General features: G+C 46.7%; 2 protein-coding genes across 2 annotated transcripts; one reads left to right on the top strand and one right to left on the bottom strand.

Annotated features, from left to right (window-relative positions):
- The first annotated feature begins 16,103 nt into the window (after nucleotides 1-16,103).
- cnot11 (CCR4-NOT transcription complex, subunit 11) lies at nucleotides 16,104-29,995 on the top strand. Its single transcript, XM_038818252.1, has 7 exons — nucleotides 16,104-16,608; nucleotides 18,336-18,500; nucleotides 20,612-20,764; nucleotides 21,722-21,924; nucleotides 25,908-26,110; nucleotides 26,817-26,913; nucleotides 29,313-29,995. The coding sequence occupies exons 1-7, from the start codon at nucleotides 16,290-16,292 to the stop codon at nucleotides 29,505-29,507; spliced, it is 1,335 nt and encodes a 444-aa protein (XP_038674180.1). The 5' UTR covers nucleotides 16,104-16,289; the 3' UTR covers nucleotides 29,508-29,995.
- Nucleotides 29,996-67,569: 37,574 nt separating this feature from the next.
- LOC119977129 (E3 ubiquitin-protein ligase RNF149-like) lies at nucleotides 67,570-137,060 on the bottom strand. The gene is made up of 9 exons (XM_038817758.1): nucleotides 136,945-137,060; nucleotides 136,426-136,806; nucleotides 129,403-129,659; nucleotides 97,313-97,563; nucleotides 89,357-89,440; nucleotides 87,242-87,324; nucleotides 83,698-83,794; nucleotides 70,289-70,481; nucleotides 67,570-69,535 (listed from the first exon to the last, which is right to left on the bottom strand). Exons 2-9 carry the CDS (start codon nucleotides 136,578-136,580, stop codon nucleotides 69,465-69,467), a joined length of 1,191 nt encoding a protein of 396 aa, XP_038673686.1. The 5' UTR covers nucleotides 136,581-136,806; nucleotides 136,945-137,060; the 3' UTR covers nucleotides 67,570-69,464.
- Nucleotides 137,061-144,179: the final 7,119 nt, after the last annotated feature.

Here is a 144,179-nt window from a genome sequence, read left to right as displayed (position 1 = left end):
AGAATCATCGAATCCCTACAGTGCAGAAGGAGGCTATTAAGCCTATCAAGTCAGCACTGATGCTCCAGCATCCTACCTAGGCCCACTCCCCTACCCTATCCCAGTAACCCCACATATTGATCTTGTCCAATCCACCTAACTTGCGCTTCTTTGGACTGTGGGAAGAAACTGGAGCAACCGAAGGAAACCCATGCAGACACGGAGAGAACATGCAAACTCCACACAGTGGCCCAAGGCCGGAATCGAACCTGGGTCCCTGACACTGATAGGCAGCAGTGCTAAACCACCGTACGGCGGTGAGGATCTTTTAACTTTGATACATATCCAGAATTTAAAAGCCTTGATTCGAGATAGAAATCAACTGCCACCCTATTCCCCACCTCCCTTTCCTCTCCATAGTCACCTCTCAAATCTGTGCTAATCTTTCCCAGTATTCCATGTCTGAATCCCTCCAATCTCAGCCATGGTAACAATCAAGAGATGTTTTAAACCAAAAGCCTTACCTAACTGTGGTTTTTAATTTGATTGTCATCCTCATTTAATGTCAGTGTATTTCTAAACTCTCAGTAAGTGTCTTTGATGGTAGTCACCTGTGGAATCAATAACACTTTTTGGCATACTTAGCATTTGTATGCCTTGAGCAGCACTATTTTGCATTATGAGATGCTGAAGTTTGAAGCTAAATCAATGGCACATGGAACTGGCATTCAATAATCTGATTGGCAATGACCTGTGATTTTAGAGCTTTTAGACCAGTCACATGCTAGACTCATCGCTGGCAAGAAAATGTGGGCTAGATGCCACAGCGCAGATGGAGCACCTGAATATCATTCCAGATGGTCATGCCTGCATAGAATGGACCTTCCAAAGTGGCTCTTGGCTCTATTTGGACAAGTCACATGTATCTAATGCATATTTTTCATGTTTGTCTTTAGTTAGGGCCATTCGTGGAAGGGTGGAAACCTAATTGAAGAGATCAAAGGTTACAACGCAGGCAGGCATACCCACTTGATTAGTATATCATCACTAAACAAAACCCATTTGTTTATAACATAGGAGGTGCCATTATGTTTGTACAAGCTCTTTACTAGAGCAATCGTTCTCCCTCAAACTTCTCCCTATGGCCTTGCATAATTTAATGGCCTACTCAGCTAGCCCATGCTCATCCTTTTATAATTCTCCCTGTTTGCTAAACCCCGATTTTTATACCATCGGTAAATTTTAACACTGGGCTGAATTATATGAGGCGTCAGATTCTCCACCCACCCTAGGATAAAAAGTTGGGAGGTGCCTGCCAAGGGGAACATTGGCTTCTTTGCCGCCATTTAATGGCTAGTTGGCAGTTAATAGACTGGAAGCAGGATTTTTGCCATTCTAGATCAGAAAGTCCCATCTCTGAGACCTACCAGCCAGATGCCAGATGCTCTCCAGCACAGAGGTGATGAATCAAGATTTAGGTCAGTGTTATGGGGTCTCACTGGGTGCCAACCTGGTTGGCCCTGATATGGGGGTGGGATTTGTGAGATCATGGGGCCGGAAGTAAAACCTAGTGAGGGGAATTCTGATGGGCCCAAGGGGTCCGTTAGGAGGGAGCCACCCAGCCACCGCCAGCCCACAAAGGGAAACCTGGTGAACTGACCCCTTGACCTGGGCCTCTCTTGCCGCCAGTTAAATTCCTGTGGAAGCGAGATGAGGCCCTTAAGTGGGCGTTAATTCAATGGCCCACTGGTGGGCATGCCATCTAACATCGCCCCTCTGATGTAATTGCAGTGGAGGCCGGGCTGAATGGATAGGAGGCAGGCAGGCTATGCTACTCTATTTCCTCTTGTCCATTATGTCAGAATGTTCTAACAAGCCTCCAAGATTCTTTAACGAGTGATTACTGAAAATCTATATGCACTAAAGCTACTGAATTCCCAGCTTTGATAAAAAGAAACCATCCTGAATTCAGTCTCTGCAGGTGCTGCCCAGCCAATGTGTTTTTAGCATTTTCTGTTTATACTTCAGATTTTCAGCACCTGCAGTATTTTGATTTTGTTATACTGAATTCCTTTATTCGCTCGTCAAACAATTCTATTAACTTTGTCAAACACCATCCCCAAACTCTTTTCTCACTAAATTCCCTACGCAACATTTGAACATCTACAATCAGAAGTCCAGCCCTTCCTCATCGTCAAAATTGTCCTTATCAAAGTTTAAAAAGTAATCCTCTATAAATGAGACCATGGTGCATTATTTCAACACATCCTACTGAATCTTTGTGACACCTTTGACATGATAGTACGCTATCCACAGCCAAAAGCTTTCTCCTATTTTCTAGCTCACTGGTTCATTCAGGTTTTTGATTCGCGCATATTCAGTATGTTTTTTTATTCTTTGATAGGATGTAGGCGTCGCTGGCAAGGCCAGCATTTTTTGCCCATTGCTAATTGCCCTTGAACTGAGTGGGCTGGAGTCACATGCAGTCCAGACTAGGTAAGGATGACAGATTTCCTTCCCTAAAGGACATTAGTGAACCAGATAGGTTTTTATGACAATTGATGATAGTTTCATACTCACCATTACTGAGGGTAGCTTTCAGTTCCAGATTTATTAATTCATTGAATTCAAATTTTAAAATTAATTCATGGGTTGTGGGTGTTGCTGGCTGAGCCAGCATTTATTGTCCATCCCTAACTGCCCCCTGACTCGAGGGCTTTTCTGAGGGCAGTTAGAATCGACCACATTGCTGTGGATCTGGAATCACATGTAGGCCAGACCAGGTAAGGATGGCAGATTTCCTCCTTGGAAGGGTTTTTACGATAGTCGACAATGGTTTCATGGACATCATTAGACTTTTAATTCCAGCTTTTTATTGAATTCAAATTTCACCATCTGCCATGGAGGGATTCGAAACCGGGTCTCCAGAGCATTACCCTAGGTATCTAGATTTCTAATCCAGTGAAGTCATGTGAAAAGACCACGCCGCCACCTCCGACTGCCATGGTGGGATTTGAACCCATGTCCCCAGTGCCTCTCGATCTTGATCTTGTCTCTAGATTACTAGCTCAGTGACATTATTACTATGGCACCGTCTCCCCCTTCTCTCCCAGCCTTGAACTACTGGAATTCTCCCAAGAATCCGACACTTGTCCTCCGATCCTCCTCATTTACATGCTGGCCCCTAATGGCATCATTCACACACTGAATTTTCCATTGCTGGTGGGAAGGGAAACACTAACAGTCCGATACATAATGGTCAGTTTCACAACAGGGAGAAGTGAATTTGTAAAAATAAGGTAGATCATATTGATACTGGGAGGGGAGGGGTCCGATGCCAGATTTTTCATTTGTCTGGTTGGCTGCTTTCGTAAGTGTTTAAGTGTTTATGCTGCTGGCCCTCTGAGGTGCTGACCCACTGTGGCTGCTGTCTGCCTTTGCCATTCGCACTCTGCCAGCAGCTCCCAGCTCCTGATGATGCTCAGCACCACTAATTGGGCACAGAGTTTGCCTCCGACCTAATTAGGACATTTACACTTCAAAATAGCATTGCACGAGCGATGTAAAGTGTGGGGTTGGTGACAAGCTGTGGGAAGGTTGAAGGCATTTGTAGAATGTCAAAAACTAGAAAAAACCCAGGGAAAAAGGGAGTGAGCGAAAGTGCGTCGTCAAGCACGACGAGGAGTTCAGCGGGAGTAAAGAGAGGGGGAGAGAGTTCATCGGGTGGGGCCACGCCCATCACAGTGTAAAAGATGGCTGAAGTGATGGCCAGGGAGTTTGAACGGCTGTTCTCAAAGCATTTTGAAAGGCATTTGTGGTGAACGTATTGCAGTAACCATTCACCATGTATGTAACTGTACCACGCTATTGCCCATGAGGGCTCCACCTATGGACCATTGTAATGTATTACCTGTGATGTATCATATTGGTGCCTTTGTCGGCTCCGCCCCTGGCTCCTCCCCTTGAGGGGAGGTATAAAGAGCAGCTGCTCTGTAGGCGGCTCTCAGTAGCAGAGCAGTCACAGGCAGGCACTGTTCTAGTCAATTAAAGCCACAGTTTACATCTACTCTGTTTCGCGTGAATTGATGGTCGCATCAGCATTGGACTGAGATGATGACCTTGCTTAAGGAGTGGGTGGGTGAGCCCCGATAAGAGAGGAGTTTGCAAAGATTTTGACAGCAGTGTGGGAGTAAGGAGAGAAAATGAAGGGAGTGGAGGAGGCATTGTCGCGACACAGTGACCAGTTCACCTCGATGGCTAAGGAGTTGCGGAAGGTGGCAGAGATCAACAGAGGGCTGAGTGCCGAAGTAGAAGACTTGGAGACCAGGTCACAAAGGCAGATTCTGAGGATTGTGGATGCGCCTGACGGGATGGAGGGCCAGAGGCCTACAGAATACTTCGCCGACATGCTGGCGAAGCTGATGGGGGAGGGGGAGGACCCCACCCAGTACAAATTGGTCAGGGTCTACCAGTCGCTTCAGCTGAAACAGAGAACCAATGAACTCCCCTTGAGAGCTGTGATTGTATGCTTTCACAATTTTCAAATGAAGGAGAAGGTGCTGAGATGGACAAAGCAGAAGTGAGAGGTGGGGTGGGTTCTTTCTTTAAGTTGTTCTTTCCCTTTATGGATGTTATGGTGAGCTGTTTTATGTAATTGATATTTGGGCTGGGAGGTTTGGGTAGGACGGTTGGGATTGATGGTTGGTTGGGTTGTGGGGTTTGTTTGGATGTAGTGTTGGGAGTTTGGAAGAGGTGGGTGTGGGGGACTTTGGAGCTGGTGTGTTTTTTTGATTTGGGGGAGGGGCTCTGGCAGGGGCCGCTGTGCGAGCAAACACAGTGTTGCTTGGTGAATGGGAGCGAGGTGGGGGAGGTGCCACGGTCATTGGAACCTGTATAGGCAGGCTTTGATGGGCCTGGGAGGTGGGAATGGTGGGGTATGTTTATTATGTGTAAATAATGTAATGTAAGTAATGTGTAAATGTGTAAATGTGATTATACTGGGTGAAGTGTTTTCAAGAGGAAGTGGTGGAAGGGTTTCTGGGAAGGAGGGGAGAATTGGAGGGTGATGGTGACTAGGGCCGAGACTGGGTCTCGCCTGCTACGCAGGGCCTGGAGGGATGGTCATGGCGGGTAGGAAGGGTTGGAGGGGAGGTTAGAGGCCCTCAGTCAGAGTGGTGATGTGGAACATACGAGGGTTGGGGGGTCATTGAACAGAGCCAGAGTTTCCTCACACTTAAATAGCCTGAAAGCGGGTGTGGTGCTGGTCGTGCAGACCCATCTGAGGGTAAAGGACCAGATGAGGTTGAGGAAAGGCTGGGTGAGCCAGGTGTTCCATTCAGGCTTTGACAGGAGTGCCCATGGGGTGGTGGTACTGGTGGGTAAACAGGTCAGGTTCCAAATGGAGACGATGGTGGCAGACCAGGGGGGAAGTTATGTGCTGGTTAGCGTATATGCTCCAAATTGGGATGATGCTGGGTTTGTGAGGAAAATGCTAGCGGCCATATCAGATTTGGATACTCGCCAGTTGATATTGGGGGGGGGACTGGAAGATGGTGTTGGACCCGAAGATGGACAGATTCTGGCCACGCCAGCTGGTCCCTTGGGGGGGGTTGATAGTGTTGGCCAGGCTCATGAGAGAGATGGGAGAGGTGGATACGTGAAGGTTTTTGCATCCGTGGGACAGGAGGTATTCATTCTTTTCGCTGGTCCGTAAGGTGTACTCAAGGATCAACTTTTTTGTGGTGGGGAAGGCGCTACTAGCTGGGGTAAAGAAGGTAGAGTACTCGGCAATCGTGATATTGGACCATGCACCACACTGGGCAGATGTGGTCTTTGGAGTAAGGTCCAGCCCAAAGGCCAGCATGGAGGCTAGATATGGGTTTGATAGCAGACCTGAATTTTTGCACTCGGATGGGGAAGGTGATTGAGGAGTATGTGGACTTTAATCAAAATAGGGAAGTCTTGCCCTTAGGGGTTTGGGAGCCGTCGAAGGCAGTAGTGAGGGGTGAGGTCATTTCATTCAAGGTAAAGGTGGAGTGCGAGGAATGGCAGCAGTTGGTAGAGGAGATATTGGAGGTAGACCGAAGATATGCAGAGGACCCAGAGCCAGGACATTTGATGAGGAGGAAAGAGTTGCAGGCAAAGTTTGATCTTCTATCCATGGGGAGGGCGGTTTGGCAGCTGAGGCAAGCGGGAGGGTTTGTCTATGAGTATAGTGAGAAGGCCAGTTGATAGCTGGTGGGCCAGTTCCGGCGGCAGGCCCACCAGGGAGATGATCCGGATTAGGGATGGAACAGGCGGGTTGGCGTTGGTGCTGGAGCAGGTGAATAAGGTGTTTGAAGACTTTCATGGGGCTTGTATAAATCGGAGCCGCTGGAGGATAAGTCATGGATGAGGGATTTTCTGGAGTGATTGGAGTGTCCGGAGGTGAGAGATGAGGAGAGGGCCAGATTGGAGAAACCAATGGGGATGGTGGAAGTGCAGGCAGTGATAGGGAAGATACAGTTAGGCAAGGCGCCGGGGTCGGATGGCAGAAATATTCAAGATCATGATGGTAAAGGTAGTATTGCGGGAGACGATGAGGCAGGTATCCATCTCATTATTACTCAAAAAGGAGAAGGATCCGGTGGAGTGTTGGTCGGACAGGCCATTTCTCTACTGAAGGTGGATGCTAAGATATTGGCGAAGGTGTTGGCGGTAAGATTGGAGTAGTGCCTTCCGAAGGTGGTGGGGGAGGATCAGATGGGCTTTGTCAAGAGCGGGTAGCTGTCGTCAAATGTGCGGCAGCTGCTGAATGTAGTGCTTTCTCCGGCAGAGAGAAGGGAGCTGGAGGTCGTGGTGGCATTAGATGCGGAGAAGGCGTTTGACAGAGTGGAGTGGAGTTATTTGTTTGTGGTGCTGGAGAAGTTTGGGATTGGGCCTAAGTTTGTGGCATGGGTGAAATTGTTATGCAAGGACCTGACAGCAAGGGTGCGGACCGAACGATACGAACTCGGGCTACTTTCCACTATTTTGCGGAATGAGGCAGGGATGCCCCATCTCCCCTCTTCTGTTTGTGCTGAATTGAGCACTTGGCCATTGCACTGTGGAGCTCGGGCTTATGGAAGGGGATAGTGAGGGCAGAAACATAGGGTGTCTCTGTATGCAGACAATCTACTGCTGTATATCTCAGACCCGGGCTTGTCGGTGAGGGTCATAATGGGGCTGCTAAGGAAACGTGGGGCATTTTCGGGTGTCAGTTAAATTAGGGAAGAGCAAATATTTTGTGGTGTCTTCTCCAGGTGCAGGGGTGGGAGTGGGAGGGTTGCCATTCTGGGTAGTGGCAACTCAATTTAGGTATTCGGGGGTGTATGTGGCACGGGACTGGGCGCGACTTTGTAAGCTTAATTTAACGAGTCTGGTGGGGAGGGTGAAGGAGGACTTGGTGCGATGTGATAGTCGCTCCTTGTCACTGGCAGGCCTGGTGCAGGCAAGAAAAAATGAACATTCTGCCAAGGTTCTTCTTTCTGTTCCAGTGTCTGCCGGCTTTTTTGCCAAAGTCATTCTTTTGAGAGGTGGACAGGCTGGTGTCATAGTTTGTGTGGGCAGGGAAGGTAGCTAGGATAAGGAAGGCGGTACTCCAAAGGGTGCGGCAGTCGAGGGGTTTGGTCCTTCCGGACTTGTTACACTATTACTGGAGAAGGTATGGGACTGGAGTAACGAAACGGAGGATTTGTGAGTTCGGATGGAGGCGGATTCCTGTAAAGGGTCGTGGTTGCGGACGGCTACCATTCACCTGGAGAAGTACTTGGGTAGTCCTGTAGTGGTAGCCACACTGAAGATTTGGTGGAAATTCCAACAGCATCTCAAGTTGAAGGCAGGTTCGAGGGTGATGCCAATAAGAGGGAAACCATGGGTTTTGAGCCAGGGAGGATGGATGCGAGGTTCCGGGGCTGGTGGAGATAAAGGAGTGAAAGAGATGAAGGATCTGTTTTTGGATGAAGGGTTAACAAGCTTTGGGGAGTTGGGGGTAAAGTATGGGCTCCATCGTGAGGAGGGCTTCAGAAATATGCAGGTACGCAATTTTGCAAACAAGGTCTTCATGATCTTGTCGGTGGCACCACCTTCGTTGTTGCCGGAGGAGGTGCTGTCAGTGGAGGGGCTGGAGAGTGGGGTCGTTTCAGGGATCTGTGCTAGGATCATGGAGGAGGAGAAAGAGTCAATGGAAGGGATTAAGGCCAAGTGGGAGGAAAAGTTGGGGATGGTGTTGGAGGAAGGATTATGGTGCGAAGTGCTGCGAAGGGTCAATGCCTCAACCTCATGCACGGGGCTGGGGTTGATTCAATTAAAAGTGGTGTACAGGGCACACTTAATGAAGACAAGGATGGGCTGGCTGTTTGAGGTGTGGAGGAGAGCTGCGAGCAGTGTGGGAGTGCCCCAGTCAACCACGTCTGTATGTTCTGGTCCTGCCCAAACTTGGAGAAATTTTGGGGGTTGTTTTTTAGCACTACGTCTGAGGTTTTGCACCTGCACCTGCATTTGGAGCCTGGTCCCCTGGAGGCCATATTCGGGTGTCAGACCTGCTGGAATCGCAGAGGGGTGCAGGGGCAGATGTTTTAGCCTTCGCCTCATTGATCGCTCGCAGGCAGGTCCTGTTGAGGTAAATGTCAGCTTCTCCCTCCTGTGCCTCGGCATGGCTGGGGGATCTAATAGAGTTCCCGTATTTGGAGACGGTTAAATTTGCTCTGAGAGAGGCAGGTGAGGGATTCCACTCGCGATGGGGATTGTTTGTCTTACATTTTGGGGATCTGGTTGCCGTCAAGGGGTCGGGTGGGGGGGGGGGGGGGGGGGGGGGGGGGGGGGAGGGCATTTTGTGGAGCGGTTAAAAATTTGAATAAAATGTTCTGCTGCACCCATATCCAATTCTGCATCATGTCCTACTCACTCACCCAAACACTATTACTCTTGCTGCCTCACATTGGTTACTGGTCCCTCACACCTCAAATTTAAACCTCTTGGCCTTATGTCCCTCTATGACCTCGTCCCACCATTATACATGTAATGTTCTCCAGCCTTACAGCTCCCCCCCCCCCCCCCCCGCAACACACTTTTCTTCCTCTAACTGTGGCCTTTGCACTTTCCCTTTATTTCAGCTGACAATTGGTGTCTCTATCTGGGGCCACCCCGACCTCTGTAAATCGCTCCTTTAAGGGGCTCCAGGTGACATTATGTGGGAGCAAGTCACACAAAAGGCAGCTCCTGCCAGAGTCCTGTTTTTTAAATCCTTTTTGCCCGGGTATTTGGGGGATTTTTGTGGTCAAGCCCGGCTTGCCGAATTGCTGGCGGGGCGAAATGATATCAAAAAGTTTGTCAAAGGCGCCTGCTGGAAAGTTTTGAGCCGATAGTCCAGAGAATCAAAAGGAGGGAAGATGAGTGGGTTGCGCCCATCATGATAGACATGCTGACTGTGATGATAGTGCAGGAGTTTGAGCAGTTTGGGAGACTAATGGACAAGCAGTTTTGTAGGCAAGGCAAGGAGCTGAGGGAGTCCTTCAAAGGTACCATTGAGGAAGCATTGGGCCCGATCAAAAAACCGTTGAGGAAGATGTCAAAAGCTGTGAGGGAGCAAGGCAGAACGCTGAAAGCGTGGAGGAGGCTCTGTCACAGCATGAAGGGAAGCTCGCCTCATTGGAGGCAGAGATATTGCTCGTGAAAGAGAGGAACAAAGGCCTGAGAGCAAAAGTGAGGCAGCACAGTGGTCAGCCCTGCTGCCTCACGGCGCCGAGGTCCCAGGTTCGATCCCGGCTCTGGGTCACTGTCCGTGTGTAGTTTGCACATTCTCCCCGTGTTTGCATGGGTTTCGCCCCCACAACCCAAGGATTGGCCACGCTAAATTGCTCTTTAATTGGAAAAAAATGAATTGGGTACTCGAAATTTAAAAAAAATTGAAGGCCTGGAAAATAGGTCAATAACCCTCAGGTTATTGGAGTTGCCGGAGTGAGTGTCGGGCCCAAGGCCAATGGAGTAATTTTCAGAGATGTTCTCCGGGTTCATGTGGAGGATGACGTTTTCGCTCCTGTAGAGTCAGATAGGACCCATCAGGCACTCTGGCAGAAGCCACGGCGAATGAATCGCCACAGGTAGTAAAAATCCATTTCCACAGTTTTCAGATGAAGGAGTGAGTCCTGGAGTGGTCCAGGAAGAATCATAACCCCGACTGGGAGGGAAACACAGTGTGACTTTACCAGGACATCGGAGCCGAACTAACGAAGAGGCAGGCAGCCTTTAACAAGGCGAAGGCTGCTCTATATAAGAAAGGAGTCTGGTTCGGGGTGGTGTACCCGGCGAGGCTGCGAGTCACTATGGTGTCGAAAGATTACTACTTCGACGCACCGGAGCAGGCAGAGGCCTTCACTAAGGAGGAAGGACTTGGATTTGACTAAAGACAGTCGAATGGGACTTTTAAATGGGCCAGGGTATGTTGGGGACGTTATGGTACTGTGTGTTAATTTTTAATTCTGGAGAGCGTGGCGGGGACGGTATTTTCTTGGGGTAAGGATTGGGGGAGCCAAGGCAGTTGGGGTAGTAACTAAAATGGTCAGATATGAATCGAGAGGCAGAGAGCTAACAGTGACCAGGGAGTTTTCTTTGTCTCGTCCTTTGAAGGGGGCTGGTGGTCATCTTACATGGGCCTGGGACCTAAGGTGACTCATCACAGTGGATATGGCTAATTTAAGGATGGGGGGGGGGGGGGGGGGGGGGGGGGGGGGGAGTGACCCCGACAAGACTAGTTACCTGGAATGTGTGGGGTCTAGGAAGACCTGTGAAAAGGGCAAGAGTTTTCTCTCACCTAAAAAGCTAGGGGCCGATGTGGTGTTTTTACAGAAGAGTATTTGCGGGTGCAGGTCCAGACCAGGCTCCAGAAAGAGTGAGCCAGGTATTCTACTTGGGCTTTGATAGTAGGGCCCGGCGATCTTAATCAATACGAGGGTCTGCTTCCTACCGAGAATGGTGATGGTTGAGCAGGGGTGGTTGGTTTGTAATGGTCACAGGTACACTGGAGGGTATGTCAGAGGTCTTGGTAAACGCGTATGCCCCGAATTGGTACGACGCGACGTTCTAAGGGGGCTGTTGGCTACAATAGCGGATCTAGAAACTCATCAATTGGTTCTGGTGGGAGGTTTAAATTGTGTCTTAGATCTGTAACACGACCGATGGAAGCCAAAGTTGTTGGCCTCCTCCGCGGTGGTGAAAGCGCTGTTTATCGCGGTGCGCCAGCTGCAATGCCTGATGGGAGTTACCTATGATTATAGGGAGAAAGCCAGTCATTTCTTGGCTCACCAGCTAAGGTGGCAGGCAGCCTCTTGGGAGATTATCCAGATCAGTGATGTGGGAAGCATGCTGGTTTCCGCCTCAGATAAGGTGAACGGGGCATTTTGGGCCTTTTATGAGAGGCTTTACAGTCAGAGTTGCCAGAGCAAGAGTTGGGGATGACAGAGACTTCATGAAAAAGCTGTTAGAAAGCATCCTGGATCTGGATTCCCACAAGCCATTTGCCATTGCCCTGAGGGCTTTGGACAAGTGGAGAGGGATAGTTAGGGGTGGAGTGGAACAGGGTGCCCCTGTATGCAGATGATCTTTTGTTGTATGTGAAGGATCCGGTGTCCACGATGGGGGGTATAATGAGAATACTGAAGAGCTTTGGGTCCTTTTCCAGATACAAATTAAATCTGGAGAAGAGCGAGTATTTTCCAGTCAGCACCCCGAGGAATGGAGCTAGTCTGGGGGTACGTCCTTTTCACTTGGTGAGGTCCAGCTTCCAGTATCTGGGAGTCCAACTGGCTCGGGATTCTGCAAGCTGAATTATACCAGCCTGGTGAACCAGGTCAAATCTGGTTTACAAAGGTGGGACAATTTCCGTTGTCCCTGGGGGGTAAGGTTTCGTCAATAAAGATGAACATTTTGCAAAATTTCTGTTTCTATTTCAGTGTTTTCAAATCATTGTTTGGGGGGTGGAATGGTTAATATCAGCCTTCATATGGGCAGGCAAATCTCCAGGGATTTGGAGGGCTCTACAAATGGATAGACACTCGGGAGGACATGCACTGCCTGCCGAACCTGATAATTTATTACTGGGCTGCCAATGCAGAGAAGGTGTTGGGATGGTGTGGGACCTGGGGTCTACCTGGCTGTAGATGGAGTTTAGGTGCACTGCTGACAGCTTCTCTTCCGCTCACAATGGCAAAGTACACATTGAACACGGTGGTGATCTCCACTTAAAAAATATGGAGGCATCTCCATCAACATTTTAAAACTCGGGTCAGTATCAAGGCTGGCCCCCATTTGTGCTAATCACCTGTTCAAGCCAGTTAGGTTGGATGCCACATATGGAGTGTGGAAGAGGAAGGGTGGTTTGCCAGCCTGGAGGAATTGAAAGAGAAGTTTGGGCTCTCGAGCTCAGATTCGTTTAGGTACCTTCAGGTACAAAATTGTGTAAGACGCACGTCCCCGACATTCCCAGAGGCGCCACCATCCTCCTTGAGAGGATTCATTCGTGCATGGGTAGGACATCGGCATATATATGGGCGGCTTCGGTTTCGGAGGAGGGGGTGAAAGCCAAGAGGGAGGAGGAGCTGAGACCCAAGTTGGAGGCTGAGGGGTGGAATGAAGCCCTTCGTAGGGTGAACGCCATGTCCTCATGTGCAAGGCTGAGTTTGATCCAGTTTAAGGTTGTGTTCAGGCCACACCTGACCAAAGCTAGAATGAGTTACTGTTTTGCAGGGGTTGAGGACAGGGACAAGTGCTGTTCGAGGGGGCCGGCTAAACAAATACACATGTTTTAGTCCTGTCCCAAACTACTGAGCCCCTGGGTCTCCCTTTTCAACAACATATCGGCGATTCTGAACATCAAGATTGAATCTTGTCCCTTGGTAGCCATATTCGGGGTATCGGACTTGCCAGAGCTGCGGACGGGTGCAGGGCAGATGTTATAGTCTCTGTCTCGCTGATCACTTGGAGCGACTCCTGCTGGGGTGGAGGTTGGCAACTCCGCCCAGTGCCTTGGCATGGCTAGGTGACTTAATGGAGTTTCTACACCTGGAGAAGGTTAAATACACTGAGGGGGTCAATTGAATGGTTCCACCAGAGATGGTGACCCTTTATCGTCTACTTCAGGGAGTTGGTCACTGTTAGCTGCTGGGGAGGGGCTTGCTCCTACTGTGGGGTGGGGGGCTGGGTTAGGGTCAAAGGGGGGTTCTGTTTTTTTCTTTTTTTGTTGATGGGGGAGTTATTTGTTTTGGCTTGTTGTTTCCTTGCATTGTTTTACTTTTGTTTTTTCTATTTTTGTATTTTATAAACTGTAAAGGGTTAATAAATATATATATTTTTAAAATCCCTCCTTAAATACATATGCTTCTATCTGGGGTCAAGATGGCTCAGGATTGGCCACGGTTTCGTAAATTGAATTATACACGCCTTGCGAGTAGGATCTCGCCTGCAAAGGTCAGACAACCTCCTGAGTTCAATCAATCAAGATGAACATTTCGCCAAGATTCTTATTCCTGTTTCAGTGCCTTCTGGTATTTCTACCCAAGTCGTTTTCCAAGGGTTGAGCGGCTTATATCAGGCTTCATATGGGCAGGGAAAACTCTTTTGGAGGGGTGTCCTACAGAGGGATAGACAGTCAGGGGGGGGGGGGTCTTGTGCTGCCAAATCTGATTTTTATTACAGGGCTGCCAACGCGGAAGAGTTGGGGTTGTATGGAGACCTAGGTTCTACCTGGGTGCAGATGGAATCTGGGTGGTGTAGAGGGTCCAGTTTAGGGGGCACTGGTGACGGCATCTCTGCCATTTGGGCAGCACAGTGGTTCGCACTGTCTTGGGTCACTGTCTGTGCGGAGTCTGCACGTTCTCCCCGTGTCTGTGTGGGTTTCCTCCGGGTGCTCCGGTTTCCTCCCATAAGTGCTTGTTAGGTGAATTGGACATTCTGAATTCTCCCTCTGTGTACCCAAACAGGCGCCGGAGTGTGGCGATTAGGGGATTTTCAAAGTAACTTCATTGCTGTGTTAAAGTAAGCCTACTTGTGACACTAATAAAGTTTCTTATTATTAAGTACTCGTCAAACCCAATTGTTATCTCCACTTTAAAAATATGGAGGCAACTCTGTCAGGGTTTCAAGCGGGGTCAGTGTCAAGGCTGGCCCTCATTTGTGTTAACCCACTCGTTCGAGCCGGCAAAGTTAGATTCTACATTTGCGGGGTGGAAGGTGAAGGGTCTGGACAGAGTGAGTGATATATTCTGGGAGCGTTGATTTGCCAACCTGGAATAATTGAAAGAGAAATTTAGTTACCTTCAGGTACAAAATTTAGTTCGATGGATGTTTCCGACATTCCCAGTGGTGCCGCCATCATCGTTGCTGGAGAGGACCCTGACGATTTTGGGGGAGGATCTGGTGTCGGTGGAAGGGGTGAAGGCCAAATTAAGAGCAGCATGGTGACACAGTGGTCAGCACTGCTGCTTCACAGCACCAGAGACCCGCGTTCAATTTCGGTCTTGGGAGACCGTGTGGAGTTTGCACGTTCTCTGTGTCTCTAAGGGATTTCCTCCGAGTGCTCCGGTTTCTTCCCAGTCCAAAATTGTGCAGGTTAGGTGGATTAGCCATGCTAGTTTGCTCCTTACTATTCAAAGATGTGTAGGTTAAGTTTAGAGGTTATTCAGATGGGGTGGGGGAATGGGCTTGGGTGGAGTTCGTTCAGAAGTTCGGTCTAGACTGGAAGGGCCGAATGGCTTATTCTGCACTGTAGGGATTCTATCTTTCTATGAAATGGGAGGAGGAGTGGGGCCTACATTGGAGGCGATGTGGAGTGAGGCCCTTCGCAGGGTGAACGCCACATCGTTGAGTGCGTGGTTCTGCCTGACCCAGCTCAAGGTAGTGTCTAGGGTTCACGCTACTAAAGCCAGAATAAGTTGTTTCTTTGCAAGGGTTGAAGTTGGGTGCGAGCGCTGTTCAAAGGGGGCTGGCTAATCATGTTCTGATCCTGTCCCAAGCTTGTGGGTTTTTGGGTCTCCTTTTATCAGCACTACGCTGGCAATCCTGAACATTGAGCTATAACCCTGTCTTTTAGTGGCTATATTAAGGGTTTCGGCGGAGCTGCAGGTGCTGGGGTAGATGTCCTTCCCTTTGCCTTGTTGGTTGCTCGGAGGTGAGTCTTGTTGAGTTGGAGACTGGTTGCGCCACCTAGTGCTTCAGTGTGGCTTGGTGACTTAAAGGAGTTTTTGCACCTCAAGAAGGTAAAATACACCATGAGGGGGTAAATTGAAGGGTTCTATTGCAGATGGCAGTTGTTTATATTGTATTGCAAAGCAATAGTCACTGTTAATTGCTAGAAGGGGGTGGGGGGGTCTGTTTCAAGACCGGGGGGGGGGGGGGGTGTTGCACAGATTAGCTTATTGTTTTAAGTTTATTGTTGTTTGCATTCTTGTATAACATGACAAAAGCTTAATAAAAATATATTTTTTAAAAATACATCTGCTTTTCCAGTTTCTTGCTCTCCTTTAAAACGCGCTTTTTTAAAGTCCACTTTGGTCAAGCCTTTATTCACCTTCAGCGCATCATTCATCTGTGAAGTGTCTTGAGATTCTTTTCTGTATTAAAGCTGCTGTGTAAGTATAGATGTTGGTTTCCCTTTACAGATGCTGACTGACCTACTGCTTATTTAACTGGAACATTGTCAAAGGTCATTGAGTGCCTTGAGCCTGTTCTGTCATTCAGTAAGATCATGGCTGATTTGAAACCATGTATCCACCGTTGCTCCATATCAATTAATGGTATTTTCTAAAGCATTTGAAATGAGGAAAGAAATGTATACTAAGTCACAGGAGTTTTTTAAAATAACAAAAGATGCTCAAGACTTCTCTCCACATTCCTGACAGTCAAACCCTCTCCCAGTTTCCCTTCCCATTCCTGACAGTCAAAGCCTCTCCTCCCAGTTTTCCTTCACATTCCTGAGTCAGACCCTCTCCTCCCAGTTTTCCTCCACATTGCTGCTGACAGTCAAACCCTCTCCTCCCAGTTTCTTTCCCACCACACTGCTACTGCGGAATCAATCTCAGCCCTGAGGCCAGGCTTTGCGACACTGTTGTGAAACGGGTCGCCAAATGGTTGGTTTGCGGCAGTGTTTGGCGGCCTGAGGCCTGATCGCGCGCGGTCGAGGCCGCTTTAAATTTTATTTTCAGACATACATATTTGTTTGTGCCCACGGCAAGATTGTGCTTGTGTGCGTGCAAAGAGGTGGCGGGTGAAGCGGGCCTTTGGACCCCAGGGCCCCGGTAACCATGACTCTGGCTCCCAAGGAGCTGAGCAGCCTGATCGGCATCATCTGTGAGGAGGCGACCAGCAACACCTTCGAGGGCCTGTCCACCGCCTTCCACCATTACTTCGCCAAACACGACCATTTCCGAGTCGGATCCACGCTCGTCATGTTGCTGCAACAGGCCGACCTGCTGCCCAGTCCCCAGCAGCGCCTCACCGCCCTCTACCTGCTCTGGGAGATGTACCGAACCGAGCCGCTGGCCGCCAACCCCTTCGCCGCCGTCTTCGCCCATCTGCTAAACGCCGCGCCGGTGGCCGAGGAGCAGGAGAAACAGCTCCTGGGTAAGACCGGCACACCGTCCCCCTGGGGTGGGTGGGGGGGTCCTGATGCCAGTTCGGCCATCCCAGTGACCAGTTAATCCCAGCAGATACTGAAAGAATGTGTTTGCCAGGGTTTCGTTTTCTAAAAATAGATGTTACTACTTTTCACTTTGTATTCTCATCTTGCACCTAGAGCACAGAACGCAGGCTGGATCCTCCAGCCTCGGCATTGTCGGTGGCGCTGCCCTTCTGAGGAGACATTAATGTGAAATCTTTCAGTTGCTTCACTTGGGTGTGAAGACTTTCACACAGGTCCGGGGAATTCTACTTGATTTCCTGTCCACATTGCAACTGTCCTTTCAGAAGGAATTTGCATGTGGATCGCTTCAAGGCCTTTCTGAAATGTAGTGAGGTGCTATATAAATGTAGGTCGTCTTTAATGTAATTCGATTCTGCAGAGCATGATACAACTTCAGTAACATGGAAATGTAAACTGGAAAACTAGGAAACAGCATGTTCAGACCATTGTTCTTCCAAGTTCAGTTCACATCCAGCTTTGCCTGTTGGCTGAGTTCAGTTCTAGTAGGTGAAAGGACAGGAATATCAACTCCTTTAACAACCTGAACATTTTTCATTTTAGAGGGAAATAAATTATTGTTCATGAACTACCTAATTTACAGTGACCTAAGCTAATTAAATTATCTTAATTGAGTGTAAGTTCATGTGAAATCTAGTGAGTTATTGATGAATGGAAATAATTAGATGTGATTCCACAATTGGACAGTATTTGCTAAATAATCCTCAGTGTGCCAAGAATTACACTGACAACCCAATTTAAGATTGTCAGCCGGACCCAGTGTGGCACATTTGCGTGTACTGGACACCACATATATTAATACTGTACATGGGCCCTGTTCTTTGCAGACAAAAAGAACATGCACATGTATTGTGCCCATAAACAAAATAAGTGACAATCATGTGCTGATTCATCTCCCAGGGCAATGTCTTGACCAATCAGGATCAAGCCAACTGGCTTAAATTTCACATAATGTCTGGTAGTTAACTGCCAGTCAATATCAGCTGGTGCATTCTCCATGTAACACCTCTACCAATCAGAGTCCATTTGGGCAGCACGGTAGCATTGTGGTTAGCACAATTGCTTCACAGCTCCAGCGTCCCAGGTTCGATTCTGGCTTGGGTCACTAACTGCGGAGTCTGCACATCCTCCCCGTGTGTGCGTGGGTTTCCTCCGGGTGCTCCGGTTTCCTCCCACAGTCCAAAGATGTGCAGGTTAGGTGGATTGGCCATGATAAATTGCCCTTAGTGTCCAAAATTGCCCTTAGTGTTGGGTGGGGTACCTGGGTTATGGGGATAGGGTGGGGGTGTTGACCTTGGATAGGGTGCTCTTTCCAAGAGCCGGTGCAGACTCGATGGGCTGAATGGCCTCCTTCTGCACTGTAAATTCTATCAAATTTAGCAACCAATCAATGCTCTTCTCATTCAGTATAAATTGTTGTTTTCCCCCTTGTATTGGTATTCTTGCGAAGTGTCCAGATGAGTGCAAAACGAAAAGCTTTGCATGTCTTTTTTTTTTCCAGTAATACTCCAGTTCCGTACTAACAAATGACTATTAATACTGTTTAGACTTTTCATGCTTTTGTTCTGCTGATGTTTAACTTATTTATTATGTGATTAAAGATTATTTGAACTCCAGACTCGATCTTGACTTTTTTAATGCTATTTGACAGGATTCTTGCCACCTATTACTCCCCCTGAGAAGTTTTTCCTTTCTCAGTTGATGTTGGCTCCTCCAAGAGAGCTATTTAAGAAAACTCCCCGTCAGATTGCGTGTATGGATGTGGGGAACATGCCTCAGTCTGTAGACATTAGTGGTCTGCAGTTGGCCCTGGCAGGTGAGCAAAATTGTTGTACATGCATCAAAAAAGCTGCAGTTACAGTAATTCAGCTGAGGATCCTGTAGACCTAAGTTTATTAAATTGCAATTTTTGTCCTGTCCGCGGGCACTGTCTGAAGCTGGCTAAATGCACATTTCGATTATCAGAACGTGTAATTGTTGTAGCTAAATTGATAATTCTATTTAGAAAATGAAGCCGGAATCACTACCTCAGTTTGAATGAATTTTGAGACATCATTTTGAGGCATACCTCTGTGCTTCAAACTGGTGTTTATAAATCATGATTTGGCGTGAGCTTTAGTTTTTAAAGTGTGCCACTGCTCAGTTTCCCAGTAAAATCTGGCAGGTTGAGGCTGAAAAACAGTATAGCCTAGTCTTGGTCTCATGCTTAGATATTAAGGGCAATGGAAGAAATAATTTGAACAAAGCAACTGGGAAAGTTTCAGGGTTAGGTGAAGAAATTCCCTGCACACAATGAAGAATAGGTCAGACATTTAAAGTTCAGATGACTTGTAAATAGTTTGTATGTCACTGAACATTTTGGCATACTTTGAATCCAACAGTTCTGTAACTGAATTCATTCTACGCTTGCTTGAAGATTTCTTGGTGGTTTAAAAAATGTGTTATATGAACAAGTTGTAATTTAATTGTATTGGACAAAACTGCAATAGAAACTTAATATCATTTTAGTTTCCAAATACAGTACCTCTAGTATAATGAAGTTGACTTGTGCAAGTAAATTTTCTTGTCTTGGTACATAATGCCACACTGACTGATTGCACAGATGTTCTCCAAATAAATGACCAAAGTACCCACATCGGCTTTCACCCTGGTTTGACTTTTGCGTGTGGAGCTGCAGTTGTGGAAGCATTGTGCTGTTTGGATTTGATAATTTTTGTCTACAAAATGTTTTTAGTACGAAACAATAAGTGAATGCTGGAATTACCTAGAACATTAGTTGGTAATCTGTGGAAAGGTTAGATGAAAAAACATTTGTTTGGTAGGAATACTATAGGACTAAAGCATTGTGCTGCAATACTCTAGGAGCCGATGAGAACTACAAATATTTTTCCCATTCTGAATTTGTTGAACCATCAAAACTGAGGCTAAAACAGGATTGTGCAGCAATCACCTCAGTAATTCATAATCATTTTTTGATGGGTGTCTATAGTTTCCAGGAGATTTTGCCTTCCCCACTAAATGGTGTATGGTGATGGGAGAATATCTACCTATCTGATTTTTGTTTGTTGATTTTTTAAAGTGTCATTGTGTTGGTAAGTTTCTAATATTTTTTTTGAACACTTAAAATGACAAGGCCAATTAGATCTTTAAAGTGGCAGAAATTTAGCCAATTTTTTGTTCCCATAATAGTTCCTCCTATCCCTTGTACTTCTTACCCCCAACCAACCCACTCTTTAGTTTGCTTTTGCCAGCATATCCTAGAATCATATCATTGAATTTACAGTGCAGAATGATATGCTTCCCTGCATTTCATCAGTGTCAACATGAGTGTAACATATCATAGTCTGTCTTTTCTTTTTCTTGATGCTGACTGGCCTGTGAGTATCAAGTATTTTCTGGGTTTTGTTTTTAGATTTCCAGCATTTTCAGTAAATGACATGAGAAATCCACTACATTCGGGGAAGGCAATGTGCAGGGAGTTCCCCAATTCCTCAAAATTAACGTGACATAATTATGAACTTTGTAGAATTTGAGTGTCCTTTCAAACTGTTGGGTACAGAATTTATTTTTCGGGGGTTTGTGTATGAGAGTTAGGTATGTGAAACAGTAAAAGGAAAAAAGTCATGTCATTGGCTTACCTAATGTCTGGAAGATGTACTAAGTTATATGTATCATAGAGATTCTGTGTTGAGTAAGATAAGTCGCAGTAAGGGTTTCAAAGGAGAAAAGTTAGTTTTGTTACCTGGAATTATACCCCAGCAAGTAGTGAACACCTTCAAGGAAACATAGGAGAAAGTTACCTGTATTTATCATAGGACGTAGTGGAGCACAGAGGGAATCAACCTCCGTTTATCTGCAACTGTCTTTTACATCTAAATTGACATTATACAATGTACACTTATTCATGATCTTTTATTCATTCTGCAGAGCGCCAGTCTGAATTACCAACACAGAGCAAAGCTAGTTTTCCAAGCATACTCCCTGATCCAGATCCTGACTCTTCCAACTCTGGATTTGACAGTTCTGTTGCGACTCAGATTATAGAGGCTTTAGTGAGTGGACCAAGACCACCAATAGAAAGTAAGTAGTTTTAAATTAGTGTTCAAGATGTTGGCAGAAGTGCTGAATGTTCAACTCTCAATCACAGAACCCAAATTCAAATCTGCCCATTACTTCCAATGGAAGATCTTTTGCTAGCTTGAACACACCTATGCTGCAGGACTGATCTCCAAAATGGACGCCATTAATATCAATCAAGGATACCCAGACCTCCGAACAGATAATGCACGTGTAATATTGGTAGATATATGGCATGGGCTGGCTATATTCCTTTGTTACTGGCCATTTCCCCATATAATACGTCTAAAGTTGGTGCAAAGCTGCAGCATCTTGCTATATATGCTATTTTTAACTTGGCTGCATAGATTTTTAAATTAGTTTAATTTTTTGGTGAGAATTTCCACCCCTTTAACCTGAGGGAAGGTTAAAGGAAAGAGAAAATATAATTCTATCATCTGCATGTTGACGTTACTCAGCCTTCCCATGTACATTCCCATATATTAAACTACGTGTGGTGGTCTCCATGTCCCTTCAATTACAGCTTGAGAACGGTAAAACTGCTGAATCGATTTGCCTTTTTGAAGCAATTAATCTATAAAACAAATTAAATAGATTTGTATTTTTTTTTAAAACAAAGCCTATTTTGGTTTCCTTGGAATAAGAAGACATAGTTTTAAAGCAAAATAAGAAAAGGGCACTTGGTGAACTGAAAAAGCCTGGTGTAATTGTGTTGTTGCATCTGTTATTTGAGGGATTGCAGAAAAGCTAACAAATTTTGCTCCTCAGTTGCTCTATAGGTACAGCTACTGTCAATTTATTTACCTCAAAACAGTTGATTGACGAAACAAAGATACCAATGAGATCCAATTAGAATTTTTGTATACTGCCAAATAACCACTTCCAGTATCATGAAGACAAAGTTTGACTTCCAGGTACATTATTAATGGTTAATCTTGATTTTTGTCTTATCATGTGAAGGTCATTTCCGGCCAGAGTTTATTCGACCTGCTCCTCCACTTCATGTGTGTGAGGATGAGCTAGCTTGGCTGAACCCAACAGAACCTGATCATACAATTCAATGGGATAAAACCATGTGTGTTAAAAACAGCACTGGGGTGGAAATTAAGCGCATCATGGCAAAGGCTTTCAAGAGTCCCTTATCTGCACAACAACAAACGCAGGTAAGTTCAAATAAGTATTACTTTAAACAGCTGAATCATTAGGGGTATCAGTGAGATGCACTACCAACACTTAGTGTTTTGGAATTGCAACATAATCAGCTCCAACCTGTTTGTCCCAATGTCCGCTGTGTATGAGCTATCAGAATGCTTTCTGATAATGAAGAGGGAAAGACAATGTGGTTTAAATTTGGATTTTAACTTTCACATAGATTGGAATAAGAAGATTGGCTTGTGTCAGAAAGATGGGAAACGTCACCATTCAGAACAGTTTCCTGCAACAATCTGTCCTACAACCAACAAGGGAGCAAGTCATATTGAATTTAGTAATGAGTAATGGACCAGATTTACTTAACAGCATAATAGTGCAAGACCATTTATCTAATTGTGATTATAATATGATCAAATTTAACTTTATTTGAAATTGAGAAACGTGAACCAGTTAAGATTTTAGATTTGAGTAAGTCTGGCTTAAACAGGGTGAGATAGAGGCTGTCTACAGCAAACTGGGAAAATTTGTTAATGGGTAAATTGACAGAAAATCAGTGGGAAATCAAGAATTAATGTGATACAAAACAATTTCATATCCCTAAGGGATTAGAGTTTTACCTGTCAAAAAAAAACCTTGGATGACAAAAGAGGTAAGGGACAAATTAAAACTTTAAAATGCAGACAAGAATGTAAAACAAAGTACAGATCCTGCCAACTGGGAGGGTGCAATAAAAACAATAAAAAGTAACAAAACATAATAAGAGCAAAAATAAGGGATTATAAAAATAAACTAGCAAGGGATATCAAAAGTAACAAACTATTTTTACAATGAGGAAAGAGAGGGTTGTCGAGAACAATGGGCCTTTTGAATGTTGGTCATGGTGATATTGTAAATGAAAATAAGGAAATGGCAAACATGTTGAAGAATTACTTTCTGTCAGTATATAAAGTAGAAGAGGATAACATGCGGACATCCCAAGGAAACGAATATAAAATCAGGGTTTGAAACTTTGCAAAATTAACATAAGCAAAATAACAGTAGTGACAAAGTAATGGCACTAACAAGTAATGAGTTCCCAAGACCAGGTGGTTTCTATCACAGGGCTTTGCAGGAACCAGGTAGGAAAGTTACAGATGTCCAATAAAAGTTAATGCAATTTGCAAACCATTCCTTCAGATTGGAAAATTGCAGATCACTCCACCATTTAAGAAAGATGAGTGAGAGAAACCAAGGATCTATAGACAGTTAGCCGAACATTGTTGCAGAACATGACTAAAATCTGTAGCTACGGCAATATTGATTAAAATTGTTACCTGTGAGAATTTTCAGCTGATCAGAAAGAGCCAGCACGGATTTGTAACGGGTAGGTCATGCCTGACTAAACCTATTAAATGTTTTGAATAGGTGATTAAAGTAGTGGACAGGTCAATGTCTATGCATGTTGGACTTCCAGAAGGCATTTGATAAAGTACCTCAAAAGAGACTTAACTGAAGTTTAAGGCTGTAGAATTGAAGGCAAATTGTTGAACTGGTAAGGAAAGTGGCTGAGCAGCAGGTGACTTAAAGTACCTGCCAATTGACATTGCTCTAATTGGCGGATGTGACTATTGTTTTTTGGACCATAGGGATTTGTGTTGCAACCCGAACAGTTCACCATGTTTTATTAATAACTTAGATGGTCAGATAGATAGCTACCTATCCAATTTTGCTGATGACGGAAAAATTGCAATGCATTGTAGATGGAAGCATAAAATTGCAAATATATTAATTTAAGGTAAGTGATTGACAGAATTGTACAAATGGATTTCAATATTGGCAAATGTGAGGTCATCCATTTTTAAACCCAAAAAGGAGAGAACAGGGTACTTTACAAATGGCAAAAAGCTAGAAACTGTGAATGTCCAAAGAATCCTGGCTTATGGGCCAATGTATACAGATTACTAAACGCTGAAAATAATTTAAAAGCTTAATGGAATGCTGGCCTTTATATCTAGAAGATGATGGTACAAGAGGGGTAGTTGTTATACTACAACTACACAGACTACTCTGGTGTACTGTGGTCAGTACTGACCACACATTTTAGGAAGGATACATTGACCTTGGAGTGAGTGCTGTATAGGTTTTCCAGGATGATGCGTGGACTCCGGGGATTAAATTGTAAAGTGCGATTACAGAAACTGGTTGTATTCCTTGGAATTTAGAACATTAAGGAGCAATTTGATCAAAGTTTTCAAGCAATAAAGCGAATTGATAGGCAGATAGAGTTAAAATATTTCTGCTGGTTGGGGAATCCAGGACAAGGGAACGTACCCTAAAATTTAGATCCAGGCCTTTTGGGAGCAAAATTAGGAACTCTGTTGCTTTGGATAGTTATGAGTGTTTTGTCTTAGGGAATTAAGGAATCAAATGTAGAATTTGATATCAAATTTAGTTACTGAAAGTTGTTAACTTGAATGGTAAAATTTCAAATAGAATAAAGGAGCAATAAGACCTTGGTGTGAAGAAGGTATGTAGGTGAATAAAACTGCAGGTAGAAAAAAAACATAAAAGCAAATGGAATCCTTGTTATTTGTATCTAAAATTATAGAATACAAGAGCAAAGGGACAATGTTTGAGTCATTTTTGAACAGAGCTAAGAAAATTGAGAGGTGAGCTAATAGTTATTCAAGGGAAAATGGTGCTATGTTGTCAGAAGGTAATAAATGGGGATAAAGGAGTAAAGCTGAATCCATAAATTATTTTAAGGGAAATTAATTGCTTGAAAAGGTGAAATATTAAAGGGAGTGGGAAGTCACCAGCAGAGTGAGAAGACTAGCTTAAATAAAAACACTGGAACACATTTGATGGGCTGAATGGTATGTAAAATTTTGTGATTTCATAGTCAAGATACAGAATTGTGGGGAAGAGAGAAAGCGGAGGAGGAGAATATTATTTTGAGATAACCTGATCAATTTCTATACTTATTGCAACGAGCTGAATTAAAACAACTTGTGCTTGTATAGAATCTTTTATGTAAGAAATCATTCCAGTATGCTTCACGGGAATGTTAGCACACAAACACCGACCCACATAAAGAGATATTAGGAGGTGTTTGAAGGCATGCGCCAAAGGTAGGGATGGTGAGCATCTAGGATGCATAAGGGACCAAAATTAGAGAAGCACAGCGATCTTGGAGGGTTGAAGGGTGAGAGAAGGCTGTAGAGATGGTGGGATGGGAGGAGTAGGCTATGAAGGAAGTACAATTGTGAAAATGCCATGGTATTAATGTACATATACTCTATAAGATTTACAGCCATGATGTGGAGATGCCGGCGTTGGACTGGGGTGAGCACAGTAAGAAGTCTTATAACACCAGGTTAAAGTCCAACAGGTTTGTTTCAAACACTAGCTTTCGGAGCACTGCCCCTTCCTCGGGTGAATGACCATACCTCTTCATTCACCTGAGGAAGGAGCAGTGCTCCGAAAGCTAGTGTTTGAAACAAACCAGTTGGACTTTAACCTGGTGTTGTAAGACTTCTTACTAAGAATTACAATTTGCTATATACTATAAGATTTTGTATTCTGTGTTGGATCATTATTCTTTTAAGGCAGTAGATCTTCTAACAGGTACAATCTACTATTTCAAGATTATGCATAAACGTCTATACTAAAGCTGAACTGCTTTTAAAGTATTTGTTGCAGGTCTCTTGCAAAACAATCCCTTTGATGACATTGCATGGGGAGAAAATGAGGGAAGGAGGCAATAACATATGCTTAGATTCATGAATGTTAAAAAGTTAGAGTTACCTAATTTCTTCCAGTGGTTAAAATGGTCTTCACAATATTTCTATTTGTTTTATGTTAATTTTCTAAATACATATGTAATGCTTAAAATAAAAATGTAACCCTTCAGCAATAATTACTGGGTAATCATCTGATGGTGTGTCTGAAAATTGACACACGTCTGTTGTACCTGAGTAACATTGAGTTTTTACTTTTATTCCCTTCATGGTAGCTCCTTGGTGAATTAGAAAAAGATCCAAAGCTTGTTTACCACATTGGTCTGACTCCTGTCAAGCTGCCTGATCTGGTGGAAAATAATCCTTTGGTTGCCATAGAGATGTTACTGAAGCTAATGCAGTCGAGCCAGATTACAGAGTATTTTTCTGTACTTGTGAATATGGATATGTCCCTTCATTCCATGGAAGTTGTAAATAGGTGAGTTGTGTGCTTTTTCCCCCTCCAATTTTCTTTGATTTTTCATCTATTACCACTGCTTTCCTGGGCATATTCCACATAAAATGGTAGTAGTGCCTTACTCCAACCCTCCTCCTTCATTTGTGAACCTGGACAGTGTACTGACAGGCGCCATTCACCACAGCACTTTTGGTTGACTCTAATCATCGTGCCAATTCTGTCTTCAGTTGATAGCCACATTTCAAGTAGGGAGTCACTCGATAGTCAAAAGATTGAAATATTAAAATACTCGTGTGTCAACATTTAACGTTGTCTTTACATTTGACCAGTCAACATAAAAAATGCTGCAATTCTATGAAGGGTAATTTATTTCCAGACTAGATACTTTGTTCTCAACATCTTTTACATTTGAATATTTTAGACATTTGTTTCCTTTCTCCTACAATCCTACAATAGAGATGTTGACTTCTTACAGAATGTAAATCAATGGGCACAAGTCGCCCTCCTGTATCTCACAGGAGTGGCAGCTGTTTACTTGCGTTCCTTGGCAAGCTGTTCAACTGCAGGGAGCATAGTAACTAAACTCTATTCTTTCCACACAAATTCACATCCTGTAGGGATCACTAGGTAGTGATTCATCAATGTTCTTTGAATTAAAATTGGCTAGCTCTTTTTGGTTTAAGTTCCGGGTTTTGTCATTAATTACTCCTCGTTATCTTATTTGCAGGCTAACCACTGCTGTTGATCTTCCCCCGGAATTTATTCACCTCTATATTTCAAATTGTATTTCCACTTGTGAACAGATAAAAGATAAATACATGCAGGTAAGTAACTTGCTATGTGTAGTTGAATTGATAAATCTTTTTTTTAGTAGCTGATTTGGTATACTTCCTTGCCTGTTGTACAGATATTCTGGGAATAATTGGAGAACGTTTGTTGAGGTTTGACATGTATGAACCAACTGAGAATTGAAGTTGCATTTTTCCATCTCGTTTCTGGCCTTCAAAAGCTTATTATATGCATTTTCATTTTCTATGTTTTTTTCTCTCCTTTTCCTCGCCTTCTCTTCCACAGCAATCCACCTTGTCCCATCGCACAGTCTTCCATTCTTGCTTGATTGCCTTCATCTTGTTCAGTTAGGAGAGACATTTTTGACATGAGTGCTTGACACATTGTTTCTCCAACTTTTATATAGTGTTCACTCTATTTGATACTTTGACGTACCAATTTTGTAAAAGCTTGAACGAACTATATACTTAGAATTTGTAGCTCTATCTCAGGAAGAGAAATCCTTACCTTACAATTATATGCTCAGGTAATGTTTGACTGAGCACCTCAACAAATAACATGCATATCATGCATATTGTTCAGTTATTTTATCTCCCATAATTGATTTATGGAGGGAAGCATAAAGGATGTGGCTGAAAATATGAAATCACTATCAATAGGAACACAAAAAGGATAGGTAGGCCATGAGCAAGTTATTTTGTAAACGTTGGCAGGACATGGCTCATGTCAGATCATCTGTCCATTCCAAAAAGTACTCTTTCTGATTTTGAATAGTCAAGCTTCAAATTAACCTTTGCCTCCAGTTTTCAAAACTCAGAGACTTTTATGAACAAACGTCTTCAGTATTTGGATAAAATGAGGTTTAACTAAGATTCCCCTTTTCCTTTTTTGTTTTACCCCAGCCATCCAGCACGATTCAGTGATGGCCTGTGGGGGAATGGGTAAATAGAAGAAGGCAACTTCTTGGCTGTGCCCAACACTTATCTTTGCTTAATGAGTCCCTCGGGATCAAGGATAACTTGGCTTCCACACTGGTTCAGTGGATTCTGAGAAAGCTGATAAGTCAATGCGCACTCTGCAATACTCAAGGCAGGTGGTGCTTGAAGGGTTGGGTGAATGGGTTGCTTTGAGGTTTGTGCAGTTTCCCTGACATCTTGACTTCGCCATGTTCTTGACAAATTCTCTTGTTATGTTCAGTGCCTTCCTGAAAGAGCCTTTATCATTTTGGTCAAGGCCCCTCGTGATGGGCAATGATGTGAAGATGCCGGCGTTGGACTGGAGTGAGCACAGTAAGAAGTCTTACAACACCAGGTTAAAGTCCAACAGGTTTGTTTCAAATCACTAGCTTTCGGAGCACTGCTCCTTTACCTGAGGAAGGAGCAGTGCAGTGCTCCAAAAGCTAATGATTTGAAACAAACCTGTTGGACTTTAACCTAGTGTTCTAAGACTTCTTACTATGATGGGGAATGTTTGTGCTTTTCAGGGATGCTTTAAGGACTAAAGCATTTTTTCTACCCTGAGTCTTTCTGGTGAGGTTAAATATCAAAGCTCAACATTTAATGTCAACACAAGAACTAGATGGTGCCCGTTATGTAGTAAAATATCCCAAGAGCGGCATCAAATAAAATTTGGCACCAAGCCACATAAGTCGATAGATATTAGGATGGATAACTAAAGGTTGATCGAGGGACTATATTTTAAGGAGCACTAGGCAGAGAAGTAGACAACTTTAGCAAGGGAATTCCTTAGGTTTAGGGCTTTGGCAGCTGATGGCATGGCCATCAGTGATGGGATAATGAGAATTGGGAACATACAAGAGGCCAGAATTAGAGGAGTGCAGTTCTCTCAGAAGAGAAGAGGTTATATAAAGGGAGAGATGAGGCCAGAATTAGAGGAGTGCAGTTCTCTCAGAAGAGAAGAGGTTATATAAAGGGAGAGATGAGGCCATGGGAGGGTAATAGCAAGGGTGAGAATTTTAACTTTCCAGACCGGGAACCATTGTAGGTACGCTGCACAGAGGCGATCGGTGAATGGAATTTGGTGAGAGAAGATGGTGAAGAGTTTTGGATGAGCTCCAATTTATGCAGGGTGCAAGATGGAAGTTTGGCCAGGAGTGAGGAATAGTCAAGTCAAGGCTTATATATGAAGAATAGTTGATTGGGTCTGCTGGCGCTGTCAGAATTCTACCCTAACTGGAGTCAACACCATTTGGAAAGGAGATGAGAAAAATGGAAGGAAAAAAATTAAAAGAAATCCAGTCATTTAAAGAATTTAGATTTAGAATTTGTGCAATTTTTTTCCCAGCAAACAATTGCATCTATGCTGTATGAATTTTTTATTGCTCAGAAGATGTGGAAGTTAGCTACCTGATAAACCTTTACTTATGGTGCCGGTGACAGTGTACAGCAAACTAACTCGGTCTGTTATCTTCTAGAATCGTTTGGTACGTCTTGTCTGTGTCTTCCTCCAATCTTTAATCAGAAACAAAATAATCAATGTCCAGGACTTGTTCATTGAAGTACAAGCCTTCTGCATCGAGTTCAGCAGAATACGAGAAGCAGCTGGCCTATTCCGATTGCTGAAAACACTGGATACTGGAGAAAATCCATCAGAAGCAAAATTAAAATAGTGCCAGACAGGATTCAAAATTCCAGAAGACTTAAAAGGCCTTTATCGTATGTTGGAATCATTTCAGTGGTTTCAGTGCATAATTGAAAGATAATTAGTTTGTTTAAAAACAATAAGCCTTTCCTAAGCAGCAAGTTTGCTCAAATGGGACCTGATTTATTTTCTTGTTATACAAGTGTACAAACTGATACTGATGAGCATCTTGGTCACTTTTCGGAGTAAAGTTGTTGCATTGCAATGCACATCACTTTACTGACTCCTATTTAATTTGTGGTAGGATATGCTTTCTATAAGAGAAAACTGTGTTAACCAGTTTATTTCTGTTCTCTATATCATATGTATATACATGTTTCAGATTATTAAATGCATAATAGACAAAGTTAGGTAAAGTACAAAAGTAACAATATGTGCACCATGTTTGAATTGAGAAGTTCATGGATGTTGATTATAAAGTCTTTGTTTTAATTAAAATGTTGAAATATGAAGCTATCAACATTTTATTGGTTACTGATACTTGAATGAAGAATCGAGGTGTGAAGATTGTATAGTGCTGGCCTACTGGCTGAAACTGGGTGCAGCGGATGACCCTGCATCCGAATAGTGAGGTCTAGGATTGCAAGAAATTGGTGCTGACCTCGTCTAAATTGTTGTACTTCCTCAATCAGTTCACCCAATTGAAATATGCAAGTTTAGGCCATCTATTTCACCAGCTGTGGCTCTTTCAGGATGTGGGAAGAGGCGAAGAATGTCCATAGAATCTCGACAGTGCCGAGGGAGGCCATTCTGCCCATTGACCAACCGTCTGAAAGAGCACTCTACCTAGGCACTATCCCTGAAACCCTGTAGGTTGATCATGGCCAATCCACCTAAACTGTTTTTTTTTAAATGTATTTTATTCGAAACATATTCAAAAGTTCAAAGAACTTTCTCCACACCTCAGTTTATGCCAATTTTTCACCCCACCCCTGCAACGAACAATTCCTCAAGCATGGTCATGAACAGTCTCCACAGTGTCTCCCCTCCATCAGCTCCGGTATTTCCGATACCCCAAAACTCTTCACCAGAGGGTCTGGCCTCTAACCCCACAATCTTCGATGACGCCCCACATCCCTCCCAGTATCTCTCCAACTTCTCACAGCTCCAGAACATATGCGCATGATTTTCTGATCCTCGCCCACACTTGTCCGCCACCCCTGGGAAGAACCCACTCATCCTCGCCTGAGTCATTTGCATCCTATGCACCACCTTAAACTGAATAAAACTCATCCTCGCACACGAGGAGGTCTAGTTCGGTCTACCTAACCTGTACATCTTTAGACTGAGGGAGGAAGCCGGAGCACCTGGAGGAAACCCACGCAGGCACAAACTGCAGATAGTCAACCAAGGCAGGAATGGAACACTGTCCCTGGAGCTGTGAGGCAGTGCCAACCACTGTGCCACCGTGCCAGAGAAGGGAGGCTGGTGATCATGTTTTGCTGAAACTATTGAACCTACTGTGGATGTCTGAGGATCAATAGCTTACCAGGACAGAGGCTGCCGATTGGTAAAATGTATCTGTAACCTGAAGCAACGTGATCTGGTAACAGAAGGTTGACGAGGGCAATGTTGTTTATGTGATGTATGTGGATTTTCAAAAGGTATTTGATACAGTGCTATGCAAAAGATTTATGAACACAATTCTAGTTCATGGAATAAAGGGGAAAAGTCGGCACTTGGATAAGAAATGGGCGAGTGACGCGCAACAGAGTAGTGGTAAATAGTTTTATTTCAGATTGGAGGAAGATTTGTAATGGAGTTCCCTAGGTGTCAGTGTTATCACCTTTGTTCTTGATACATATATATATGGTGTTCCGAACATGATTTCAAATTTTCAGATAATATGAAGATTGGAAACGTTAACTGTGACGAAGACAGTTTTGAACTTAAAAAAGGACATTGATATGTTGGTAGATTGAGCAGACAAGTGGCAGATGAGGTTTAATACAGAGAGTGTGAAGTGATTCATTTTGGAAGGAAGAATATGAAGAGACAATGGGCTGCATCCTCCGCCGTGTGACACCGGGAAAATGCATTTCATTCGGACATCATGTGCAAATAGAGGAGCAATGCTCCAATCCCTCCTTGGCGGCAAAACGAGGTCAGTGGGGTCATGCAAAATCGGCATTTGCATGCATTGCAACGTGATTAATGGGTTGGACACGGTGCACTCCACCCTTTGGTAGTACTCTGCTCCTCTCAGGTGGAATTCACGCAGGTGTGAATTACTATGAGTATTTAAAAACAGGAACGTAGACGCCATGGCTGCGGAGGGGGAATGAGAGGCTAAAAGAACACCGGAAACCCATTGAAAACTGTTGGGCCTGCTGGGAGAATTGGCTAGACCGGCCAGGAGCAGTGGTGGTGGTAACTCCTTGGATCCGGGGTGTTCCTCTCAGGATCAGGGTGGGCTGATTCAGACTGCCATTGTTGCAGTCTGTCTTTTAAATACACCCGAAAAGGCAGCATGGTGATGCAATGGTTAGCACTGCTGCCTCACGCGCCGACGACCCAGGTTCGATCCCGGCGCCGGGTCACTGGAGTTTGCACATTTTCCCCGTGTCTGCGTGGGTCTCAGCCACAACCCAAAAGATGTGCAGGGCAGGTGAATTGGCCATGCTAAATTGTCCTTTAATTGGGGAAAAAACATTGGGTACTCTAAATTTATTTTACAAAGTAGAATTAAATGCACCTGTCAGGTGCTACTTACAGGTTCTTGACTGCTCACACTGCTGAGTGCTGCCTGTGTCCTTTAAATGCTTGGAAGGCCTCTAGCCACCTGGGAGCTCACCCAGGCCGCCCTCTGGATAGCCCACAACACAACCATATCATCAAATGGATGGGCCCACACAACCAGAGAGCACCTGTACCATTGTCTTTGGTACCCTGCCTGGTTCTCTGCCTGGCCTCACCAGTGACCCTCACCCCTCCTGATTACAAGCTGTCTCCTCCTTGTGAAGCTGGCAGCATTGATTGCCTCTGTCTCTGCTTGAGTGCAGCCCATCCGGGGACGAGGGTCCTCCCCACTCCTCTTGCATAGAGTTGTGGGACCACCTCTGAATCTGACTTGGGGGGGAGAGGAGAGGGGGGGTGGTGTTGGCATTGGATAGGCGGGTGCAAGCTTTCTGTGAGCCTCTACATGGCTGTAGTGAGTATGTGATGAGTGCAGCACTTAAAAACAGCTCCAGTTAAGGCAGCACGGTGGCGCAGTGGGTTAGCATTGCTGCCTCACTGCGTCGAAGTCCCAGGTTCGGTCCCGGGTCACTGTCCGTGTGGAATTTGCACATTCTCCCCGTATTTGTGTGGGTTTCACCCCCACAACCGAAAGATGTGCAGGGTAGGTGGATTGGCCGCAATAAATTGCCCCTTAATTGGAAAAAATGAATTGGGTACTCTAAATTTATAAAAATACATAGCTCCAGTTGCCAGGCTGTTTAGCGCTAACTCAGATACCAGCAGTTAGAATGTCCGGTGGGCCGGGAATTGCTCTGAATTCACGCTGGCAGAGTGCTGCCTCGTTTACATGTCCTGGATTTGCTTGTCGAATAGCACCTCCAGTGTGTGTTTAACCTGTATACGAAGGACAAATAATCAGACAAGTTGTTTAGTACAATAATGTCATATGCAAGATTATTTACTTAATTAATCACATTCATGCACATTGGACTATAACTAATACACTTAACGACCTTGACTTAACTTTCAGGTATCTGGCAGGTACAGAGTAGATCAGGCCTTATCTGGTTCTCGTAGTCTGGCGGGGGCTGCAGTTCTTGTAGGTAGTCTGTGTTTTATTGGCGTCCTTCAGTGGATGGCATGGGCCCTTGACCTTGGCTGGTGTTGGTACAGTAGCTGTCGTGTTGCAGTCGAAAGGGAGAAAGTGATGGCCTGCGCAGTTCCTTTTATCCTATCTTACACGCCCTTTTGGGCGGTGCCAGGTGAAGGTCCAATGGATCAATAGGGTCTCGATCACCCTGATCAATCCTGAGCAATTGGGGGCGGACACCTTGATGGCTGGGCGGCTCCTGGTCGGCCATGGCCGTTAGTGTCCAAGGCACGTAGATCCTCCCAAATAAGGAAAGCAGGCACTGCTGAGAGGCCACTTATTGTTAGTTTCTACCTGGAGCCCATTGTCCCGGGAAGACCTCCAAATGGCCTTTTTGCCGGCGTAGGTTTCTGCATAAAGTTTAGGCTGCAATTTGTATATTTGCAGGCTGCAGCCTGTCTGTGTTCCAGCTTGGCCAAATTTCCTATCAATCTTTGCGGCAGCTATTTTAGGTGGCCACATATCCATCCTCTTGATCCTGAATGCTGAGCGTGGTGGATCACAGACTCGGACCAATACCGGCCCTGCATCCCCAGTCACCTGTTGGTCAATCAAGGCCCTACTCTAGTCAAAAATAAAAAAGAACAAAGAAAAATTACAGCACAGGAACAGGCCCTTCCATTACATAAGATTACCTAAATTTATTATCAAATTCAATTCAATATCAAATACAATTACTCTTAAATTAAATTAATCTTATACTGCTTGCTTACACATTCAAACCTATTTACAATATAGAGATTTAAAGAAGCAGCAGCACATTACACAACATGTAATCTTAATACAAGGGGCCCAAATGGCCCATTTAGCAGCAGTTGCATGTAATCCTTGGTGCTTAGTACAATGAGATATAGATCCCAGGGTGTCTCCTAGTTTGCCTCAAGTGAGTTCAGATTGTGAATATACCGGTAGGTCCCAACCTACGTCTAGTGACTTGGGCCTTCCACTTACGGAATTGGACTGTGAGGACGCCAATGTATAGGAGGGATATCCGAGGTAGGTTCTTTACTGAGAGAGTGGTTAGGGTGTGGAATGGACTGCCGGCTGTGATAGTGGAGTCAGACACTTTAGGAACTTTCAAGTGGTTATTGGATAGGCACATGGAGCACACCAGAATGACAAGGAGTGGGATAGCCTGATCTTGGTTTCGGACAATGCTAGGCACAACATCGAGGGCCGAAGGGCCTGTTCTGTGCTGTACTGTTCTATGTATATTAATGCAAGCAGGATGAGGACGTCGACCAGAGATGAGGCACATTAGGGGGTAGTTTCAAAGGCTGGGGCAATTCAGTCCCGATGGCAACACTTAGGGCGGGATTCTCCATTGGCCGACACCAAAATCGCAAAACATGATGGGGCGGAGAATAGCCTCTGACGCCAAAAGCACGGTAGGTGCCGGTTTGACCCCAAATCAGGATGCTCTGGCACCCTGAAAATGATGTGCTCGCCACAAGGGGCTAAAATACAGTAGGCATATAATTAGTGGGCCTGACACCCTATTCTCTGGGGCCTCTGCGATTCACCGCCTTTCATGAGATGAGCCGGGTTCCTGACGGCGTGGTTCACTGCTGAGCGAGGGAGAGGAGGTAGGAAATGGTGTGGAGTGACTGCAGGCTGCGGGTCCGGACACCGGCTGTGCTGGCTGCGGTGGGGGGGTCTCCTGCCAGGGATAGGGAGGGGAGAACAGGCCGAGCAGGCTGGATAACACCGCCCGCCCCCAAGCGACTGGAACGGTGCCCAGGAACCGACCCTATCATGGCGGCTATCTTGCTGCACACCCAGTGACCACCCACCTCAGCCACTGACTACACAGTCAACTGGCAGTATGGGTGCGCCTAACCCCGCATCCCACCGCCCCCCGCCACGGCATCCCCCCCACTCCCAAAACCCCTGCCCAACCACCCGCAGACCACCCAGGTCCACACCAACAACAGCCCCCAGTGAGGGTAGTGCCAGCCAATGGTACCCCTGGCAGCAGGGACAGGCGCCAGACTGGAGTCGGCGACGGTGCCGGATACCGACAGGGAGGGACATGCATGGACGAGGCCCGCAGTGCCAACCTGGGCCACTGTGTAGCCCATGGAACCTGGTTGGGCATGGGAGTATGCGCCATACTAAAATGTTGGCCTTCCACCCCCTGCAGACAATGCAATGAAATGAAAATCGCTTATTGTCACAAGTAGGCTTCAAATGAAGTTACTGTGAAAAGCCCCTAGTCACCACATTCCAGCGCCTGTTCGGGGAGGCTGGTACGGGAATTGAACCGTGCTGCTGGCCTGCCTTGGTTTGCTTTAAAAGCCAGCTATTTAGCCCTGTGCTAAACCAGCCCCAATGCCCTTTGACGTTCAACCAGTAATGCTGGCCGCTGTGGCGATGGTCACAGCTCTTGAGATGCTCTGCGGCCGGGTGAACGCGTACTGCCTGTCATTTGATGATCTGCTGGATGGGGCATGCCGTCGGAGACTCTGGATGAGCAAAGAGACAGTGTACCACTGGCCTCACTGGGGGCTGCCGTGGGTGTGGACCTGGATGGTCTGTGGGTGGTTGGTGGCTGGTTGGGAGGGGGTTTTGGGTGCGGGGGTAGGCGCACCCATACTGCCGGTTCACTGTGTAGAGTCGGGCTGAGGTGGGTGGTCAGCAAGACGGCCACCGTGATAGCAGTCGGTTCCTGGGCACCGTCCCAGTGCCTTGGGTGGGGGGGCTGCTCGGCCTGTTCTCCCCTTCCCCCTTCTACGCGATGAACTTCTACGCGATGGGGTCTTTCCAGTTGCCAAATGGGGGGCTGTCTGGGATCTCACAGACCTCAGCACAGAGGTGCATCCGCACCATCACGGAGGCCCTATATGCCCAAGCTCCTGAATACATCCAGTTCCATGTGGACCGAGCCCACCAGACTGACCGCACCGGGGTTCGCAGCCATCGCTGGGATGCCCCAGGTCAAGAGGGCAATAGACGGGATGCATGTCGCCCTACGGACACCTGTGGATAACAGGCCGCTCTACACTAACTGAAGGGGGTATCACTCATTGAACATCTAGTTGGCCTGTGACCATCAGCTGCGCTTCGTGCACCTCTGCGCCTGATACCCGGGCAGTGTGCACAATTCCTTCAACCTGGCAAACTTGGTGACTACTGACATGTTTGAGGGGTTGGCTCCTGGCTGACTGGGGTTACCCACTGCGCCTGTGGCTGATGACACCTATCGGGAGGCCACAGACTGGCGCGGAGAACCACCACAACGACGCCCATACAGCGACCAGGAGTGTAATTGAGTTGTGCTTGTGCATCTGAAGATGCCCTTCAGGTGCCTGGACCACTCTGGAGGGGTCCTCCAGTATGATGCTGAGAGGGTTGCCCGCATCGTGGTAGCCTGCTGCATCCTCCACAACATCACGCAGCAGAGGAGCGATGTGCTGGAGGAGGATGCGGGGAAGAGGATGATGAGCAGGACATGGGGCCCGGGCAGGCAGGGGAGCTGCATGACATCGCCAGGGCCAGCGCGCACGGGATGCTCTGATCGCCTCCAGGGTCACCAATTAGAAGGGAGGGGGTGGAGAGGGGTTGCTAGCCAGGGACACGGCCACCACATCCCAGACCCCCCTCATTTCCCACCGCCAAAACACCCGCTTGCACACTCCTCCGTTATACATACCTGTGGCGCTACGAGCTGGGAACCCTGGGTTGGCAGTCTGTGCCCCAGCCCCTATATCTAAACTGTGTCCTGCACCCATGCCAACTTAACTGGTGTGTAACTTTCTGGCTTTATGGGCCCTAACACTACGCCTAGGTGGTTTCCCCAAATGGTACAGAGGAGTGGAGGCGGCCTGCTGTGACTCCTGCCCTCCGACGAGGGTCCCCGTTGGCGCACGTCTCCTGGGCCAACCCGGCCTTGATTGATCCCGGCTGCTCCTCGGGCGTCCCGGGTGATGTGGTGCTTCCTGTTCTGCCCGCTGCCCACCAGATGCACCAGAACAAGGTGACGGCAGGGGGGATACCTGCCCTGCGGGAGTCATCGGCACAGGCCCCATCACCTACTCCTACCTTGGGGTGCCCGATGGCTCCCGGGCAACCTCATTGGGTGGGGTGTGAGCGGAGCTATCCCCTGAGGACCCCCTGCCACCTGGCGCTGCCAGTCCTGGAGACCCACTCTGGTCTCGACCAGGGTCTGCACGCTCGCGGCTATGGAGCACAAGGAGTGGACTATCTCCGTCTGGGACTACACCACATCGCGCTGCGACTGTGCCACCACCCTGTGGGCCTGTGCCACATCAGCTAGTGAGTGGGCCACTTCCCTCTGGGTCTGAGCCACCTCCCTCTGGGCCAAACCCCCCCCCCCCCCCCCCCCCCCCCCAGTGTTTGCGCAATGCTGGCCAACGCCTGGATAATGCCGCCGACATTCCCAGCCATGGCCTGCATTGACTGGGTCATGCTGAGGAGTGCCGCTGGAATGTCCAGGTGGCTCTGGCACATGGCTGCCTGTCAGAGGGCAGCCCTGTCCTGGGCCTCGGCCAGTGTCTGCACAGAATGCTCCAGGCCTTGGACACGCTGATCCATAGCCCCCAATGCCTCCACCGTGGATGCCACCTGTGTGACGGTGGCCTGGGGAGCACGCATGACCGGCACCAGCCCCTGCTCCTACACGCGGATGGACTCCTCGACCTGCAGGTGCTGGATGCCCACCGTCATCCCCTCTTGTGGTCCCTGGGTCTCTGATTGCAACTGCACTGTGGCTGGGACCGGGACCCGTCAGGATGGCAGCTAGATCTTGGGACTGGCCTGCCCTCCGACTGTCCAGCCCCTCAGCTGCTCCTACCTCCAACTGCTGTATCGGATGCGATGTGTGGTGCACACCAGATAGTGTCCCAGGAGCCTCTTCACTGAGGTGATAGTCTCTGCGATGTTGGAGGGTGTTGGAGACAACTGTAACGGAAAGTCTGTGTCCTCCTCCGACCCGAGCTCCTGGGTGTCCTCAGTCTCGGGCGGGGAGCTGCTCTCCTCGTCAGTGCTTGGCTGTTTGGGGGTCACCGGCTCTGCCAGTGGCTGGTGACGGTTGGCTTCGGATGGACTGGCCCCTTCTCCAGTTGTGCGCAGCCTTCTCCTGGGGGGAGGAGGGGGGTGGGGGGCACAAACAGCACAACTGTCAGACATTCTGACACATGCAACCCAGGGTTGGGTAGATGGTGGCCTCGGAGGTCAGGGCACCTGGCCATGGAGGATGGCAAGGGTGCTGGCATGTGGGCAGTGTGATGGTTCGGCCGTCCCTGGGGGGGGGAGGGGCTGGGTTGTGGGGGCGGGATGCAAATCCAACACCATTTTGCATGGAATTGATTGTGTTCCACGTGGCGATGGTGCTAGCCCATTTTAAGTAGCTGAATCGGTGCAGCTGTTGCGCTGTTTTTTCTGTTGTAAAACGCCACAGTTCCCACGCCGTACGTATGTAAGTCATTGCAGATGGCAAGGTATGTTGAATGAGCAGTTAATAAAGCATATAGTATCTTGGGCTTTACTAATCAGGCATTGAGTCCAAGATGTGAGGAGGTTGAACTTTGTGAAGGACACTAGTTAGGCTTCATCTGGAGTACTGCGTTCAATTCTGGGCACCATACTGGAGTGAAGGCATTGGAGCGATTAAAGGCGATTCACAAATGGCGGTGTGGTGGCAGAGTGGTTAGCACTGCTGACTCAGCGCTGAGGTTCCAGGTTCGATCCTGGCCCTGGGTAACTGTCCATGTGGAGTTTGCACATTCTCCCCATGTCTGCACGGGTCTCATCCCAACAACCCAAAAGATGTGCAGGGTAAGTGGATTGGCCATGCTGAATTGCCCTTAATTGGGGGAAAAAAATTGGGTACTTTAAATTAATAAAAAAGGCGATTCCAAGAATTATTCCAGCGATAAAGAACTGTAGCTGTGAGGGTAGATTGGAAAAGTTGGAACTGCTTTCTTTTGAGGAAGGAAGTGGAGGCTTGATCGAGGTATTTAAGTTCCTGAAGGCTATGGAGAGGGTAAATAGTGGGAAACAGTTCGACTCGAGAGCATCAAGAACCAGATGGTCAAGATTCAAAATAATTGGTAAAAGGAGTAAACGTGATGAGAAAAATATTTTCAGCTAGAGTGGTTGGAGTCTGGAACAAACCTCTTGAGAGGGTGATGGAGGCAAATTTGAGCCAAAGAAAATGTCAGCAATCTTAGAAGCACCATGTCCTCAAAATGTGACGCAGTTAAGGTTGTTTTTAGCATTGATCAATTATTATGGTAAATTTGTGCTAAATTTCGTAACACAATTGAATCCTTTACATGCCTTGCTATGTGCCAAAAAGGCATTGGTCAGAAGAATGAGTATGCATACAATGATGCGAAAGAAGCTTTACTGAAGTTAGAGCTGTTGAGAGCTGTTGGTTCATTATAATCAAAAAATGCCATTGCAATGTGCTTGCAATGTCTCACCCTATGGGGTTGGCGCAGATGTCTCACACATTATGCCTTCAGGAGAGGAACGACCGATAGCATTTGCCTCACTAGCACAGAAAGGAATTACGGTCAGAAACTTTGAGTATAATTTTTGTTGCAAGAAGGGTCCACCATTACCTTCATGGGTGTCATTTCTACTCTTTTGATGGATCACCGAACCTTGCGTAGAATATTTGGGCCCTATAAATCTTTACATCTTTAGCAGATTGCCAAGGTGGTCATTGATATTGTTGGCATACACTTACGTTATCCAATATTACAAGTCAGAGCTGCATCCAAATGCTGATGCTTTGTCATGATTGCCATTACAAGTCAAACATGAATCCGATTAATATTTTGTCAACACCTTTTATTTCTCACTCGAGGATGGTGTACCTGTGACTTCATCTCAAGTTCAAAGGTATACAAGAACCGATCCAGTGGTGGACTTGGTCCAAACAGGAACACTGTCAGATGTTCACAAGAAAGACCCTACATCACACAAAGACTTGCATTGACAGTGCAGAATGGAGTTCTATTATAGGGAATCCAGGTGATTATTCTGTGCTTGTGTAGTTGAGTCCTTGACCAACTGCATGAGGGACATCCTGGTGTGGTAAGGATGAAGGAATTGGTATGCAGTTAGCGTTGATAGCCAGGATTAGATGTTAATTTGTCGAGAAAGTAAGGCAATGTCAATCATGTGTAAAACTAAGGAATACTCCACCATTACCACCATTACATTGTGGGAATGGCCAACACAGCCATGGCAGAGAATAAGCATTGATTTTGCTGGTCCACTGGAGGATCAAATCTTCTTAGTGATTGTGGAGACACACTCAAAATTGCCAAAAGTCAAATCAATTAAGTCAATGATGACTGAGCAGAACAGAAACTTTACAAAGTATTTGCACAATTTGGAACACCGGAGCAGATGGCAGTGATAATGGTACAGGGTTTGAGGACTACATGAAAGGAAACGGTATACATCATATCAAGTCAGCTCCATATCATCCAGCAATTAATGGATTGGCTGAACGTTTTGTGCAATCATTAAAACATTCTATCAAAGTGTTGAAAGATTGGGAGCGGGTAGAGGCGGCATTGTGTAAAGCAAGAGTCTGGAGGCTCTGTTAATGGCACCTCTGCCGTTCTTGTTGGCTCGGTACTCCAGAAGCCCAGTGGTAGTGGCAGCCCTGAGTGTGTGGGGGCAATGGAGGCAGCATATGAGACTGAAGGGGGCGTTGGTGTGGTCACCGATCTGTGACAATCACCAGTTCGCTCCGGGGGGGCTGGATGGGTGCTCTAGGAGGTGGCAGCAGGCAAGGATTGAGAGATTTGGGGACCTTTTCATTAAGGAGGGTTTCCCAAGCCTGGAGGAGCTAGAGGAGGAGTTTGAGTTAACAGGTGGGAACGGATTTCGCTACCTGCACGGGACTTTGTCCGGAGACAGGTTCCAAGCTTCCCTTGCCTCCCTCTAAGGGGACTACAGGATACTGTGATGTCAAAAACAGGGGTTGGGAGGGGAGGGTCTCGGAAATATATAAGGAATTGATGGCGTGGGAAGGGGTCCCAATCGGGGGTGGGGGTGAAGATGAAGTGGGAAGATGAGTTTTGGGGGGGTGGAGTTGGAAGTCGAGCTATGGGAGAAGGCCTGAAAAGAATTAATGCATCCTCATCAGGTGCCAGCCTTCGCCTGATCCAGTTTAAAGTCGTCCACAGGGGTCGTATGGTTATGGCCCAGATGAGTCGGTTTTTTGAGGAGGTGGAGGACAGGTGTGGGAGGTGCGGGGGCAGTCCTGCAAATCATGTACATATGTTTTGGGCGTTTCCGAAGCTGAGGGGATTTTGGCAGGGATTCGTAGATGTCATGTCAGAGGTCTTGAAAGGGAGGGTGACTCTGAGTCCAGAGGTGGCAATATTTGCAGTGTCGGATGATCCGGGGGCCCGGGGGGGGGGAGAAAGACATTTTGGCCTTTGCCTCCCTGGTGGCTCGGTGATGGATTTTACTGGGATGGAGGGGCTCGGAGCCTCCAAAGTCAGGGGTGTGGGTCAGTGATATGGCAGAGTTTGAAACAAAAGGGAAAATGCTGGAAAATCTCAGCAAGTCTGGCAGCATCTGTAGGGAGAGGAAAGAGCTAACGTTTCGAGTCCGATGACTCTTTGTCAAAGCTAACAGACAGAGAAAGTGGGAAATATTTATACTGTGGAGTGAGAATGAAAGATGAGTCATAGCCACAGAAACCCAGGGAAACCGGGTGCTAATGACCACAGATACCAAGGGGAAAGAGTGTTAATGGCAGTCCCCAGAGAGGACAAAAGATGTGAAAGGTCAAACAGCAGAGAAACTAACATCAGAGGATGAACTGTAGGTGTGGGGGGAGGGGAAGGGGGAAGCAAACAGGAGAAAGGTGCAGGAAAGGTGGATAAGATTGGGGGAGGGGAAAATTAAATGTATATTAAGAAAGAAAGAAATGGTAAAAGACAGTTAAAATGAAATGAAAACAAATGGGTCGAGGTGGGGCTGATCATCTGATGTTGTTGAATTCGATGTTGAGACCGGAAGGCTGTCGCATGCCTAACCGGAAGATGAGATGTTGTTCCTCCAGTTTGCGTTGCGCTTCACTGGATCATTGCAGCAGGCCAAGAACAGACATGTGGGCATGGGAGCAGGGTCTTTTGTTAAAATGGCAAGCAACAGGAAGGTCAGGATCCTGAATGCGCACAGACCGAAGATGCTCAGCAAAGCGATCACCCAGTCTGCGTTTGATCTCTCCGATATAGAGGAGGCCACACTGGGAGCAGCAAATGCAGTAGACCAAATTGGAAGAGATGCAAGTGAAACGCTGCTTAACCTGAAATGAGTGTTTTGGGCCTGGAATGTTAAGCATGGAAGTGGTAAAGGGGCAGGTGTTACACCTTCTGCAATTGCATGGGAAGGTACCATGGGTGATGCGAGAGGTACTGGGTATGGTGGAAGAGTGGACTAGATTGTCTCGGAGGGATACTCGGAGGGATCAGTTACTTGCTGCAAAAAGTGAATTTGCAGAAACTTCTCAAGAGATTCTATCCTTGGAAGATCTAGAGTTTCTCAGGCTAGACAAGATTAAGTTCGCCTTAAGGGGTTCAATACAGGGGTTTGCTCGGAGTTGGCAGCCATTCATCGAATTCTTTAAGGAAAACTGACCATCAGTGGGGGGGGGGAAGGGGTGCATGGATATGGTGAATAAGGGCAGGGAATTTAATATATGCGTAGCTAGGAGTTAGGGTGCTGGGAAGTTGCGCATGTTACTGTGGTGTTTTTGGATGTGTCGGACTGTTCTGTTATTTAGAATGTTAATATGTTAAAATTATAAATGCCTCAAAAAAAATGTTTCCAAAAGCAGTGTTGAAGGACCTGGGGACATTATCAAGAAGAATAAACAAATTCCTAATGTCTTACTGGAACACTGTACATGCTACAACGCAAAGTTCACGGTAATGCTGTTGTTCAAGAGGAAACTACGAACACAGTTTGATTGTTAGCTCCACCTGATACTTCAGAGATTGTCAAACAATAACAAGCACAAATTGCTAGAAGGGAGCAAAACTCTAAAAAGCAACTTTTCAACTAGGGAGAGAGTGTTAGCTAGGAGATACACCACCATCGAGAAATGGGTACCAGCTGTGATCCTAGCAAAGGCAGATCCAATATCAGATGCTGTAAAGACTGATAATGAAAGGGTTTGGCAACGTCATGCTGATCAGTTACTTGCTGAGAAAAGTGAGTTTGCAGAAACTTCTCAAGAGATTCTATCCTTGGAAGATCTAGAGAGCTATACCTTGGAACAGACCAGATACAGTGACGAGGTCAGATTCTGCTTCTGAGAACTTTTCATTGCCTATAGTAACAGATACTGAAATAATTACTCAAGAAGTACCATCTACAGAAAAGAATGAGGATACTTCTGAGGTCTCAAGTAGCCAAGTTCCAGAACACCGAATTGTACCAAAATGGAATAGACAACCACCACAGAGACTGTCTTATTGAATTGTATATATGTATAGAATAATGCATAAGTTGACCTGTTGTATAAATGCTATTTGTTGTTCTTGCACTAATGAAATAAAGGGGGAAGGGTGTTATTTATCATGGAATACATTCCTGCTGCTTCTGCATCACGTGATGTGTAGTGATGTCAGCAGAGTGTTTGCGTTGGGCAGATCATCGTCTTGATTGTATGAACAACACCCTTAATAAACCGCTCATCATGTTTTACAAAATTCCAGTGAGGACAGCTCTATACCTTTTCTCTTTGCGGCAACAAAGAAATATAACAAGTGCATATAATGTGAAATCCAAATGTAGGTCTACACTATGCAGCAAACTACATCCCAGTTTTAAGAGCATTTACACTGAAAATCTGTTTAAGCACTTCTTAGTACAAATAATTAAACAAAAAGTGGAGAATACAATACTATCGAAACATTAAAATCTAGTGTATGTACATGTTATTTCAAATATTACATTCATAAAAAGCAACAAATCAAACCTGAATGGGCAGGGGAACTAATCACTGAACATCAGGCATGAAAAATAGTGGTGGTATGTTACAGTTCACTCAGCGAGCCATTTAATGTGCAACATGTAATTTAACATGCATCTTGTAGTCTGGGGCTATGGTTGGTTTCCAACACATGGCTGATCAGGAGTCTCCTGCTTTTTAATTGCCTATCATTTGCATGTAATGGAAAGATTTGCAGTTGGCTCTCAACCTGTTGGGCTGTGAGGACACCTTTATCGGCCATCGAGTCCTGATTTGGGACTTGATTCTGGAACTTCTTGCTAAGGGGCAGGGCACTGCCCACTGTGCCACAAGACCGCCTCGTGTGATAAATACCAATCAATAAATAACGAGGATATAAAAGCAGCAAGAAGAATCAGAATCATTATCATTAATTTTGAAAGATTACCAATAAAACAACTGCAAGACTTAAAAAAGGAACCAATGTAAGAAGTTTCTGAATATTATTTTAGCCATTTCTCAGTATTCTGAGGGAATAGTGAGAAGAAAATAGCAACACACAAAAAAAGTTCTGTAATTCATAATAACCTTACTGAGATAGTTCTTTTTTAAAATATAAATTTAGAGTACCCAATTCATTTTTTCTAATTAAGGGACAATTTAGCGTGGCCAATCCACCTACCCTGCACATCTTTGGGTTGTGGGGGTGAAACCCATGCAAACACGGGGAGAATGTGCAAACGCCACATGGACAGTGACCCAGAGCCAGGATCGAACCTGGGACCTCGGCGCCATGAGACAGCAGTGCTAACCCACTGCGCCACCCTGCTGCCCGAGATAGTTCTTTTTTTATTGAAATCTTGCCATTTATGTTTTTTTTATCACCGGCCTCGATTCTTTTTAGTGATTGGCAGAAAATCAGAACATTAACTACATAGTAGGACTTGTTGTTTGTAAGCCTTACGTGCAACCCAAACCCTCTCCTGGGTTTAGGAATGCCAAATGACTGAAAACCACAGTGACCTATGCAGGTAGTCGTGACATATTTTCAAAATTGCAGTAAAGTAGAAGTTTGAATTCTATCACAGGAACAATAATATAACTATTTACAAGGGATTGTAATTTGCAGTTGTGATCTTCCAAATGGAAGCTCTTCTGCTAATTTCTTCATGTCTTGTGGTCTTTTCGATTTCCTTCTTGCTGCTTGTTCGATTCTCCCATTTTTCACTTTCAAAGAACAATATGACAAGGGCAAAAATATGTATTTTTATTCATTCATGGAATGTGGGCATGTCTGGCTAGGCCAGCATTTATTGCCCATACCTGATTGCCCTTGAGAAGGTTTAGCTGCTGCAATCAATGTGATGTAGGTACACCGACAGTTCTGTTAGGGAGGGAGTTCCATTGCCTTCCTTGTGTGCATAACAGAAACACAAGTCTTCTTCCCAAAAGATTTTCCACCTAAAAGCAGCCAGTATTCCACAGCATTCAGTCTCTTACACGATTACCAGTGAAACCTTGCTGATTCTTCCTTTGACCATGACTTATAGCCCTGAGCATGGGTTCTGGTTCTGGAGTGACTCACAAATGTTAGGGACAACCACCCCTTGATGTCGGGGGCAGTACGGTGGCGCAATGGTTAGCTCTGCTGACTCACGATGCTGAGGACCCAGGTTCGATCCCGGCCCTGGGTCACTGACCATGTGGAGTTTGCACATTCTCCTCATGTCCGTGTGGGTTTCACCCCACAACGCAAGGATGTGCAGGTTAAGTGGATTGGCCACACTAAATTGCCCCTTAATTGGGAAAAAAAATAATTGGGTACTTTAAATTTATATTTAAAAAAAGATGTGAGAGCGCTTTGACTCATGGCATTCCTCATAGATAGTCAGGTATGTGCATGGAATAGCAGTCATGTATGGAATGGTTTGGGAAGTGGGGTAGTTGTGTTGGGAAATGCAACAGATAGCTAGGGTGCATATTCAAATGAAATCATGAGGTGGAAAAGGTTACCGCCTTCAGAACTAGGAGCTGGAGTTAGACATTTGGGCTCTTGCACTCTGTTCCACCATTCAATAAGATCATGGTTGATCATCTACCTCAGCTCCACCTTCCCACATTATCCATATTTCTCTTAATTCCCTTCATTCAGAAAAACCTATTGACACCTTGAATATGTTCAACTGCAGCTATCCGGGGTAGGTAATTGTTAAGATTCATGAAGAAATTCATCACCTCAGTCCTAAATGGCCAACCCTGTGTTTTGGATTCTGCAGACATTTTCTCAGTATCTGCAATGTCAAGCTCCTTAAGGATTTTGTATGTTTCAATTAAATTACCTCACCTAAACTCCAGGGAAAAGTTTACTCGATCTTTTCATACAGGGCAATCCCCTCATCCATGCAACCAGTCTACTAATTGCTGAATTTCTTCTAAGTGTTCGGAAAAGAAAGGTCATTTTAAGGGATTTATGTGTGTATTAGTAAACATTAGAAATAAGGTCTAGTTTTCTAAGTGAGGTTAGTGTAATGTTTATGTACCTGGAAGGGTAAAATATATAGTTAGATTCATGCTGGACAAAGGTGTTTGTATGTGTGGGGGTTGGTTCAGTTCCAACTGCGTTATATTGAGCGTACAGAGGGCTACTATGTGAGAATAAATAAACTAGCAGCGGTTTTGCAACTGGTGCCTTGTATGATAGAAAAGCTTTTAAGTTTTCTTTTAGCTAATTGCATTGCAGTTGAAGATAGGCAGTAAGAGAGAAAGTAGCACTCACAGCTGTGCTAGAAGAAGTTGGTTTAGAAAATTTAAGAGGGAACATCTCTCTTAGCTTTGCCAGGAGAAAAGCCATGGAATATGTTTTTAAAAAATATATAAATTTAGAGTACCCAATTCATTTTTTCCAATTAAGGGGCAATCTAGTGTGGCCAATCCACCTAGCCTGCACATCTTTTGGGTTGTGGGAGCGAAACCCAAGCAAACATGGGAGAATGTGCAAACGCCACACGGACAGTGACCCGGAGCCGGGATCGAACCTGGGACCTCGACACCGTGAGGCAGCTGTGCTAACCACTGCGTGACCGTGCTGCCCTTTGGAATAATGGTTAAGGAAACAAGTGCAGAGATCAGAAGAGTAGCTAGTTAAGGAAACTAGAGAAATGAAGAGATGTTTCCAAGAAGTCTGAGGTTAAAGGTACAAGAACAGATCACTATTCAGTGAAAACAAACAGAGCTGAGAAGAAGGCGGAAATGCCAGAAAGATATCTGAAGTAATTTTCAGGTTTGTAAGATTTTACTATAACCTGTGGGACGCGAGTTAAAATAAGCTTTATTTCAAAATGTCATTTGGAAAACCTGGCCTGGATTTCGGAATGCAAACCACAAAGGGAAAGCATAATTGTGAGAAGATTTTAAAGTGTGCTTTTGGGAGTGGAGTTTAGAAACTCTCACATGACAATCGCCTTTGGGGGCTCTGAAACATCCACATTCACTTCGGGTTCAGAGTGGAGAGTGTACTTGACCACAATGATCTTGTATGCTTAAAAGAGAATTTTTGTGTTAAAGAGACCATTGTACTTAAAATGTAATTTGTAATCCATGTTATTTTTAAATGTGTGTTAAGATAAGTAAAAGCGGCGGACCTGGTGGGTCCCCTGCTGGTGCGAACTTTCAATGAGGGCGGACCTGGTGGGTCCCCTGCTGGTGCGAACTTTCAATGAGGCGTGGGAGGGGGGGGCTTTGCCCCCGACGATGTCGCGGGCACTGATCTCTTTGATCCTAAAACGGGATAAGGACCCCTTGCAGTGCGGATCATATAGGCCTATTTCACTCCTTAACGTAGACGCTAAGTTGCTGGCGAAGATCCTGGCTACCAGGATAGAGGATTGTGTGCCAGAGGTAATTCATGAAGATCAGACAGGGTTTGTCAAGGGGCGGCAGCTCAACACGAATGTGCGGAGACTGCTCAATGTTATCATGATGCCGGCAGTGGAGGGGGAGGCGGAGATAGTGGTGGCGCTGGATGCAGAGAAGGCGTTTGATAGAGTTGAGTGGGGGTACCTATGGGAGGTGCTGGAGAGGTTTGGATTTGGGGAGGGATTCATCAAATGGGTGAGGCTGCTTTACGCGGCGCCGATGGCGAGTGTAGTCACAAATGGAAGGAGATCGGAGTATTTTAGGCTTTATCGTGGGACCAGGCAGGGGTGTCCCCTGTCCCCCCTGCTCTTTGCACTGGCGATTGAACCGCTGGCCATGGCGTTGAGGGAGTCAGGGAAGTGGAGGGGTCTGGTGCGGGGGGGGGGGAGGAGCACCGGGTATCGCTGTATGCAGACGACCTGCTGTTATATGTGGCGGACCCAGAGGGGGGAATGCCGGGGGTGATGGAACTGTTAGCGGAATTTGGGGGCTTCTCGGGCTATAAGCTGAACTTAGGAAAGAGCGAGGTATTTGTAGTGCACCCGGGAGATCAGGAGGAGGGAATTGGGAGGCTCCCCTTCAGGAGGGCAGTGAAGAGTTTCAGGTACCTGGGGGTGCAGGTGGCCAGGAGTTGGGGGGCTCTTCATAAGCTTAACTTCACCAGACTAGTGGAACAGATGGAGGAGGAATTTAAAAGGTGGGACATGGTGCCGCTATCGCTGGCGGGCAGAGTGCAATCCGTCAAAATGACGGTTCTCCCGAGGTTCTTGTTCCTCTTCCAGTGCTTGCCCATCTTTATCCCTAGGGCCTTTTTTAAAAGGGTGACCAGCAGCATCATGGGATTTGTTTGGGCGCATGGCACCCCGAGGGTGAAGAGGGTCTTCTTGGAGCGGAGTAGGGATGGGGGGGGGGCTGGCGTTGCCCAACCTCTCGGGGTATTACTGGGCGGCCAACGTGTCGATGGTGCGTAAGTGGGTGATGGAGGGGGAGGGGGCAGCATGGAAACGGATGGAGAGAGCGTCCTGTGGGGATACAAGCCTGGGGGCCCTGGTAACGGCGCCGTGGCCGCTCCCTCCCACGAGGTATACCACGAGTCCGGTGGTGGCGGCTACCCTCAAGATTTGGGGGCAGTGGAGGCGACATAGGGGAGAAGTGGGGGGATCGATGGAGGCTCCGTTAAGGGGGAACCATAGGTTCGTCCCGGGGAACATGGATGGGGGATTTCGGGGATGGTATAGAGCGGGCATTAGACAGCTGAAGGACCTGTTTATCGACGGAAGGTTTGCGAGCCTGGGGGAGTTGGAAGAGAAATTTGGGCTCCCGCCAGGAAACATGTTTAGATATCTGCAGGTAAAGGCATTTGCTAGACGGCAGGTGGAGGGATTCCCTGCGCTCCCCGCGAAGGGGGTGAGTGACAGGGTGCTCTCGGGGGTCTGGGTCGGGGAGGGGAAGATATCCGATATCTACAAGCTTATGCAGGAGAAGGAAGAGGCGTCAGTAGAGGAGCTGAAAACGAAGTGGGAGGGGGAACTGGGGGAACAGATCGAAGACGGGACATGGGCTGATGCCCTGGAGAGGGTAAATTCTTCCTCCTCGTGTGCGCGGCTTAGCCTCATCCAATTCAAGGTGCTGCATAGGGCCCACATGACTGGGACGAGGATGAATAGGTTCTTTGGGGGTGAAGATAGGTGTGCCAGGTGCTCGGGGAGTCCAGCGAACCATGCCCATATGTTCTGGGCATGCCCGGCATTGGAGGAGTTCTGGAAGGGGGTGGCGAGGACGGTGTCAAGGGTGGTGGGATCCAGGGTCAAGCCAGGATGGGGACTCGCGATCTTTGGGGTTGGGGTAGAGCCGGGAGTGCAGGAGGCGAAAGAGGCCGGTGTGCTGGCCTTTGCGTCCCTAGTAGCCCGGCGAAGGATTTTGCTACAGTGGAAGGACGCGAGGCCCCCAAGCGTGGAGACCTGGATCAATGACATGGCGGGCTTTATTAAGCTTGAGAAGGTTAAATTCGCCCTGAGAGGATCGGTGCAAGGGTTCTTTAAACGGTGGCAACCTTTCCTCGACTTTCTGGCTCAACGATAGGGTGCTGGGACAGTAGCAGCAGCAACCCGGGGGGGGGGGGGGGGGGGGGGGTGGCGTTGATTATGTTAGCTTATTTTATTTAAATTTGATTTATCTAATTTTAATTTATGGTTAAGTTCTCTTGTTTGGGGGGGGGGAATGTGATACATGTGATGTTACGGTATGGGGGGAATTGTGGGTGTTATGGGGCTGTTAGTTGCATATTACTGCTTTTTGCTATACTTTTTGTTATATTTTCTGCAAAAAATTCCAATAAAAATTTTTTTAAAAAAAGATAAGTAAAAGCGTACTCGATCATAATTCAATTATTTCACTTTTAATAATTGTTTCTTTCCTTGTTGTTAAAACTAATTAGTGGTCCTGTGACTCTGTTCCACCATGTTTTATAAAAAATAAAATACAAGTTAGCATCTTTTGAGTCTGGGTTCCATTCTGGTATCTCCCTGTCTGGTTCGGCGGCATGGTAACACAGTGGTTAGCACTGTTGCTTCACAGCACCAGGGATCCAGGTTCGAATTCCCGGCTTGGGTCACTGTGCGGACTCTGCACGTTCTCCCCATTGTCACGTTCTCCCCATTGTCTGTGTGGGATTCCTCCAGGTGGTCCAGTTTCCTCCCACCATTCCCCAAAGACATGCTGTTAGGTGAATGGACATTCTGAATTCTCCCTCAGTGTACCCAAACAGGCACCCAAGTGTGGCGACTAGGGAATTTTCACAGTAACTCCATTGCAGTTTTAACATAAGTCTGCTTGTGACACAAATAAAGATTATTATTATTATATCATCAACTGGAATCATAACATCAGACAAGAATCCTTCCTTAGATAGGAAGCTCAAAACCAAACCAACTGAAGTAGGACCTGAACAGGTTTATATTTCCTGCTATATGCAATTAGGAATGGGAAAAGTCTTGTTCAATGTGTTACTGGGACTCGAGCAAGGGACAGATACATTATTGGAGCTCAGGGAGGAGCACATGCATTTCTAGATCTGAGGCAAGGAATTAAGGATTTCCAGAGGGCTGAGATATTCTTGGGATTCAGGTAGAAAGGAAGCAGCTGAAAGCAGTCGTGTACTGTGTTCATTCTCTATCATATTTATTTTTTAAGTAGCAGAATTACTTGAGACATAAAGGGCGAAATTCTCCCAAAACGGGAAAAATCGTCAAACCGCCGTAAAACCCGGGCGGGTTTTACGGCATCGCGCCCCTTCCCGACGGGGGACCGATTCTGGTCCCCCGTCGGGGCTAGCAGCCCGACGTCGGAGGCCCCGACAAGTCGGGCTTAACGAAAATCGTTAAACCCGCTTGTCGGACTTAGCGCCGGCTGACGCGTCATATGACGTCAGCCGCGCATGCGCAGGTGGGAAGACGCCACCCGCGCATGCGCGGGTGACGTCATCGCGTTTTTGCGCGAAACCCGCGCATGCGCGGTCCGGGTTGCCCCTCAGCCGCCCCGCGTATTGATACTGCGGGGCGGCGGAAGGACAAATAGTGCGCGGGCATCGGGCCCGCTGCCCGCAATCGGTGGGCACCGATCGCGGGCCCATGGCACCCTTGGCACGGCCGTGGTACTGCCGTGCCAATCGGTGCCATGGTTATTTTTTTCCAGGTGGTCACGACGTTTTTACGAACGGCAGGACCAGGTGTGTTTGCCGTTCGTAAAAAGGTCGTAAAGGGCTGGGACTTCGGCCCTTCTAACAGCTGTGAATCGCTGCCGGCCGTAAAAAAACGGCGGCAGCGATTCGTGTCGGGATTTCGGCGGGGGGGTGGGAGAATAGCGGGAGGGCGTCAAAAAAGTCGGGAAGGCCCTCCCGCTATTCTCCCACCCGTCGTGGGGGGCGGAGAATTTCGCCCAAAGGGTTTTTAAAAAAAATAAATTAAATCATTTATAAATTAAAAAATATTATTGGGCGGAAAATGCAGGAAACGCCTTTGTCCTGACCCTCGCTCTCACATCTATTTTTTTTATTCAACAATTTTTCAAAATACAGCACCCAAACAAACAAGACACCCCCCCCCCCCCCACCCCACACCTCAACAATCAATGGTAACCAATTCCCGAAAGTGCATGATAAACAAACCCCAACAATTGTAGAAGCCCTCCTTCATCCCCCTCAGCTTGAACTATACCTTCTCTGGTGTCAAAAACTCCAGTAAATCTCCCCACCACGCCAAGGTACAGGGTGGAGAGGCTGACCCCCACCCCAACAAGACACGCCTTTGATGGATCAATAAGGCGAAGGTTAAGACATCTTCCCCCATGCCCACCAACAGCTCGAGCTGGTTCGACACCCCAAATATGGCTTCTAGGGCCAGGCTTCATATCCACATGTAAGACCCCCGAAATTGTCCTGAATATCAACTCCCCAAAATGTTCTGGTTTCGGACAGGACCAAAACATGTGGACATTATTCGCGGGGCCCCTCCACACCGTTCACAGGCATCTTTCATCCCCTCGAACAACTAGCCCATCCTTGATTTAGTGAAGTGCGCCCTGTACACTACCTTCGGCTGTATCAGCAACAATCTCGCACAAGAAGTCAAGGCAACACCTCACACCACAGTCCCTCTTCCAGCGTCTTCCCCAGCTCCTCTTCCCATTTTGCCTAATCCCCTCCATGGACACTCCATCCTCCTCCAGGATCCTCCCATAAATCGGCAAGACGACGCTTTTCCCCAATCTCCCCGCTGACAGCCACCTCCTCCAACAAGGAGGCCTGCACTACCGGGAAGGTCAGGAATACTTTTCTTGCAAAATCCCGCACCTGCATGTACTTAAACCTCGGTGTCAACCCATATTTTTCCCCCAACTCTTCTAAACTCACGAATTGTTCCCAAGGAAGAAATGCATCACTTCACTGATACCCTTCTCCTCCCAACCCCCAAACCTCGCATCCATCCTTCCTGGCTCGAACCCATGATTCCCCCTAATTGGCATCCCCTCTGACCCAGCCCTTAATTTAAAGTGCAGTCTAAACTGCCTCCAAATCATCAGTGTAGCCACCACCACCTGACTCCCCAAATACCTTCCTGGGACATTGGGAGTGGTGCCATTGCCAGCGCCTGCAACCCCAACTCCCTTCCAGAACCCGCCTCTGTCCTTACCCACAGATGCCCACTCCTTGCACCATCCTCTCACCTTCTCAGCATTTTCTGCCCAATGATAATAAAGCAAGTTCATATCATCTTTCTAATCCTGCCCCCCCCCCCCCCCCCCCCCCCCACCCCACAAATGAATGAGGAGATCAACTTTTTCACCCACTTGAAGAACGATTTAGGTAGAAAGACCAGCAGACACTGGAACAGAAACAGGAACACATTCATTTTGACAGCCTGTATTCAACCTGCCGATGACAAAGGGAGATTGTCCCACCTTGCCAAATCAGCCTTCACTCTCCCCACCAAACTGGTAAATTTAAACGTCCGGAGCCCTTCAGAGGACGAATGGCTAGAGGGCGAGACAAGCAGCAGGCTATCTCCACTCCTGATGTGAGGCTGGGGAACCAATTAAAAGAAGTGGTAGGCCACATAAGATAAGAAAGATAGATGACGCTTAGTGGGCATAGTAGAAAGTAGATAGTATGGGGGAAGGGCACACATGTTGTAAATAGTCAACATTAAACACTTTGTCTACCAGTCCGATGTCCCTCTAACCTCTCTCATGGGCACGAAGGATGGGCTGGGGTTGGGTGTTTTGCGTTGGCAAGGTGGGCCAGGTGGGGTTATGACACATGCATGTCCTACATGCTTACACCCTCACCGAGAAGTTACTGGACATGGGAGCAGTAGTGTGAGCTCACCTAGTACGACAGCATTCCCAATGAGTGAGCCCTAACCGTTTATGGGAGATGGTGAACCCCCTTAGCATATGTGGTTCCCTGAGAAAGAATTGCACGCACATGTAGGGATCGCCGGGGTGGACAGTGATATGTTATTTAACAGGAGTCAGTCTTTGTCATTCTCTGAGGACCAGGTTTTCATCATCCCGTCGCACAGACAAGACCCACTTACCCTGTGGTGATGCTGATTTGACCCTCAGTGGGGGGAGGAGTGGAAGGCGAAGGTGAGGGAGGGGTGGAAGGGCGTAGGGAGAGGGGAGGATTGTGACACTCAGGGGTTTTTGGCTGGGGGTCCTGGTGGTTTTGAAGTGGGATGGTGCATGGTCTCGCTGGTGAGCCGGAGTCATCGGCAGTCCGGCAACTCTTTGAAGGACAGGCCCAACGGTATACATGTTGCCTGATGAGGCACCACATTTCCTCCTATCGTGGCCTGCTGGACAGCTGCCGCTTGAGCCTCACTGGCTGGCTCCTGCTGTTCTGGGACAGACTCCTCTCATGCAGGATCATTCCTGGGCTGGCCCTGTCGCTCTTTCTACCGTGCATCCACGCAAGAAGTGGCCACATAATAGCTAGCATTGCCGGCTGTCGTCTGAAATCCATGTCTCTGCGGTTGGAGAGGGACAGAGAATGTCAGTAAGATGAGGATTCTCTTGTCTATCCAGAACCACCAGGCTACATGTTCACCCTGAGTTGTACTGATGTCTTTCCTTCAACATGTACTCTCCCGTCCTCTTTGAGATGATGTAGTCTACACTGCATCCCTGTCCCCATCAGTGACTGGCACCCGGCCTGTGATGTGGGGAGCCTCTACCTTCAGGATCCGTCCTTGCCAACTGGAATACTGGTATCTGCCATAACCAGTGTTAGTGAGAGGTTTTGTGGCCTGTCAGTGGTTCTCCTCACTGAGTGAGCCATATGTTCCCCTGTCAGAGGGCAACTGGTTGGTGTCGAGCTTCTTGAGTGTTGTTGGAACTGCACTCATCCAGGCAAGTGAAGAGTATTCATTACACTCCTGACTTGTGCCTTGTAGATGATGGACAGGCTTTGGGGGGTCAGGAGGGGTCACCACTGGGTGGCACAGTAGCACAGTTGCTTCACAGCACCAGGGTCTCAGGTTCGATTCCTGCTTGAGTTACTGTCTGTGCGGAGTCTGCACGTTCTCCCCCTGTCTGCATGGATTTCCTCCGAGTGCTCTGGTTTCCTCCTACAAAGTCCTGGAAGACGTGCTTGTTAGGTGAATTGAACATTCTGAATTCTCCTTCTGTATATCCGAACAGGCGTCGGAATGTTGCGACGAGGGGATTTTCATAGTAGCTTTATTGTAGTGTTAATGTAAGCCTACTTGTGACAATAATAAAGATTATTATTATTACTACTCACTGTAGGATTCCTAGCCTTTGACCTGCCCTGGCAGCCACAGTATTAATATGGCTAGTCCAGTTCAATTTCTGATCAATTGTAACCCCAAGGATGTTGTTTGTGGGGGATTCAACGATGGTATGTCAAGGGGTGGTGGGGAGATCCTCTCTTGTAGGAGATGGTCATTGCCTGGCACTTGTGAGGCGCGAATGTAACTTGCCACTTGTCAACCCAAGCTTGGATATTGTCCATGTCTTGCTGCATTTGGACATGGACTGCTTCATTACCTGACGAGTCGCGAATGATGCTGAACAGTGTGCAGTCATCTAAAAGCATCCCCACTGACTTTATGAATGAAGCAGCTAAAGATGGTTGGGCTTAGGACACTATCCTGAGGAACTCCTGCAGTGATGTCCTGGAGCAGAGATGATTGACCTCCAACCACCACAACCATCTTCCTTTGTGCCAGGTATGACTGCAGCCAATGATTTTGATTTATTGTCCCATGTATAGAAATATACTGGGAAGTAATTTTCTGCGGCTGAGGGAACGTACACAGTATGTACATGGAGAGTTTTCTCCCTGATTCCCATTGATTCCAGATTAGCGAGGGCTCCTTAATGCCATACTCAGTCAAATGCTCCCTTGATGTCAAAGGCAGTCAGTTTCACTTCACCTCTGGTATTCAGCTTTTTTGTCCAATTTTGAACCAAGGCTGTAATGAGGTCAGGAGCTGAGTGACCCTGGCGGAACCCAAACTGAGCGTCAGTGAGCAGGTTATTGCTGAGTAAGTGCTGCTTGATAACACTGTTGATGTCCCCTTCCATCATTTTGCTGATGATGGAGAGTAGATTGATAGGGGCGGTAATTGGTTGGGTTAGATTTGGGCAATTTTCCACATTACTGGGTAGATGCCAGCGTTGTAGCTGTACTGGAACAGCTTGGCTAGGGTTGCGGCAAGTTCTGGAGCACAAGTCTTAAGTAATGTTGCCAGAATATTGTCAGGGCCCATAGCCTTTGCAGAATCCAGTGCCTTCAGCCGTTTCTTGGTATCACATGAAGTGAATCGTATTGGCTGAAGACTGAAGTCTGTGATGCTGGGAGCCTCCAGAGGAGACCGAGATGGATCAACAACTCAGCACTTCTGGCTGAAGATTGTTGCAAAAGCCTCAGCCTTGTCTTTTGCACATATGTGCGGGATCCCTCCATCATTGAGGATGGAGATATTTGGGGAGACTCCTTCTCTAGTGAGTTGCTTAATTATCCACCACCACTCACAGCTGGATGCGACAGGACTACAGAGCTTAGATCTGATACATTTGTTGTGCAATCACTTAGCTCTGTCTATTACTTGCTGCTTTTGCTGTTTGGCACACAAGAAGTCCTGTGCTGTAGCTTGTCCAGGTCGACACCTCATTTTTCGGTATGCCTGATGTTGCTCTTGGCATGAATGGGATCAGGGTGCGGTAGACAGACACGGCTTGGAGACAGTTCATGATCCTCAGGGGTAGGTTAGGGAGGGTTCTAATGGCACCGTTGCATGTGCTTTGTTTGGGGTCAGCTCTGCTAATCCCCTGCTTCCTCTGCTGTGGGGCTGCGCTTCTGAGGAGTGCACTGAGCGCCAATACCTGGTGGGTTTTATTGAGCATGGCTACGCCCATCTCCTTGATAATACTGCTGGAATATGAGTGCTTCCAGATGGGTGGACTGCGTAGGTTGCCACATGACCAGTAGCCTGCAAAGCATTTGCAAGGTCCTGTGAACAGTCAGCTGTCTCAACAGCCAGGAGCCTGGAAGTTCCAGCTAGAGGGAGTGGGGGGTTAAATTAATTTATGCGACAATGGGGGAGGGGGGGTCTCAGCAATGGCACCTGGATCCCAAGGGAGACACCCCTAATCAATGCATTTGCCACCAAATCGTTCCCCATTCTCTGAGGTCCAGGCTTACACCCCCCAGCAAGCCCGAAAAGTTTCAAAGTGGTTTGTTTGCCTCCTTTCTCCTCTTAACGGCCATGGCACCTGGTCCCTGCATGTAAATACTTGCACCAAATCACGCCACATGATTACCGGCTAAGACAGGTGGAACATAACGGAGTGGGGGTGGGGAATTGGGCTTCCAGTTCATTCAGCAGATTTAAAGACATGTATTTCACGGTTTTGCATGGTGCATCTGCCACAGGATGGGTAGCTCGCTGCTGCTGCTGGTGGCAGATTGGAGCATTGCAACAAGTTTGGCACCCAGCACTATTCACATTTTTGGGCTCCATTCTCCACCCAATCGGGAATCCTGATATCGCTGTTGAGCAATGGAGAATCCACCCCCTGATCTCCATCCTTACCTTTTTGGGAGGTTATAATGTACCTCAGCTGTCTTATGCCTACCAATGTCAAATTGTTTGAATTTGTGAGCTGGGTCACTACATTGCCCAGTTACACACTCAATGCGGGCCACCATCACCCATCAACACCACCCCTCCCCCACTTTGGGTCTTGTGCTGGGAAACAATTGGAAACAAAAGCAGAGCAGTTGGACAACGGCCGGAAGATCCGATGATTCACCAACAGGGAAAGGTAACTAACCTTATTTACTTGCGTTGTTTTTCTGCCTGGCCCTCAGACCACCTTTGAGTGAGGTGGCAGTCCCAGACCCTTTGTGAGCTCCTTGAAGCACCATCAAGAAATAGAACACCATGAATGCAACCAGAGGAAATTTGTAAAACCTTATTTGAACTTAATGTGCTGTGGATTAATGGTTTGGATTATTAATAACTGCAGAAATTTGTGAATTTAATTGTATTTTTAAATTTCAGAGGTTCCTACTGTGCAGTAGGCCATTTGGCACATCATGCCTGCATCAACCCTCTGAAAGAGCTCCCTACCTAGGCCCACATCCTCACCCTATCCCCATAACCCAGTAACCCCACCTAACCTTTTGAACACTAAGGGACAATTTAGCACGGCCGATCCACCTAATCTGCCCATTTTTGGACAGTGGAAGGAAACCCACACAGACATGGGGAGAGAGTGCAAACTCTACACAGACACCCAAGGCCGGAATTGAACATGGGTCCCTGGCATTGTGAGGCAGCAGTGCTAACTACTGTGCCACCCCGCAAACTGAAATAAAAAGCTAATATTAATGGCAACTGTGAAGCTATTGTATTGTAAAAACCAAGATGGTACACTAATGTTCCTTGGAGAATGAAAGCTGCTATCCTTAAGAGCCTAACTTATATGTTACTTCAAACCCACAGCTGTTGTTCTTTTAACCTCATTCTGAAAATGCAGTAAGGATAAAACTGGACCGATCATTTGCCTTTGTCCTAAGCACTGGATTCAGACAAGAAAAAGGCACACATCCTGGTTAACCCTGCAAATTCTTCACTGGGGTGTGTGTCAATGTTGGAAAGCTGCTCCAAAGTCTGTCAAACAATCAGCCAACTTCCCAAACTCCTCCATCACTAATCTGGGGCAAAGGACTTCACCTCCAGAGGTGAGGCCAAGGGAATATCCTTGGCCCAAACCATCTTGTGCTGCTTCATCAATGGGGAATGTTCATGGTTGTTTACGGTATTCAGTTTCATTTGCAGTTCCTCAGATAATGAAGAAGTTTGTGCCTGATGCAGCAAAATATGGATACCATCCAGATAGGACTGCTAAATGGCAAATAACATTCACACGACACAAGTGCCATGCAATAACCACCTCCAACAAGAATGTACCACTTCCTCTTAATATTCAATGTTATTAACAACAAAGGCCCCAGCATCAACATTCTGGGCATCAACATTTACCAGAAACTTAACTGGAGTAGCCACATAAATAATGTGGCTGCAAGCTCAGGTTACAGCTGGGACTTTTGTGGTAAATGACCACAAAGTCTTTCTATCATCTATAAGGCACAAGTCTGGAGTCTAAAGTAATATTCTCAACTTGCCCTTCCAACAACTCATTCAGCATGATGCAATCCAGGGCAAAACAGTCCACTTCACTGGTCCACTTGCCTATGCCAATAGCCTCCTGTTCCTAATTCTTGTGTTTTGTGTTTACCATTGGCACACCATAGCTGCAGTATGTACCATCTACAAGATGTATTGCAGTAACTCACCAAGGCTTTTTCAACAGCACCTACCAATCTTACAAACTCTAATACCTAAAAAGGAAAAGGACAGCTGACACACTAGTCCACACCCAGTTCCAAGACAAACACTATCCTGACTTGGACACATATCACCTTTCCTTCATTATTGCGGAGGCAAATTCCTGGAACAGGCTATCTAATAGTATTGTGGGAGTATCTTGGATTGCAGTGATTCAAGAAGGCAGTTAACCATCATTCCTCAAGGGCAACTAGGGTTGAGCAATAGAGTCTGGCATTGCCAAAACCATAGGACCTAAGCTTGTACCGGTTGCAGGTGCAGACTCTGCTTGATCCCCTGGTGAATGTCCCATATATTCTGGGGCAACAAAAGAAAAAGGGTTGAAGACTAGGCAGAGTCTCTGACTCCTTTCCTTGGACTGTGCACTTGGGGAATAACCATTCTCTGGGGCAACGATCAAGCAAACTACCTTTCAATAAGAGTACAGCCATCTGGAATTTGAAATAACATGCTGCTTAAAGGATGATATATAATCAAATTAAACAAAAGAAAACTAGGAACATATATGGAAATTTTGGGATGAATTTGCTGCTTGACAGATTCACAGAACATAATGACCAAATTTTCAAAAGTCAAAACTGGGACACGTATTTTATTCTCACTCAGAGGCTGAAGAGCTAATTTTGGAAAGATAAGGGGCTGGATTCTCCAGTCCCCAGAGAATCGGTCACGCATGGATTATGCAGCGCGGCTGTGAGGCCATTGACAGAGGCCCCCACAGCGATTCTCCAGGCAAAACTGGCCGAGTTCCCGATGGTGTGGTTCTAACCATCTATCGCCGGTTAGGAACCTCGGATGGCAGCTGCGGACTCAATCTGGGGCTGCCCTGGTGGGGCGGGGGATCAATCACTGGGGCGGGGCGGGGGGGGGGGGGGGCTCATGGGCGGCCGGGGCAGCGATCGGCGGCTCGGATCCATGGGCATGCGCCAACTCGGGGGTTCCTACATTTTTGCTGTCGGTCCGAGTCCACCATGGCGCACAGGGCAGCCGCTGCAGGCCGCCGCCGTGCGCATGCGCGGACTACCAATCGGAAGTGTGGGGCCCCGTATCTGCAGCCAGAGCTGCAAGCAGTCTGGGGCCTTTCAGTCCCCATCAGGTAGGAGAATCGCTCGTGCGATTTTTTTGGCGAATCCAGCCCCTGGTTTGGCACAACAATTAACTGATTTTCAAATAAAAGTTTGGTTTTAAGGAAAGAAACAATTGCTGAGCGAAAGTAAAGCAGTGGCGTGACAATAAATTGTTATGTTAGAAAAACAGTAAGTATTAAAAATGACCAGAGTGTGAGAGGGTCAGTTTTGGTGAGTGGGTGTGAGTGGTTGTGTGTGTATGTGCGTGAGTGTGAAATTTGAGACTGGGCATAAGGCAGACTCACCTCCACACATTCACTCAGTCTCTCTCTCTCCCACCATTACTCACTCTGTCTCCCGCATTCCTTTCCACACTCTCACTCAGTCTCTCGCACTCCCCTCCATATAATCTTTATTAATGTCACATGTAGGCTTACATTAACACTGCAATGAAGTTACTGTGAAAAGCCCCTAGTTGCCACACTCGGATTCCTGTTCGGGTACACTGAGGGAGAATTCTGAATGTCCAATACACCTAACAAGCATGTCTTTCAGGACTTGTGGGAGGAAACAGAAGCGCCCGGAGAGAAGGTGCAGACTCCGCACCGTCAGTGACCCAAGCCGGGAATCAAACTTGGATCCCTGGTGCTGTGAAGCAACAGTGCTAACTACTGTGCTGCTCGTTACTCAGTCTCTCATTGATCCCCACAATGTCTCTCACACACCCTTCACACACACACACAAGTCTCTCATACTCACCCTGTCTCTCATTCATTCCCATAAATTCACTCAGTATCTCACCCTAACACACAAGTCCCTCGCACTGCTTTCCACACACACCGTCTCTCTCACCCCCACATACTAACTGAGTCTTTCACTCACCACCCCTTCACACACTCACATCTCTCGGACTCACCCCCACACTCACTCAAGTTTCACACTGCATTCCAACACTGACCCAGTCTCTCGCACTCCGTTCCAAACTTGTACTGTCACTCACCCTCATTCCCGCACACACTCAGTCTCTAACTCCCACATACGCAGCACAGCACCCTCTCCTCCCCAGATCCACCAACATAGAACATTACAGCTCAGTACAGGCCTTCTGCCCTCGATGTTGCGCCGACCTGTGAAACCACTCTAAAGCCCATCTACACTATTGTGAGGCTGTTTAGCTCACCGGGCTAAATCGCTGGCTTTGAAAGCAGACCAAGGCAAGCCAGCAGCACGGTTCCCGTAACAGCCTCCCCGAACAGGCACTGGAATGTGGCGACTAGGGGCTTTTCACAGTAACTTCATTTGAAGCCAACTCGTGACAATAAGCGATTTTCATTTCATTTTCATTTCATTATCATCCATATGTCTATCCAATGACCATTTGAATGCCCTTAGTGGTGAGTCCACTACTGTTGCAAGCAGGACATTCCATGCCCTCACTACTCTCTGAGTAAAGAACCTACCTCTGACATCTGTCTTGTATCAATCTCCCTCAATTTAAAGCTATATCCCCTCGTGCTAGACATCACCATCCGAGGAAAAAGGCTCTCACTGTCCACCCTATCTAATCCTCTGATCATCTTGTATGCCTCAATTAAGTCACCTCTTAACCTTCTTCTCTCTAACGAAAACAGCCCCACGTCCCTCAGCCTTCCCTCATAAGATCTTCCCTCCATACCAGGCAACATCCTGGTAAATCTCCTCTGCACCCTTTCCAATGCTTCCACATCCTTCCTATAATGCGGTGACCAGAATTGCACGCAATACTCCAAATGCGGCCGCACCAGAGTTTTGTACAGCTGCAACATGACCTCATGGCTCCGAAACTCAATCCCTCCACCAATAAAAGCTAACACACCGTACGCCTTCTTAACAACCCTATCAACCTGGGTGGCAACTTTCAGGGATCTATGTACATAGACACAGAGATCTCTCTGCTCATCCACACTACCAAGAATCCTACCATTAGCCCAGTACTCTTTGTCTTCCTGTTATTCCTTCCAAAATGAATCACCTCACACTTTTCTGCATTAAACTCCATTTGCCACCTCTCAGTCCAGCTCTGCAGCTTATCTATGTCCCTCTGTAACTTGTAACATCCTTCCACACTGTTACAATTCCACCGACTTTAATGTCATCTGCACATATACTCACCCATCCTTCAATGCCCTCCTCCAGGTCATTTATAAAAAGACAAACAGCAGTGGCCCCAAAACAGATCCTTGTGGTACACCACTAGTAACTGGACTCCAGTCTGAACATTTCCCATCAACCACCACCCTTTGTCTTCTTCCAGCTAGCCAATTTCTGATCCAAATTGCGAAATCACCCTGAATCCCATGCTTCCGTATTTTCTGCAATAGCTTACCGTGGGGAACCTTATCAAATGCTTTACTGAAATCCATATACACATCAACTGCTTTACCCTCGTCCACCTGTTTGGTCACCTTCTCAAAGAACTCAATAAGGTTTGTGAGGCATGACCTACCCTTCACAAAACCGTGTTGACTATCTCTAATCAAATTATTCCTTTCCAGATGATTATACATTCTATCTCTTATAAACCTTTCCAAGACTTTGCCCACAACAGAAGTAAGGCTCACTGGTCTATAGTTACCGGGGTTGTCGCTACTCCCCTTCTTGAACAACAGGACAACATTTGCTATCCTCCAGTCTTCTGGCACGATTCCTGTAGACAAAGATGACTTAAAGATCAAAGCCAAAGGCTCAGTAATCTCCTCCCTAGCTTCCCAGAGAATCCTAGGATAAATCCCATCCGGCCCAGGGGACTTATCTATTTTCACTCTTTCCAGAATTGCTACCACCTCCTCCTTATAAACCTCAAGCCCTTCTAGTCTAGTAGCCTGTATCTCAGTATTCTCCTCGACAGCATTGTCTTTTTCCTGCGTGAATACTGACGAAAAATATTCATTTAGCACCTCTCCTATCTCCTCGGACTCCATGCACAGCTTCCCATTACTGTCCTTGACTGGCCCCACTCTTACCCTCGTCATTCTTTTATTCCTGACATATCTATAGAAAGCTTTAGGGTTAGCCTTCATCCTACCTGCCAAAGACTTCACATGTCCCCTCCTGGCTCTTCTTAGCTCTCTCTTTAGGTCCTTCCTAACTAACTTGTAACTCTTGAGCGCCCTAAGTGAACCTTCACGTCTTATCTTTACATAAGCCTCCTCCTTCCTCTTGACAAGTGTTTCAACTATTTTAGTAAACCACGGTTCCCTCGCTCGACCGCGTCCTCCCTGCCTGACAGGTACATACTTATCAAGGACACGCAGTAGCTGTTCCTTGAACAAGCTCCACATTTCCATTGTGCCCATCCCCTGCAATTTCCCTCCCCATCCAATGCATCCTACGTCTTGCCTCATCGCATCATAATTGCCTTTCCCCCAAGACTTCCTATTCTCCACGCCTGCAAAGACCTTCACCCTCCCCAGCCTGCCAGGACATTGCCCTCCCTAGGCCACTAAACTGCACACTCCAAAGCCCAACAAACCTGGTTCCCCGGGCTCCAGCCCCACCGTTGCTTGCTTCCCCGGGCTCCATCCTCACCGTTGCTTGGTTCCCCGGGCTCCATCCTCACCGTTGCTTGGTTCCCGGGCTCCATCCCCACCGTTGCTTGGTTCCCGGGCTCCATCTCCACCGTTGCTTGTTTCCCCGGGCTCCATCCCCACCGTTGCTTGGCTCCCCGGGCTCCATCCCCACCATTGCTTGGTTCCCCGGGCTCCATCCCCACCGTTGCTTGGCTCCCCGGGCTCCATCCCCACCATTGCTTGGTTCCCCGGGCTCCATCCCCACCATTGCTTGGCTCCCCGGGCTCCATCCCCACTATTGCTCGGTTGCCCCGGGCTCCATCCCCACCATTGCTTGGCTCCCTGGCTCCAGCCCCGCCGTTGCTTGGCTCCCCGGGCTCCATCCCCACCATTGCTTGGCTCCCTGGCTCCAGCCCCGCCGTTGCTTGGCTCCCCTGGCTCCATCCCGCCGTTGCTTGGCTCCCCTGGCTCAGCCCCATCATACTTTCACTTCACTCAGCCTCGCAGCCCTCAGCACACTCACCGATGCCAGTGCTCGCTGCACCTCCCCATTTGTCTTCCGTGTTTGCTGCTGATAGGCTAACTAGTGACTAAGTTGGAAGAGGAACAGTCTCTGATTGGAGGGGAGCTCCATGCAAATCCTTCCATTGGAACTCACCCCATTTAGAAAAACTTTGAAAAGTGGGGGCTTCCTGAGCTGCATCCGGCCTATGGGCCATTCCTTGGACAAGCCTGGATTAAGTGGAAAATATTTTAAGGGATATGTATTTCCAACAATCTGGTTCCACGAGTAGACATGTTCGAAATTCAATGACTCAATTCATGTGTGTACTCTGTAACCTTCATATATTTCCTCAGCAACATTGGCTAATTAGCTGCCACTTAGGATGTGGCTTTCTAATCTTCTCACCTCCATACTCAGATTGACATATGGGAGAATCCATTGGAATATTCATTCTGGAGCATAGCCCCATCTGCTTCACCACCCAATGGGACAAAGATGTTAAGCTTCATTAATACCCCAATTACAACCCAAACACATTTTAGAGACAGCACCTTCCCCACTCCTCCCAACTTGATTACTTCTGCTATGTTTAGTCTCCCCAGTGTGAGCAAACACAGTAGACTAAATTGAAAGAATTACAAGTAAATTATGGTTTTACCCGGCAGGAGAATTTGGGGCCTTGGGATGGTGAGGACAAAGAAGGTTAAAGAGCAGCTATTACACCTCCAATGTTTGCATGGATAGGTGCCATGGAAAGGGGACAAGGTTTGAGGGGCGTCACGGAGGGATTGGTCCCTTCGGAATGCTGACAATAAAGGGGAAGGCAAGATGTATTTGGTGGTGGCATCATGCTGAAGGTGGCAGAAGATGGTCCTTTTAATGTGGAGGTTGGTGGGGTGGAAGGTGAGGACAAGGTGAACCTTATTGGGGTGCTGGCAAGAAGGGGAAAGGGTGAGAACAGAAATACAGGAAATCGGTCAGTCACAGTTAAGGGCTCTGTTAATATCAGGAGGTGGGCGTTGTGGGGGGGGGGGGGGCTGCATGTAAGTCATATCAGAAGTGCTGTTGTGAGAGGTTGCAGATGCGGCGGATATGGAGAAGCTGTGAAAATAGAACGGAATCCTTACAGGAGACAGGGGACAAGGAAGTGAAGTTGAGGTAGCTGTGAGAGCCGATGGGCATATCATGAAGATTAGTAGACAGCCCATCTTTATTTGACTGCTTATTATTATTTACTGCATCTGGCTTGCAAAGTCGGAATGACAAAATAGCATATCCATAAATACAATCAAGGCCACTCCTCATTCAACCGGTCAGAAAGATTGAAGGTTGCTTATGCTTACACTTACAAATCATATTGAAGATCTACTTAAACTGATCGATCTAAAGATCTTCTACATTGTTGTTTTTTACTTTAGCAACTCTTCAATGAGTAACGGACCATTTTTCTTTACTAAACAGTTACTAGAACAAAGGAATTGCACAACACTAACATGCTTGATTGCAAGAATAACGCATTATAACAGTACTTAATTCAGATCAGATTAGTTTTGGTCTGAAGAAAGGTGGTTTTACATATTCAAGGGTTTGATGTAATAGATAAAAGGAAAGGTCAGTATAAAAATTGATTTACAAGTAGTGGACCACGGACTAAATCCAAATTTTAAATAATTATTTTCAATTCCAAATTTTCTTCATGAGAAAATGTAATTTACTTAATGTAGCCTCAAGTAATAGGCTACATTTTGGATTGTCCTCAAACTTGTATTTCATAGAATCTGCAGTGCAGAAGGAGGCCATTCGGCCCATCGAGTTTGCACCGGCCCTCGGAAAGAGCACCTCACCTAAGCCCACACCACCCTATCCCCGTAACCCAGTAACGCCACCCAACCTTTTGGACACCAAGGGGCAATTTAGCATGGCCAAAGCACCTAACCCGCACATCTTTGGACTGTGGGAGGAAACCGGAGCATCCGGAGGAAACCCACGCAGACACAGGGAGAAAGTGCAAACTCCACAGAGACAGTCATCCAAGGCTGGAATTGAACCTGGGACCTTGGAGCTGTGAGCCTAATCACTGTGCCTACGTGCTCAACCAAACAATACAGTAGCAAACTGAATGATATTTTTCTGTGTTGTTAATTGATGAAGGAAAGGCAGGATACGCGGTTTGTTCCCCATTCGCCTTTGAATCATGCCATGGGATTTAAAGCCAGAGTTTTCTGACTCCAAATTTGCTAGTTTATATCTCGCGTTTAAATGAATGGATGACAAATAGTGAGCTGGTGACTGCAGAAGCAGAAAACTGGAGCACTAATGTCCAGGTGAACCACTAAAAGATGCAGAGTGGAACATGGTTTAATCTCCTGTTCTAAAGTTGACCACTTGCAGAGTACAACTGCCCTTGCTCCTCCCCCGCCCCACAAGAAACATGAAACATACAAATACAAACATCCACGGTTGTTATGCCAGATTATTTTCTAGTGACACTGATTAAATGCTTACACATGGACAAGGGTAAACTTAGTTGTGATGACAAATTACATATTTCAACACAATAAAAACTGAAACTGGAAAAAAATGAAGACTACATCCTAATATTTTCTCAACAGAAAATGATAAAATCACAAAATTAGAAAGAACACTGAAGAAGTGAAAAGCTATATGGACAGTAAGCCTAGAATTTGTGCTTTGACAATCTGTACTTCTGAACAGTTTGTTTTATTTAAAAAACATACTGTAATTGAAAAGTATAATAAAAATCTAGTATAATGCGCAATTCAAAGTGTGTTTATTGCATGTATACAAACTCACCAAAAAGCTAGTCGTTAAAATCCTTGCAAATACCAATACTTATTTGCAACAATTATTATAAATCGACTCGAGAGCTTTTACAACAGACATGTTTAAACGGCGCTATTGGCCAGGCACAAATGAAATAAAACGACAGATTGAAGCAAATTCCAATAAAGGAGCAGCAGGCACATAGAGTCTTGCTCCAACTTTCGTACAACAAATTGCATCCTGTCATAATGCATTGCTGGCATTTAATTTGTTCAGTAGAAAAGCCTCAGTACTTTTTGGACACTTGGCACTTCACTGGTTGATCTGTGCCTCACTTTAAACATAAAATGCTAGTCAATTGTCGCCTGTGAAATTTACTGTCCAAATTGAAATTTCCTTTCAATTCCATAATTTAGCAATATTAATGTAATCACATTTGGTTAATATTGAATAATGCTATAACAATTGGGAATTCATTGTTTTGTTACACTTGCTTTCAAATTACTTAATATAATGTTGTATCCTATCACAAGTTCTTAAAATTAATATACTTTTCCAAATGGATATCCACATCATTGCATAACTAAGGTTTAGATAACGATAAATCATTATCCATTTATAAAGTGTATTTTGTTGGCATAAGGCATAAGGTTTTATTGCTTTTTTACACTGAAATGAAGTACAAGCTCAAGATCTTTATTCTTTGGCCTAATTAGAAAATATTGCCACTTTCAAGTCATGTCCTTGGAAAATAGGAGACAGGTTTAGATAAAGGATCTGGATCGGCGCAGGCTGGGAGGGCCGAAGGGCCTGTTCCTGTGCTGTAATTTTCTTTGTTGTTCTTTGTTGTTTAGTTATTTTGTATGATGTGGTGACACAGTATTGCAATAACGCCCATTGTAATGGGCTTTAACCAGATAAAGGTGCACCATTGCTGCATAACGACTGAGGCTCTTAAGCTTATTATAATTATCATTTTTATGGAAATTTTGCCAAACAATTTGCAAAATCTGCTCCAGGGCATTTCTGCCGTACGGCTAATTCAGCCCAATAACTGGGCCGCTGTGAAATATATTCTGATTCAATTACATCATGAAATCTTTTACAACAGCAGTGGTAATCAGAAGTTTGACATATGCTTTTTTAAATTCTTCAATATTTTTTAGTGCACTTTAATAGAGAACGTATTTCACCATTATAGGTTTATCTGTACAGCTTCAAAAATTTAATTACCATACAATATCTTTAAAGAAGAATGGTTACTTACAGACAAAACTACTAAACAAAATAGAGGACCAAACCAGTACTATAGATTAATGCTGCTTTATAACATTATAGATTACTAGTTCAATTAAAATTATTGACGATACCTGACAACTGGGTACAGTACAAGTAGATATTTAGCTCTCTAAACATCAGGAAAATTGGCTAAGGATAAATTCAATGAAAATAAGCATATTTACAAATATATTTTATAGGCTGCACAGTACATACATAGAAGAATATATGAAGATGAAATAAACACATTTGAAATGAAACAGTGATTAAAAGCTATCAATTCCAGTTTCAGTAAACACACCATAAGTTCAAAGTTTCTTTCTTTAATAGAGTGGAAGAACAGGAATTTTGCTGCAACCAAGCAGGAGACCCATGTATTTTCAAATGAACACATTCATCTCTATAATGCATAATCCATTTTTTTTCCATTTCAGGTAGGGTTATTTTAATCAGTAAGAGCTGCAATTAAATTAATAAAAAATGCATGACCTAGTATTGTGATGCACATTAAACAGTACTTTTATTTCTGTTCTAAGAATCCACAAATGGCCTCTTTTGTGCTTTAAATCAAAACCAAATTCCAAATTATTTTCTTCAAAAATATTCATCTGGTGTCTGGACATCCAATGGGACAAGACGGACTGTCACTATTTATTTGATTTTCTAAATTCGCTTCTAGAAACAAAAAGGAGAGAAGTTTTAAATAATACAGTGGGACTGCAAATAATTGCAGTGCTCTTTACTGCATGGAACAGCAGTGATATCATCAGGCTGTGTAAGCAGCCAATCACATTAAACAATTTTCACAAACACACAAACAAGAAACTGAAAACACAAAATAAAACCACTTTTAAAAAATGGTTTACATAGAACAAATTAAAGATTGGAACATGCACATGGGGTGAGGGTAGTTGCTAAAATATTCAGAGAAAACTATTTTTAAAGTTTAGCTTTAAAAATCTACAAATTATTCATTTCACAGCACTCCAAGATTGCGAAATATTTTTTCAGAGCCAGTTATGTTGTTCATCAAACTTTATTAATCACAGTCCCATTCTTATGTTTGCTATTATATAAAGTCTTCCTATACCCACAGAGGGTGAAAAAGGGAAGTAATTGATCCAATACTGACTTTAATGTTTGCATTCCTTTAGGCTGAAATGCATCCAATAAGCTTTACTCACAGTTTTATTTCCTTTAACCAAATTCCTATCTATGCTACCACACTCTTGTGGCCTTAATTTTATGAACAAGCTTCCTATGAAGCACCTCATCAAATAATTGAAAGAATCCATTAAAAGTTATTGATACAGATTTTGAATTTTGATCAATGCTTGCATCTTAGCAACACCTCATGCTTTAATCTGCAGTGGCCTTACTTGAAGCTGGACTTCATTACAGTCAGTAACATTGAACAATAATCCTTACCAATTAAAGATGCAGCTTCATCCTCTTCCATTAGCCTATCATCGTGCTGCAGTGACTCAAAGGTTGGAGAGCTTGGGAAGTTGCTTGTTTCAGCTCCTGCTCCTTCTTCTAAAGCACCATCTGAATTGCCAACTAGGATATTGTCAGGTACTGATTCTGGGATAACTACTTCAACATTTTCTTGCGCGTCCACCTATGCAAACAATTTAAATAATGGTAAACAATAAAGACAATAACAAAACATTCAATATATTAAAAAAAACAGTAAACACCACCGTATAGGCATGTTAAAAAAAAACTGAGCCAATGCAGGCGAGATTAGGACAAGTGACCAAAACATTGGTCAGAGACCTGGGTTTTTACGAAGATCATAAAGAAACAGAGAAAAGTGGAGAAGCAGAAGGGTTTAAAGAAGAAAGTTCAGTGTATGGGACACCTGCGTAGATTTCCTCCGGGTGCTCCGGTTCCCTCCCACAGTCCAAAGATGTGCAGGTTAGGTAGATTGGCCATGCTAAATTACCCTTAGTGTCCAAAAGAGTTAGATGGGATTACTGGGTTAAGGGGATAGCGTGGAGTTGTGGCATTTAAGTGAGGTGCTCTTTCCAAGGGCTGGTGCAGACTCGATGGGCCGAATGGCTTCTTTCTGCACTGTAAATGCTATGATTCTATATGTGGCTGAAAAGACTGCTGTTAATTGTGCAAGGGATGAAGCACATGGGGCAGCATTGAGATGAGAAAAATAAGAGGCGAGGGATAGCAGTTTGTGGACTCTGAATGGAACAACGCATCAAGGAAAACAGACCCCATTGCTGGAGATGCTGTGATTATGATCACATGAAAACAGAAAGAAGGATCTATAGTGTCATAAACCCCCATGAGGCCCACGGAGAAACCATTATCGATCTCCCCATGGGGCCCGTGGAGTTCGAGCTTCCCAGGTAGCGGGCGTAAGCCCACTCAGCTAGGGCTCATTAAACCGAGCATAAAAGCCGGTCTGAGCAGGGACCAGCATGTTGGTTGTCCCAAAGGGGCTGCGTCTGTAGATAGTTACTGTCGTGGGCAGACCTGATGTTTAAGGTAAAATACTTCTTTATCCTTCCTACAGCCACTGGCTTCGTTGTTCATTAAATATGGCAAACTGGAAAACGGAGTAGGGGCATTGATGATTGTCAGTTTGGATCCCCAAGTCAAAAGGTTGCAGTGAGGTCAAGAAGGATGAGGAGGGATAACGCACACAGTCATAGAGAATGCAGAATATCAATTGCAGGGTTGTTTCTGAAAGACTGCAGTTTGCAAGAACAGAGTGGCCGAGGATGGGTGTTTGATGACAGCAATTTTGAAAGGAAATAATGTCATTTTACAGGAGACCCAGTTAGGTGGTGAGCAATTTAGTTAGAATGGGTCAACTGTACAGAAACATACAGACATAGGAGTAGGCCTTTTGAGCCTGCTATGACATTCAGCAAGATCATGGTTGATCTTCAACTCTAACCTTAAACCTATGCCCCCCCCCGGTTATTGACCCCGCTACTAATGGAAAAAAGTTGCTTCCTATCCATCCTATCTATGCCCCTCATAATCTTTTGTACCTATTATCAGGTCCCTTCTCAACCGTTGCTGCTCCAAGGAAAACGGCCCCAGCTTGTCCAATCTTTCCTCAAATCTCAGACTCTCCAGCCCAGGAAATATCCCTCTAAATCTCTTCTGAACTCTCTCCAGTGAATTAATATGCTGACCAGAACTCCATTCAGTACCTAGTTGTGGCCTAACCAGTGTTTATACAGTTCCAGCACGACTATCCTGCTCTTGTATTCTGTGTCTCGGGCTAACAAAGGCAAGTATCCCATTTGCCTTCTCAATCCCCTTATCTACCCACCCTGCCACCTTCAGGGATCTGTGGATATGCACTCCAAAGTCCCTGCGATCTTCAGTAGTTTCCAGGGTCCTACAATTCATAGTGTAATCCTTGGTCTTGTTAGCCCTCCCCAATTGCAGGTTGAATTCCATTTGCCACTGCTCTGCTCACTTGACCAGTCCACGGGTATCCTCCTCATTATTTGCCAACTACCTGGAATTGTCTCTGGGTTTAACTCAGCCTTGGTCTGTTCATAATTTTTGGACACATCAGGCATTAGCATGGAACCAACCACTTGGGCACTCCCTGACAGCTACCCTTGAATTAAAAACATTTAGATATCTGATGCCAATTTAACTGTCCTGGTACTTGATCAAAAGTGGTGAGAAAAGATGCCTCTTTCTTCAAATTTGGAAATGAATTGAGCGTACTTAAGGGTTTTCCTTTGCAGCCTCCAGCTGTTTGTTTTCTTTCTTGCCCTCCCTTTGAGCTGCTAACTCCATTTCCAATTTTCAGAGCTGGAATTCTTTTCTCTTTATCTCTTTTTCCCTTTTCTCTCTTCTCTCTCCTGAAAAAAAGAGATTGCAAACTGCCTGCCAATGATCAAGACCATGGCGGTGGCAGACAGAGATGATGAGGTTTAGGAGATGTTTGCGAATATCGGTGAAAGAGAGTTATGGAGGAAGAGACTTAGGCAGGAGTAGAGGGTGCTGAATTTAGGGAAGAGACTTCAAGGAAAGATGTGATGAAGATGTAAATCATGCAGGTGAGCACTCCTGCTCATCTGGGGCCAACAAAATAAATTGATGCACGCCTTTAATGGTCTTCTATGATTCCATCATCCATGGAACTGATCACTCTAACCACTTCAAGTCAGAAATCATAATAAGGATCCTATACATATTAAATGTGGCCCATTAACTGAAACAGGCAGGTGGGTGGACACATAATGGTAGACCCCTTTCAAATGCAGATGACTATCGCTAGTATTAACAGTACGGTAAAGCTACCAAAAGAACAAAGAACAAAGAAAAGTACAGCACAGGAACAGGCCCTTCAGCCCTCCAAGTCTGTGCCGACCATGCTGCCCATCTAAACTAAAATCTTCTACACTTCCTGGGCCCGTATCCCTCTATTCCCATCCTATTCATGTATTTGTCAAGATGCCCCTTAAATGTCACTATCGTCCCTGCTTCCACCACCTTCTCTGGCAGCGAGTTCCAGGCACCCACTACCCTCTGTGTAAAAAAACTTGCCTTGTACATCTCCTCATTTTTAGGCCATTAACTCCAGACAAAGGTAGTACAAGCCAACCCCACAAACCCAAACTGCATATCCTACTTACCTCTCTTTGGTGCACAGTTAACTCAAGCATACCATGTACTACCTCAGAATCACTGATATCTTATTTTAGTTATTAAAAAAGTATTTTTGAATTCATTTATGGGCTGGGCCAACATTTATTGCTCAACCCTAACCGCGCTCTCAGAGTTAACCACATTGCTTTGGTTCTGGAGTCAAATGTAGGCCAAAGTAGGTGAGGACATTAGTGAACCAGATGGGTTTTCCCCAAAAACTATGGTTTCATAGTCATCATTATACTTTTAATTCCATATTTTTATTGAATTCAAATTTCATCCGTCATGGTGAAATTCAACCCCCCTTGAGCAGCACTCACACCTATCCTCCACCCTCGCAGAAAAACAACTCATTCTCACCTTATGGAGGTGCACTCGAAATACTACCTTTAACTGATAAAGTTCAGGCTCGCACACAATGTGGCATTCAACCTCGCAGCCTCTCATTCCGTACCTTCTCCTCCAGTATTGACCTCAATTCCTCCACCCATTTAGCCTCTTATCCCTTCGACCAAACTCAACTCTTCCCCTATGATTGTTCATACATACCGGATGTACTGCCCTCCTCCGACCCCGAACCGGAGAGACTTCTCTCCAATAAAAATAATAATAATAATAATCTTTTATTGTCACAAGTAGGTTTACATTAACACTGCAACGAAGTTACTGTGAAAAGCCCCTAGTCGCCACATTCCAGCACCTGTTCGGGTAATGAGCCGGAACGGGAATTGAACCTGCGCTGCTGGCCTTGTTCTGCATTACAAACCAGCTGTCTAGCCCAATAAGGATGATGGTGGCACCACTGGGAAATCTGAAAAAAACCTCTTAACAAAAGCTCCACATCTGGAGGTATTTAAACATGTCCGTGCCCGACAGTCCAAATTTCTCCATCAGCCCCTTCAGGCTGGCAAACCACCCTTCTCTCCAGCCCTTTCTCTTTTCGTATACTGAATGTGGCATCTAGACTTGCCGGCTCAAACAGGTGGCTAGCACAATTGGGAGCAAGCCTCGAATCTTCCCCCGACTTGAAATGCTGGCGGAGTTGCCTCCATATTTTTAGCATTGATATCACCACTGGATTCTTTGAGTCGTTAGCACCATTACCAATGCCCCCAAGCTTGTCCCTCTGCATTATCCCAACTCCACCTGAACCCAGAGTGCCCCCCGGTCCCCGCACCACCTCACCTGCTCTGCATTAGCCGCTCAATTAAAAAACAGTAATTTTGCAGCCCTACATCTCCTGCCTGTCTCTTCCTCTGGAGGACCACCTACCGAATCCTCGGGGCCTTACCCGCCCAAATAAAGCCGAAAATAAGCCACTCGACCCTTCATAAAAATGACTTTGGCAGGAACACCAGGAGACATCGAAATAATAAATAAGAGCCTCAGCAAAATATTCATCTTAACCGATTGAACCCGGCCTGCCAATGATAACGGGAGACTATCCCAACTCCGCTCAGCAGGCTCGTATAATTCAACCTCTGGAGCTGCACCCAAACCCCCACCACCAGGACCCCATAGTATCGAAAAATAACCAAAACGGCAACCATCCCCACAATTCGGCTCCTGACCCTGATGCACTGACTACAAAATATTCACTTCCTTATATTCAACTTGTAATCAGAGAAGGCACCGAATCAATGCAAACAGCCAATCATCAGCATATGATGAGACCTTATGTTCCACCCCACCTCTAATGATCCCACTCCACGTTGGCTCCAGACTTTTTACTGGTCCCAACTGGCCATGCAAGTTCCAGGTGACTAACATCCCTCCCCTCCCCCCATCATCTTCAAGACAGCCATTGCCACTGTGATGGGTCATACCTTCACTACCAGTTCCTAGGCTCCAGATAGTCACTTGCCCCATCCAACAAGTGAGACAAAGAAAATCCCCTGGTCACTGTTAGCTCTCTACCCCCCCCCCCCCGGGGCATACTTCCTCTCCCCCCAGCCCCCTCCCCCCACCATACCTCCTCCCTCGTCCCCCAAGCCGGCAGACTGCCTGCCGCCTACACTAACCCCCCACACATACAATCTAGACTCAGCGGGCTCGCCAAACTGGCCCAACAAGTCACAACCCCACCCCCCACACCACCCCCCCCGGTCATTAGCCTACCTCTTAGTGCTAGCAAGGTGACCCCGCCCCTGTCGCCCCGCCAAGGTTACCCAAAAATTACGAAAAGCGGCAGCACCACCATCCCCCAAGCCCATCCTCCCTACTCCCTTGTCCCAATCCCAGCAGCCTTACAATGCTCCTCTTTCGCTCCAGTTACCATATCAATCTTCCCGCTTTGCCATCCCCTATGGCCTGGCCTCCAGAAGAAATCTCCCCACCAACCTCCAAGCAAAAGAAAAACAAAGACATTACACACTATGGGTGCGATTCTCTGGTCCCATTACGCTCACGCTCAAGCATAACGAGACCAGTGAACAGTGGGAGAGGCCAAAAATGAGATCCATGCCGGACACCAAACAGTTTGCAATGCAACTGGCCCACTCCAGTTGGAAAAATCGGGATCTTGCCATAGTGTGGCAAGAAATGAATAATAATAATACTCTTAATTGTCACAAGTAGGCTTACATTAACACTGCAATGAAGGTACTGTGAAAAGCACCTAGTCGCCATATTCCACCGCCTGTTCGGGTACACAGAGGGAGAATTCAGAATGTCCAAATTACCTAACAGCATGTCTTTCAGGACTTGTGGGAGGAAACTGGAGCACCCGGAGGAAACCCGCCCAGACACGGAGAGAACTTGCAGACTCGACACAGACAGTGACCCAACCCAGGAATCGAACCTGAGAACCTGGAGCTTAGAATCACATAGAACATAGAACAGTACAGCACAGAACAGGCCCTTCAGCCCTCGATGTTGTGCCGAGCTTTGTCCAAAACCAAGATCAAGCTATCCCACACCCTGTCATTCTGTTGTGCTCCATGTGCCTATCCAATAACTGCTTGAAAGTTCCTGAAGTGTCCGACTCCACTATCACATGTCTGCACAATATGAAAGTCTCCACTATACAACCAGTTGTCCTCTGGCGGGGGAGCACATGGCTCACTCAGTGAGGAGACCCACTGACAGGCCACAAAACTTCTCACTAACACTGGTTATGGCAGGTACCAGTATTCCAGTTGGCAAGGACAGATGGTGAGGGTAGAGGCTCCCCACATCACAGGCCGGGTGCCAGTCACTGATGGGGACAGGGATGCAGTGCAGACTACATCATCTCAAAGTGGACGGGAGTGTGAAGCAACAATGCTAACCACTGTGCTACTGTCATGCCCAGCAACACTAAAGCCCCATTTCCATACAATCAATGAGAGTGACCTCATATCCAACGGCCTCCCGTCATTCAGCTTGCGTGTGTCCCCCCCCCCCCCCCCCCCCAGCAAGTGCTCATGCTGGCACCGATTAGTACTCCTTTTGAAAAACATGAACCTGGCAGAAGGACATCTGTGGGGAGCCGAGGAGAGTAGCAATCTTTGCTCACTGGCAATAAGCCCGGGTGTGCTGGGCTGCCACCCCCGTGCTTGTCGGGAGTTGGGGGGGGGGGGATGGGGGGGGGGGGGGGGGGGGGGGAGCAAATTGCTCGCGGCACCACCATGCTAATCCCTGGATACCAACCCCAATCCGGGGGCAACCCTTGTCCCTGCTCGTCCGCCCCACCGATCGATCACCCATAACCCCCACCAACTGCTGAGGACACTAGCTGTGCAGCTGAAGGCTATTGTTAATAGGGAATTGGCAATCGTGTGTAAGTGAGAACTTGATACATACCAAGTGGATTCCCGTGGGTGGGCGGGCCAAATAGCATGTGGGAGTTATTGCCTAGCATTCCAATCGCACCTTGATGACACTGCGGGAGGCAACACCACACGCAGCAGACAACATTTGGAGCACCCAGGGAATGGGACTCAGCTCTGGAGATGGGGGGCATTGCAGAAGAAAGTGACAGAGGCATCATAATGGTTGTGCAAAAAGTTGTTTAATGTGCTGTACGATACCCCATTCCTGATAGTGCCGCCCTCCCACCCCACAACCCCCCCTCCCCACCCCTTACCCTGGTGCCCTTAGTGATCCTCAATGTGCTTGGCCTTCCTAGCTCTACTACTGCGTCTTGGTGATTCCCCAGGATGCATATCTGAGGTGGAGGCAGCCAGCTGCTTACCTTGTCCCGTGGCCCTCGATGCCCCGGCGGGCTTCCTCTTGGGCCGGAGGGCCCTGGCTCACTTTATCGGCAGCGGATACACAGTCATGCTGCTCTGTCCCTTATGCTGCTTGCGAGATGTTGATGTCATTGACCTTCTTCCTGCACTGCTGGCCAGTCCTCTTGATCATACTGCTGGAACTAGTGGCTGCCGCCACCTCATTCCAGGCCTGCCTTGTGACTGACCCTCCGGGACTCCCAGGGGAACAGGACATCCCTCCTGGCCTCCACTACACCCATGAGCCTCCCCAGGTCAGTGTCCCCAAATCTTCAGGCCGGTCTTCTTGGTGCCATAATTGCAAGCTGGCTGGGGTTGGCTAAGAATGTGCAGTTTAAGTGCTGCTCGACCTTACTAGCCAGCGGGCTGGCGAGCACTGTCCCGACGCTGGCGAGGCATTATTTGTGCCAAGAAGTCCGTGAGGCCTTGTTAAGTGGACCAATTAATGTTGAATTGCATTGTCGGTTTCACTGGGTCAAGCGCCAGGAAATCCGCGGCAATTCCCGCTCGCTACAACATTTGGAACTTTTCCCGGAGAATTGCGCCCTACATTACAATATTTACAACCACCCGGTCCAACTTTCATATACAAAAATAAAAAATCCCACTAGCCCCCTTCAACCAGTTCCAGTTCTTGGTGAAGACCTCAGCTTGCTCCGGGGTGTCAAAATAGTGATCCTTCGAGTCCCATAATTACTCTCAGCCTTGTTGGATACATCAGCACTGTACAGTACTTCTGTCACCTTATTAAAGGTTGCTTTCCTCTTCGCCAGCTTGGTACCAATGCCCTGATAGATGCACACTGTATGCCGATCCCAATCAATGTGCCAATTTTTCTTGGCCTACTCCAAGGCCCGCCCCTTCCTCTGGTAATGGTGAAATCGGATGATTACCGCCTACAGCGGCTCGTTTGGCCGTGGCTTCTGCTGCAGAGCCTGATGTGCTCTTTCCAATTCCAGAGGAGAGAACACTTCACCTCCTCCCACCAATCAAGAACATTACTGAAAATGACTCAGTTGGCCTTGGACTCTCCACTCCCTCTGGCTAATCCACCATTCTGAGATTCAGGCGCCTCGACTTGCTCTCCAGATCTTCAACTTTGACCTTCAGGCCCTTATTCCTGTCCACCATGAGCAGCATTTCAGCTTCCAATGAGGCAAGCTTATTTTCGTTCCTCGACAGGACTTCCACCATGCCCTTCAGGGTTTCCCCTTGCTCCTTCACAGCTGTGATCGTCTTGTCCAGCTGCTCTGTCAGGCCCAACAGCTCCTCGATGGTAACTTTGACCAACTCTTTAATCTCCTCTTGTCGCTCAAATTGCCCATCCATCTGCCTTCCAGACTTCTCCAACTCCTACATCATCACCCGCTCCCATCATCTCTAACATCAGTCACCTCAATCACCTTTTCACCCCAGATTCCTTTGTCGGGCTACCAGCCAGGGGTTTCTTTCCCATGGTCTTTTTCGCTGAGGCTTCTGACATGCCTCTGTCGCCTTTCCATTCTCCACACCAGAATACTGGATTAGATCTCAAACTCTCCCAAAAAAACAGGCAAAGGAGATCAAAATAGTGGATACCTGGCAGGCGCTATCTTTCGTGCGACCTACTCTCACATGCCATCATCAGAAGTCGACAATACCACTATGCCCCCCAAGTTAACCAATTGGTTAGTTAAACTATCTTTTTATCTCCAGGATTGAAATTTAATTCCAACTAGGATGACGGAAAATTTCCTTTCTCTATTGATTGTAAGGTTCCTACTTATAGGAAATAAGTATTAACGAATGAATCCCAAATGTAGTTTTATTATGCAGCCAAGATTCTAGGTTGAATTTGATGGCTGTGGCCCTTCCACCAGCTGGAGAGTTGATGGTAACCCCGCAGGAGTCATTCCCAGATGTTCTGATGCAAATAAAAATCAGTCAGACAAATAAAAGTCAATCAGATACCTATTTTGTCAGAGTTGGTATTCCTAGGTCTGGATTCGTAGGGCTGGTTTAGCTCACTGGGCTAAATCGCTGGCTTTTAAAGCAGACCAAGCAGGCCAGCAGCACGGTTCGATTCCTGTAACAGCCTCCCCGAACAGGCGCCGGAATGTGGCGACTAGGAGCTTTTCACAGTAACTTCATTTGAAGCCTACTCGTGACAATAAGTGATTTTCATTTTTCATTTCATTAGGTCCTGCAGGATGGAGATCTCGCCTCCAAGAGCTGCTAGCCAATTAGGGCCCAGGAGCGGCACAATGAACAGTGCCCATTGTCAGTACTGCAGGAAACCCAGTGATAAGATTATTAATTTATTGATTCATTTGGTGCCTTTAAGAATTGATTGAGTGCATAGCTAGAGAATGGAAATATTCAAAAGTCCATGACTGTGAAAAGATAGTCATTATTTCAGATAATGTTACAGAAATGTTTCATGTAATGAATAGACCATTGTATTCCAGTACATTTAGTAATGAAAATGTATCAAATCCAACGGAAAATCCATGGTGTTCCACGACGGGAGAATCAGCATGAATCCCTCACCGATTCCGGTGAGGGGCTAGTACCAGCGCTGCGTTGAACGCCCGCGGATCGCGTGGAGAACGGCCGGAGAATCGGCGAGTCCCGGGCCACGCATGCGCAGGGCTGACAAGCTGCAGGCGCGCATACCTACACCCCCACCGACCAGTCGTGCCGGGAAACATGGCGCCAGTCATGCTGAAATGAGTACCCACCCACCCCAACCCCACAGCCCACTCCCTACTACTTCCAACAGCCTTAGCAGAAGCCCCCTGGGCAGTGGCATGGATCTCAGCTGCGTGTGGTGGTGCTGGATACTGTCTGCAGCCGGCAGGCTCACAACCGCTGGGGCCACACGTGGCCCGTGCCATCGGGAACTCGGCCCACAAATAAATAAATAACCTTTATTGTCACAAGTAGGTTTACATTAACACTGCAATTAAGTTACTGTGAAAAGCCCCTAGTCGACACAGTCCGGTGCCTGTTCGGGTACACAGAGGGAGAATTCCGAATTCTCAGCTGGTACGGGAATTGAACCCGCGCTGCTGGCCTTGTTCTGCATCACAAACGAGCCTTGCTGGTTTTCCATCGGAGGTGGGCCATCTGATGATGCGCCAATGGTGCTGCAGCTGTGCGCGCGCCGATGACACCGATTTGCAAGGAGCAGAACATCGTGAACAATGGTCAAACCGTTGCCTGCCCCGATTCCAGCGTCAGAAGCTATTCTCCGCTTGATCTCCGTTCCCGATTTCGGCATTGAGCTACGGAGAATCCTGCCCCTTAACTTTGTATGGTGGCTGGCGCACGTAGACACTGAATTAATTTGACGGACATTAGTAAATCCTAAGTAATGAGCAATGATTGATTAATAAATCATTTTTGAAGTGACAGACATTTATTTGAATAAATCAGGAGATCTCAGCTAAGAATTAGAAGCCAATGAGAGTGAATGAGGGATTAGACCATCAACAAGAACTTCCTTAAGAGTAAGACCTCGTGGTTAAGGTTTTGTTCTAAATTTATGCTTTCATGAATTCTGAACCATCTATTTACTTTCTTTGTTTGAAGTAATTTTCTTTATACTTTTCTTATGCTTTTTGTTTAAAGCTTTTGGCTATGCTCTGACTAGTTTATGTATTATTTTGATCAATGTTTTTGATTCAGTTGTTATGCAAGTGAATCAAGGTGAATGATTAGCAAATAAAGTTGTATTTTAGACACCTCCAATCAAAGGGACTTTTGACTCTTATTAGAAGAGAGAATAAGAGATCTTGGGCAGCAGGGTCGGAGAATCGCCTGGGGCCGCCGGAAATCCACCCCCGCAGTTGCAGAGATTCTCCTCCATCGGGAATTGGCGGGGGCGGGAATCACGCCCCGCCGATCGGCGTGACGTCCGCACCGATCGGCGAGGCCCCTGCGGCGATTCTCCGGCCCGCGATGGGCCGACGTCCTGCCGCTGGGAGGCCTCTCCCGTCGACGAGGTTTGAACCACCTCTGGTGGTGGCGGGATCAGCGACGCGACCGGGCCCCCGGGGTCCTGGGGGGGGGCGCGGGGGGTGCCCCCACGGTGGCCAGGCCCGCGATCGGGGCCCCCCAATCAGCGGGCGGGCCAGTGCCTTGGGGACACTCTTTCCCCTCCGCGCCGCCACGGCCTCCGCCATGGCGGAAGCGGAAGAGAATCCCCCAGCGCGCATGCGTTGGTAGTGACGTCAGCGCGTCACCACCGGCGCATGCGCGAACCGGCAAAGGCCAGGCAGCGGGCCTGAAAGGCCGCTGGTGCCGGTTTTAGCGCCAGTCGGCGTGGTGCCAACCGCTCCAAAGCGGGCCTAGCCCCCAAAGGTGCGGAGAATTCCACACCTTTGGGGAGGCCCGACGCCGGAGTGGTTGGCGACACTCCCATACGCTGGGACCCCCCGTCCCGCCGGGTAGGGGAGAATGCAGCCCCTTATATCCAGAATGAGGAGCAGCTAGAGATGCCCAGAACACAGGTAAAAGTAGTCAGTTTAAAGGCCGGGATGGGAGGTGGACTTTAAGGGAAGAGGGGCATCCCATGGAGGCGATTCTTGCTGGGGAGGCATTCCCTCCCAAGTCTGCTGTCAGGCCCATCAGGGTATTTAGCTAGCAGCTTGGCCACATGGTGTAGCTACCCCATCACTGAAATTCTACCAATGGCAGGGAAAAGTGGCTCTTAAGTCGCCAATTAAGGGCCTCAATTGGCCTCTGGGCATGAAGGCTATTCTCGACCCTTCCCACCCCAGAGCTAATTGGGGGAAAGTCTGGAAGGCAACAGACTCTCCATCCCAAGCCTTCCTGCCCGATTAACTGGCATGTCCCTCAACCTCCCAGCCCACTTCGAAGGAGAGCATTATGTTCTGTCCAATATATCTGATCTCTGATGTACTCGATGTAGACTGACATTTGAGCACAGTAGTGGTTATTAAAGGATCATCTACCATGCATAAGACAATTTCTAATAGAAATATTGCAAACAAAAAAAGCATTAATTTAAATGTGTGGTACAAACAGAATAATATCTCCTGCTGACTGCAAAGGTTTAGTGAGTGGCTGACCAACATGGATGAAGAAGGGGTCTGACAGACCCTCTGGATTAGAGGTGAAAATCAGTCAGAATTTCCACTTTGTTCATTAGTCAGTACCTCTGCTGCAAGTGAGCAAGGATCCCCGAGGTTGATTGTGATGGTTCCTGTGACTAAATTGCTTGCCAACATGTATCATTATGGGTCCCAAAGAATCCTTACTCTAATGAGGAGCAAATGTCCAGGGGAGAAGTGAAGTGAAAAAGATAGGCAAGAGGAAAACGTTGGGGGGAGGGAAGGCGGAAATGAATTAACTGATTAAATAAATTGGCAAATATTCTCAATTGTCATTTGGGAATTATTCAGTCTGCTTACTGAAAAATACACAATAACATGTTCAGTAAGAAAGAAAATAATTTGCATTTCTATCACACCTTTCGGATCCTCAGTACAACCCAAAGCACTTGTAGCCAGTGAAGCACGTTTGAAGTATAGTCACTGCTGTATTATAGACAAATTCATCAGCAAGGTTTCATAAACAGCAATAACCTAGATGGAAAAGATAATCTGTTTTGGTGGTGGTTACGTGCTGAATGTTGATCAAGAAACAGTGGAAACTCCCTGTTCTTTCTCTAACACTGCCAAGGGATCTATTAGAGCCACCTGTGCAGGCAAATATGGTCCCAGTTTGACATTTCATCCAAAAGACGACAGCACTCAATAGTGCAGTACTTCCTTGGAGATATGCCGAAAAGTCAGCTGACATTATGTACTTAGCTCTCCAGAGGATGGCTTAAACCCAGTGTTTTGATTCAAAGGTAGGAGAGCTACTTCTGAGCCAAGGATGAGACTTGATATGACATTGTAAATTACACATTTTCTCTTTTAACATTAGGCATTTAAATAACCCATTATTTCATCCAATTATTTTTCCACCACTTACCACATAGCCAAGTGCTTTGATGACATCAAGTTTACACATTGGACAAGTTCGGTGCTCAAGAAGCCACGGATCAATACATATTCTGTGGAAAACATGCCTAAAGAACAGGTAAAAATCATAAACAGATTGTTGTATATACATGAACTGATTTCGAATCACAGCTAGCCAGCCATTTCTTGCTGGTCATGCACTCCACAAATTAGATCATAAGTATTGTGTCGATTCAATTCTCAATCAATTTATAAGAGGCAAAGAATATCTGAACATCTATTTAAGAATGCATAACTTCTATTGCAACAGTGTTGGTGAAATGAAAAATGAAAAATGAAAATCGCTTATTGTCACGAGTAGGCTTCAATTAAGTTACTGTGAAAAGCCCCAGGTCGCCACATTCCGGCGCCTGTCCAGGGAGGCATCGAACCGTGCTGCTGGCCTGCTTGGTCTGCTTTAAAAGCCCGCAATTTAGCCCAGTGAGCTAAACCAGCCCCTACAGATACTTACATTGATTAGTAATGCACAATAAGTTCATTTATGATCTTAGTTTAGACTCATTCATAGAAAAGTACAGAAATCAGATTTGGAAATATGTTAATCACCTGAGGAAACAGCAGCACAATTCGAGCATTCTCCTACTTTCTATTCTTCAAATAGGTATTCAGCTAAAATGTGACACACGATACCTTTTCTAAAATCAAATTGTGAATCATTTAGAGTATTAGTGAGAATTCCATACTTGCTGGGTGAGACATCAAAGGGTTCCAACACATCAGAGGGAAGGCTGAACTACAATGTGACATGCTGAAAGCCAGGTTAATGATTTTCAAAGCTATGGAGGGAAGACATATTGCATGCCCCCCCATCCCTGGAAGATGCCCAACCTGCGAGTCTCCAGCCCAGCCCAAATGGGACGATCCCCAACTCCATCCTGCCCTGAAGGACCCCCCCCCTTCAGAACCTGGAGGTGAGTGCAAAGAGGGTACTCACCCCCTGCTCCTCCCTTGGAGTCTCCAGCACCTAGTCCCCACTTCTTAGGACCCGTGCCCATGCACACTAGTTGCCTTCTCCGCGCTGGCCCCAACGCAACATGGCATAGAGCTACAGGGGCAGGCGCGGAGTAAAAGGGGCTCCCACCAGGAGAAGCTGGCACGCCGATCGGTGGGCCCCGATTGAGGGCCAGGCCACAGTGGAGGACCCCCCCCCCCCCCGCCCCCGTGGTCGGACCCAGCCACCCCCCCCACCAGGCCGCCCTCCGCAGGGTGGACGGCAAGGTCCCGCCGGGCAGGACCACATGTGAATGGCGCCGGCGGGATTCGGCCTATCTTGGCGGCCACTGGGCCCATCCTGCACGGAGAATCGCCGGGGGGGGCCTCGTGAATCGTGCCCCCCCCCCCCGGCGATTCTCCAATCCGGCCCGGGGTCAGAGAATCCCGCCCAAGGTTTTTGGGATTCGGGATTGTCCTATGAGGAAAGATAGAGTATAGTAAACCGATATTCCTTGGAGTTTAGAAGAACAATAGGTAGCCTAATTAAAATATATAAAATTCTTCAGGGGTTCGACAGGGTAGATACTGAGAATCTGGAATATTGGGGAATAAGAGCCAGGATTTTCCGAAAACGTGGCTAAGTGTTGACGCCGGCGTAAACACTGAAGCAATGTAATGCTTAAATAAAGTTAATTTGGATCAATTTCTACACTTCAAAGCGGTACCATTAAATCCAGGCCGGCTTTGCATTTGTTTTGTGCAAAGTCAGATAACAGACCCAATACCAAATTATAAATATTACACCCCTAAAACCCAGCCCTCACCATCTATATTCATTTAATCTTACCTTCATTCACTAAACTGATTCCTCTATAGAATAACAATTGCTATCTTTTGCCCAACACTAGTTGTTGACATTTCCAGATACAAAATCAGATGAAAATGCATCCAAAAAAGAGACATCGCTCCCACAATGAAATTGTGATTCACTTGATGAAGGAGCTATGCTCCGAAAGCTAGTGATTTGAAACAAATCTGTTGGACTTGGTGTTGTAAGACTTCTTACTGTGCCCACCCCAGTACAACACCAGCATCTCCACATCTCAATGAAATTGGAATGTAGTACCAGATATGAATAAGATAAGATCTTGCATTACTCCACAATCTTTCCAGGTTTGCTTATCTATATGTCTCTCTTCTTCTTTCTTCTCTCACCTCTCCTTTCCCCTCAAATAAAATATTCTACGCATGACCCAATTAAAGTAAAATAGCAAATTGCAAGATAGTCACTGAGTTCCACACTCAAGTTTCATCACCTGGATGGAAATCCATTGCTCTACAATCTTCAAGATTGTTTTGTTTTTGAAAGTTTTTATTCCAAATTTTCAGCACTTTTACAATTTACAACAGTAAAAAAATTGGCCAACACATTAAACCCCCCACCCACCTATACCTCCCTCCCCCTCCCACAACAGTCAATGGTAACCAACTCTCCAAATGCAAAATGAACAATCCCCAACTGTTATAGAACCCATCATCGCCTGCCCGTCATCCGCCACCTCCCCCCCACACCCCAGAACAAATTTCACCTTCTCCAGGGCTAAAAGCCCCAGCAGGTTCCCCACCATGCCAACTTCCACCCAACAAGACTCACCTACGAGCAATCAGCGAGGAGAAGGCTACTACATCTTATCCCGCACCCGTCTGCACCACTGGCCAATCCGACACCCCAAATATGGCTTCCAGGGAACTGGGTTCCACATCAACATGCAAAACCCCCGAAATGGTGCTGAAAACCACCCTCCAAAACCTTTCCAGCCTTTCGGCCGCTCACACCGCAACCTAAAATGCTGCCAAAAGCCTCCAAATCTTCAGCGTGGCCACCACCACTGGACTCACCGAATACTTCCCTGGGCCAATCAGGAGCGGTGTCGTTGCCAGCGCCCACAACCCTGACATGAGCCCGGCTCCATACTTACCCACAAAGCCCCTACCTCCCTACTCCATTCCTGAATCTTCTCTGCATTTGCAGCCCAATAACAGTACATCAGAAACACCCCCCCCCAATCATTACCCACAAAGCCCCCACCTCCCTACTCCATTCTTGAATCTTCTCTGCATTTGCAGCCCAATAATAGTACATCAGATTCCAGAGGCCCTACCACCCCCCACCCCCCAAGTGCTATCCCTTCTGCAGTATCACCTTCCTTATCCTGAAGACTTTTAAAGTCTGATTTTTCCACCCAATTTTTTGCCAAGGTCGCTTGTGTGAGTTCCATGCTGATTTCCATTTCTTCTTGTGGAAGCATCCTTCTCTCACCAAGATAAGGGCTCACTTTCTTATGTAGAATAATCAAGTTGATCATTGCAATGCTAAGTTCCAACTTCAAATTTTTGTTGTCGCAAAAAGAGAGTCCATAAAATATTCTGAAACTCCTTTTCACTTTATTAGAGGTATTTTGTTTCTGTTTTTATCTTATAAATTAAGATTATACAGATATATCACTTCAGGTTGAAATATTGAAACCAATATATTGCATATTACATTAAAAGGTGCATACTTGCATGGAAGAATTCGCACAACATCTCGGGATCTATACACTTCAATGCACACAGCACAACCATCAATGTCCAAATCTACTTCCTGATAAGAGTAAAAGTGTGAAGTTAGATATTGTATACAAAACTTCTTTGGAAATCATTTTTGATATAGAGATGAGTTATTTTCTACAGTTGAGAGTGTAAACATCAGCTCCTTTTAAAAGACCAAAAGGTTTATGTTTTTAAAAGGATTAAGATTTTTTTTACACTACTGAAGAAATATATCTGAGACATAAGTGTGTTTTTTTGGATTTGAGCTGTAGATAGTCCAATTTTGGATAGCATTTGTCTTATTTTCCCCATATTGTCTATTTTAAGGTTCACATTAGCATAATTGGAGAACTTTATGGTCGTTTCATGGGAAATCACCTAAATAGTTAAATAGTTGTACTAGACAGATAGGGCAGCCATTTGGAGTAACTGTCGCATCTCAGCACTTCTCTGCTAGAGAAGATACTGGGATAAAAGTTAGTATGCATTCTGCTGGGTTTTTTTGGTGACTTAGGGGCACAATACTGATAAAGTTAGCAACAGAAAGGCACACAACCAATCAGAAGTTTCTGGGTCAGCATTAAATTGGTCAGTGCTTGTGTGTTTACCTAAAACACTATTAGGCCTCTGTGCGTCGCTTGACGAAGGAGCCCTCTAATGCCCTTTATAACGAGCACCCAAAACTACAAATATAGTGGCCTCATTCACGTTTTGCATGAATTTTCCATTATTTCCTTCTTCCTATTTATAAAGTTCAAAAAGCTGTTGGTCTTTTTTAGGATTGCATTTATCAGCTCTGTACTTTCAGTGAATTTTGTATTTGAACCCCAGGTCTTTATGTTCATTCAAACTGTTCAGAGTTTTACATGAATATCAGCTCTTACTATTTGTTCCTCCTCCCAAAATATTTGACATCGCCACAACTGCAGGACAGGTAGACAACCAGTGAAGCCAAAGAACAAAACGGGGAAGCAATGCGAGAGAGGCCGGAGTCTTAAGATTGGTTTTAAAGCAGTTGAAATGTTTGTACTCCGGTGCCAGAGAGAAGACCTAATTCCTCAGAGAGAGCATTCAATTCCAAATATCAGATTTGGTCAAGTGTTAGTGCTCCTGCCTCTAAATCACAAAGTCATAGATTTGAGTCTTAATTCAGGACTTGACTATATAATCTTAGCCATATAATATTGGCTGACACTTCAGTGTGGTTCTGTGAACAAGTCTGACTGTCAAGGAATGCCATCTTTCAGAAGAGACATTAAACAGCCATCCCAGATGGATGTAAAAAAAAATCCAATGATATTATTTGGAAAAGAAAAGGGATGTGGGGGCAGGTTTTCCAGATACCCAGACAAATATTTATTTCTTAATCAACACCACCAAAAGCTGATAATCTGATCATTTGTATTATTGCTGGTGGGGGGTGCTTACTGTGGGAAAGCTGCCTGCTGCGTTTTCCGACATTACAATGGCTATAAAGGGTGTTGAGGTTGAGAAAGGCTGTCTGAATCCAATTACTTTCTTTATATTGGTCATTTAAACATACCATGGGCGTCACAAAGTGGGACAAGGGTTTATGTCTCTAACTCCTTCCCCACATCTTATCCATCCCACAATGGAAACTGCTGACTGAAAGTCATACACCATCGCAAAGCAACGGAGTGGTGGGAGGCAGCTTTTCGACCATCTACCATCACACAGCAGTGGGGCGGGGGTTAGGGGTGGGTTTTCAGAGGAGGTAATCAGGCCATTCTCATATATCTATCTGCTGCGAATTAGTCTGTATAGGCAGAAGAGGGGGGGGGGGGGGGGGGGGGGGGGGGGTGCATCTGCCCATAATATGTGCTGCAGGTACTGCATGAAAACAAGAAAATACACAAAATGTCTAAAAAGGAATTGAAATAAAATTCATAATGCCACTGGAAATCTTACTTTCTGAAAAATAACCTGATTATGCCCTTCATGTGGATAGAAGGCAATTTTTTTTAGGAGACCGGCACTGCCGGCAGGACCTCACTCTGTCCGTTGTTAAAAAGTTGAAATCAAAATCCTGTCACCAGACAAAGACTTCAATAATAAGCTCTTACCCTATCTCCATGCCTGACAGTATGCAGCTGCAGTTTACTGATCGCCTTCTTGGCTTCTTTCCTGTTATTCTTGTTTTTCTTGTTCTGATAATAGATGAAAAAAATAATTATATTAAAAATGAGGATGTAATATCTTTGAAGCTAATCTCGAGTCTAATTCTGAACTGGTAGAGCCTGTTCCAAACCCCAGCAATGCAGGCCGCGTTGTTTTGCACTTGGTGTAAACATTGATCGATACTGTACTTGCTTTAAGGAAGTAAAATGGATGTACAACCACCCCGAATGGTGAGCACACATTCCACACTGAAATTGCACCACTCTCTGTTCTGTTAACAGCCATAACTGAAACAGCTTTAGGCCCAATGCAAAGCTGTGCACTTCTCAAAATCCAGCTGTCCAGACCATAGCCAGCAATAGCCCAGCTATATCAGGATAGCCAAACCCAAAGGCAGCACAGTGGCGCAGTGGTTAGCACAGCTGCCTCACGGCGCTGAGGTCCCAGGTTTGATCCCGGCTCTGGGTCACTGTCCATGCGGAGTTTGCACATTCTCCCCATGTTTGCGTGGGTTTTGCCCCATACCTCTCCACCCCCCCCCCCCCCCCCCACCCCCCCCAAAAAAAATGTGCAGGGTAGGTGGATTGGCCACGCTAAATTGCCCCTTATTTGGAAAAAATGAATTGGACACTCTAAATTTTTTTTTAAAGGATAGCCAAATCCACATGCAATCCAATTTGGGCCAGTTAAAGAAACCACTGGCGGCCACCATCGAAAGAAAATTACCTGAACGTGGAGCTGAGAGGAGCAAGAGCTACCTCAGGGCTGCTGTCAACAACACAAAGGATTGAAATTTAAATGGGCTTTGTCTGGAGGTAAGCAGCTGGTCTCCACAGCTCAAAGATTTAAGCAAAGTGAGGTCCACCCATTTCACCCCCTCCTTCTCAATTCCCTAATGTTAATTAGTGAAACTTCCCTTGGTTGAAAAATAAGCCTATTTTGGATTTTTTTAATCATTCAAGGGGTGAAGGTGTTGCTGACCAGACCAGCATTTATTGCCAATCTCTAATTGTCCTTGAGAAGGTGGCAAACTGCCCTCTTGAACTGCTGCAGCCCATGAATGGAATATCCACGGTGTTGTTGCTGTGGCACAGACAACAATTGTCTCATTCAAGTGGCCGCACTCCACACGCAAGCCTAGAAACAAGCATCATCAGGCCAGTTTCACTCGGAAATTGTATAGCTCGCAGCCTCCGGTGGGGGATCAGGGTATGAGCCGGATTTTTGGATGGGCTGGAGTTCCTGAGGGTGGCGAGGGCAGAGGTGCAGGGATTGGGGACCCCAATCGGGCTGAGGGAGGTAATGGATCGTGTGGGGTTTATGCAGACGGGGAAGGCTCCGGGTCCGGACGGGATCCCAGCCCAGTTCTAAGACATTTGTGTCGGAGCTGGGGCCCCTGTTAGCCTAGATGTATAGAACAGTACAGCACAGAACAGGCCCTTCGGCCCTCGATGTTGTGCCGAGCAATGATCACCCTACGTAAACCCACGTAACCCGTATACCCGTAACCCAACAATCCCCCCATTAACCTTACACTACGGGCAATTTAGCATGGCCAATCCACCTAACCCGCACATCTTTGGACTGTGGGAGGAAACCGGAGCACCCGGAGGAAACCCACGCACACACAGGGAGGACGTGCAGACTCCACACAGACAGTGACCCAGCCGGGAATCGAACCTGGGACCCTGGAGCTGTGAAGCATTGATGCTAACCACCATGCCTCCGTGAGGCCCAATGAGCCTTCACTGATTCTTCTGTTAAATAATCGTGGGGATCTCTGACCTCCATGTCTTAAGTTTGGTTTGCTTGCCTCTCAAGTAGAAAACTGAGAGTTCAAGTTGAAGGGTTGCCAATCATCTCAAACTGGGTTTGCTTCAGCAGATTGAGATTTGTCAGCAAGTGAATGAATTACCATCCATATGTAAAGATATCTATGGAGGAACCTTAGCAAAATATGGCAAAGTGTTGATTCCGGTGTGAAAACTGGTGCAAATTCCGGTGGGAAATCTCACAGAATATTGAAACTCTTTAACAAATTGTTTTTTTACCATGTGAATCACGCCATGCTTGTGATGGCCTCCCGCTGATTCACTCGGCTGAGGGCAACTTAAACACTGCAATCAACGCGGAGCTCCATATACCAGCCTCCCCGGACAGGCGCCAGAATGTGGCGACTAGGGGCTTTTCACAGTAACTTCATTGAAGCCTACTCGTGACAATAAGCGATTTTCATTTCATTTCATTTCAAATACCTTCCCAGCACTTGTTCCAGAACCATTCGAGAAGATGGCTGTCAGGAAGCCAGCACCATGTTTCTCAGAGGGAGCCTAGACCAGATTCCTGGATGGTGTGCAGCAGAGACAGAATGTCCTCTATCCACAGTCATGCAGACATCCTACCTGCAAGGTGATCACCCCAGCTTGGGAGGCAGTGGCAGCCCTAGTCAGTGCCAGCTCACTGCAGAAGAGGACTGGCAGCAATGCCACAAAAGGATGAACAACCTTCTTTGCGCTGCTGAGGTAAGTCCATAGAATCCCTATGGTGCAGACAGAGGCCATTCAGCCCATCAAGTCTGCACCTACCCTCCAAAGGAGCACTCCACTGAAGTTCACTCAATTGCTCACTCCACCTATCCCTGTAACCAATCTACACATCCCTGGACACAAGGGACAATTTAACATGGCCAATTCACCTAACCTGCACACTTTTGGATTGTGGGAGAAAACCAGAGCACCCGGAGGAAACCCACACAACGGGCAGAGTGTGCAAACTCCACCCACAGTCACCTGAGGCAGGAATTGAACTTGGGTCCCAGGTGCTGTGTGGCAGCAGTGCTAACCACTGTGCCACGTCCAGTCTCTTGCTGCACCCCCTCAAGATTCCTCTCGCACCTCCAAGGTATTTTCTTACCCAGCTACCTTCTGGGTTGCCAACACCTGTCACGAGGCCCACTTCTCCACCACATCCCACCCTTCCCCCCCCCCCCCCCCCCCCCCACACCGATCCCCATGGTCACCCCCAATATCTAATCTGTTCCTCCCATCCCCACTTCCACTCAAGTCCCACACATGCCACACCTCATCAACATCTGAACTGGCAGGACTCCCGCTACACTCTCCCCATCTGTCTCATAGCAGGATAAACTTGAGCATTAGAGGCGTGAGTGGGCACAGCCTGCTAGAGTCAGGGGTCAACTCAGATGCCTCACCCCTTGAAGGAAAGAGTCCTTGAGCTGATCGGGGGAACAGCAGGGCAGTGCCTGTGCAGAAGGCAACAAGGGGGCTGCAGACAAAAGTGAGAACCCTCAAAACGCACAGTCATTCTTCAAGCCTCACGCGAGTAAACATTGCCACTTGTCTCCTGCGATGCACTAATGTCATCTCCCTTCCACCTGGACCCCTGGACTTGAAGACATGATACGCTGTGCTCCATTGAATCTGATGCACCCAGCCTCCAAATCAAGATTACCAAAATATTTCTAAAGAAATCATATTCATTTTCCAATAGTGATCATATTACGTATATTATTTCACAAAACACCAACCAAATAAACTGCCACAAGAGTACTGCCATCCAGAGTGATGCTTTATTTGAAAAATATGAAACTGAAAGCCTCAAATGAATATTTCAGAAAATCTATCGTAATAAAGTACTTTCAGGGATTTATTTGTGGAAGGTAGGTGTGCGAGTCTAGAGAAGATGGAGGAGAAATTTCAACTCCCGAGAGCAAATGCACTCAGGCATTTGCAGGTGAGGAACTTTATTTGTAATGAGTTGTCCTCGTTCCCCCAGTTGACGAGACCCACACTGATAGATAGGATGCTGTCACAGGATACGATGAGGCAAGGAAAGATATTGGATATATATGAATGTTTGCCGGAGATGGTGAGAGGGATGCGGGAATTACAGCTGGGCCTAGGGCTAGAGGGAGGGGTGTGGAGTGAGATCCTGCAACGAGAGTGAACTTTATCTCCTCTTGCGCTCGATTGAGTCTGATACAATTGGAAGTGGTACATAGAGTGCACTTAACTAAGACACGTATGAGTGGGTTCTTCCCTGAGGTGCAAAACACTGTATACGTTGTTCAGGGGGCCTGCCCCAAGTTAGATGGGTACTGCGTCTCGTTTTTTGAGATCATGTCGGAGATCGTTAGGATCAAACTAGAGCCATGTCCGTTGGTGGTGATCTTTGGGGTGTCAGACTCCAAGTGTTCTTGGGGGGGGGGTGGGGGGTGGGGGAGGAATTTACACCTCTTTAACCTGTGATTATCCCTCTCCCTGGATCTGTAATGATTTGATTACATGTTCTCTTCCAGTCGGGGAACGCTTCAGCAGTCAAGGGCATTCAGCCTCTGATCTCCGGGTTAGCGTTCTCCAAGGCAGTCTTCAGGACACGCGACAACGCAGAATTGCCGAGCAAAAACTTATAGCTAAGTTCCGCACGCATGAGTGCGGCCTCAACAGGGATCTTGGATTCATGTCGCATTACATCCACCCCCCACCATCAGGCCTGGACTTGCAAAATCCTACCAACTGTTCGGGCTTGAGACAATTTACACCTCTTTAACCTGTGATTATCCCTCTCCCTGGATCTGTAATGATTTGATTACCTGCAAATGCCTGCATTCCAAGCATTGTCCAGCATCTCTGACTTTGTCTATATAAATGTTTCTGGAACATACCTAGCCATTCACCTGAGGAAGGAGCTGCGCTCCGAAAGCTCGTGTTTGAATCAAACCTGTTGGACTTTAACCTGGTGTTGTAAGACTTCTTACTGTGCTCACCCCAGTCCAACGCCAGCATCTCCACATCATTGTTAAATACCCTCACCAGCAACGGCCCCAGCACCCCAGAAAACCTCTTCTAAAATTCCACTGGGTACCTGTCTGGTCCCAGTGCCTTGCCCACCTGCATTTCCTCCAATCACTCCACTACGTCAACAAGCCCAAATCGGGGCTCCCAGACCCTCCACCAACCCTTCCTCCACCTTCGGAAACGCCAAACCCTCCAAAATTTGCCTCATCCCCTCCACCCCAGCTGGGTGCTCCGACTCGTACAGCCGACTATAAAGTTCCTTGAACACACCGTTCACCCCCGCTGTGTCCAAGATCGTGTTCCCCCCTCTATCCTTCACTCTTCCTATCTCCATAGCTGCCTCTCGTTTCCTGAGCTGGTGTGCTAACATCCTGCTGGCCTACTCCCCATGCTCATACACCGCCCTTCTCACCTTCCTCAACTGCCCCACCGCCTTCCCTGTGGGTGTCAGACCAAACTCCATTTGCAACGTCTGCCATTCCATCAACAGCCCCGCCTCCGGGTCCTCCGAGTACCTCCTGTCCCCCTGGAGAATCTCCCTAACCAGCCTGTCTATTTCCACCCGTTCCATTTTCTCCCTATGAGCCCATACCAAAATCAACTCCCCCCTAACTACTGCCTTCAGAGCCTTCCACACTGTTGCTGCTGAAACCTCCCGTGTAATTTATCTTCACATAGTTCTGGATGGCCTCCCTCACCTGCACCTCCTCATCCGCTAACAGTCCTACATCCAATCTCCAGTGCGGGCGCTGCCCCCCCCCCCCTCTCCTTGCTCACCCGTAAATCCACCTGGTGTGGGGCACGGTCTGACACTACAATCGCCGAGTACTCGGCGTCTGCCACCCCCGCCAGGAAAGCCCTATCCAAGACGAAAAAGTCGATCCAGGAGTCCACTTTCTGTACATGGGAGAAAGAAGAAAACTCCTCGATCTCGGTCATCCAAACCTCCATGGATCCACCCCTCCCATCTGTTCCATAAACCCCTTTAATTCCATCGCCACAGCTGGCACCCTCCCAGTCCTTGAACCCGACCGATCCAGCCTTGGATCTATAACCGTATTAAAGTTCCCCCCATGATCAGCCTATGCTTATCCAGGTCCGGAATCGTCCCCAACACCCGCCTCATAAATTCCGTGGGGTCGTCCCAGTTTGGTGCATAAGCATTCACTAATACCACCGGCATCCCCTCCAGCTTCCCACTCACCATAACGCACCTGCCCCCAGGTCTGCCACTATACTTCCCATTTCAAATGACACCCGCTTATTGATCAAAATCGCTACCCCCCTAGTTTTAGAGTCTAGTCCCGAATGAAATACTTGCCCCACCCACCCCTTTCTCAGCCTAGTATGATCCACCACCCTCAGGTGTGTCTCCTGTAGCATTGCCACATCCGCCTTTAAGCTCTGCAGATGTGTGAACACGCGAGCTCTATTGACTGGCATATCCCTTCTTAGGCCGGCCTCCATCCCGGGTCCCACGGGCTTCTTCAGGCCCGTCCCCAGGTGCCCACTGTCATCGACCCCCATTCTGTCGGCAAACGGCAGTCCATCCTCTGTCAGCAGATCAACACCCCCGTCCCTCCTCCCCCCTTAACAAAACAACAATCCAACCCCCTTCAGCAAACCTATCACCTGCTTGCCCCCCAGTGCGCTTCTGTGAGCTAGCCCGCCCAGCTAGCCTGGTAGCCCCCACCCATGGTGCCAAGCATCCTACCCCCCACTGATCTCCCTCCCCCCCCCCCCCCCCCCCCCCCCCCGCTCGAACATACATATGCAAACTTTACAATCCCCAACAAACACAAAGAAAAAAATTCCACCCACCATCCTCCATTAGGAACAAAGTTAACCCGCAAATAAAACTGAGCAACGGCCCCAAACTCAGTACAAAACAATACATACAGAACCAAAAGAAAAAAGAAGTTTAACAGCAGATCAAGAACACAACTACTTGCCCCAAGTTCAATGTCCTGCATCACCTGCCAGTCCCCTGTCCCTGACAAAGTTCATGGCCTCTTCTGGCGTACTGAAGTAAAGTTCCTGGCCCTCATAACTGACCCACAAACGTGCTGGGGACAGCATACCAAACTTCACCCTCTTCTTAAAGAAGATCGATTTCACTTTATTAAAACTCGCCCTTCTTTGGCCAGTTCCACACCCAGGTCCTGACAGACACGCAGCTCGTTGCCTTCCCGTAAACAGCTCCTCGTCTGCCTGGCCCACCTCAAGATCTGTTCCTTGTCTAGGAACTGGTTCATTCATACCACCATTGCCCTCGGCGTTTTGTTCCTCAGCAGCTTCCTCATAAGCACCCTGTGTGCTCTGTCCACCTCCAAGGGCCGAGCAAACACACCTTCCCCCAGCAGCTTCTCGAACATATGTGCCACATATGTACCTGCGACCAATCCCTCGCTGCCCTCCAGCAGACCAATGATCCTCAGGTTCTGCCTACGCAATCTGTTCTCCTGATCCTCCACTTTATCTTGCAGCCTCTTCTGGTGGTTCTTCCACCGCCATCACCGCCAGCTGATCGTAGTGCTCCGCCACAGCCTCTTCCACCTTCTGGATTGCCTGGACCTGGGTTTCCAATCTCTGCGCCACACGATCATACCCCGCCTTTATCGGATCCAGATATTCTTTTCTCTGCTGAGCAAATTTCTCATGGAGAAAGGCAACCAGTTGCTCCGTTGACCACCGGGCCAGCAGCATCAGTCCCTGAGCTTCTGCCATATTACCCTGTGTCGCCGGCTCCACTCCCAACTTCGACCAAAGTTCTCTTCCTTTCAGACCACTTCTAGTCCACAAATCCATACACTGGTGGGGAATCCTCCTCTTCTACTTCACCAGTCCCTTGTTTTGTCGATCAAATCCACCGTAGATCGGGGAAAATGTCCACCACGAATGGGAGCTACCAAATGTGCGACCACTCACAGCATGTCGCCACCGGAAGTCCTGGTATTACTTTGTTAAAGTAAAAGTGACAAACTGTTTGTATGATATAGTTAAGCCTTTATATGGAATAATTTTATAATGTTTGAAATAAAATATTTATATATATATTAAAAATTATCATCCACAAATATTTACCTGGCTTGAAAACTGTGATCCTGCATATAGGAATCTCTGAATGTAGTAGAAGATGAGCCAAGCCAGGGAGATGATCATCATTGTTATGAAAGCAATAATTACAAATACTACTGACTGAGAGCTCATCCATTCTTGAACATGACGGGTACCAACGGTTATGGACATGATCACTGGGATACCTCGACGAACTAACTCCAGAATTTCCATTCCCTTTGAATTACCGATCATGATTGCAACAGTATTTCCAGTCCCTGAAAACAAAGAAAACACAACAAATATTGGTAACAAAGCATATCCAAATGTGAGGCAAGGCTGGGGTAATTGAAAGTGACTCAATTCAAAGGATTCTATTTAAAAATAGACAGAGATGGGAGGAAATGAAATTATGCAGCGTTTCATCAAAAGTGATGCATTCTGGGGTGGGTCACGTGACTTGAGCACGGAGCATTGTGTCCTCTGAGAGTTCTGTTCTGCTCATTCTTTAATCCATCATTTTATCCTGATGCACACTTCACTTTAGGCCTTTTTGGGGGTACATGGCATATGCTATGTTCCTGGAAGTACCTGATTGGTGTTTCTGTGAGGAAGAACAGAGATGAGATGTTAAAATCCTTATTTGTTTAAGGTGGTCAGAATGGGCATGGTGGAGCCCGGCTTGCAGTGACCACAGTCGCTGCTGAGTGGCTCTCGCTAGGTGGTGCTTGCTTGCATCTGGATGACAGCCTCCAGCGAAGATGTTGTCTTGGCTGAGGATCTTGCATCTGCGGTGCAGGTCATTAAGGCTCACTTGAGGAGAGTGCTGAAGGTGCATGAGAAGGTTTCTTGCACTTGACAGAGCACTGTCCCTGGTGAGGGCCTGTTCTTGTGTTGTCGAAATCTTGTGGCATAGTGTGTTCGTCCAGCCTGCCTTGTTTAGGGAGGACAGCCGGGCGGCTATGGCCCCGAGTCCGGTCCCTGACGAGAAGTGGGAGGCGAGTTCCCAAGTGAATTCGAAAATTAGCTGCCCTGCTTTGGTATCTTGATTTGGAGACTGGGTGGCATCAGATTTGACGGAGCACACCGTATCCTGTCTTCAAGGCAGGGTTTAGTTTGGCCCACCAATCACTGGACCTTTATTGCCCGGTTCTCGATGCTTGCCAGGAGGGGTTGGATGTGACTGAGCTGGTCAAGTCATTCCCCCCCTGCTGGGGCCTAGGCTGCGGACCACCTGCATGTTGGACAGATGGCATGGTGGGAGTGATGGTGTCTCGTGCTTCAATTGATGGGATCCTCGTAAGATCCTGAAGAGTGCTCGTTGATCCTGCCTCCTTCATCTTAAATCGGGCAACATGGAAGATGTCTTTATCCTGCAAATTTCCCTGCAGTTCTTCTGTAATCCTGGACGTTGTTCCCTGTTCAGCATGTTGTTGACTATTTGTTGTCTTTTCTCTTGCAAGTAGGTGCAAAATGTGATTATGACGGCCTGTATCGTTTATTATCCTGATCTAGCAGAATCATATTGAGGCAGTTATGAGGAATGTGATTTGTGCACAATTTCACTCCTTTTGGTTATTGGGGAGAATGAGTGGGGCTGGGGCAAGGGAGAGGGGTGGGTAGTTTGAGTTGGCAGGGGTAGTTCAGTCCTTGATTAGATTGAGGTTAGCCCCCAGTTAAAGCTAATCTGTTATGGGTTTTTTTTGGCATTAATTATTTATTTTGTTTCTTTTTAAGTTATCGTATTTAAGAATCCAGGTCTTTTATCTTGGCGACGGCCTGCGCAGATTTCTTAATCCTGGGGTAGACTGGGTTCCTTTTGACTCTCCCTTGAGGTTGAGGCTTTTTTTTCTTTCTTTCTCTCTGCTTGGGTTCTCTCCATGGTGCATTCAAAATATGGGAGGGACATTGGCTCCCGTTCCCTTGGTGGATTTCTACATCTCCTCCTTGTTGAGGAGGTTGTCCCACGGGTAGACCCTGTCGGTTTGATTGCCATCTGAACGGTTGCTGCCAGTGTTCTCTTTACATTTATTGGAATGATTTGGTTCTGCTTAAGGCCTGATTGGAGTTTAGTTGTGTTGCGTGGCATGTCTGTAACTCCCACTTAAAACTGGGATTTTCATGCATTTTGTTTTTGTTTTTGCAAGGAGGAATCTGCTTTTAAGCTTCCACATGTGTGTAGATGGGTCTGGTATCTGAAGAGAGGAGGCTGTGATGTGTCGATGGTATCTTTGGGCGTTGCTGACGCGAGGGAGATGTACATTGATGCGCATCGGACCATGGCAAGGGAGACTCATCATACTGTTCCAAGGTGATTGTGGGCCTGTGGGGCGTGGGAGGGAGTGCACCATTTGATCATGTTTACATGACTTTATCCTGGGTATCCCTCGGTCTGCGGCGGGGGCCTATAGACTGCCTAATTTTGTCTAATGATTGTATCCAGCCGATTGTGATTTCATTCTCCCTGTTCACTCTGTACTCATGTCTATTGAGCCACTTTTTTTCTTCTTCGTACTTATGGAGATGTATTATTTTGTAACTTTGCTTGCACAAATCTCTAAAATGGTAAACCTCGATAAATATACTTTTTTAAAAAATGATGCATTCCTTAGCGCTTATGTCCTTCAATTTAATTAGATGATTTAGCAAACATATTGCAAACATTTACGCATAGTGTTGTGCCCAGGCAGCACGGTGGCACAGTGGTGAGCACTGTTGCCTCACGGCACCAAGGACCCGGGTTCAATCCCGGCCCAGGTCACTGTCCGTGTGAAGTTTGCACATTCTCCCCCACAACCACAGTAGAGTAGGGTGATCATTTGGGGCAGCAGGTACATGGTGGTTAGCATAAATGCTTCACAGCTCCAGGGTCCCAGGTTCGATTCCCGGCTGGGTCACTGTCTGTGTGGAGTCTGCACGTCCTCACCCCTGTGTGCGTGGGTTTGCTCCGGGTGCTCCGGTTTCCTCCCACAGTCCAAAGATGTGCGGGTTAGGTGGATTGGCCATGCTAAATTGCCCGTAGTGTCCTAATAAAAAAGTAAGGTTAAAGGGGGGGGGGTTGTTGGGCTACGGGTATAGGGTGGATACGTGGGTTTGAGTAGGGTGATCATGGCTCGGCACAACATTGAGGGCCGAAGGGCCTGTTCTGTGCTGTACTGTTCTATGTTCTATGTAACCCAAAGATGTGCAGGGTAGGTGAATTGGCCATGCTAAATTGCCACCTTAATTGGAAAAAAAATAATTCGTCACTTTAAATTTATAAAACGTGTTGTGTCCATCTGATAAACAGTCAGGGCACTGGCTGTACCTAGCTGCCTAATTACCATGCAATATAGGAGTTAAAGTAAATTTTAAAAAAATAATCTATAATGGAGTTGGGAAGATTGAAGCAGCTGGCTGGGGAAGCTGCCAAAATAACAACCAATTTTAAAAACTAAATCGGAGTGGACTCATACGAGATTTGTGGCATTATAAAGCATAACTTCAAGTGCAAGTATGTCAGAGGTACAAAGGAAAGGAGCATAGCATTACAAGAGGTAAAAAAAAAGGCATAACACTCAAAGCCAGACACACTGGGATGAGAGGCATTAAAGGGAAAGACTACTACCAAGGGAGGAAGCTGCCAAGTGGACAGAGGGGTCTGCGCAATAACTGCCATTTCTCACCCCTGGACTACAGAGTAGTGTCAAACAAGAAGTTTAGCTCAGTTGGCTAGAAGCTGGTTCATGAGCGGACCACAGTGTGGGTTCAAATCCTGTATCGGCTGAGGTTATTCATGAAGGCCCACCTTCTCAACCTTGCCCTTGCCTGATGTGGTGCTGATCCTCAGTTAATCACCACCAGTTTAGCTTTTTCCCCTCAAAGGGCAGTCTGGGACAATGGTGACTTTACACTAACTCAACTGGAGTTTGGAGTTGGGAAGATTGATGGTAATGTAATTGGCATCGGATTAGTGCCACCTAGTCACACTTCCCATGACAATCCTGTGGACATCAGACAGTCCTCGCATTATATCCCTTTAAGTGTGTGCGCAACTTTTATTTATGCACTCCTTTTCTGCTGAACTACCACACAGTCAGGGCAGGGCAGCACAGTAGTACAGTGGGTAGCACTGTTGCTCACAGCTCCAGGTCCCAGGTTCGGTTCCTGGCTTTGGTCATTGGTCTGTGCGAATCGGCATGTTCTCCCCATGCCTGTGTGGGTTTCTTCCGGTTGTTCCGGTTTCCTCCCACAAGTCCCGAAATTGTGGCTGTTGGGTAATTTGGACATTCTGAATTCTCCTCTGTGTAACCCGACAGGTGCCAGAAGGTGGTGATAGGGACTTTTAACAGTAACTACATTGCAGTGTTAATGCAAGCCTACTTGTGACAATAAAGATTATTATTATTATCAACAGCAATTCAGGAAGAGGATGAGAAATTGTGGTGGTGAGGATGAAGAGGGAGGAGGACATGAAAATTCTCTGCAGGAGACAATCAAAATGACAATGAAGATGAGGAACGAAAGTAGAGAATAAGGCCAAAAGAAGCCCTTGAAGCAAGATCCTGCCACATGTTCCTTGACCCGACATTAATTCACTCCTGATGTTTGTGGCTTTCCCCATTTCTTCTTGGGAGAAAACTTAGATGGTTAAAAGATAAGTGCAGTTGGCTACCATAGATGTAGGTGGAGACCGACTGCTGCACTTTCCTTTAGGTAAGGACAAATTCCAAAGGGGAATGTCTTTCTTACCATCTCCTGGAGCTATGAGTTGAGCTCTCCACAATTGGTGGAAAAGTGAAAAACAGATGGCACAGTGGTTAGCACTGCTGGCTCACTGCACCAAGGACCCAGGTTCAATTCTGGCACCAGATCACCGTCCATGTGGAGTCTGTGTATTCTCTCCGTGTCGGCGTGGGTCTCACCCCCACAACCCAAAGATGTGCAGGGTATGTGAATTGGCCATGCTAAATTGCCCCTTAATTGGAAAAATAAAAAAAAGGTAGTGAAAAACAAAAGCAAACGAATTACACAAAGATCCATTCTCTTGCTCACGCCCAAATAAGTCAACCCATTCTCGAAGGCCAGTAAGTGAGTTTCAAAATGTGCAAAATGCTTTTTTAACCTTCAGACAGTAATAACTCTTTTGCAACTCATCAAGATGAAAAAGGAACGGGGAAGTCTCACCCACAACAACATAATTTGAGGCAATTTAACAAGCTTGTACAAGTGTTAACAAATAGCTCCTTTTCTAACACTGCATTGAGATTGCAAAAATTATGGTCTGTTGAAACAAAGAACCTAGAACAAAACAGCACAGGAACAGGCCCTTCGGCCCTCCAAGCCTGTACCGGTTATGACACCAACTTTTGCCAAAACCCTCAGCACTTCCTTGTGCCGTATCCCTCTATACCCATCCTATCCATGTGTTTGTCAAGATGCCTTTTGAATGCCGTTAATGTAACTGCCTCCACAACCTCCCCGGCAACGCTTTCCAGGCACGCACCACCCTCTGCGTAAAAAAACCTGCCTCGCACATCTCCTCTAAACTTTGCCTCACGGACCTTAAACCTATGCCCCCTGGTGACTGACCCCTCCATCCTGGGAAGGTGCCTGCTCATCCACCCTATCCATGCCCCTCATAATCTTGTAGACCTCTATCTGGTCACCCCTCAACCTCTGTCTTTCTTTTTGTTTTGAAGTATTTTTATTAAGGTTTTGCAGAATCTTTCATAATAGAACAGTAGAAACAATAATAACAAAACAAACTAGAGTGAATATTAACATAGTGTAAAAAGAGAATATAGAATAACAATTAAATAGACATTACCCCATGCAACACAGTGTACCCACATCATCCCAATGGAGTACTCAACCCCCCCCCCCCCCCCCCCACGTCCCCCTACGGACTGCTGCTGCTTCTGACATTTTAATTTTCCCCGAGAAAGTCGACAAACGGCTGCCACCTCCGAGAGAACCCTAGCGTAGACCCTCTTAAGGCAAACTTTATTTTCTCGAGGCCGAGAAACCCAGCCATGTCGTTAACCCAAGTCTCTACACTCGGGGCTTTGAGTCCCTCCACATTAATAAAATCCGTCTCCGGGCTACGAGGGAGGCAAAGGCCAAAACGTCGGCCTCTTTCACCCCCTGAACTCCCGGGTTTTCTGACACTCCAAAGATCACTATCTCTGGACTCGGCACCACCCGTGTGTTAAGCACCTTGGACGTTGCCCTCGCGAACCTTTGCCAGAACTCTCTAAGCTCTGGGCATGCCCAAACCATGTGGATATGGTTTGCAAGGCTGCCCTTGCACCTCATACAACTGTCTTCTACCCCAAAAAACTTGCTCCTTCTCACTGCCGTCATGTGTGCCCGGTGGACCACCTTAAATTGAATTAGACTGAGCCTGGCTCATGATGAGGAGGAATTAACCCTGCCCAGGACCTCTGCCCACAGACCCGCTTCCAACTCCTCACCTAGCTCCTCCTCCACTTGCCCTTGAGCTCCTCCACCGGTGTTTCCTCTGCCTCCTGTAGTTCCTGGTAGATATCCGACACCTTCCCCTCCCCCACCCAGGTGCCGGAGACCACCCTGTCCTGTATCATCAGTGGCAGCAGCGTCGGAAAGGCCACTACCTGTTTTTTCAGGAAAGCTCGTACTTGCAGATATTTAAAGGCGTTTCCTGGCGGCAGATTAAATTTGTCCTCCAGCGCCTTCAAACTGGGAAAGCTTCCGTCTATGAACAGATCTCCCATCCTTCTGATGCCTGCCCTCTGCCAGCTCTGGAACCCACCATCCATCCTTCCCGGGTCAAACCTGTGGTTGTTACATATTGGGGTCCAGACCGATGCTCCTTCCACCTTTTTGTACCCCCTCCACTGTCCCCAGATCTGCAGTGTCACACCACCACTGGACTTGTGGAGTAACGGGTCGGCAAGAACGGCAAAGGAGCCGTTATCAAAGCTAGTACCGTTACATGACGTCACCTCCAGCTGCTCCCACGCCGCCCGCCCCCCCCCCCCCACCCCCCCCCCCCCCCCCCCACCCCCCACCCCACACCCAATCGCCCACTTCCTAATCATAGCTATATTGGCCGCCCAGTAGTAGTTGCGAAAGTTCAGCGGGTCAACCCACCACCACCACCCCCCCCCCCCCCCCCTCAACTACACTCCAACAGCGATTTCCTTACACGCGGGGTCTTATTCGCCCACACAAAGCACGCAATCATCCTACTCACCTGCTTAAAAAAGGCCTTACGGATGAAGATGGGGAGGAACTGAAAGACAAACAAAAAAATGGGGAGGACTGTCATTTTCACGGTCTGCACCCTCCCTGCTGGTGACAGCGGCAGCCTGTCCCACCATTTGCTCCACCAACCGGGTTAGGATGGGCCTGTGCAGGGCATCCCATTTCCTGGCCACCTGTATACCCAGGTAACAAAAACTTTTCTCTACCATCCTGAGCGTCAGCTCTTTCAGTCTCTCCTCCTGCTCCTTGGCCTGGATCACAAACAACTCACTCTTTCCCATGTTCAGTTTGTACCCTGAAAAACTACCAAAATCCCTCAGGATCCGCAGAACCTCCCCCATCCCCTCCACAGGGTCCGAAATGTATAGGAGCAAATCATCCGCGTATAACGAGACCCAATGTTTCACGCCCGCTCCCCCGAACCAGTCCCCACCAGTTCCTCGAGGCTCTCAGCGCCATAGCTATTGGTTCTATAGCTAGAGCAAATAGTAACGGGGAGAGGGGACAAACCTCTGTCTTTCTAATGAAAACAGTCCGAGTCTATCCAGCCTCTCCACGTAGCTAACACCCTCCAGACCAGGCAACATCCTGATAAACCTCCTCTGCACCCTTTCCAAACCCTCCACATCCTTCTGGTAGTGTGGCGACCAGAATTGTGCGCAATATTCCAAGTTTGATCCCACTATTGAGTAGAGTCAGAGCTCACTTTAGAGTTTTCTGATCCAATACCCAAGTTCACACACTAATTGTGAATGAGTGCAAGTAGCATTGCACATATGATTTACATTAATACTGCCACCAGTACAGATTCAACTGTTCAATCAAATTGGTGAAAGGTTGACATCCAAGGTCTGCAACACTAAAATCTAAACAAGCCTCTGCTTACTAGAATACTCTGCATTTGACAAGGGTCAAAACAGTATCCCATGAGGTTAACAATAAACACGGTGCATAGAAACTGTAACACAATCGAGCTCTCAAAACAATACAAAGGCAACGCCAATTGTTCACTATGTCAATGCAGGACAATAACAATTTATAGTCACAATGCAAGTATAGCCCAGGCAAATTCACATGCCTGCACTTCCAAGTGATTGGTTCCTCATTTCTTAAAAGAGTTATTTGTGCACAGTTGTATAAAGGTCAGTGCTCAAAATGAGAAGGAAATGACACTGATCTGAGGTGTCACAGCTGTGTATTAGTGTGTCAGAGAACTTCTACAATTCTCAGAGTTAGGTAGTATATCAACAACTCTATAAATTTATTTTTCAGCTTGTGTATTGCAATTATAAAAGAGGAATAGGACAATGTTAAAATTAAGGATTTTACATCATGTTCTCAGACATAATTGACATATTCAGAGCTGGCTATTAAATATCAAGGTATTTAAGCCCAGTAATGGCATGTCATATTCCAAACTTGAATATCGACATCCATGCCCCGACCCGCTGGAGCAGCCACCGCCCAAGCTCAATCCAACAGTTCAGCCATGTATTTTAAAGAGTACACATGGCATTAAAATATATTCCTGCCACTTGATGTTGGGAACTACAATCTGCCTGCTGCCAACTTATTTCCCAAATTTTGGCCTGCGTCAGAAAGCTCATAATGGTCAGCACGATGGTACATGGTTAGCACAGCTACCTCACAGCACAAGGGACCCAGGTTCGATTCAGATCTTGGGTGACTGTGTGGAGCTTGCACATTCTTCCCATGTCTATGTGGGTTTCCTCCCATAGTTCAAAAGTGTGCAGGTTAGGTGGATTGACCATGCTAAATTGGCCCTTATTGTCCAAAAGGTTAGGTGGTGTTGCAAGGTTGTGGGGATGGGGTGGAGGCGAGGGCTTGAGTGGGGTGCTCTTCTCAAGGGCCGGTGCAGACTTGATGGGCCGAATGGCTTCCTTCTACACTAAATTCTATATTTTATGAATTTTGTTTGGTAGATTGGGAAATGTTGAAAGGTATGATGATGGACATGAAAAGAATGAATACATGGTTTACAACAAATATACATTCCCTCGAGGCACAGAAAGAACAGGAAAGTGATTCAACCGTAGCTAACAAGAGAAGTTTAAAATCATATTAGATCAATGGAAGGGGCTTACAAAGTTGCAAAAATAAAGTGGTAGGCTGAGGGTTGGTAGCAAGTATTTTTTAAATTTGTTCATGGGATGTGAGTGTCACTGGCAAGGCCAGCATTTTAAGTGGCCTGGCCCGCGATCAGGGCCCACCAATCCACGGGCGGGCCTGTGTCGTGGAGGCACTCTTTTCCGATGTGTCAGCGTGTCAGCCTCCGCGATGGCCGACGCGTAGATGAACCCACCCTCTGCGCATGCCCTTGAACTGAGTGGCTTGCTGTGCTACATGTCGGTCAGTCTTGTTTAACTCCATTAGTGATTGGGAATGGCTCAAAAGACTCATCATCCTGGACACATGCAAGGATGGCATCATGGAATTGTGGAACCTTGATGAAGAATTTTTCTGGGCAGCCAAATTTCACCATTATCTTCCAAAGGCGCTCACAGCTGACCGTGTCAAACAACTGGCCAGGTCAATAAACATGTGGAGTTGCATGTTCTGTTCTTGACATTTTTGAATTTCAAAGACCATGGGCGGGATTCTCCCGTACCGGCGGGGGGGGGGGGGGTCCCGGCGGGACGGAAGTGGCGTGAACCACTCCGGTGTCGGCCCGCCCCAAAGGTGCGGAAATACTCTGCACTTCAGGGGCTTGGCGGCGCCGGAGTGGTTGCGCCCCGCCAGTGGCCTTTGGAAGGCCTTTGGCGCCACGCCAGGGGGCCGAAAAGACTCCGCCAGCCGTTGCAAGTCCACACATGCGGGAGAGCGTCAGCGGTTGCTGGCGTCATCTCGTGCATGCGCCGGGGGGGGGGGTTCACCTACGCATCGGCCATCGCGGAGGCTGACACGGCTGAGCGTAGGAAAAGAGTGCCTCCACGGCACAAGCCCACCGTGGATCGGTGGGCCCTGATTGCGGGCCAGGCCAATATGCGGGAACCCCCCGGGGCCAGATTGCCCATGCCCCCCCCAGGACCCCGGAACCCGCCTGCGCGCCAGGTCCCGCCGGTAAGGGACCTAGTCTAATTTACGCCGGCGGGACTGGCAAAGAACGGGCGGAACTTCGGCCATCGCGGGCCTGAGGAATTGCCCCCCCCCCCCCCCCCCCCCCCCCCCCCCCCCCCCCCCCCCCACCCCCCCACCCCCCCCCCCCCCCCCCCCCCCCCCCCCCCCCCCCCCCCCCCCCCCCCCCCCCCCCCCCCCCCCCCCCCCCCACCCCCCCCCCCCCCCCCCCCCCCCCCCCCCCCCCCCCCCGGCGATTCTCCGACCCGGCGGGGGGTCGGAGAATCCCGCCCCATATCACTGGTTCCTCTCCCTTTTGTGGAACTGCACTGGCTCCGACAGCTGATCCTGGTCTAGATGTTAAGTGATTCAGGAGTATGGTGAAGATTTTGCCGGCAATGGAAAAGAATGAGATTCTTCTACGAGTGTCGCATGATTTGAGAGTTCCTTTCCGCTTGCACAGGTGGAAAATGGAGACATTGCTTTTTTTTTTGCAGTTGGATCTTTGCCTAGACACAGGCTGAAAGAGGTTTTTAATCATGAATTGATGTCCAGCTTTGTAGACCTCAGCTGGGATAGCATCAGCCCCTGGAGCTTTGCCACTAAGCAGGATTTTGATTATATTTGTTGTTTCAAGTCATCAACAGAATAGTTGATGGCAACCTGTCGCAGTCTGTTGATTGTCTTTTCATTGATGGATGGAGGTTGATTGAGGATGTGGTTAAAGTGTTCTGCTTTTCTTTCAAGAATTTGGGTTTTGTGAGCAATGATGACCCATTTGCACCAAGAATTGGTGATGAATCAGTTAATTGAGGCCTGTAGCAGATTTCAGAGGATCATAGCATTTCTTCCACTCTCTGTTGTCTGCATATGATTGAAATTGGTCTTCTTCCTGTCCAGCCAGTTTTTTTTTTGCATCTCTCTGAACTTGCACTGGACAATCCTGTGGATGTCTTGGTAAGCATCATCTTGTCACTGAAGTGAACCGTGTGGAGGCAATGTTTCTTATCCAGTAGTTTCTGAATTTTTTCATTATTTTCATGAAACTTATCTTGATATTTATGAGAGGCACAGCTGCAATAATAATCCTTATTGTTGTCACAAGTAGGCTTACATCAACATTGCAATGACGTTACTGTGAAAAGCCCCTAGTCGCCACACTCTGGCACCTGTTCGGGTGTACTGAGGGAGATTCGGGTACACTGAGGGAGAATTCAGAATGTCCAATTCACCTAACAGCATATCTTTTGGGACTTGTGGGAGGAAACTGGAGCGCCCAGAGGAAACCCACGCAGACACGGGGAGAAGTTGCAGACTCCGCACAGACAGTGACCCAAGTCGGGAATTGAACCCGGGTCCCTGGTGCTGCGAAGCAACAGTGCTAATCACTGTGCTACCGTGCCCCCACTAAGGGCCATTTGAGCAGTGGAGTACATGATATCTATAAGGGTCATCCAGTTACCCTCGTACAGCAAAGGTCCATTTTTGCTGTACACAGATGATTCACAAATTGATTTTTTATTCTTTCATAGGGTGTGGGCGTCACTGGCTCAGCCAGCATTTATTGCGAATCCTTAATTGCCTTTGAGGTGGTGAACTACCTTGTTGATCCGCGGAAATGTAGGTACACCCCCAGCACTGTTAGGAAGGGAGTTCCATGATTTTGGCCAAGCGATAATGAAGGAACAGCAATATAGTTTCAAGTCAGGATGGTGTGCGACTTGGTCTTTCATGTTGTGGTGTTCCCATGCATCTGCTGCCCTTATCCTTCTCGGCGCTGGCAGAAGTTTGGAAAGTGCTGTCAAAAAAGCCTTGGTGAATTGCTCAGTGCATTTTGTAGATGGTACACACTGTGCTTCAGTGCTGGAAGGAGTGAACACTGAAGATGGTGGATGGTGTGTTAATCAATTTTTTGAGAATGATTCATTCACAACTGCTTATTTGAACTTCACGACATTGAGATGCTCTTGACCTACATCCCTAGGGCATCAAGGGAGGTGGATTTTGATGATTAATTTGAAATTATAAAATGGTGGTCAGTCAGGCAGTCAATGTTGCACATAGCTTCTGTTAGACACACATCCTAGCTGCCCATCAGCCTCTTAATGACATAATCAATTATAACCAATACATAGAATGGGGGTGTATCCAAGATGTCTTGTTGCAATTAGGTGATGCACCAAGTCAATAAAGTTTGCTTTTTGTTATGACTATCAATATATTTCAATGTAAATGAATTATATTTTAGTCATTCGTTTGAGATGGTTAGTTATTTTTGAATGTTTTACTTTCCAAGCATCATGTGAAAAAAAATGCTACAACAGAATCTACATTAAGTTCAAATTATATAAAGTCCAATTCAAATCCCAAGGCAAAACACAAAAAAACTTAACATATACAAATATGGGAAGAAATCATTATATTGCATCAATAGTAGAACATTCACATTTAACATTGTTGGTAGAATCCATTTATACAAAATGAAAATAGGACAATATTTATTTGTCCTCATTTTTTCAGACAGCAGCTTTTGGCAATTGTACTATTATCATTTACAGCTCGTGTAGAACCATCTTTTGTTTCTTATCCCATTAACACTACATTTTGCTTGCACTATCATCTCTTTTGCCATTTAATCACTCATATAGTCCACCCGATTGTGGTGTTCTTTGTGCTGCTATTACTCAGGATGGATTTCGTAGAGTACACAAAGACAAGAAAAAGAGACGTCTAATAAACAAAGCTAAATTTATTATACTACTTATTATACAGTTTGATCACTATTCTTAAAACAAGCAATATTAAACTAAACTACAATCTACACTATACTAACACCTGTCTCATGCACTCTATCTTAAATTGTTTTCTGCTCTGCTCCTATTCTATCTAGCTCTCCTCACACTCTCCCAGAAGCCTGAGGGGCATTCCTTTTTATAGGTCTGCTTCCCAGCTCCATCTAGTGGTTGGTTAGAGTATTACATTAACCCTTAATGTGCTGGACATTATACATAATGTCACACTGATTACAGAGCTACCCTAATGCTATTCCCAACCCCTCGCCCCCTGATTTTCCTCTGCCTCTCTACATGTTTACAACCTGTAACATCTGGTTTAGCTCACTGAGCTAAATCGCTGGCTTTTAAAGCAGACCAAGCAGGCCAGCAGCACGGTTCGATTCCCGTACCAGCCTCCCCGGACAGGCGCCGGAATGTGGCGACTAGGGGCTTTTCCCAGTTCTGATTAAAAGTCACAAATCCAAAACATCATCTCTGTTCTTATCTTATCAGATGTTGCTGACTATTCTCTACATTTTCTATTTTTATTATTAAGAGCAACTTATTGTCTGCTCTCATGCAGTGCCTCGGGATCAAGGATGACTTTCTTCCACTCAGGGGTTGTGAATTCTGATGTGACAAAACAATGTCGAATGCTGGATCCACACACTCTAAGCCACAAGTGGGGCCGGTAGCATTTGATGAGACAGGTGGATGGGATGCTTGGGTTGATGTTGGCCTGAGAGAAGTCCCTAATATTGGAGCGCTAATCCTGCCACTGAATTTGTAGGAGTTTATGTATCTGCTGTATATTGTCTGTGTCTCTGATGAGGGCAGTTAGCACTGCAGCTCTGGAGACAACGAGCTTGGAATTTAGCAATTTATACTTTGTCAGTAAAAGTAAAACCAAAACCAACAATTAAAAAAATTATTTTATGGGATATGAAAGTTACTGACAATGCCTGCATTTATTGCCCAATCCTAACTGCCCTTGAATTGAGTGGTTTGTTGTGCCATTTCAGAGGGTAGTTAAGAGTCAGGATAAAGTTAGGCTATGCAATGTTGACAGATTTCCTTATCCAAAAGGGCATTAGTGAATCAGATGCGTTTTTACAAAAAAAACAATGATATCTACTGAGACGAGCTTTATATTTGTTCTTTTAGGAAGTGTTGAGGCTTTTGGCCAAGGGTGGTGTCATGATTGGTACAGGCTTAGAGGGCTGAAGGGCCCGTTCCTGTTTTGTATTGTTCTTTCTTCCAGATTTTTGGGCAGCACGGTAGCACAAGTGGATAGCACAGTGGCTTCACAGCACCAGGGTCCCAGGTTCGATTCTCCGCTGGGTCACCGTGTGGAGTTTGCACGGTCTCCCCATGTCTGCATGGGTTTCCTCCGGGTGCTCTGGTTTTCTCCCACAGTCCAAAGACGTGCAGGTTAGGTGGATTGGTCATGATATATTGCCGTTACTGACCAAAAAGGTTAGAAGGGTTTATTGGGTTACGGGGATAGGGTGGAAGTGAGGGCTTAAGTGGGTCAGTGCAGACTTGATGGGTCGAATGGCCTCCTTCTGCATTGTATGTTCTATATTCTATTTGTAGATTGAATTTAAATTTCACCAGCTGCTGTAATGGGATTTGAATCCATGTCCTCAAAACATTAGCCAGGGCCTTGGGATTACTAGTGCAGTGATATTACCACTATGCCAAAACCTCCCCTCCCCAGTAAACAATGCTGGTTGGATAGAGCCTGAAGACAGGAAATTTTAAAAAGGCTGCGTTCAGTGACACCATTATTCCAGCAAAAATTAAGCTGATTGGTTAATTCCTCCATCAATCATGCCTTTGTTGCAAGTGACGGGTTGATTTTATGTATTATGTAACTACCCTCCATGCATTTTGCTGGAGTGATTTTATTGGGAGAAGTTGCTGCAATTTCAGTCATGAGATATGTTTGTTGTAGTTCATAGGTAGACTTTATCCAGTTGTTTGCTTTTTTTGCTGTATAATAGCCTGCTTGGCTGTAAATCAGTCTAACTCATCTCCAATTCACTAGGTGGCATAGTGGTGTGAATAGATAGCCTATTTAAAAAAAAGGTAAGGAGGAAAAAAGTTCAAGAAAGTCTTCATGTTTACTTCCATTACAATACTGCTTCTTCCTCATTGGACCTGCTCTTTATATTAAACATTGGAAAAACCAAATCCTTCTTATTCAGCTCCCCCAAAACTTCTAAATTTGTTTATAACCCAAGTCCAATTTTCTCCAGTTCCAAGTCCATCTGAATTTGGTGATCCATGTATCCTCACTCTCAGAGCTTCTCACTTGGTGGGAGAGCTTCCAGTCATCCAGAATTAAAACCTTGCTACTCTCTTCCAGTTTTTCAAGTAATCCTCACAGACCTTGTTGTCAACCATTCATTCACTCTCTAACCCTATCCGACTATCACTCTGTCTATGTGAAATGCCTTGGGATATTTTATTTTGCTAAAGGCATTATACAAACACTAATTGATGCTGAGTGAGTTAAAATAGAGATATCAACATGGGCAATAGGCTTTGGAATGGCAAATGGGTTTTAACACTCAAAAGGAAGGTTGTACATGTTTGAGTGGGAAATATGCATATACAGTGAATTGTGAACAACAGCTGACTTGCAAAAAGATAAGGATTAAAGTGCGATTACAGCCCATTCACCAAACATAACTGGTCAGCAGGAAAATACCAACAAAGCCCATTGAGCAAATCCTTTGCAGAGACTTTTAACTGCAAGTAAAAACAAGTTCCTTTAACCATGGAAAACTGTCTGACCACACACTGCAGATTCAGTGCAATGTTTGACATTCTACCTTCAAAAGCCATTGATAGAACAGAATTATAGAGCCTGGTCTTCTGACAGATCTGTTCTACCATGGAGAGTGATGGACTGGCCGTAAATCCACCGAAGCAAGAAACCCAGACTCTTTCCCAAATTGGGGTGTGTTCTTACTAGCGTTCTCAGGGTAGGGGCCTACATCTGTTGTAACACACCCTGACAGATAGTGAGAAAACTAGAGGTCCTTTATGCCACTCTGATGATAGAAAGAAAGTCTGGTAAGGGTCAAGAAAAAATATTGATTCATGCTAGCTTCTGCTGACAAATGCTTCTTGGCATTTATGGAGTAAATTCTAGAGTGTGGGGCCTTGCTGGCTGAGGGCACACTTGCCAGTATTGGGCAAAGTAAAGGGTGATTTGCACAAGAAATCTAAATTGGAGGAATTAAGAGCTCGGGTGAGGCTGCAAGGCTGGAGAATACAGAGAGCTGTATAAGGCTATCAAAGGATTTGTTGGAGGACTGTGAGCCAATGTGTACCAGCAAAGATACAGACGATGGATAACAGGATGGTGCAGGATAGGATAGAGATAGGTTGCAGAAAGATATAGATGGGTTGGTCAGATGAGCAGATTAGTGGCAGACAGAACTTAACCCTGAAAAGTGCAAGGTGATGAAATTTGGAAGAACTAGCAAGACAGGAGAATACTTAATGAGAATGGGAGGACACTAGGAAGCTCAGAGGAACAGAGGGATCTTGCAGTGCTTGTCCATAGATCCTTGAAGGTGGCAGGACAGGTTAATGCGATAGTTAAGAAGGCATACAGGTCACTTGCCTTTATCAGTCGTTGCATGAGATTATAAGAGCAGCGAGATTATGCTGGAGGTGTACAAAACTTTGGTTAGGCCACAACTGGGGTACTGTGTGCAGTTCTGGTCACTTCACGATAGGAAGGATGTGATTGCACTGGAGAGGGTGCAGGGGCGATTCACCAGAATGTTTCCTGAGAAGGAGCATTTGAGCTATGAGAAGAGGCTAGATGGACTTTATAGCAGAGAAAGCTGAGAGGGGACCTGATTAAGGTTTACAAGATTATGAGGTGTATGGATAGGGTGGATAGGAAGCAACTGTTCTCCATAGTTGAAGGGTCAATAGCGAGAGAGCATTATTTTAAGGTGAGGGGCAGGAGGTTTAGAGGGGATTTGAGGAAAACATATTTCACCCAGAGGATGGGAGGAGTCTGGAATGCACTGACTGAACGAGTAGTGGAGGCAGGAAACCTTACAACCCTTAAAAAGTATGTGGATGGGCACCTGAAATATCATCACATTCAAGGCTATGGGTCAAGCACTCGAAAGTGTGATTAATGTAGACATGTTGGTGCAAACTCCATGGGTCAAGGGGCCTCTTCTGTACTGTATTATTGTTCCACCTTACCTTCCCTTTTATTTCTACTGCTACTTCCCCTTAGAAAACGGAGGTAAAGTAATAATGCAATATCTCTACCATTCTTTAACAAAGAGTCACCGGACTCGAAACGTTAGCTCTTTTTTCTCCCTACAGATGCTGCCAGGCCTGCTGAGATTTTCCAGCATTTTCTCTTTCATCTCTACCATTCTATTCTCCTCTAAAGAGATTTCCTTTTTCAACTTTAATCAGCTTTATCCTTTATTTAGCTATTCTTTGCTAAATTTTTTACTTTCTATTGGACATAGTTAAATAAATACCATCAAGATCTTGCCAGCACCAGGCTTAAAGTTACAAAAATAACTCATAGAACTTAATTTGGAAGAGATGGGCTGGGACATTAGCTATAAACAGTAGATGTTTATTTTACTTTAATAATAATCACAGAACTGGAAGATGGAAAAACAAAATTAAACACGCAGTTATCCTTCTCACAAATAAATAGATGTAGAATGGCACTCAGCAAAAGTGTTTAATACTATGTTAGTTAAGTCTTTTATCATGAAGTAGATAAATATCCCTTTAAAAGGGATACAAGTTATAAGAACACTGATGATCAAATGCACCACAAAATGACTGTTTATACTTAGTTAGATTAATGTGTAATTTGTGGAATACATCTGGTTAGAGGCATTAGTGGAGCTCGTGAATCGGATTTAAAGTTAAACAAGTTCTCACCTACCTTTTTAAGTGCATGTTAAAATCTAATTATGTTAACTTAAGAACACTAGCATCCTGGACAACATTTCTGCCTCAACCAATACAATATCACCAGAAATTTAAATTAGTGGCCATTTGTCCCATTGTTTACAGTGCGAGGCTGCTGGTAGAGATTATCGCCATGTTCACCCAAATGTATAAACTGATCCCAAACAGTTAGGAAGATCTTCAGATCTAAAACAGACTCTGTTCTCCAATTGTCAATTTTTACATATCGTTGATTTTAATCAATCTATTGTTGGTGGTTGTACTTTCAGTTACCTGGGCCCCACACTCTGGAATTTCTTCCCTAACCCTCTCTGCTGATCTGTATCATTTTCCTTCCAGACGCTCCTTAAAACCTAGTTCTTGAACCAAGCTTTTGGTCATGTGTCCTCATATCTCTATGCACGGCTCAGAGTAGAATTTTGTTTGATAACACTCCTGTGAAGTGTTTTGTGATGTTTTGCTGTGCTAAAGCCGTTATATAAATGCAAGTTGATGTTACTTTTCCTTTTGTCTTTGCTGTTATTTTACCATTTTCTCTCTTCTTATTTCCTGTTTTCTCCCACACTCTTTTTGTTACACTCTGTTTTATTCTGGTGGTCTCTTCTCTTTCAGGTGAGAATGGAAGGAGTCATTGAGGATGGGGTCTACAAAGAAAATGTGTGCCTCATTAGATCCCTTACGATCTTCTTCCCAATCAGTCATGCCAACCTGCACCCTCTTGTTTCAACCCATCACTATATCTTCTTACAACACCTCTCCTTCCTGTTAGTCCTAGTCACATCATTTTTTCCCCCATTACCCTTTCATGGGAAATGTCACTGGTTGGACATGCATTTGTTACTCATCCCAAACTGTCCTTGATATCAGTGGCTTGCTAGGGCAGTAAAGAGTCAATCACATTGCTGTGGTTCTGAAGTCATATGTAGGCCAGATCAGGTAATTCCTTTCCCAATGGCAATGGGTTTTTACAACAATCAATGTTGATGTGACATTGATAGCTCCATGGCCTTCATTGCTGAGTGATGTTTCCACCAATTGTCATGGTGGGATTTAAACACCAGTCCCCAGAGCAATGCCTGGCCTCTGGATTATGAGACCAGTGACCAGGGCCGGCTCAAGGTACCGGCAACTCGGGCAGTCACCCGGGGCGCCATGTGCTGGGGGCGCCATCAAGGAGTGCGTGACCGGCGTCAGAGACCCGGCGCATGCGCAGTTGGGCCGGTGCCAACCAGCGCATGCGCGGTGGCCGCCCCGCACAAACATGGCGGATGGATCCAGGCTCGCCGGTGGAAGAAAGGAGGCCTGCCGACAGAGAGACCGGCCCGCCGATCGGTGGGTCCCGATCATGTACCAGGTCACTCCGCCCCCCCCCCCCCCCCCCCCCGGCGAACGGAGCCCCCCCCCCCCAGTGAACGGAGCCCCCCCCGAAGGGCGCCGAAGTTCAGCTTGCCCGGGACGCCAGCAACCCTAGGGCCGTTTCTGCCAGTGACATTACCACTACACCAATGTGGGTTGTGAATCTGTGGAATTCTTTGCCACAGTGAAATGTAGAGGCCAGGTCATTATGTATGATCAAGGCTGAGATAGACAGATTTTAATCAGTAATGGAAAAAAGGGTTATGGGAATCGGCGGGACAATGGGGTTGAGGGTTATCACATCAAATCAGTCATGATCTCACTGAATGGCGGAGCAGACTTGATGAGCTGGGTGGCTACTTCTGCTCCTGCATCTTATGGCCATCACATCCCATATATGTTCAGTACCCGTACATCCTCCCCTCTGATGTACGCTCAATCCCTGTATCCTCCCTTCTCTCTCGCTCCACTGTCTCTCACATCAATTTCACTTTTCATTCCCACCATCCGCAACTCCTCCCCCTCCCCCCACCACCACAATTTCCTCAACTGACCAAGGCTGGTATCAAGAGGTCAGAAGCCCCATGTCATACTTTCATCCTCTCCTCTTCCTTGATAACTGTATGCCAGTTGTGGACAATAACTGTGTTTTGGGGGTTAGGAGGTGCATGCTTGTAATGTGTAGTGCTGTCAATAAATGCTCATAGAAAGTGCTAATAAAATTGTGTAAAGATTTTCTCCAGTCCTATACTTCACCTGGTTTTCTGGATAATAACTCTCTGTCCATTCTTTTTCTGCTTTCCTTGTGTCTTGTAGGTTCAAAAATGAGGAAAAAGACTGCTTCTATTTTTCTTATTCCCATCTACATATTGCCCTTTGGCAACATCATCTAAAAGCAGTGTTCAGTTTTCACATGTATGTTGACAACACCAAGCTGTACTTCATCACGATCTCACTCAATTTCTTTCCTGTTAGCAAATTACCAAAACACTTGACACCCAATGCTGCATGAACAAAAATTCCCTTCAACTAAATGTCAGGAAGACTGAAGCTATTTTTATGGTCCCCAGTCCAAACTCTGTTCCCTAGCAGACTGTTCACAAACTTGGTGTCCACCGGATGAGTTACCGACCACATATCCATGCCATCGCTAAGAGCACCTATTTCCACTTCTCTACTATAACCTGATTTCACCCCTGCCTCTACTGATCTGCTGCTGAAACCCTCAGAAATGCCTAGAATTGACAATTCCAATGCATTCCTGGCCAGCTTCCCACATTCTACTCTCTGTAAACGTGATATAATCCAAAATTTTGCTGCCTGAGTCTTAACCCGCAAAAGTCCCATTCACCTTTCAACCTTGTACTTGCTGAAGAACATTGGCTCCCAGTCAAGTCACGTTTTGATTTTAAAATTCTTATCCTTGTCTTCAAATCCATCTTTATCTGTGTAATTTCCTCCAGCCCCACAACCCTCTGGAGCATCTGCACTCACCTAATTCTGGTCTCGAGCATCAGATTTTCATTTCATTTCAGATTTTAATTGCTCTGCCATTGGCGGCTATACCTTCAACTGCCTAGCCCCTAAATGTATCAGATTCCCTGCCTCTCTTTTTTCCTTCAAGATACTCCTTAACACCCACTTTTTTGACCAGGTTTTTGGTCATCTGTCCTAATGTCACCTTAGGTGGCTCAAATCTAGTTTTGCTTCATAATACTCCTGTGAGACATTTCAACATGTTCAAAATGGCACATATACAAGTTGTCATTTTAAGGATAATCATAGAATCCCTGCAGTGCAGAAGGCCATTCAGCCCATTGAGTCTGGACCGATCCTCTGAAAGAGGATTCTACCCAAGTCCACTCACCTATCCATCCTGCCCTATCCTCATAACTTAACCTGCACATCCTTGGACACATCTCTGGACACTAAGGGACAATTTAGCTTAGCCAATCTGCCTAACCCGCAATTTTTGGACTGTGGGAGGAAACCCACGCAGACACAGGGAGAACGTGCAAACTCCACACAGACAGTCACTCAAGACTAGAATTGAACCTGGGTCCCTGGCCCTCTGATGCAGGAGTGCTAATCACTGTAAGAGAATCATGGGCTGCGCCGCTGCCGCTCCCTCCGACGAGGTATACCATGAGCCCGGTGGTGGCAGCTACCCTCAAGATTTGGGGGCAACGGAGGCGGCACAGGGGGGAGGTGGGGGCCTCGATGGGGTCCCCGATACGGGGGAACCACCGGTTTGTTCCGGGGAGAATTGATGGCGGGTTCCTGAGTTGGCACAGGGTAGGTGTCAGGAGACTGGGGGACCAGTTCATAGACGGGAAATTTGCGAGCCTGGGTGAGCTGGAAGGGAAGTTCAGGCTCCCCCCGGGAACACCTTTAGGCACATGCAAGTAAGGGCATTTGTCAGGCGGCAGGTGGCGGGGTTCCCCCTGCTGCCGCCGCGTGGGGTCCAGGACAGGGTGCTCTCGGGGGTATGGGTTGGAGAGGGGAGGATCTCGGAAGTGTACCAGGTGATGCAGGAGGTAGACAAGGCCTCGGTGGAGGAGCTGAAAGATAAATGGGAGGAGGAACTGGGTGAGGAGAGAACGTAGGCGGATGACGTAGAAAGGGTGAACTCTTCCTCTTCGTGTGCGAGGCTTAGCCTCATACAGTTTAAGGTACTGCATAGGGCTCATATGACTGGGACAAGGATGAGCCGGTTTTTTGGAACCGAGGACAGGTGTATTAGGTGCTCTGGGAGCCCAGCAAACCATGTCCACATGTTCTGGGCATGCCCAGCGCTGGGGGAATTTTGGAAGGGTGTAGCAAGGACGGTATCGAGGGAGTGCAGGAGGCGAAAGAGGCCGGTGTTCTGGCCTTTGCGTCCCTAGTAGCCCGGCGGAGGATTCTTCTTCAGTGGAAGGATGCGATGCCCCCAAGCGTGGAGGCCTGGGTCAACGATATGGTGGGGTTTATTAAATTGGCGAGGGTGAAATTTGCCCTAACTGGTTTTTTTTTTGTTCTCAGAATTGTATGTTATTTTTTTTTTGTGAAAATGTGAAAATTTTAATAAAAATTATTTTAAAAACAAGAGAATCATGGGCTATTGGGATTGGGCATGAAAGTCAAATTGAGATCATGTATGAACCATGATCTCAATGAATTTCACAGCAGGCGGTCTGGCCAACTCCTGTTGCTACTTCTTATATTCTTATGTTATGACCTTGTCTTTATTGTCCTTGTCTCATGGATGTTAGTAATCACAATCATTCTCATAAATGTAAGAATACAGATGTTTTGTCTTCTCTAACTGTCAACATGTTACATAACTAGCTGGTTACAACTTCCACTGGTTCCTATACAGCCTGACACGAGGAACACTTTTTCTTTAACTGACTCTCTTAGTTTAATTTTTTTTTAAAGTTATGTAACATAAAACAAAAGCTACAACTGGTGTATGATAGGTACAAACTGTTCTTTCCTCATTCTCTCACACAAACACACAAATGCCTCTGCTTTACGCACAACAGGAGCTTTACCAGAATAAAACTTCCCTAATTTGTTTTCTAACTTTTATTCAAATAATTCTCAAATAAACAACTGAATAGAAACTCCTAAAAGCTGAATAAATCTATGTCATTAGTACCCTTTATCCCCACTTTCTCCCACCTCTCAAACCAATTTCCAAGTTGAAATGAAATGAAATGAAAATCGTTTATTGTCACGAGTAGGCTTCAATTAAGTTACTGTGAAAAGCCCCTAGTCGCCACATTCCGGCGCCTGTCCGGGGAGGCTGGTACGGGAAGTTAAAATATTACCTGCAATTTTATGATCTCTCATTGTTCCTAATCACATTTGGTGAGTCTATTTTGATAACATCCAATAGACAATCCTGGCCTCACCAGAGTACGATTTACCCAGATGAGGGAGATGGGGCTAAACATAAATATCTCGGCCTGGGTATGGTTGGAAGCGGGAGACCCTTTGGGGAGTAGGAAATGTAAATTTTAAAGGAGAATAAATCAAAACTTTTCTACAGTCATCGCTTCTGAGTGGTCACTTGCCTGAGACTTTACACTGGCGTCAAGGATTAAGTGGAGCTGCAGGAGGCGCCATTTCCTCTGGACCAGGCACACCTCGATTAAGCCTCAGGAGGCTTCCACTCAGGCAACAAATATGTCACTTATCAGTAAGCTAGAGATGGTTGACGCTGAGACAGGGTATTGGACCCAGTACATGGAACTAATGCATTATTTTTGTCGTTTGAATAACATAGTCAGGGACAACAGACAGGTGGTGACTCTCCTCGCAGTTTGCGGTGCAAAGATTTACAACATTATCACAAGTTTAACTTTACCCAAATCACCTGACACCTGCCAGCTTGCGGAGCTCGTTACACTGGTCATCAACATTTTGACCCAAAACTGCAGCTAATCGTTTGCCGTTTTAGTTTCCACATGGTTTCTCAACACCCTGGGCGAACCTGGAACGGAATTTCTGGGTCGGTTGCGGAAACTCACCGAGTCCTGTGAGTTTGATCCGATATTATCTGGGGCACTCAGAGACCATTTGGTTTGCGGGATCAAGAGATGGGGCGACCAAAGAACGTTTGTTGGGTGAAACTAATCTGGTCCCGAAGAAAGCAAACAAAATAGCTTTGTCCCGGGAGGGCACAGAACAAGGTGTCCGGGAACTCTGAGGGATAGTCGTCCTGAACCTTGGTCGCCCAACAGGGTGCGGAGCGCTCCTCTCCTGTGCTGCAGTTCCGGACACCCACTACTCGGGGAGCACTTTGGCTGAGCAGGACCGACGGCAACATTTTCCTGTCGAAGAACGCTGTGGTTTCCGCACACCAGAGACCCCGATGTATGGGATGAATGCGCCGGTACAAGAGGGGGGTCAATGGGGCAGATGCCAGCGAGAAATTATGCCCATCTGCTACCGCTTCCCCGATGACCATGCCAGAGGGTGGCCGACCAGAAGAGGCTCACCGCCTTTACTGCATTTCGGCACCATGAGTGGCGCCTATCCAAGTTAAGGTCCAGATCAACGGTTTCTCAACAAGGACAGGGCTTGATTCAGTGAACAGCCACCGCACGCATAACCAAAGTCGCTCAGGGAAATGCGTTTTGGCATTACGAGATACCAATGCCCGGCTGGCGCTGAATACCGGGGAACCATTGGAGACTGCGGGCACCTCAGAGGACCCATTGTAATACGGGGCTCAGCTGGCGAACTTGCTATTGGTTGTGATAAGAGGTTTGGGCCCAAATTTGCTGGGGCGTGACTGGCTGAAACGTCTCTTGGTGCACTGGCAGCAATGGGCCAGACACAGTATTGGCATGTTTTCCGAGGATATTCCAGGACCATCCGGGGGGCCTCCACCAAAATATCAGTAGACACAGAGGCCCGATCATGCTATTTATGGGCCCGCCCTATTCCCTACACTTTGAAATCAAAACTCGATGCAGAACTGGACCATTTGGAGAAGTTGGAAATCATCCACCCGGTGTAATTTGGAGATTGGGCTGCGCTGGTTATGAAGCCTGATGGTTTCACCCCGCTCAGTGGATGTTATAAAATGACCATCCTGTCTGGAGAAGGGGGGGGGGGGGGGGGGGGGGGGTGCCATACCAGGCTGTGATGCAGCCAGATAGAATGTTTTCTATGGTGCATCTGTAAACATTGGTAAGAGTTAATGTGGACATGCTGAATTTGTTTCCTGAGGAAACTGTTGCTGTGCTTTTTTTGATCGTAGCGTCGACATGGGTGGACCTGGACAGATTTGTTGGTGATGTGCACACCTAGGAATTTGAAGCTGTTAATCATCTCCACCTCAGCCCCGTTGATGCAGGTGGGGTGAATACAATACATTGCTTCCCGAAGTCAATGACCAGCTTTTTAGTTTTGCTGACGTTGAGGGAGAAATTGTTGTTGTTAACCCACACCACTCCACTAGGTTCTCTATCTCTCTTATGTATTCTGACTCATTGTTGTTCGAGTGGGATGAGTGTAGGGCCAGGGAGATGGTGTCTGCTATGGACCATTTGCGGCGCTATATGAATTGCAGTGGATCTAGGTATTCTGGGAGCATGGGGTTGATGTGCCTCATGATGAACCTCTCGAAGCACTTCATTATGACATGTCAAGGCCACCAGATGATAGTCATTGAGGCAGTTTCCTGGTTCTTCTTTGGCACCGGTATGATCCTGGTCTTCTTGAAACAGATGGGGACCTTGGAATGGAGTAAGGAGTGGTTGAAGTTGTCCACGAATACACCTGCCAGCTGGTCTGCGCAGGATTTGAGTGCATGCCGTCTTCTGAGGGTTCACTTTCAAGAAGGTTGATCTGATTTCAGAAACTGTGACGGTGGGTACGGGTGTATCCGGGGCTGTTGACAGCTGTTTGATGCTTTCCTGCTCGAACTGAGCATAGAATGGATTGAGTTTTTCAGAGACGGGTCTGTCGGAGTTCCTGCTCGGCTTTATTTTGTAGCCTATTATGTTGTTTAAGCCTTGCCACAACCGACGAGAGTCTGTAACACTGTCGCTCTCATATCCGCTGACTCACTTCAACACATCAAAGCTTTTGTTGCTTACGTGCAACACCTCGCCCCACGGAATCGGGGTCATCCTGGCACACAAGATGGACAATGGTACCGAGCGACCGACTGCATTCACTTCCTGCACTTTGGCAGCAGCAGAGCAGAATTATGCTCAGAAACATAAAGGGTTGGTATTAGTGTTCGGCGTAAAATCGATCCATCGGTATGTCAATGGCATGTGTCCACAGCATACACAGACTAGAGACCCCTATTGGGTTTGTTCAAAGGGGATGAGGCAATTCTCCCAGTGGCATTCACCTGCATTCAATGTTGGACTCTCCGTTTGCCAGCATGCGAGTATGTTTTGGCAAATCACCCAGGGGCGAAAATCCCCCACTACCCCGTGGGAGACGCTCTCAGCCATCTCCCACTACCCATTTGCAGTACGCCAATGCCGACAGAATGGGACAAAGTAGTCATGACTTTACCTTTTATGGACTCTTTACCTGTGACTGCGACCCAAGTAAAGGCATGGACATAGACAGACCAGCTGCTGGCCAGGATCCGCCACATAGTGCCATATGGCAGTGTTTTTCAAAATTTGTTGCCCGGGACCCATTTTTGCCAACTGGCCATCCTTCGCAACCCACGCCGGCCGACATGCGCGGCCAACCATTTTCGCTTACCTTTAATGTGACAGGTGAGTCTGCTTGGTCCTCATGATCTCACTTGCTTTGTTATTCAATGTTAATGACTTCAGTTGATGATTTAAGATCTCACTCCAAACTCGCCATGCTTAGACTTTTGATGTTTTGAGTGTTATAAACTTCCATTTGCCAGTACTTCCCTGCTTATTACATGCACGAACTTTGAATCCTGATTTGCAGTGCCAGAATGAATAGCCCATAACAAGTTATCATCTTTATGCTGCTTTGTTCCCGATTTCAGCTTCTTCTTCATGGGTTGTTCACAAGAGACTCAGGAGTTCACACCAGCAACTGCAAAATGGAGGAATCTCTCTTGTGCCCAGAACATGTGACATGAGCGTGACCTGCTCTCTGCCATTCTCCAGGCACGAAGACTCCAGCAATTTTTTTTAAAAATCTGCTCCTTGGTCAGTGCGCTGACGTCAGGAGGGGGTGATCTGTCCTGCCAGGCTCTAGGCCTGTGCACTGCTCAGGGGACAAGCATACATGGAACGGCTGGCATTCTGAAAGTCCGTCGAGGCCGGCATTTTTAAAAGCCGGTCGTGCCGTTGGGCACTTATTCCAGTGATCAGGAACATTGACACATGGTCTCACGATAGGGAATGCAGCAGCGTATGGCCCTGCGACACCAACCAACCCCCCCCCCCCCAACACCTGCCCGCGAGTGGCCACTGTGGGTTTGAAAATGACTGCTGTACGAGCCCCAGCACAGTGCCCTCCCAGAGGATATTTACCACAACAGTGGTGGAACTCAGCGTAGTGGACAGCATCCTGCTGTGGGGTTCCTGGGTTGTCATCCCCGAATGCGGTCAGGGAGCAATTCAGCAAGACCTCCATAGCGGACCGGGCGACTCTAAATTGAAAATGCTGGCTCAAAGCTATGTGTGATGGTCCGGCATAGACATGGATAGCGAGAAGTTGGCAAGACAGCGTACACGATGCTAGGAGTACCAAAGGCTCCCCCCAGCAGCTTCACCTGAAGGAATGGCCGCGCTGGCCATGGTCCCTTCTCCAAGTAGATTTTGCGGGGCCTTTTCAGGACAATGTACCTGATTATAGTAGATGCGCATTCCAAATGGATGGACGTGCACCGGATGACGACGACTACATCACATACCCCACTGAGCATCTCAGTGTTGACTCCCGGAGGTACATGTATCAGACAACAGCACCAATTTTACAAGCTTGGAGTTCGCGGATTTTCTGAACCAAAATGGGGTCCATCATGTCCATACCGCACGTTATCATATGTCCTCAATGGGTATGCGGAACATGCTGTACAGATATTCACTCTCGGGATGCAAAAACAGACTTCGGATTCCTCAGAAACCGGCTCGCCCATTTCCTGTTCTACCATACAACTATACTGCACTCTACCACCGGGGTGGCAGCCACAAAACTTTTGATGGGATGTTGGTTGCGCTCACGATTGAGCCTCATTTTTCCAGACATCGGGGATAGGATCCGCAACCAATAAGAACAGGTCAGAGCGAAGCAAGCCAGGCCCATTAGGGAATTTGTTGCAGGCGACGCCGTTTACATCCGGAGATTTTCAGATGGGGCATTATGGATTCCGGGAACAATAATAAGACAATTCAGGCTGATCTCGTATATGGTGTGGGTACAAGGTAAAGACTCCAATCAGCAATCGGATGAACTACCCAGATGTTCGACCAGGAAGCGAAGCTTAAGGTTTTTCAAAGTGGGGACCGTGACCTGCCGATGGGTGTCAGAAGGGTCACGGATCCTGCGGTCGGTAACAATTCTGTATTTCATAGGGAGTAGCCCCTCCCCTGGAAGAACAAGAGTTTAACAAGCCATTAACTGGATACGAAAAGCAGAGGTGATGTGCCGCGGCTGCCAGCACTCCCGCACATGTGCCCTTGCATCCAGCTACCCGCCAAGTTTCTCTCAGCGACCAGCCGGAGCTGCCACATGCAAGCTGCATTCAAAGTCTGTCCTCTTCCCAACAACACCATCCAACCCCCCCCCCCCCCCCCCCCCCCCCCCCCCCCCCCCCCCCCCCCCCCCCCCACCCCCCCGCAAGTTAGCATAGCAACAACCCCTGGGTGTTAGCATCTTTGCTGGAAGCACAAAGGAATCTTTGATTGAGCACCAGGTAGGAAGATTTTTAATTCCCTTGTCCCTGCAGAATATCAAATTCACCGGGCAGTCAGTGGATCCATTTGATTTTTCACTCGATCGCTGGTCACGGGTTTGCCTGACAGTGAGCAAATTATTCAGTCATTGGCAGTTTTTTTTAAAAAACATGCTCCACTCGCAATAGATTGGAATGAAATAACATTTTCACAGCATGTTTCCTTTTCGGTTTGAACGAGCTCTGTTCTAATCTATATAATTGGAAAGTCTTCTGAAAAGCAATTCTGCCAGTCAATATAGACTGGTCACGCCGTGAGGGGACGGCGCATGAGTTCCCCGCGTATTCATAAACATGATGCAGCTGGTGGTTTGTACTGGACAGAATGTTTTCTATAAGCAGGGGTGTGGAGCTGATGTTGAGCTGCCTTTTGAAAATTGGAATGTTTCAAAACCCAGACTGGTCTGGGGAAATAAATATCGGTGAAGCTCACTGGTGGCCTGATTTTGATTTTGAAAAGGTGAATGTTCTCATGCTCCAGTTTGAGTCCCAGGGAGGGGGAGGGGGTACAGTAACGTGGTCCTAACAGGCATGAGGGTCGACGATAGGATCGGCCGAGGTTTTTGCCACGGAAGGATCGGCCGACGTTCTTGCCGCGGAATCGGAGGCGTCGGGCAAGGCGGCCAAATCCTCAATGGAGAAAATACCCAGCAAGGAACTGCGACTTCCTGCGCTATGTGAGAATCGTTGTCTGTTACTTTTATTCCTGGATTTTGCAACAGACGATATAAGTGCTTGGCTCCCAAGGCAGAGAGCACACAGAGAAAATAGGCCTTTCATTGATCATGCACAAAATGTCCTTCCACCAAGGATTAAAGATTCATTAAGGTGGAATACCTCCTGCGTATCTTATGTGTGGCCCTGAACAATGCATTTTCATAGGTAGGAGGACATCAATCTCAGCTGCACATGCTTCATCCTGTCCTCGCTCAATTCTGGCATAAATTAAATGCACCAAGAGCTACAGCATAGTGGTTGCAAACAGGAAAACCAGATGATTTTCTTTCCCTCCCTTGCCTAGGGCAAGAAAACCTTAGTGTTCTAAACATTGCTTTGACTCAGGATAGACTGGAAAAGTGAATATGGAGTCGGTCCCGACGATCGGCCAGTGTGGCTCCCAAAGGTCGGCCAGCGCGGGTCCTAAAGGTCGGCCAGCGTGGGTCCTCATAGATCATAGAATTTACAGTACAAAGGAGGCCATTCGGCCCATCGAGTCTGCTCCGGCTCTTGGAAAGAGCACCCTACCCAAGGTCAACACCTCCACCCTATCCCCATAACCCAGTAACCCCACCCAACACTAAGGGCAATTTTGGATGCTAAGGGCAATTTATCATGGCCAATCCACCTAACCTGCACATCTTTGGACTGTGGGAGGAAACCGGAGCACCCGGAGGAAACCGGAGCACACACGGGGAGGATGTGCAGACTCCGCACAGACAGTGACCCAAGCTAGAATTGAACCTGGGACCCTGGAGCTGTGAAGCATTTGTGCTATCCACAATGCTACCGTGCTGCCCTAAAGGTGAAATGAAATGAAAATCACTTATTGTCACAAGTAGGCTTCAACTGAAGTTACTGTGAAAAGCCCCTAGTCACCACATTCCGGCGCCTTTTCAGGGAGGCTGGTACAGGAATTGAACCGTGCTGCTGGCCTGCCTTGGTCTGCTTTAAAAGCCAGCTCTTTAGCCCTGTGCTAAACCAGTCAAAACCAGGTCGGCCAGCAGGGGTCCCAAAATGCGGTCAGTTGACAAATGTGAGTCCCGGCAAAAAACACTGCATTATACCCCTCCAAGCCCTTAACGGTGGACACTGGATGGACAACCCCAGGCGTAGAGGGCAAAGTGGATCATAGAATTCATAGAATTTACAATGCAGAAGGAGGCCATTCGGCCCATCGAGTCTGCACTGGCTCTTGGAAAGAGCATCCTACCCAAGGTCAACACCTCCACCCTATCCCCATAACCCAGTAACCCCACCCAACACAAAGGGCAATTTTGGACGCTAAGGACAATTTATCATGGCCAATCCACCTAACCTGCACATCTTTGGACTGTGGGAGGAAACCGGAGCACCCGGAGGAAACCCACGCACACACGGGGAGGATGTGCAGATTCCGCACAGATAGTGACTCAAGCTGGAATCGAACCTGGGACCCTGGAGCTGTGAAGCATTTGTGCTATCCACAATGCTACCGAGGTGCTGTGGATGATGTATCAGACTTTGGAGGGGGTGGGGATGTGGTATTATAACCTTACAGGAGGTCCAGGGATCTGCACAGAGTACCTGTGGTGTCACCTGAGTATGATTTACCCAGATGGTGGGGGTGAGGGGATACCCCCCTTTTCCTAGGACTGCTGGGACATAAATACCCCGGCCCGGACGTGAGCGAGGCGCGGGAGACCCTTCCAGGAGTAGGAGGTGTAAATAGTAAGGAGAATAAATCAAAACTTTTCTACAGTCATAGCTTCAGAGTGGTCGCTTGCCTGAGACTTTACAGTTACTGATCTTTTCATAAAATTCATTATTCAGACATGACTTGCCCTTAACAAAGACATGTTGGGTTTTGCTGATACTCTCACAGGTGACAGGTTTGAGTCACCTTCCCATAACTAATGATGAACTCACAGGCCAGTAGATACTTAGTTTCTCTCTCCCTGAACCGTCTTAAATAACAAAGTGACATGAACAAATTTCGAATTTAATGTCACAATTTCCTAATCAAGAGAACTTTGAAAGGTTATGACTCACGTTTTGGCAATTTTCTCATCCACTTCTTTTCAATACAGAATGGATTTCAGAAACAAGGCCAAATACACAGTAACTTCTCAATGCTTAACATAAATGTGTTGCAAATACAAATGTTCACAATATCATGAACCAGTTCTTTTTTGCTGAAAAGGAACAATGTTGCTAACTACTTCAAGGAATTCATCCAATCTGATTTTTTTTGTGAGACACAATCTGATCTTTATGCAAACAGAACAAAACAATTCAAACCTTCTCAATAACAATAACTAAAGCGCTACTGATTTTTAATTATGATGGGATGCTTTGACAGTGTCAAGTGACAGCTGATGTACAATTGCTCATGACAACAACATAAAAACTATTCATTTCCCGTGGTACCAAGCTGCTCAATTACCCACATTCTTTTGGTAACAAGATTGCACCATTTACAGCAAAGAGGCACTTTTTGTGTTTTGTTAGAGGACCAAGCTGCAATTTAAAACAAGATTTGTCATTTATACTTTACTGTTTCCACAAATGATTATGGTGGGATGTGTGGGTGGGCCAAAACTTACCAATGTGGTTCATGGTGACTGTTGCATTCCCAGTCCCAAGAAAATTGTAAATCACAACTGCAGATGCCATTTTTTTTGCAGCATTTAAAATCTTCTCCTTGAAAGTACAATTCCCTCTGACGACGAGAGCTATCCATGGTTCTCCTGATCTGGGTATGAAGTATTCCGTGTTGGGGTCACATCCCAATTGGTCCCGGTTGGCCCTGGGGATCCCAATCACTCCCTGCACACTATCTTTAGGAGAACTGTCACCATACCTAGAAAACAAGAACAAAGACTGTAGCAAACTCATGGCTGATCCAATTTCATAATAATATAATATAATCTTTATTGCCACAAGTAGGCTTACATTAACACTGCAATGAGGTTACTATGAAAATCCCCGAGTCGCCACATTCCGGCGCCGGTTCGGGTACACAGAAGGAGAATTCAGAATGTCCAAATTACCTAACAGCACTTCTTTCGGGACTTGTGGGAGCACCTGGAGGAAACCCACGCAGACACAGGGCGAACGTGCAGACTCCACACAGACAGTGACCCAATCCGGGAATTGAACCTGAAACCGTGGTGCTGTGAAGCAACAGTGCTAACCACTGTGCTACCGTGCCGCCCATTTCTCTCAGATAAAAATTAATCAGTTTCTCTCACTTCCCATCACCAATCTTCCCCATCCTTGATCCCCATTGTCCCCCCACCTATTCCCTCCTCTTTCTTTCACTCCCATCAACCTACAGTCCCTACACATCCAATAATTATGCCACATCTTGCATAAACCTCCTTCCTTTCATCTCACACCCTTTCCCTTCTCTGTCCTCTCTCCCCATCACTCTATTTGTTTCGCCACAGACTTCCCTCCCCTCCCTCAGTCTGCACCCATTCCACCCTTTCCCACATCCACATCTCCCCCCCCCCCAACCCCCCGACCACCTTTCCCCCATCCACATCTTACTGCCCCCCGACCTAATGCATTAGCACCACTTTCATGCTGTCCTGGGCCTCCCCATTTCCTGATGGCATTCCCTTCGCCTGTCTTCCACACTTGTTCTGTTACTGTCCTTACACCCGGCTCCTCCCTAGTACCCTTCCACCTCTCCCTTCGCTCAAATCTCTGTCCTTCTCGCATCCTTACTTCTTTCCCCAACTTACACTCCTCCCCACCTGCCCCCTTTAACCACCTCTCTCAACCCACCACACATTATCTCCCAAAACCCTCCCCAAACCAAACTTCCACACTGATTCCCCACTTCTCTCACCGCAATAATGATCCTCCACCCTCTCTGCGCCACACCCTTCTCTCCCCCACCCTACCCTTTTATACATGCCTCCACCTCACCCTTCTAACCCCTCACTACCTTCTCCCTGTCCCCTAAACACCACCCCCCCCTCCTCCTCCCCAGCCCTCTCCTTTCTGCCCCTATCACTCCCGACTCCTGGCTCCCTCACTCTTCACACTCCCCCTCACCGTTCCCCCGACCACACCCTTCCACAAATGTAAATTCAAGATTATGATGAGGTAACTATTGCAGAGACATGGCTGCAGGATGGTCAGCCTGGTTATAAAGTTTATAGGAGGAAAAGAGAATATGGCAGAGGGGGTCGTGGGGGGGGGGGGGGGGGGATGGTGTATGCGGGATGATCAATGGTATAATGAGATGAAAGCATCCAGTGGAGACCATATGGCTGGAATTGAGGAACAAAGAAGGATCTAAAACTGTAATGGGTGTTGAGTATCGACCCCCAAGTAGTAGTTCTGAGGTGTTAGATTGCATCAATGCAGAAGTTGGGCAAGTGTGCAGCAAAGGCAGAAAAGCATTAATGAGGCATTTCAACTTACACTAGATTGGGAGAAGCAGACAAGCACCTCTCAGAAATGTAGTGAGTTGACTTCCGGTGGCCATGGAGTGAACAGTCGCACATTTTGTAGCTCTCATTCAAAGTGGAATGTTTCGGTCCTTTCCCCATCTGAGGGGTGAACATTTTGGATGGAAAGAGGTGCGAGCGCCAGGAGAAGGTGCAACTCCTCTGGTGTGGCTGAAGGATGGATCCACAAACTAGGAGTGAATCGGGAAGAAGGGAGCTGTTGGAACAGGAGAGTCTTCGAGGTGCGCAACAGGTTAAGGTGGGAGAGGGCAAAGGGTCTGTTCTGCCTTCCCAGTGTCAATGGAGCAGCTGGTGGGCCTTTTAAATGAGTAGTTCAGCCAGGGGAGGAGCGAGGCCCTGGAGCAACTGGCCAAATTGGTAGAGCCGACTAAAACAGGGATTGAGCAAGTGGAGCAGAGGCTGGAGTCCCAGGGTCGGACAATCCAGAAACTGGAAGAAGCGGTGGGGAAGCACGAGAAGCAGCTGGCCTCGATGGTGGCCGAGGTGGGGGTAATGCGGGTAAGACCCAAAAGAAGCTGAAGGAGAAGGTGGAGGACCTTGAAAACCGCTCCAGAAGGCAAAATTTGAGGATTGTGGGGTGCCCGAAGGCATCGAAGAAGTGGAGGCCAGCAAATATGTGGCCAAATTGTTAGAGAAGCTGATGGGGCAGAGGCCCCTGGAGGTCGAACGAGTGCACAGAGCATTAATGAGGAGGCTTCTGGTGGGCAACCCACAAAGAAGGTGCGGTTGCCCCGCTTCTTGGACAAAGAGAAGATTCTTCGGTAGGCGAGGCAGACGAATAGGTGCACCTGAGAAGGGAACGAGCTGTGGGTGTACCAGGACCTGGCTGTACAGCTGACGAAGAGGAGGGCCAGGTTTAATCACGTCAAGGCTGTCCTCATCAAGAAGGGGGTGAAGTTTGGAGTGCTGCGCGCTAGCCCGCCGCACTGGGTGGATTCGCGAATGGACCGGGGGGAGGGGGGTGGGGTCCAGCGGCCGAAGTGGAGGCTGGATGTTGGATTGTTGGCAGATGAGGAGGTGTGTGAGCAGGTGAGGGCTGCCATTCGGGGGTACCTGTAGCTGAACGATATGCGGGGAGGTCACGGCCTCCACGCTGTGGGAGGCACTCAAGGCGGTGGTTTGGGAGGGTGGGGAAGTTCATTTTGATTCGGGCACATAAGGAAAAGGCGGAACGGGCAGAGGTGGCAAAGCTGATGGAAAATATTCTGAGGGTGGACAGGAGGTATTCGCAGGCCCCGGAGGCAAAGTTGTTGAGGGAGAGGCAGAGGCTCCAGATGGAGTTTGGATTGGCGTCCACGGAGAAGGTGGTAGGGCAGTTGCAGAGTACCGGGGGTAATATACAAATATTGGGAGAGGAGAGCAGGATGTTGGCCCACCAGCTGAGGAAGCACGAGTCGGCGAGGGAGATTGGTAGAGTGAAGGACTGGACGGGAAGGGTGTTGGACCCAGCGGAAGTGAATGGATTGTTTGAGGATTTTTACAAGTGGTTGTATGCGTCGGGAGCCCCCAGCCGAGAAGGGGGGAATGTGGCAGTTCCTGGATGGATTGGAGTTTCCCAGGCTGGACAAGGAGCTGGTGCAGGGATTGAGGGCCCCTATTGGGTTGAGGTAGGTGATGGGAGAGTATGGGGTGATGTAGGCAGGGGAGGTCCCGGGCCCAGAATGGGTTCCCGGTGGAGTTTTATAAAATGTTTGGGGGGACCTGGGGCCCCTGCTGGTGAGGACATACAATAAGGCGAGGGAGAGTTGGGAGAAACTCCCTCCTCCACTGTTGCAGGCATCCATCTCCCTGATATTGAAAAAGGATAAGGATCCAGAGCAGTATGATCATAAAGTTTGATATTGTTTATTGAATGTGGACACTAAGTTGTTGGCTTCGCGAATTGAGGACTGTGTGCCGGGGGTGATAGGTGAGGACCAAACGGGGTTTGTGAAAGGGATGCAGTTGATGGCAAATGCGAGGAGGCTGCTTAAGTTGATTATGATGCTCTGGAGGGGCAGGAAGTGGAGGTGGCAGTGGCGATGGACCCAGAGAAGGGTTTTGACCAAGTGGAGTGGGAGTATCTGAGGGAGGTGCTGGGGTGGTTCGGGCAGGGGTTTATGGACTGGGTCCGGTTGCTGTATAGGGCGGCAGTCGCAAGTGCACGGATGTACCGGATGAGTTTGGGACATTGCGAACTGCAGGGGTGCCCGCATTTCCCGTTGTTTCTTGCCTTGGCTATAGAGCCATTGGCAATGGCACTTAAAAGTGTCGGGAGGGGGGTGGGGCACAGGGTTTCTCTGTACACAGACGGCTTGTTATATATTTCGGATCCATTGGGGGGGCATTGGGGGCATTGTGGGAATTTTGGAGGAATTTGCAGGTTCTCCTGGTATAAATTGAACATGGGACAGACCGAGGTGTTCCCGATTGAGACCAGAGGGCAGGAGAGGAGGTTCAGGGAGCTGCTGTTCAAGGTGTTGGTGGTGGTTAGATACTTGGGCATTCAGGTGATGTGGGGTTGGGCACAGCTACACAAGTGAAATTTGACTTGGCTGCAGGGGGAATTTAAGAGGTGGGATGTGCTGCCACTGTCCTTGGCCGGACAGGTGCAGACAGTGAAGGTGCTGGCAAGGTTCCTGTTCATATTTCAGAACCTTCCGAGCTTTGTCCCGAAGTCATTCTTTAAGAAGGTTAATGCACTGATCTTGGGGTTTGTATGGGAAGACCCCATGGATCAAAAGGACTTTTTTGGAGCGGGGGCAAGAAGGAGAAAATGGGGTTGGCATTGCCGAATATAATGAATTAATACTGGGTGGAAAACATCACTATGGTCAGGAAATGGGTAGTGGGGGAGGGGATGGTATGCGGGTGGATGGAGGCGGCCTGTTGCAGGGGAACGAGCTTGCAGACATTGCTAATGGCGACTCTGCCGTTCTCACCAGCCAGGTACTCCGTGAGCCCAGTGGGAGGAGGCTCTGTGGAGGGTGAATGAGTCCTCGTCGTGTGCGAGGCTCAGTCTTATTCAGTTTAAAGTAGTTCACAGGACGCATATGACTGTGGCGACGATGAGTAGGTTCTTTCAGTGAGTAGAGGTCAGGTGAAGGCGGTACCCGGGGAGGCCCGCAAATCATGTCCACATGTTTTGGGCATGTCCGAAGCTGAAGGGGCTCTGGCAGGGGTTTGCAGATGTAATGTCCAAGGTAAAGGTGGCCGCGAGGTCAGAGGTAGCGATATTTGGGGTGTCGGAAGACCCGGGTGTCCAGGGGGTGAGAGAGGTCAATGTTCTGGCCTTTGCCTGCCTGATAGCCCGGAGACGAATTTTGCTGGAGTGGAGGGACTCGTTCGCCGAAAGCAGGGGTGTGGGTGAGCGACCTGGCAGAACCCCTGAGGCTGGAGAAGGTCAAGTTCAGCCTGAGGGAGTCGGTTGATGGGTCCTCTCGGAGGTGGAAGCTGTTCATTGACTTCTTTAAGGAGGACTGAGTTGTCAGCAGAATGGCAGGACAGGAGGAGGGGGTAAGGCGGTGGGGGTGGGGGGTTATTTATTACATTGTATAATTTTACTTCTGCTTTCATTTGTATTGTTTGTTGATGCAAATATCTAAATAAAATATTTCTTTTTAAAGAAAGGTAGTGAATTTCTGGTCTGTGACTGGAATAGATTCCTGCAGCAATATGTTCTCGATGCTACAAGGGGACAGGCAATATTAGATTTAGTTATGAGTAATGAGACAAATTTAATTCGTAGCCTAACTGTGCACAAATATTTATCAAATAGTGATCACATGATTGAATTCAGTGCAGCATTTGCAAGTGGAAAGCGCAATTCAGATACTAGAATTTTAAACTTGGGTAAAGTCGACTATAACAGGATGATAAAGAGACTGTCCACGGTCAACAGGGAAAATCTGTTAATGGGTCAAACGACTGAAGACCAGTGGAAAATATTTAAAGAAATATTTAACGACATACAGAGCAAGTATATACCCCTGAGAGGAAAAGGATCCACTTCACAAAAATAACAGCCATGGACAACCAAAGAGATTAGGGACAATATAAAACTAAAAGAAAGGGCTTACGAAAATGCAAAAACATAGCACAGATCTGGGCGAATGGGACAGGTAAAAAGACCAGCAAAAGGTCACAACACAGCTTACAAGAGCTGCCAAAAGGAATTATGAAAGGAAACTTGCAAGGGACATCAAAATCAATAAGAAATATTACAGTTATATAAAGGGAAAGCAGATATTCAAGGGCAATGTAGGCTGACTAAAAGCTGAAAATGGAGATATGGGCCCGAATGGGAAGAGTCGTGAAGTGAGCACATTTAGCCAAGAAGCACCACGCTATTGAACGCCCATTTGCTTTGATACGGGGCCTCAGCGGGGAACGCTCCGACGAGGCCGCACTTAGTCCCATTTACTGCACCGAGGAGCTTTACTTGCCGGAACTCCTGAGTGCAGAAGGAGATTGGATTTTTTTATGGAGTCCTGAACTGTCGCTCGCCCCCTACCCCCCCCCCCCCCCCCGCCCCCATGACTACCAAAATCTCCAACTCACCTAGTAGGGGGACTTCAGCCCCCCCCCCCCAACCTCCACACCTGCACATGATACCCACGGCCCTGAGCCACAGCGTGGGGGAAAATGTTGAGGCACCTTGGCAGTGCCCCTTCCAGCTGGCAGTACCACCTGGGCACCTTGGTATTGCCAGGTTACATTGCCAGGGTGCCAGACTGCCACTGTGAGGATGACCAGATGGCAACAGGAGTGCTAGAATGCTATCCTGCCCAGAGGGAAAGCACCCTTGGGAGATCCCCACGAGTGCTGTTCCGTCTGGTTCTTGTTTGTGGAAACCAGCACTGAACGGCGCTCGGCCGATATCTCCAAGGCAAGGGTTAGATCCCATCGGTTTGGGTAGATCCTTAAAATGTCCCTTCCCCTTCACCACCCTTCCCACTCTCCCTCTTCCCCACTCTCCCTCACCTCCTTGCTCACTCTCCCTCACCCCCTCCCTGACCTCCACTCCCTTCCCCCTCACCCTACCTCCCCTTCCATACTCTACCCTATTCCCCCGCTCCCCTCCCGATCCCCCACCTCTCCCACATTCCTCCCCTCCGCTTCTCATTCTCCACTATTCCCTCCACATTATCGCCCCCCCCTTACCTGCCGCTCTCGCTGTTTGCCGAAACGGTCATGTTGGTGTCGGGATCCAGGTAGGCGGTGCTGGTGAAGGCCGTGTACCACTCGGCGGTGCGGCCCGACACCGTCACCATGAGCAGCAGGAACGGGAAACACAGGCCCGGGGCCCAGAACCGCATCGTCTCTCCGATCCCTTCAGTCTTTAGCAAAGGAGCTTCACTTCTCAGGCAAGGCTCCGGCCTGAGCGACTCCGCACACAGCGGCCCCTCAATGTACACACCAACCCCTGACTGTACACACTGACCCCTGGCTGAACACACTGACCCCTGGCTGAACACACTGACCCCTGGCTGTACACACCGGCCCTTCAATGTACACACTGACCCCTGAGTGTACACACTGACCCCTGACTGTACACACTGACCCCTGACTGTACACACTGACCCCTGGCTGTACACACCGGCCCTTCAATGTACACACTGACCCCCTCAGTGTACACACTGGCCCCTGACTACACACCGGCCCTTCAATGTACACACTGACCCCTGACTGTACACACTGACCCCTGGCTGTACACACTGACCCCTCAGTGTACACACTGATTGTAAACGCCGGCTCCTCAGTGTACACAGAGGCCCCTGACTGTACACACCAGCACTTCAGTATAACACCGACTCCACACACACCTACCCTTGCCTGTAAACACCAGCCCCTCAGTATACACACTGACTGTACACATCGGCCCCTGTCGCAACAGTTCCTGCAATGTTCACACCGGCCTCTGGCTGCACGTATACGCTCCTGTCTGACATGCGCTCACTCACCAGTGTCTGTTTGTATTTGTACCCTGAATCTGTATAAATCACAAATTTTACATATAATCTAGTCTCTGTCTCCCTTGCTGTTTTTCGTCGGTATCTGTCAAATCCCGACACTGTACGCTCTTGCCTGAAACCTCACTGCGTTTCTAACTCCCAGATTCTGCCTGCTGAGTGCACCAGCTTCTTTTTTTCTCAGCTATTGCTGTTCCACCCTTGCCCTCACGGTTGACTGTATATCTCGACCTGTCTCAATCTGTCTTAACTGTGGACGCCCTCGCCTCCAACTCCGCCTGTCTATTCCACTCCGTCTCAAGGTTTCAACCGTTTCCTGTTGCCTCTCTTCCAGGGTTTCAGTCTGTTGCTGCTGACTCTCCCTTTTACATTCCCATGCAGTTCTGACCTGACTTTAATAAGGCTGACGTCAGTAACAGACGGGGAACTGTGACGCTCAATGGGAGTTGCTGCAAGTTGCCAATGACTCGGTGCTTCAGCATCTGGCTGCTCCCTGTTACAAGCATCCGGAATTTAACCCATAAGAATATCTAACTCCCCGATATTTTTTCCTGTACCAGGGCCTTCAAAAATGACCCATGGGGGAAATGTTCAAAATGTTACACTTCTTTTCCAATTAAAGGGATACTGGCATGAAAAATAATTTGGCCAACATTTTCCGCGGAGGAGTGAAGTCGGAAGAAATATATAACTTTTGTTACAATCGGGCCACTCTACATTGTGATTTGATTGCGTTTATCTTATGTTGCGCATTATTTGTAACACACGCTCCTCCCCGCCAAAACTACCCAATATATTTTTCACACAGTATGTTTATTCATTGGGAATAATTATGTGCGAATTAACTGATGCTTCCTACATGACGGGCAGGAGATGATTTACCCACTTTCTTTTGGAGAATCATCGCAGCTTCATTCGCTAGTTCTTGTTAGCAGCTGAACTGGTATTGAGACTCACTAGGAGAGGGAATCATCATGGTGGTCGGAGAACCTGAATCATTCTGCTCCATGCCAGAGGCGAGCCATTAAATTGGATATAGGGAAGCAAATTTTACTCAGAAAGAGATTCCCTTCAGAGAGAGATACAGATTGCTAAAAGTATATAATGAACAACAAAAAATGCGGGAAATACTCAACAGGTCTGGTAGCATCTGTGGAAAGGGAGTGAACTATGAAACGGTAGCATTGTGGATAGCACCATCGCTTCACAGCTCCAGGGTCCCAGGTTCGATTCCGGCTTGGGTCACTGTCTGTGCAGAGTCTGCACATCCTCCCCGTGTGTGCGTGGGTTTCCTCCGGGTGCTCCGGTTTCCTCCCACAGTCCAAAGATGTGCAGGTTAGGTGGATTGGACATGATAAATTGCCCTTAGTGTCCAAAATTGCCCTTAATGTTGGGTGAGGTTACTGGGTTATGGGGATAGGGTGGAGGTGTTAACCTTGGGTAGGGTGCTCTTTCGAGCCGGTGCAGACTCTATGTAATATTAATTCCTTCGCCACAAAAGTTATCCTACTTACTGAGTGTTCCCAGCATTTTCTGTTCTTATTTCAAATTTCCAGCATCCACAATATTTTGATTTTATATAATGAACAACACAGGTCAGTGAAGTTTGCAAAGTAGTCCACTGTGGGGATAGATAATATATAATTGGACAATGACGACTGCATGGCACAGCAGTTTAGAGTAAATTTCACTATTAATATCCCCTTTAAAAGAAATAATAGTGAACCTAATTTTATTCAATTATGTCCCAAATAGGTTGTTGAATACTTTATGTAAACAGCTCATACTTGTGACACCACTGGAGTTATTGTAGCAGTTGAGTGTAACAGTGTCAGAAACCTGAGTTCACAACAGGATAGAAAGGCAAGAAAATCATAAGTACCATGCAAAAACACTATTGTTAGCAAAGCTGAGCCCAAGTCTTCTAGCCATTTCCTCAGTAAGGTCAACAACACTCACCACTTAAGCAAGAACATTACATGCTGTTCCATGTAGATGTGGGACAATTTGTCTTGCAGCGAATGTGACTTGTGTGATGGGAGGGCGATGGGAAAAGGAACAAAAGCACCATTCTTGCATAGTCTGTATTTATTTTCCTTGCTCCGTACCATGTTCTAAAGGAAAGTTATCCTTTGGCCATTTAGCAAGGTTTTCATGAATACTGCCATTCATTATTAACCTCTTCCTTAGTTTAAACCCTTTAAATTAGGCCCATTTAAAGTTGTAAAATTGAGTATTGGTTTGCTCCAAACAATCACAACATGAATAAAGTTGATGTCATCCTGAGATGCCTCTGCTTCAACTCCCGGTATGTTAGCAGGATTCTGTCATTGGCATGCCAAGATCAGTTATGAAATATGATATTCCTAATGTACAAGGTTACAAATCAGTTAGGCATTACATTTATTAGGTCAGATTCTGGATGGCTGAGATATTCCAGTTTATGGGGTCAGTTAAAATAACCCGATTAATATTAAATCAGCTTAAAAAATCAGCCATGTCTTTTTCCCTTATACTTATGAGAAGAGACATAGGAATGACAAATTTCAAAGGGGGCAACAATTTACACTGTGTATGGACACACAAATAAGGAGCAGAAGTAGGCCATTGAGCCTGCTCCGCTATTCTATTTATGTTTCAAGTTCTACTTTCCCATCTACCCTGATAACCTTTGATTCCCTTGCCTAACAAGAAACCATCTACCTCTGCCTTAAAAATATTCAGTGACCCCGCCTCCACTGCCTTATGAGGCGGAGAGTTCCAAAGTCACACAACCCACTGGGAAACAAAAATCCTCATCTCTGTCCTATAAGGATGACCACTAATTTTAAAATAGTGCATCCCCAATTCTGGACTCACCTACAAGAGGAAACATCCTTTTCATATCCACCCTGTCAAGACCATTCAGGGTCTTATATACTTCCATCACTCTTCTAAACTCCAGTGGAAACAAGCCCACTCTGTTTAACTTATCCTCTTAAAATAACGTGCTCATTCCAGGAATCAATCTCATAAACCACCTCTGAACCGCCTCCAATGCATTTATATCTTTTCTTAAATAAGGAGACCAAAACTGCACACATTATTCAAGATGTGACCTCACCAATGCATTGTATTAATTAAAGTATAACAGCCTTACTTTTATGTTAAATTCTTTTTATAATAAAGGATAGCATTCCATTTGCCTTCTTGATTATAAGCTGGACCTGCATGCTAATGTTTTGGGACTTATTCATGAGAACACCTAGATCACTCAGCACCTCAGAATTCAATAGTCTTTCTCCATTTTAGTAATATTCTGCTGTTTTATGCTTCCTAACAAAGTGAACAGCTTCACATTTTCCCACATTATACTTCATCTGCCAGATTTTTGCCCACTCACCTAATCTATCCATATCCATCTGCAAAGTTCTTATGTCTTCTTCACACATACTTTTCTACCTAATTTGCTAATTTAGCAAACATGCCTTCACTCCCCTCATCTAAGTAATTGATGTAAATTATAAAAAGTTGAGGCCCCAGCACAGACCCCTGCGGGACTCCACTCACTACATCCTGTCAATCTGACAAAGACTCATTTATGCATACTCTCTGTTTTGTGCCAGTCAATCTTCTATCCAGGATAATATGTTACCCCTTACACCACAAGCTTTAAGTTTCTGCATCCATCTTTGATGTAGCATGTTATCAACTGGCTTCTGGAAATCTAACAGCAGTGTACATATAGGATCCCCTTTATCCACAGCACGTATTACTCCTTCAAAAAACTCCAACAAATTGGTTAAACATGATTTCCTTTTCACAAAACTGTGATGATCCTCCCCAATTACCGTAAGTTTTTCTAAGTGCTCAACTATAACCTCCTTAATGATTGATTCTAAAAATTTCCTCACAGCAGGTATCAAGCTAACCGGCTTATAATTTCACATTTTCTGTATCTCTCCCTTCTTGAATAGTGGGTTTATATTTGCTACTTTTAGTCCGATGGAACTTTTCCAGAATCTGGTGTATTTTTGACAATTAACACCAATGTGTCCACTACCTCATTAGCCACCTTTTCTAAGATACTTGAATGGAGTCCATCAGGACCTGTCAGCTCCATCAGTTTGCTCAGTACCTCTTCCCTGGTGAATACAATTTCACCAATTTCCTCTCTCTCTTCCATCTCTGGATTTACAGCTATTACTGGAATGTGAAGGGGGTATCCAGAGATGAGACCTCTTAAAACTGAATGGCTAGGATAACACTACAATAGTTCTACATAAGTTAGTTTATTAAGGATTGAGATGAATCACTGCAAGTATACCCAGTAATCATTATTAACTATTAAACCTGTTTTTTTTGGATACAGCAGAAATAATCATTTAAACTCCAGCTACAAGCAGTGGCCACAGTGCATGATGGGATTTAAGATAGCTAACGTGTCCATGTTTATGAGACAAATAGGATTGTGTGGTCAGCAGATTATATAGTCAACTCGGTAAACAGGTTTTATCACTGGCCCCAATATCCCGTCTCAAACAATCCATGGAGTAAAGAGGAAACCAGCTTTGGTATCCTGCCCCTGGATGAACAATCAGGTGGACAGGAACTGACTGTGATACAAGATTGGGAAAGTCCAAAAAACAGCTTTAGACTGTACACAAGATCCTGGTAAACAACAGGTGACAGGATTGGGTTAAATCATGAGCTGATCACAAATCATCATTTTGTTTAAAGTAATTTTACTGGATAATATAGAAGTGATAGCTCCAAGGATTGGATCAAGTCCAACTGGGGTGGGCTATTGATTTTTAGAAAACACTATAATTAGTGTGTTTTTATCAGTGTTAGGTAGATTGATCTTGACATTTATCCAGATCTCTCTCCCTGTACACAAAACCAAACTTGGGATAATAAAGCCATCTTAACCAGGTTGTTGTGCCTGTTGCTCTCTGTTTATTAAGCTAAGCCATAACTATGAGGGACGAACCCCACGTAAAGGCTCAATACTCAGGCCTTGGAAACGCTCCAAGCAAACCAAAAGCAAAATATTTGTTCATTTTATCTGCCATTTCCTTATTATCTACTATTAACTCCCCATTCGCACTCTCTAGCAATGCTGGCATTGGATGGGGTGGACACAGTAAGAAGTCTTACAACACCAGGTTAATGTACAACAGGTTTATTTGGAATCACGAACTTTTGGAGCGTAGCTCCTCCATCAGGTGAGTGGTCCTCTCTATAGGACCAATACTCACTTTACTTTCTCTTTTCATTTTTAAATACCTATAGAAACTCTTGCATTTCTAGATATCAAAATTGGGGAGATGGTGGCATCGTGGCACTGTCTGTAATCCAGAGACAGAGGCTGATGATCTGGGCATATGGGTTCTATTCCCATCATGGCAGCTGGTGGAATTTAAATACAATTCATAAAATCTGGAAGTATTAACTGCCCTACATTGTGGTTAAAAATAATAGATCTATTTTCAGGGCAGCACGGTAGCACGGTGGTTAGCTCAGTTGCTTCACAGCTCCAGGGTCCCAGGTTCGATTCCCGGCTTGGGTCACTGTCTGTGCGGAGTCTTCACATTCTCCCCGTGTGTGCGTGGGTTTCCTCAAGGTGCTCTGGTTTCCTCCCACAGTCCAAAGATGTGCAGGTTGGGTGAATTGGCTATGCTAAATTGCCCCTTGTGTTCAAAAAAGGGTAGGTGGGGTTACGGGGATAGGGTGGAGGTGTGGGGATAGGGTGGATGTATGGGCCTGGGTAGGGTGCTCTTTCCAAGGGCCAGGGTAGACTCGATGGGCCGAATGGCCTTCTTCTTCCTGTAAATTCTATGATCTAGATAGCTTTCTCTCATGTTCTAATTTTTTTCTCCTGATTAACCTTTTAGTCTATCTCTGCTTTTCTTTATATTCGGACGAATAAAATGTCCTGCCACTCACTTTTGCACAGTGATATGCTTTTTCCTTACATTTGGTGCCTTCCTTAACTTATTTTCTTAACCACGGATGGTGGGTCCTCCCTCGCAATTTTTCTTTATAGTAGGAATCTACTAGTTCTAAGTGTTCTGGAATATCTTCTTAAATGTCTGCCACTGCTTCACGATTAATCTATCCTCTAGCCTGGTATTCCAGTTGATTTCAGCCAGCTAGCTTTCAGACCCACATAGTTTTAAATACTAGCCTTAGACCCACTCTTCTCCCTTTCAAATTGGATGTAACATTCAATCTTATTGTGGCTACTGCTACCAAGGGAGAACTTTACTCTGAGGTCATTGATCAATCCAGACACATTGCACAATACCAAGCTTAATATAACCTGCTACTCGATTGGTTCCAGAATGTGCTGTTCTAAAGAACTATCTTGAAAGCATGCTAAGAACTCTTCATTCAGGCTATTACTACCAATCTGATTTTGCCAGTTTATATGTAAATTGAAATCACCCATGATTATTTCTGCCCCTTCATCACAAGCACCTAATATTTATTCTTGTACGTTCTTTGTCCTACATTATGGTTACTGTTAGGGGACCTGTAGACCACTTCCACCTGTGACTTATTTCCCCTACTATTCCTCATCTCCACCCAAATCAATTCTACATCCTGATCTGTTGAACCAAGGTCATCTGTAGCTCTTGCACCAGTGCCATTTTTGATTAACAGTGCTACCCTTCCACCTCTAGCTAGCTTCCTATTCTTCTTGAATGCCATGTACCCAGCAGTATTCAGTATCCAATCCTTGTCGTCCTGCAGCCACGTCTTCGTATTTTGCTGTTAGATCACATCTATTGTCTTCAATGTGCGCTATCAATTCATTAATTTTCTAATGAAAGCTGCGTGCATTCATATATAGAGCCTTGAGTTTTCTATTTTTTTCAATCTTTGTAACATCTAATCTTGACCGTTGGTGCAGTCTTAGGTTTTTTCTCTTTGTCCCTTCCTGTCTTTTTCTGACCCTCA

This window comes from Scyliorhinus canicula, chromosome 14 (assembly GCF_902713615.1).
Source record: "Scyliorhinus canicula chromosome 14, sScyCan1.1, whole genome shotgun sequence".
Taxonomy (NCBI): Eukaryota; Metazoa; Chordata; class Chondrichthyes; order Carcharhiniformes; family Scyliorhinidae; genus Scyliorhinus; species Scyliorhinus canicula.
The sequence above is the reverse complement of the archived record's forward strand: the minus strand, read 5'-3'. Positions and strand labels throughout refer to the sequence as shown.

Bases quoted from the DNA above. Each gene is read 5' to 3' on its own strand.
- cnot11 (XM_038818252.1), top strand. From the start codon at position 16,290: ATGACTCTGGCTCCCAAGGAGCTGAGCAGCCTGATCGGCATCATCTGT. The intron at 26,111-26,816 runs GTGAGTTGTGTG...TCTTATTTGCAG, and splicing joins TCCATGGAAGTTGTAAATAG to GCTAACCACTGCTGTTGATC. The intron at 26,914-29,312 runs GTAAGTAACTTG...GTTATCTTCTAG, and splicing joins TAAAAGATAAATACATGCAG to AATCGTTTGGTACGTCTTGT.
- LOC119977129 (XM_038817758.1), bottom strand. From the start codon at position 136,580: ATGCGGTTCTGGGCCCCGGGCCTGTGTTTCCCGTTCCTGCTGCTCATG. The intron at 87,325-89,356 runs GTAAGAGCTTAT...TACTCTTATCAG, and splicing joins CTGTCAGGCATGGAGATAGG to GAAGTAGATTTGGACATTGA. The intron at 69,536-70,288 runs GTAAGGATTATT...TTTTGTTTCTAG, and splicing joins TGAAGCTGCATCTTTAATTG to AAGCGAATTTAGAAAATCAA.